The sequence below is a fragment of the Nesoenas mayeri genome (genome assembly GCF_963082525.1).
Source record: "Nesoenas mayeri genome assembly, chromosome: 10".
NCBI classification, from domain to species: domain Eukaryota; kingdom Metazoa; phylum Chordata; class Aves; order Columbiformes; family Columbidae; genus Nesoenas; species Nesoenas mayeri.
The window spans coordinates 20,664,127-20,807,196 of record NC_137560.1 but is presented as its reverse complement, the minus strand read 5'-3'; the positions used below and the strand labels follow the sequence as shown (position 1 = coordinate 20,807,196).

Here is a 143,070-nt window from a genome sequence, read left to right as displayed (position 1 = left end):
AGCTAAGTTAACATTTAGAATCTAGCTTTCTAAAACAAAGATTTTAGAGCATCTCGTTTTCATGGCATAGGACATTAATTTTGTTACTTGGGACAATTTATTCCAGTTTTCTGCCAAAACACAGGGGCCGAAACCATTATTTTTTATGTGTGTGGAAAACACTCGCAAATTAACTCTTAATTCCTCAATAACACTGGTTCCTTCCAGAAGGGAAGTTTTAACTGTTGTAGGCAGGATTAGAAATTTGTACTTGTTAGCTGTAGAATACTTGCTTTCCTGTGAAAACAGTAAATATTACCTCAGTTTGAAGTTGAATACAGTACTTCTCCCTGAAACAACACTGTACAGCGTCTGCCTCGGCCTCCCCAACCCCGAGGCAGACGGGGTATCTTACACAGGCACATCAAGTGGGATTTACATTTAAGAAAAACCTTTCAGTTGCAACTGTCCTTAGCAAATTGCAAAGAGTGCAACCATAATCCAGTATTCCTAGTTTCCATATTTTCCTTGGAAAAAGACCCCCACAGTTATCTCACTCTGTCGAGACACGATTGCCCACTTTGTTTTCAAGTAACTGTTCTTCGTAACGGTCATTCCAGATCCTGTAAGTTGATTGTGCTTCCAGTGAACTGAGAATTATCAGAACCTGCATCATCTTCAGCGGAATTGTGTGGTTCCTGTTAAATCAAAGAGCAGGACAAGTTCAGTGTTTTCACCCCCACAGGTTTTTAATGCTTCTCGGTAAGATTATTTTGCCATTTATCCAACATCAGATAAATGCTTTGAACGGTTTACAGGAAACCCAAAGCTTTCCTGCTTTGGGGTCTCACTCAAACAGCACCGCTACACTGGAACATTTCAGATGAGCGTTACTAATGGAGATAAATTTAAAATCATTGACTATTTGCTCGTCCTCTATTAACTGTCCACCATGGCCAACAATTCTAGTACTCTTCTTGGATTTCTAGGTTTATCACAGCACAAAAGCTTTAGGTTTATCACTAACACAAAAGCTTTATTTTCTATCGCAGAGAAGCACCCTTGGTAAGAATAACTGCATTGCAGAGTTTATAAAAACTGAAGCCACACACAGTCAAGTAGAAAATGCAGTTTCTGTACACACTAATTGCTGCTCAGTTCTCAGCTGCTCCTACATTTACACAAGAGGCCACAGGAAGCTTTCTGTGTTCAAACACCACTGATACTCAGTAGGGCAAGTAATGAAACCAAGGACTGCAGAAGCGAGCACTTTTTAATCTGCCATTCCCAAACACACAGCGGTCTGAAATCCATGCTCAAGATTTTCTTTCCCACTTGCCCACCCTTCCTGTAGCCCGTTACATATCAATTCTGATCCTCTTTCTAGACCCACTTAATGTCTATAGGATGGGATCAGGAAAACAAGGATGAGGCACTTCAGTAATAAATGAGTAACACTTAGTTATTCATTACTCGGTAACAGAGGAAGAAAAACAACCAGCTATGATGTGTCAAAGGTTGGTAACACAAGATAAATGCTGCAGTGCAGCTCTCTGCTTACTGCTTCTTGTAAGTGAAATTAAAGTCCCAATGGAAAAGGAGTTATTTTCATTAGGCTGAATACCAGAGTCTCCACAGTAAACTCTCCTCTGTTTCAAGCTAAGCAACACAACCCAGCGTGCTGTACCTGAAGTATGTGAACAGGTAAATCCACTGTAAGCTGAGAATGTGACGAGGAGGACTGAGAGCTCAGCTGAAAGGGCAAATCTCCCTCTCCCGGGGAATCATCCTGTTAATGCAGAGACATCATGTGATTACTAGAACTTCAAACATTCCAGCACAATATAGCAAATTTCACTCAGCCTCGCAACCTAAACAAAATCTGATAAAGCTACTGCAATGTAGCTTTATCCAAAAAGATACATGGAATATTAACTGCTACTTAAATCTGAACCTTGCTCAGTGTACAGCCTATTAACCTATCATAATCAGCTTGGAAAATTGGCAAGATCTGGAAAGGAAGGAACGATTCACCTCCCAACAAACCAAACACTCACAAATATGCAACAAGTTTCATGGTGTTGTGTGAAGCTGATACTTAACATCAAACTTACAAACATCTACACTCGAGAGAAAATGAGACAGATGGAGAACTCAGCCCATAGCTTCCTCCATACCATACGTTGTCAGGAATGAAGTGGAATTAACTTACCCTCTCTCTGGATACTAGATATACCTGGCCAAAAATGTATTATCAGCCATGCTCTGCTAATCAGCCCACATGGATTAGCAGGTATTTTTAGAAAAGAAAAAATCTTAACCTTTATTTCAACAATTTCGAGAAAGAAGAGTTCAGGCTGAAACTCCATTTTGAAGGTATTTTGTCATAAGTCTCATTGTAAATGAGACTGACTTACCTTGTAAATGAGAGAGAGAGATGGAGTAATGTAAGAATATGGGAGGGTGTTGACAAAAGCAGACTGGAGGAAGAAGTCCTAAGCCCTTAAAGGATCACAACTCTCACATGCAAAACACAAGTTTGCTAAAACTCTTCATTCCCCTGTAGTGTTACCTGCATCGAGTGCATCCAGCCTAAGAACCTGAACAGGATGTTCCCCACCGTTACAGTGCCTGTATATTCCAGGCTGAACTGACTCTAAGTACTAAACCAAATAAAAATATCTCACCCATTTCCACAATGCACCTGTTTGGGTCCTCAGCAGTTGTATGATTGAACCAGCTCTGTTTTCAGGCATTTCTAGATCTCTCTAAAGCCAGTCTCGCGGGAAAGTACATGGTACATACTGCAGATCTCAGGATCCCTTCTAGGGGCATTATTACCTTAGTCCACAAGGAGTCAGATTCTTCCATAAATGTGCCAGTTTGGGTAACAAAGAAGAAGGGCATGTTTTTCCTCCTCTGCTCTTACCTGAAGCAGCTGAATTTGCACGTACTGGGCTCCGGTGGCCGGGTCCCTTATGGTCAGCCCTCCATTTGGCAGAACTATGTTGCCACCCAGTCGACTGCCAGGGGTGGAGGGTGAAAAGCTGGTGGGGCTTACTTTCCCACCCTTGCTTTTCCTCTGCCCAGAGCCAGATGCCCCTAAAAAAAGAGACCAATTTGAATATTTACATGGTCAGAAGCGATTTGCCAAAGTCTCCTGCTAGTATTTTTTCAATTTTTGCAGCTATTTACACTACGCAAAGGCCTGGAACACTGCAATGTAATTAAGCACCATCTGATAATTGCTGCAAGGCCAGACAGCGACGAGCTGATGAACTCCAACTGCTGACTGAGCATCTTTTTACATGAATGCACTTAGAACCACAGCACAAACTGCTAAGCTTAGGGCTCACTCTGGTGGTAGCACACAAATACCAGCATATTTGTAGAGTTAGGAATGAGGAAGCATTTCTATTGTTAGTTTTGCAGCTCATTTCCTGAGAAGTCACGTACGTCATTTTTCCAAAAAGAACACAGTGAAGCTCACCTATTTCCGGAAAGATTTCAATGACTATTCAGTAGAATAGGCCACAGAAATTCAACTACCACAACCTTGAGCATTTTTCAGTTTAAAACACAACAAACTAGCTGCTTGTATCACAAGTTAGTTTTGTTTGTTATAGTAAATAAAAGGCTTGAGTAATTTCTCTTTAAACACTGAACTTCCCTCTCCAGTGTTCATTCAATCAAGTTAAACCAATAAGGAACACAAGACCCTTCACACCACTTTGAAAAGCGCACAGCAGCAATAAGGCAGCAGCTGGTGAGGAGGGAACTACTGGGAGGCTTGAGTAGGAACAGAAATAGGAGTTTTCTGAGCTCACTTTAGGAGACATGCGGATTAAGTGTAACCATCTTTTTAAACTGACGTCCAAAAGACACATTTGATGATACAAGCATGCTTAGAAATAGCTTCGTAAAGCAGTTATCCTTCCATGTGATGATTCACTAACCAGATAGATTGATGCAGTTATGCCTTTTACAAGCATTGAAACTTGACAGTGCCCAATTCAGAACTAGTCCCTTAACTCACCTTAAAAATTATCACCTTGATTTTCAGAGGTGGAAGGTACTAAGAGGCACCCCAGCCCCAATAACAGACACAACTCGAACGCCTGAGCTCAAACAAGTCTAATGAGCCACAGGCCCCGTTTGATCTGACAAAGTAACGATGTATAATTCACATCAGACAGCTCTGTGACAAAGAAATCGTGACCTAAACCTCACCCTGCACAAGAACGCTCAACATGGCTAAAATCTAAGAGAGGGGTTTGAGTCATTCTAGATAACTAAGTAATAAATTCCTTAACACTGTTACTGAGTGAAACATGGAAGCAAAACAAATCCAGCTGATGCTTACACTGTCTGTACTGAGTAAAAGAGAATCCACTAGGTAAGACCAAGAGCATAAACAGAAAGAAAATGATCTTTTTTGCTCTAATAAGAAAATAAAAAGCAGATGAAGATGTGGAGGGATGGTGTCTTCTAACAATCATAAAACATACGGTGCAGATTTCTTTGTAAACTTACAGTGAATTAGATATTCGACGGAATGTGATTATCCCGAGTAACAGATGGTATACCGCGTGCATAATTATTTTAACTAGCAATAAACCAGATGGGATGTTTAAGAATGTACTCAGGTACCTGCTCAAAACCTTAAGTAATTGTATTTAGTAAGTTGTGCATAATTAATGGCTTCTCACCTGTGCTGCTGCCATTCCCTTTCTGTTTTCTTTTCTTGGCCAGCTGAATGGCTCTGTAGTCTGTTCTTGCAGATCCGCTGCTCTCCTAGGGAAAATAAAAGAGGCAAAGTTTTTTGAATGCAAGAACAAACCAAGACAATGAACACAGACTAAAGAGTTCTCAGGTGCAGTTATGTTACACTGCAAACACTGAATGCTGGTTTCCCATGCTCTTCTGATTAGTTCTAATAAATTTGCTGCATGTACTTAATATGTGCAATTCAACACAAAAGGAAGTGGGCACCACGTTTAGAAGTGTTCAGATTTTTAATGGGGCAAGCATTTACTTTGTAATCTAAATGAAGTTACCTCTGCAGTAACATAGTAAAGGGAAGAGTACTTAAAATGGGAACGAGGACTCATGTCAAAATGCTTCAGTTACTCTCAGAGCCCAAATCTTTCCCTGGAACCAAATGCAGAAGAAATACCACATATTCTTGGGTATTCTCATAAACCTTTGAACGGTTCTCCCTTAATTCTCCCCACTGGAATTCCAGTATTTCTTAAGAGAACTTATCACCACACTGAACCTCCTTCTGACAACACACCATTCAGCATAACAATCAACATCCTTCATCAGAAAAAGCCAAAACACACGATCTGCAAAATCTGAGAGAAAAGTCTCCCTATGAGGCAGAAGTAGCGATGGACAACCCCAAAGTCAGGGTGTCTCAGTCATCCAGGGGTAAAATGAACAGAATTACTGCACACCAAGAATGAGCTGCCAGTCACTGTGCCAAGATCCATTTCTTTCTGGGCACTGTAGCTCCCCGGGGGGTTGGAGAAGACAAACTGCGTCACTACTTTGCTGCCCTCTTGTTGACTGACAACGTCCGAGCCAGGAAGCAAATTCCGTTCAACTTTAGTCGGCGTTAGTAACTCAGGCACATTGGTACCGCCGAGGCTACTGGAAGGAGTCAAAGTGGCCGTGTCGATTGTTAAATTATTGCTGGATGTCAAACCGTGCACTTCTTGACTGGAATTCCTCACCGACAGAGATGCCAGCGAACCCAAGGCTTCCGCGTTGACAGTCTGTACATCATCCAAATTTAAAGTGCTTTGCTGCAGAACTGTTGTGCCGGTTCCCAGCAAGAGAGAACTGTCCAGGCTCTGCGGCATGTCACTGCTGGCCACCAGGATCAAAGGATCGACCGCCTGGCTTAAAGAATTGTTACTGACAGGCAGGTTTCCGCCGAGCGTCGAGCCCACCGAAGCGACATCGATCGTGACGATCCCCGAGTTCACGAGCGCCATGTCTGTTGCAATTCCAGAATTGTTACTTGACACGTTGGAGAACAGGGATACGAGGTCTATGTTGCTGAGATCGCTCTGGCCCGGACTGGTAAGTTCACTGCTGGGTGTGAGGGAGCTGGTTGCTTCGAGCTGAGTGAGGAGATCTGGGAAAGAAGGGGTTTGGTTAGAAGACAGACCTTCATCAAACAATGGGTAGAAAAATATGAATGAGCAAGCTTAAAACTCTAGATTCTCAGCCTACTAAAGCACTTCCCAACTTCTCTGCTAGTAGATTAAAGGAAAAGCAGTTTACTGAAATGAGAAAGTCACTCGTTCACTGAGAAATTTCAGTTACAACAGTACTTGCCAAAAGACAACACTAAGGCAACCCTGACTCAGGTTGTAGAGGAGTAGAAAAGGAGCACAAAAAGAAGTGCTTTTAGTTCTTGATGACATTTTACAGATGGTGCAGGGAAGGATAAGCTCTACCTCATTCCAAAAAGCTCCAATTTCTTACAGCTTCACAGAGGTCAAGCTCAAGTCTCACTTTCTGACATTCAGTTACAAGTCCCACTAAAAATTCTAAGGGAGGAAAACCAACCCCAGTCTCACTGAATATTCTGCCATTCATATCGATGGAGCTCAGATTTCAACATCAGTAAATACACTTTTTCCTTAATAAAACACTTCATTTTTCCATTGCACCCTCCTGTAGTTCAAAACAAATGCTTTACCTGGGCTGAAGTTATGCTGTTTGACCATGTGCGTCTTCATACTGTGTTTGGAAGTGAACAATTTATTACAGCTCGATACAGGGCAACGAGTCTTCAATGAGTCCACATCCTGCAGGTGTTTTTTGGAGTGAATATACAGACTACTTCGTGCTGAAAATTTTGCGCAACAGCCTGCAAGAAGATATTCAAAGCTTTGAAGTTTCATCTAATTTCAATTTGATGTTCATATTTAGTATCTTAACGAATCAGAGTCGCTCTGCAGAACTCTATTTGCTATTTTGCAGTGCCTGTGCACAGCCAGAGGAATCAGAAGAAAGCCAAATATAGATTTCCTCGTTTTACATCAAGGACATTCAGTGGGTAGCGCCGTTCCCACATAGGATAATTCAACAACCTGTTTCTGACAACAAGAAACTCTTAAATCATTCGGTGTAACACACAACATTTGCCTACTGTGGCATCTTAAAGTCTTAATGAAAACCACTGACAAAACCATTAAAAGGAGAAACAATCACCAAGCAGAGCTGCTTTACTTTATGAAGCAGAATATTCCAGCTCTGACTATGAGAAGCAGGACTTTTCAGAATAAAACAGTCCTGTTCATCATAAAGAAAAAATAAATATCAAGCTAGAAAATGAAGCAATGTTTTCTCCGCAATCCATAAATTTGAGAACGATTGCTCATATAGTTACAATGTCTTCTGTTTAGTTTTACTTCTTCAAACTCTGTTAGAAGACTCGCCCTAAATTGTTCCAATCCTCTAACAAGCTCGCATGTGGGGAAAAGGGAATATACACACCATATAAAATCTTTAGGCAATATACACACCAAATACCAGTTTACACATAGAAGAGTGGAACAATACCTTCTACTGGACACTCAAATGGCTTTGTGCCAAGGTGAGTTATACTGTGGCCTTTCAAATGTTCTGCTCTCGTGAAGGACTTCCCACAGCCTTCCACTGGGCACATGAATCTCCTGTCGTCTTCGTGTTTCCTGCAAGGGAAGGAAATTGCCATTGGCATGATTAAATTCACTGCCGCTTAAATACTGGAAGAGAAACAAAGGGCATAATCAGAAAAGGCTACCTTACCTTTTATGCCTCAGCAGCTTGGACATACTGGTGAAAGACCAGCCACAACCTTCGAAGTCGCAGATAAAAGGCCTTTCACCTTAAGCAAAGAAAGGTTACATCAATAATTCAATTTGGAAATACACACTGCTACTAGGAAATCTCAAGAGCTGCTTAAACTGGATTAATTTAAGGCAAGACACAACCACCCTCTCCTGCAGTTCCTGTGATGCCCCATCCTGCTGGTACTGAGTCGTCTTTAACTCAAGCCCATCATGTGTGATTTTCAATCCATCTCATATCAATCTGAGCTATCTTGAAGGTGCTTCAAAAACCAGCAACAGCATTATTCAAAACAGAACCACAGCTGATATTCTTTTCTTTTTTCATGACCCATGATTATATATTGATTATAATACAGTATATTATATGAGACCAGCTTCCATCATGTCTTCACTAAATGTAAACAACACTTAAAAAAATAACAAAAACAAGAAACACCCCAAACAAAAAAAAAGACAGAAAAGCAAACCCCACACAGTAAAGCCATGAAAACAGGAAACCAGAGGGCAGCAGAGTGTACACACAGTTGTCTTTAAAACATTAAAAGGCTGGATTTCAGCTCAGCAGTGGTCCTTGGAAGTCAGGAGTGCTTGCTTAAGTTGAAATTTACCTTCTTGCTGTTCCAAACCTTGGTACATACATTTCAGTGTTCTGAGAGCTTTTTAGACATTGTTTTTGACTAATAATAGAATTTAGACAATGTTTTGAATGTCTATAAACTTGGGAGTAGAGCTGGGATACTTTTCTGAACAGACTTTGCATTCAAAAAGCCCCAGCTTTGCATGTCCGTAGCTACTTTGTATTTTGCAAATTCATTCAGCAGATTCCTAACCCCCAGAGGGCCAAGAATCAAACACTTTCCCTGACTCTAAATAACTTGTCGCCCTTTCACCCTTCATGACTTTCATTTTTTCCCAGCAAACTGAAGTCCACTCTCCACATATTCTGTGTACAAGTCACCCTTATGAATACCTGTGTGGCTCCTCATGTGGATTTTCAGCCGGCAGGCTTTGTCATACTGCTTGTTACAGCCAGGGAAGGAACAGGAGAACTGCTCTTGCTCTCTGAAGTGGGCTCGATTATGGGAGAATAACGCACTCACTGTGATAAACGTTCTGTCACAGCCTGGGAATAGAAGGGAAACAGCACGTCAGTTTGATATAAAAACAAATCAGGGAAATCACATTGTTTTCTACCTCCCAACTTTTCTGGAGGGACGTTCATGATCCTTTTTCAAAGATATTACACCCTGGCACATAGAAACGACAAACACACAATCCTAAACGACACTAGTTGCAGGGATTACAACTATTTAGCCAAGGTGTGCTATCAAAACACATACAGCACAGTATACCACTGAACAGCTGCAGAATCACAGACCACAGAATCACTGAGCTTGGGAAAGATCTTTTGAGTCCAACCATAAACCTAACACTGCCAAGTCCACCACTAAACCATGTCCCTAAGCCCACATCTACATTATAGTTAGGATTCTTGTGCACTGAATACTAGAGAAATATACAACAAATTTATTTCAGTGGCTTCAGGATTTCACCCACAGACAAGGATTACAAGGATTCCAGCCTCACAACGTATGTGCTGCGACTTAAGGTGTTTCACCACACCAGCACAACGCTACTGAATCCCAGACTGCTTGGGGTTGAAGGGACCTCTGGAGACCCCCCAGTCCAACCACTGCTAACGCGGGGTCACCAGAGCAGATCGCACAGGGTTGGTCCAGGTGGGTTTGAATGTCTCCAGAGAAGGAGACTCCACACCCGCTCTGGGCAGCCTGTTCCAGGCTCTGGCACCTCAAAGAAAGAAGTTTCTCCTCATATTCAGATGGACCCTCCTGTGTTTCAGTGTGTGCCCGCTGCCCCTCACCCCGTCACTGGGCACCACTGTGAACAGTCTGGTCCATCCTCTTGATACCCACCCGCACGCAGGCTGAGCACCAAGGCACAGCACCTTCCAGCTCCCAAACCTTCCGTGTTGCTAACAGAGGTGGCCTGGAGGGGGGACCTTCCTCCGGACTCAGTGGGCGATGAGACACGGATGGAGGGACAGCGGCGCGGCAAAGCGAGCCGAGCCCCAGCACGGACTCAGCGCGGGGACCCCACCCGTACCCGCCGAGGTGTTTGTTTTACCAGGGTGCGGGGAGAAGGAGAACCCAGCCCCCAGGCCGGGCGGCGGCTTACCGGGGAAGTCGCAGCGGTAGGGCCGCTCGGGCTCCAGGTGGCTGCGGCGGCGGTGGGCGGCGAGGCGGGCGGCGCTGGGGAAGCGCTGCCCACAGGCCTCGCACTTGTGCGCCGCCTCCTGCTCGTGGGCGCGGCTGTGGGCCCGCAGGTTGTACACGGTGGTGAAGCGCTTGGCGCAGCCCGGCGCCGCGCAGGCGAAGGGCCGCAGCTTGTCGTGCGAGTGCAGGTGCCGCCGCAGCTTGTAGGCCGTGGCGAAGGACCAGGCGCAGCCCGGGACCGGGCAGCCGAAGGGCCGCGCCGCCGCCCCCGCCGCGCCCCGGCCGTCCTCCCCGCCGCCGCCGCCGTGCGCCGAGAGGCGGTGCAGCCGCAACTGCTGCTTGCGGGGAAAGGCCTCGCCGCAGCGCGGCTCCGGGCACGGGAAGACCGGCGGCGAGCGCGGCCGCGGCCCGCCCGGCGGCTCGGCGGGGCTGGCGGCGGGCGGCGCGGCGGGCGGCGGCGGCGTGGTGCCCGCGGCCTGCTCGGCGCCGGGCCCCAGCGTCAGGACGCCGTTCTCGATGCGCACCAGCAGGCTCTGGTTGTTGATGGTGATGGTCCCCGAGAAGGAGCCGTCCTCCGCGCCGCCATCGCCGCCGGCGGGGGGCAGCGACGGCGCCGGGGGAGGAGGCGGCGGCGGCGCCGAGCCGGGGGCCTCCTCCGGCGGCTCGGCGGGCGGCGGGCCGGGCGGGGCGCGCCCCGCTTCGCCGCCGCTCAGGCCGGCCTCGGCCGCGCCGCGCACCACGTTGAAGACGAGCAGGAGCCCGTCGCTGTCGGGCGCGGGCGGCGCGGGCGGCGCGCAGGGGCTGGGCGCCGGGCTGGCGCCGGGCTCCGGCTTCTCCTCTACCAGCAGCACCGGGAAGCTCACGTAGAGGCCCGACGCGGCGGTGCTGGCAGCGGGGGAGGAGGAGGCGGCGGCGGCCGCCGGCTCCCAGTCGGGCGGGCGGCGCGGGGCGGCGGGCGGCGCAGCGGGGCCGCCATGTTGTGCGGCGGGCCGGGCCCGGGCCGCCTCCGCGGGCAGCCCCTGCGTTTCCATCTTGGGGGTCCCTGTAGCAGCGGCTGAAACCGGAGCCGCGGGGCGGGGCCGGCGCGGGCCAGCGGGGAAACCCGGAGCCTGGAGTTCCGGAGCGGGCGCGGCCTGGGAGGCGCCGGGGAAACCCGGAGTGCGGAATTCTGGACGGGGCGGAGCCCCGGAGCTGCTCGGCCCTGGCGCCCCCCACTCTCCTCGGAGAAAGCCCCGGGAGACACCTTATTGTGCCTTTCCGTGCTTAAAAAAGGCCCATAAGAAAGATGGAGACAGACTTTGAGCAGGGCCTGTTGTGACACAAGGGCTGATGGCTTTAAACTTAAAGGAAGGGAGATTCAGGCTGGACATGAGCATGATGAGGGTGGTGAGAGCCTGGCCCAGGGTGGCCAGAGAGGTGGTGGCTGAACCATCCCTGAAGACATCCCAGGCCAGGCTGGATGGGGCTCTGAGCACCCTGAGCTGGTGAAGATGTCCCTGTTTCTGGTATCTGTTTATTTCTGTCAATAGCAAGGAAGAAGCCATGCCAGACCAAAGCAATTCTAAACTTGCAGCCACATTCGGAGACTTGCAGCAGGTAAAAACTTGAGCCATATAGCCTGTGCACCTTCTGCAGAAACATGGAAATAGCATTATAAACCAGCCTCGAGCAATATAGATTTCCTGTTCAAAGCATGGCCGTGGCCCTCCCCCCCCGCCCCCAGCCAGGGAAAGCAGAGCTGAAGGAAAGGGGGCAATGAGGAGGGCTGGGGTGCTGCACAGGGGCAAGGGAAAAGGACATACAAGATGACACTGAGGGTAGGAAAGAGGTGCTGAAGTTAGTTGAATCCGACCAAAAAACAACCCAAAAAACCACAAACTGAACCAAACCACAACATAGAGATTTATCTAATGCATACTTTTTCCTTTCTTTTTTTCATCCATGGGCAAAGGTTTCTTAAGGAGAATGTTCAGCTGCCTTCTGGCTCTCCAATGTTAAAGAAAAAGGGAAAATTATCCTGTATTTGCCATGGAAGTGACACAAGCCCTTTCCTGCTGTGGGGCCAACAAGCAGCCCCAGCAGATGGTGCTGTGAGCCTTCATTGCACAAATGGTGTCTCCTTTCTGCTAAGCCGTTTTGCATCCAGTCTCCAGCAGCAAGGATGGGAGACTGCTGGCCAGGCTGGTCCTTCTTGCCATAGAGCTGTAGGTACACGGGTGTACTTGCAACCTTATGACCTCTGGTCAGTAAGGATGAAAAGATTCCCTTTTTTTTGTCTGGCACGTGAAGGTGAGCACGCTGGCAGGTACCCCAATACTAAACAATGCACACATTACGAGTTCATAATAAATATTTCTTCAACATTTTGCCTTTGGTGGATTTTTCAACTCAGAATTAAGATGAACCTATACAGCAGCTCTACATTCCTTAGCACAGAAAAGCCAGCATGTTTTCTCGTTGCTCCTCATGCCAAAACAGTGTCCTAGTGCTTCTGGGCTATGAAGACTAGAGTGATTTTGTACAATAGCAAGATACAAACTTGGACCCAGTCCAGTGTGGTTATTAATAATAGGTAATGCATAACATATGTCAAAGCAAAGACTGTCAAATCTGGCTGACAACTACTCATATCTCAATCACAGAACTTGGCAATGTGCGTGGTTTTTTTTCCATAAAATAAAGCAATCCTGGATCAACTGCAGATTGCGCTTCACAGAAGGTTCACAGCTACAAGCAGATGCCAGGCTCTCACTGCTCATCTGGAGACATATACAGTACGTGAACAGAGTAAAGAACTGATTTGTGACTCAAAATAAATGGTTTCCTTTACTCAGCACCAGAAACAGAGTTGCAGAGTGTGCTCACCTGGCAGGTACCACAGCTGCAGAGTTTCTTGAGACCCCCAGTTCTGAGGGCTCTTCACACATCATCTGCAGCAGCCAGCACAGGTTTCCCTGTGTCACCCCTTTTCCTTCCAAGGGGTAACAGATACGGTGCCAAGGAGACCAAGTGACAGACCAGACCAAGGTTGGTTTGTTTGTGATTTCCAGCCCCCCCATTTACTTTTCAGGGACAAAATTCCAGTTCCTTTCCTTACAATGAATAGTTTCTTACTGCAAACAGTGTTCCAAACCTGCTAGTGAAAAGACTGCATGTGACATCAGTGGATCTGTCACACACAGACACAGGTTTGCCCCATTAACAAGGTAAAGGGGTAAAAAAGAACTCACATTGAAGAGACATTTGCAAGGTTTTTATCACTTGGCCAGAGAGCAAAAGAGCATATCAAGGAAGCAACTTCGACTGTATCTGCAGGGACAATATTGCACTTGGAATACCACTAATGTTTCATGGCTTGTTCCAAGATATTCTCATCCAGCACCTTGTGAGGGAGAGTCACCTTCAACGTTGAATTCTCTTTCATTGCTTGGCAGATTGTTTCATAAGCATAATCATTACCCGACCAGCAGCGTCTGGCAACCTGTCAGACCAGAAAATCAATGGGTGTAAAAACCTCTTGCCACATCCATCTTACACAATATTTGCACAAACACTGGCACCCAAGTTCATGTCAATAAATCTTTCAACCCTCCGCCAGTTTTATGAGTAGTATTTGGGTAGACTTGGTACATTTTCATGTAGAAATATAACATCAGACATAACACTGTGGAGCCAGGTACCTTATAAACTTTACAAAATTCTCTCACTAAAAATAATTGTGCACTCCATCTCAGCGCTGTAAAATTAGCACTCGCTTTAGATAACCATATCATTTAAGCAATCAGTGCTTTTGTAGCAGGATAAATATTTAAAAAGGAAAACATCACTCAATGCATTTTAAAACCATGAAATCAAGGAGCCAGGTTCTCTACCAGCATGTAAGGATGAAGCGCTATGGACAGCCAGGGAACTGTTAGGAAAATATTAAAATGAACATATATAATGAGTCTTACTTACCCCATTGGAAACATCCCAGCTGAGCATCATCTTAGCCCGTTCTTCAGCTTCCTTGGACCCATCCAAAACCAGGCCAAATCCCCCATTGATCACTTCACCCCTAAAATATATAAATATAAGAGAATTAAATCAAAATAATTGAGAGCAATCCCCCCAAATTCATGGGAGTTAATCAGTTGAGTTGCACTGCAGTAAGAAGGAAGAGAACATAGAAATGGTGCTGAATAAGAGATGTTATCAGTAAACTTTATGCTTACCGTTATATAAAAGGGAATTTAGCAGTGCAAAGACCTGCTTTCCTGACTTGCAGCAAACCCATTCCACCGTTCCTGCCATGCCCAGCTGGCAGGCGATAGCTGCTCCAGGCGGGAACGCCAAAAACTAAGTGTGTGCAGCATCTCCTGAAGGTTGCAGTCTGCACTGACTCCAGGAACACGTAAAGAGTCACTGCTCCTGACCGGCTGGAGACTTACCTGTCTCAGGGCGGTTTTAAAGGTTATGCTGTTTGTGTTTGCTACTTTAGAGCCTGCCATATAGACAGGATCGTGAGGAGGGCCGTGTACTTATTGAAGCAGACAGATGGATCTATTTACATGGTCTTGGGACAAATGGGAGAGCATAAGTGTTTTATTAAAAAAGCGTTAACCACCACTTAATGCACATCTGCCTCGATCATATCAAAAACAGCAATTCATTTTGTATGAGATACAGAGATGTTTACAGACATCGGTGCCAACTTTTCAGGAAGCAGACTTATTGGCAGAAGAAGAACATTAAAACTAACAGATTATACTTAAGAGAAACACCAGTCTGGTTTTAAAAGGGCAGGGAAAACATGTAGAGAAAAGCATCTTGTCTGACTGCAGAATCTCCCTGCTCACGTTCCTGTTTCGTTGCATATGGAGAATAGCGGTGAATGCAGTTGGATAATTACCCGTTGCTATGAATGTATGAGAGTTCTGGCATTGCTCAGCATCAGCAATGCCCGAGGGATGGGGCATATCTGACAACAACATACATGCTATGAGAGACTCCTCATAGAGATCCCCAGAGGCAGGATTTTGTCCTTTGCATTTTATAGTTAATATCAGGAATAAGTTTACAAAATTTACATAGAGTAACATGAGATATGTCCATGAATCAGACAGGAGTTCGGTGCCTTCCAGCCCAGGAAGGAATCCTTTCTTACTGTATATTTTCCAGCAGTAACTTGAGCTTCTCAGGAAATGAAGCTACACCGGAGCCCCACAGACCTGAGATCTACTTACTGAGACTGGAGCTGACATTCTCTTGTTTTCAGTGTAACGTTATTTATGTGATGTTAATTCCCTTTCACTAGTTATATACGTTACCTGTGTGCTAACTAGAACCCTGTCACATGGCTGAGGGAGGAACTTAGAGCTCCAGGTCTCACCATGGCAGTACCATTCTGTGAATCCCCTCCACTTTACCACTATTAGATATATCATTACTACAAATACGTTTTCAGGTGAAAGGCACAGCTTTCTTGAAACTGACAGTTCTCACAGCAGAATGTCAGTGAATGAATCGTTTCTCTTTAGCAGGAAAATTTGAAAGTCATGTTTTTGGTTGAGGTGTTTGAATATTGTAAGCTCTGACTCTTCAAAATAAGATGTTTCCTTTTGATTGACACTGTCAGCACTTTTCAGCCTGGAATTTAATTCCCAGGACCTTTTTACTGTGTGAAATCTTTCATTATGTCTGCTCTTAGTCTCATTTGGGGATGGAAACAAACACCAAAACACCTGCATTTCTTGCAAATTCGACTTTTCCAATAGCTTGTGTTGTTACTGTCATCTCTAAGAGAGGCCAGACTGGATGACAACATTAAAAATGTAATTATATTAAGACCAGAGCCAGTTACCTCACTATATTCTGCTGCTTCTGTGTACAGAGACCACATTTGCAATATTCCTTACTGTCAAAGTACCAAGGTAGAGCACACTTATGAACATAATTGGGATCACAGCATGAACACACCTCAAGACCATCTATTGGCAATACCAGACAGTACGAAAACCAGACCTCGGGACTGGTGTTTTATAAAGATATCCCACATGGGAAGATGATGTTCTGTCAGTGGCAAAGATCCCCTCTGTGCCCAGCATCCCAAAGAGCACCCTTTGAAGCTTAGGCACGAGCAATGAGCGTCTGATCTCACACTCCATAAATTTAGAGCCTCTCCATCCATTTCCATGGAGTTACTCCAGTGGAAATCAGAATCACTCATCAGAATCTGTCCTACTGTCTAAAAATCACTCATAAATTAAATGCCAGTGTTTGTTAGGATGGATTTTCTAGCAAAACCTCTCACTTTTAAAGGGGAGCTCTTTGCCTTCATTAGCATTAGGTCACATTTTCAGGTAATTAAAGAAACATGTGGCATTTTGACCTAACCTACCTCCTATAATTTCCAGATGTCTCCTTCTAAGGTGATCAAAGAAAACAAGGCCTCTCTCACAATCAAGATGTCACACTGTCAACAGGGCAGTTCAATTCTTAAATTGCTTCTGCCTTTTTGTTACCACAGGTTACTCAGGCTCTGTGCTAATGTACATTCTCCTACAAACAAATAGGCAGCAAGAAGTGAATAACATTCATTTGCTGTAATTATAGTCAAGACTGTTAATCTTAAGTCTCTCAAACAGCACATGTGACGCAGATTCCAGCTAAATAAATATTAATCCTGCTTCTTCTGTTTGCTCCATATAGCAGAAAAAAAAAATAAAGCAGGTAAAAGGCATTTCTCTAATATCGTAGGGAAGATGTGTTAGATCTGTCGGCAGTTTCAGCCTCTTCAGGGAGGATTCAGCTGAAGACAGTGAAATTGCCATTTCTGAACGCCCTGAACAAAACTTTGCCAATACCAACTTGATTTCCTTCTCATCACACGCATATCTGTTTATAAAATATATATACATACATATATATATGTTTATAATATATATATATGTTTATAAAAAAATATATATATATATGTATGTATATGTATATAAGCTTCCACGTGCACTTTCACACTTCCAAATCAGCTGATGAAAAGAAGATTTTGAGGCACATGGAGATTCCTTTATGGCAAAATCAGCTGGATTTTTACCTCTCCAGAAAAAAATCCAAATGGTATTATAAACCCAAAGGCATCTGTCTCTTCCATGCAAAGAAAGTAATCTGTAATGGTTGGTGTTGGTTTTGCTTCTTTTGCTACCTTTAAATTACTCTTTACAGCAATTCTCCTCAGAAGGCAGAGGCTGCGGTGCTGTCTCTAGCCAGGGTGGTGCCAGGGGTAGTTAAGTTGAGCAGAACCACCGGTCCTAATGGGCATCTAATGATGCGACATTGCTACCACGTCCCAATCTCAGCATGGTCGCTTATTAAGGCTTGTGCAGAGCCAGGTCTAATTTTCAGGCTTTACATTCTTCACTGAAGCACGGTAATTTAATCACGGAGGGCTATGACTGCTCCCGGGAACGAGGTGAGCAGATACTGTTCCACCGTGACAAGCCACTAAGCTGCCATAGCAAGTGGAAGGTAACTAAACCCTGTTTTTCCATCGATATTTCGATTTCAGTGAATAGCCACGGGCTAATTTTCTGATGCATTACGTAAATGACAGCACCTCTGCTCTGCCTTGGGGAAGAGCTTTTTCCTGATGATATAACTCCACTTAAAGACCATAATTGAAATGGCAGCGTGGTCGGTGCCAGTTTTCCAGAAGTAACAGCAGTCTTACAATGCAGCCAGTCTCTGAATTGCTCAGAGGGCTAAAACGTGCAGGAGAGATTGGCTGTACAGAAACCAGAGAGAGAGAGAGGGAATATGATTATTCGTATGCTTTAAGCATCATCAATACACACAATATTGGTGACATAAGCAACTACTTTAGCAATTCTAATACTTATAATTATCATAAAAATATTCCAAGTGTTTTGGAAAACGTAGTGGAAAGTTATTGTCTTTGCTTGTATTTCATAAGCAGACATTTTATAAGGTTGAACTCAGCTAAGGCCATTCAGACATATGTAGTCTGCTGCTGTCTCTGGAGTCTGAGATGACCAGAGTAAGCAGATATTCTGGTATATATTTTCCATTCAGAATTAAGGAAGTTGTGAATAAAATCCTTGCCATGGGGGTTGTTATTTCTGGAATCAGTAAAGCCAGATTTTCACTCGATGTGTCTAAGCCCTCAGAAAGCTTTCTTATCCCTCTGTCCAATTTTGCTCTCACATACCTTCTATTCTGTAGTTAATTCATTGAAATCCAAGGTGTTAGAGTACAGGAGAGAAAATTCTCCATCTGACTTGAAGGGGGATATTTTCTAGATCCAGCTCATCTGCATGAGTAATAATTAAGTATCATGAATAACATGATAACATCTGCTAGAAGTTCTTTGGGTTGCTATTGTTGCTATTCCAGAGCTGGATGGAACAGGGAAGTGGGATTGTTCACAACAGTATTTAGTAGAGGGTTGTGCCTTTCTTGACCGGCAACACCACAAAATGAAAACATGACTGTAAATGGGAGAGACTTTGCTGGAAAGAACAAACCAGGACTAAAGACAGAAAAACCAGGACTGCAGTGTGGCCAGTCTCTCATTGCCCTACATCCCCACCAACCCAGAGTAACCTCTTAGTGGCATATGATGGAGACCAGTTTCCCTCCTCATACATAGTCCTTTCATTCTGCTTCTGAGTTTAGACACTTCTTTTATTTCTGCATCTTATGTGGAGGTGTTTAATCCAGCCCTTACTTGGCTGTGGTCTATTATTCTACCAGGCATAAGCAAGGGGAGAAAGATGACTCGGGGGGTTTGCTGGCACCTGGGCTGGTTTGTATCAATAACCCCTCATTGCACTTTAGCACATGGGCATTTATATTGGGGTCCTAAGGTCACAGATTTAAATACAGCTTAAGGGGAAACCGAAACATAATCCATCCACTAACACTCTGGCTGTGCATGTGTGAAGACAACTCTGGAAGCAGGATCTGTTCAAAAAGACCATGGCAGACCATCCTTGTTTGCTGAATTAAGTTCTTCAAACTGTGCTGTGGCCAATGTCCAAAACGCTTTATCTAGACATATGGGCATTAAAATACACACAACACCCCACTTTATAATACATCCTTTCATCCCTTGTCTCCAAACCCACCCTTCCCATAATCATGACACTGTACGACTCCAGTAATACACACATTTTTGCTGCAGTTACCCTCCTGTCTCTCCTCCCCACACACATGCACAGCAGTGGTAACAAAGTTCTGAGCCCAGCTTTAGAAATATAAATCCGTTCTTACCAGCCAACTCCACCACCATTGTGCAGTGCAACCCAGGTTGCTCCTCTAAATGCATCTCCTACAAAATTTTGTACCGCCATGTCTAGGAGGAGAGGAAAGGTGTTATCATGGCTCTGATGTGTTGCATTCACCTTTTTATTGTTGTTGTTGTGCTGCTCATTCCCTTCCACCGACACCTCGATTCTGGCTGTGTTGGAGGACAGGTTTACTCACAGCTTCTCTCACAAATATACAGTGAGCATCTCATTCTTGGGAAGAACAGAAAAGAGAGATTTTTCCTCCTGATCTTTGCCCCTACACTGGAGGAAGCAAATGCCAGTGTCACACCGGTTTGTGAGGACCCTGGTGCTTTCTGCCTATGTGATCCCATTCAAGTAGCTGAAGAACCCACCACTCTTAGGTTGGAGATATGTCCTGAGGTGGAGAGAAATACAATCCTCTCCTTGGGGATGTCTCGGTCATGGAAAAACAAGCTGGACACCTCCATGTGGAGGGTTTCAAAATTGGGGGGGGACACCTGGAAAACTACACACCTTGAAGTTCTCAGAAGCCTGAAGTATTTTCAGCTCAAAATGCAGAGTTAATTCAGGCCGGTGTAAAGCTAAGGAGCTACATTTTGGGAACATACTTGGGATGAAAGTGGTATCAACCATGATTCTCTTGACATAGGGGAATTTCACCCTGAATGCCAACTGCTGAAATCACACAGGTTTCTTTTGTTTGAAAAACAGTTTAGCAGACAAATGTCAAGTGACTGTGAAATGTATGATTTCCACTGAAATATTCCCTAGAATTGTGTATGTTCACTACAATTTGTGCTAAAGGATACAGCCAGAGAGGTAGAAAGAGGTACACGCAGAGGACAACAGGGTAAAATTTACTGAAAATATTTGGCCAGATTTAATAGATTATTTGCTGTGCTTTTAGCAGAAAAAACAAAGAGACAAACGGCAATATCCTTGCCAGGCACATTCCTGAATATTTCAACAGATCCACAGTTGTTACATGTCTGATGGATAAATGAGTTTACTTGAGCGCTAATCTATGTTAAATCCTGTCAAAAGCCCCATTATGGCATCTTATCTGGCATTATGTCACTTTAATAACCCAATTATCATAATTACAGTGCTGTCAAGAGGGAACGGGAGAGATCAAAATCCCCATGTTCTAAAAATGTACAGATTTCTTCCTCAGCCACTAGTGCAATAAGAATGGAGGCTGGACAGGGAGCATGGCAAGTGGTTTAACAGTGTAATAATGTGCTGCTTCTTGGCTTCGATAAAGGTCACTCACTGTGCAAATGTCTGTGCTGAGCTACACTTTGCCAAGCAGCGATGACCCATGTTTGCCAAGGATCAGGCTGAGGTACTTACTACAAAACTAAATAAGACAGGCAACCACTCTGGAATATTCCTGTGTGCTACAGAGGAGCCAGTTTTAACTGAACTGGCTCAAATGTGGTGTGAAAACAATGGGAAAGAAGGGAGACAGGAAGACCTAAGATATTTTTTTATTACCTCCAGAGGGTCACCTGGTAAAGCTGCGTTAGGCTGGTTTCAAAGCCCAGTGAAATCAGTGGCCAACAGGCTTTAGATAAGCCCTTGGAAAAGGCAAATGGTTCGTGAAAATAATAAAATGCAAAGAAAAACACATAGCATGATAAGCAATGGGGTTTTAGCAAGCCTTATTTCTATTGCCTTCTTCTGAGGGCATTGCCTGAGCTTTACTTATGTTGTTAAGCCCTTTGGTGGAGACATTACTTTGGATTGCTGTTCTCTGTGCAGCTGCACCATTTTCTCACAGCTTGTCAGAACCAAACATTATTCCAGGCATCTATCTGGCCTATTAGAACGAGCCAACAACCTCAAAAAGTGTTGAAGTGGGACTAATAGACACAGCTAAAAGCCTCATTTCATCAGGAAATTCAGTTAAGATAGCAGGGAACTTTTCTCCTTAAAATTGAGCCATAATTTGGTTCTATTATGAGTTCACATAATGGAAGTAATTCAATATGCTCAGCTACCTCTATCATAATTTCTCCTACAGCAGCTTATATCCTCCAATCTCAAACCACTTTGCGATTGTCAGTCCATGACATGCAGAAACACTACTGGGCTAAAGCTATTATCGTAATTTCCACTTTATGGTTGGAAAATTGAGGAAGGTTTAAGTTAAAAATTGCTTAGTGCTTCACTCTTATTTTTTTTCAGGCCTCTAATCTGATATTTCTTAGGTTTATTTTCCTAAAGCACCATTTCACAAACTTAAAAGCAGAGTTTGGTGAGCTCAGGTCAGGTGTGTAGAATCAAAGGTTCCTTCTGCATAGCAAACCTACAGGATTTGCCCACAGTCACACTGTAAGTGAGCAACAAGACTTGCGATCCTATCCAGGACACTTAACTTCCATCCTTATGTTTTAACTATCAAAGTATGTTCCCTTATGACCACAAAAGTTCCTTTCAGACTCTCCAGACTGTTTACTTGAGTCCTCAGGCAATGAAAAGAACACAGCTGTGAATCTTTTTGCTTTAAGCAAAATACTATTATAAACCTGATTTTGATCTTGTGGATCCCAAGGAAATACAGCTGTAATTCTGCTTGGATCACCTCTTTGAAACAGAGATGTGCAAAATTAAAATCAAACAGAAGACACAGTCCTCTGCGATAGACTGCTGTCTATTTACAATCAGGTAAATCTTATGCATCTTCGTTGAATTTTCAGCATTGTTCTGGACCTCCTCTGTTTAACTTGCTCCACATTAATGTCTGTATTGCTATTAAATCCCACAAAGCTTCTCAGGAAATCTGATTAATTGGGATTAAAGGGTTAAACAAAAACATTTTTAAAATGTTGCATTAAAAAAAATAACTGTCTTTTAAAGCAGTTTCCTTGTTTGCCCACACAGACAAGCCCCAGCTGCTCTCCTGACCTGCACAAAAGGCTGATCCATCATAAACGTTGGACGTTTCTCTGTAAGGACTGTCGGTCCCACTCACATCATGGTGATCTCGGCTGAGGACAACTGGAGCCTGAAAAAGCCAAGGATGAGGAAATGGAATCCTTCATGGACTGTCAATGCTACTAGGAATCATCATTTGCTGAATTCACTTCTGCCTTAAGTCATTTCAGACTTCAGCTTTGTCCCCTCTCCTAAACCCCCTGGAACACCTTCCCTGCCTATTATTTCTTATAAAAATTGTTGCTCACGTACTGTTCATGAAAGCCACTATCCTTTTATAACCAAGAACAGGAGCTTGTTTTTATGCCAATGGCATCCTCAAAGGAGGGCAGGGAGAAGAGAGGAAGCAGTGTGGTTATTTCACCTGAGCATCTTTGACATTTCAAAGACACTTGCAAAAATCTTAATTAAAAATAAATCTTTAATCTGCTCTCTGTTGAAAATGAAAACAAAGCAAGATTTTTTACACTTTTCCATTCTTTTGGAAGACTTCAAGACTGAAAATAGGTTAGCAGTGAAAATCAGTGATTTCATACAGCTCAAACATGTCCATTCTTGATCTGGATTTTAATTGACAGTATGAATCTAGATCAGCTTGCAGGTCTTCATTATCATTTGCCACACATGGGGTTTATAGAAGAATAATTCACTCTTGGCATGATGTGACCTGGAATTAGCTGGCTTGAACAGCAACTGCTTGAAGCTTTCTCCTTTCCCACCTGCCACCCAGTCTCAGATATTAAACACAATTACCAGATCGTATCAAGACAAAAAAGACAAACCTTAATCTTTCCTTCAGAAATTGCTTGATTAATAGCCACAGCTATAGACACACGACCCCTCTGATCAGAATATAAGATTCTAGCTTGAGAGCCAACAACCTGAAAAATAAAAATGCCAGAGCGATAAGGTTCTCTGTGCAACTGGCTTATCTTCAGAGCCCAGATAAATGGAGTCACAGGAGAAAGTGCAGATTATTTCTTCATCAACATCCGGCTTCCAGAAAAAATAAATTAAAATCCCTTTTTGAACCAAGTTATCTCCACTCACACAATCAGTGATATGTATTTCTGTATTCAGCTGCTACTGTCCAATAAATCCCACTTTTTAAATCAACCTGACTGCTAGGCTATAATCCTCCTATCAACAAATCCCTTATCAACAGCTGAGAAGCAGAGGTTTGGACCTGGCAGGCTGGAAGGGAAGAGAAATATGGAGACAAAGAATGGCAAAAAACATCTGTCCTGCACACTGATGCTCCTCTCCAGCTTTTACCCCACAGGCCAACCTGGCTGCCAGATGAGGAGAGCACATGTGAGCCCCACAGTGTTAGTGGTTCGCTTCCCAGTGAGAGCCTGCCCTAAAACAAAAACAAAGGATGCTTCACTGCCATCCTGCTTCCCACAACACAAATGATGGCGGTTCCTTGGCCTCATCACCTATATTGAAAAGGGCAGTGGGAACTGAAGAGGTTAGGCCAAAGCAATGCCAAGAATGACATTTTGAATAGTGCTCTGAAAGGTAGTTAAAAATGAGGTGGATGGTGAATCGTTGATGCGTTTCACTCCAGATAGAAGACTAGATATTTGAAGATTTCCAGATGAGAATGTGAAGGCAAAGAACTGCTTCAGCTCACCCTAAAACCCTGCTGTGGAGAGAGGTTTAAGCTCTCATCAGTGTTTTAGTCTCATACAGCCAGTGTTTTCATTCACGCCCATTCCTGTTTTCACTCCAGCATTCAAGACCTGCATTCTGGACCAGGAATGGACACGAGTGCTGAAGGAGGTTGTGCACTCACCAACCGGTGCCTGCCAGCTTCCCGAATCCAGCGGATGTTGTCATGGTACTGCTGCTTCACAGATGTGCTCACTTGCAAGAGAAAACAAAAAAGAAAAGAGGCTTTGAAAATGAATGCAATATGCTCTAAATGTAATTCATCTGACAGCACTAGGAAGTCAAATTCTGCTCTCAGATACAAGCACGCATATAGGAAATGCTACGCATTATAGAATCCTCTGTGCAGCTGATGCAGTAACCGGTACCATGTATGCAGAGGAAGACACTAAACCTTGAGCACTGTTCCTTTTTCTGTCACCTGGCTTGCTGCCTACTAAACACCCAATTCCTTTCCAAGACTTTGCTTAATTATTAGCTTTAGCAAACTCCATGACATTGGGTACTACAGTTCCATCTTGCATCAGGTAGTAACTAAGTCCTTTGAGTCAACCAGCAGAAGAAGCCAGCGATATATCTTTGAGGATAAGTTACACCAATGCTGGGATATAGATTTATAGCGCAGCAATTGCTCGGTACTAAATGGTGCATGTGAAGGTTTTTGTCCCAAGATAAAACTGAGATCTCCTCTTCTTCTCTGATCAGTCCAGTCATCAGTGCTGCATCTCTCATCTCTGCAAAAGGCCACATTAAAAGCTCAGATACCTGAAGAGTAGAAGCAGATAATAAAACTACATCGGACTTTTTCCACAGTTTGTGAGGGTTAAGTGCAAAAAGTCAAGTCCACAAAAGAAGAATGTTGAACATTAGACTCAAGGCCAGGTCAAAAACTTGGATTTGGAATGCAACAGATTTCAGCTCTGTGGAGTCTTCACTCAGCCATCATAACAGATTCTTTTATAAAATTCAAAGGTAGGTTCAGATTTTAGATGTACATATGTGTGATGATATCCAGACCCCGGAATTTGGTCCAAGCCCACGTCCCATAGGGAATAGAGAGCAAGTGGAATACTCAAGGACTTGAATCCATGAATGGATGTTTATTTTCTGGCTGAATTCTCTTTTCATTTCTCTTTGAAATCCTATTCCCATTGTCCTGCCAAATTCAACAGCAAATCCAATTATAGCCTTGCCCTTAAGCCTGTTTTCACCTGCTGCGATATTTTAAAATGTAATATTTCATTTAAGAATTCCATGCAAGAGTTCAATGCATTTTGTCTGCGGAAGAGATTTCTCTCCCTAGCTTTACATTACCACCTATATAAACACTCATATACTATAGTGCACACAGTAACTAATTCATTTCCTAGTCTTTCAATGCAAACCATCCAAAGGTCAGGCATCAATTCAATCTTGAGAGAAGATGGCTGGAGATTGCTGTACATGGCAGAAAAATTACTGCAGGTTTCTGAAGATAGATCCAGCACTAGACTATTGGATTTCACCCCCACTTCAATTAAGCCAAGGCACCAGGTTTAAAAACATGAGAGTTTCAATATCCATAGAACAGGGGAGGCACTTCTGGGCTATTGCATTAAAAACACCTCATGCTCCATTGCTATTTCTTCAAGATGACTCCTAAGGAAAGTTTAAGAGAATATACACCACTAAGGACCCACTCCATCAATAATTCAACTCTTGGGAGGAAGAAGCTGGACACCAGCCTTGCATCAGAGGAAGGCAACAGTTGTTTTGTTTCAAATGAGAGAAATATCTGAATATGGTGTTTCCTTCTCAGAAACACCACCCTGGATCCTCACAATGCTAACTGTTCCAGAACAAATAGGAGAGCATTCAAAATCTTCACACATCTATTCATATTTCAATGATGTCTTTCATGAAATATTTCAATATTACCAGATAAAAATATTATGCTCTCCTCCCCATTAAAATATGCATTGGATTTGTGACCTGTTTCTTTCTGATCCCTTCCTTGGCTCTGAGAAGCACAAAGCTCCACTCTCTCCAAATGGAAGAGCTGAGGACTTCAGTGCCAGGGGACAATGACACTTAAGTCTTTGAGTCTGCCATCCAGCTACTGTAAAAGCAGACAAAGAAAAAGAAAGTAGCAGGGCCTTCCACTGCAACCTGGGGGACATGATTCATGTTTGCTGACACAAAATTAGCTTTGTCTCAGTGGGGGATAACAGTAACAGCCGACTTTCAAGGATACGGAAGAACGAAAATATAATTCCTAGATATAAGAATAGCATACAGAGGCATGCAGATATTCCAGATTGATTCCACCAGTGAGTAGAAACAGCAGTGAATTTATTAACAAAAGACAAAGAAAGACTTCAAAACTGTAATCACAAATAAATGACACTGGATGGAGCACCACATGCAGGAAACCTGGGGTTCCTGCCACTGGTCTGCTTGGCGGCCTCTTAAAAACCTCCCCAGATTCCCAGGCTTCGTTCACCTGTCAGATAAGGGCAAAACCATTTGAATCCTTTTAAAAAAAAAAAAGCCTCTTGGAAACCTATGGATGAAAGATACTGTTGGCCTTAAAGTTTCAAGGTGATAAAGTGCAGGAAAACCTGTAACAAATGAAAATAAATGCTCTTAACCAAAATTACAACAATAGCTTTGGGATCAATAACCTCTCCACATAGTGGTTTTTATATTTTACCTACTGTTTACAGTCCTTATAGGAGTTTGGAGAACAGTGAGGTTTCCTGCTCCTGTAGATCAGGCCAAAGAGTGCTTTCTACAGTTTTGACCAAAAGCTGTCACGCATTCTGCACCTCTGGTGATGGGGACATGGGACCGTGTCTTACCTCCCCGACGTATCGAGTCTTCCAGCACAGACATGGCAATCGAGTCAGTGGCAGCAAGATCCTGTGGGTCACCTGAGGTGCAAACCCAGCGGAATGGCCCAAATCCCAGGGAAAAAATGTCCCTGGGAAGAGAACATGTTTCATTAAGAGATAGTTGGAATTCTTTCCTTATTTATCCTGGCTGCTAGCAGTGCTTTTCTTTCATTAGCTGGCGACGGAAGAATTTGAAACATTTTCAATGAACTAATCTAAACAGAAGCATCAGGGACCATTAATTGAGAAATTAAACAGTGCTGTTGCATGCGGCCATCAACTGGTGTACTGAAAGACAGTCAGGCCAGAATTTTGACAGGAATGTTGGGCAGTTCAATCAAACAAGTGCATCACCAGATGAATTGCAATTTTTCTTTTGTTTCATCAAATATATTCTCCTTGATGCCTGGTCTTTTGTCCTCAACCCAGGCTAACTCTGAGTGCATCTACACTATCACACAAGTGTAGGCTCTGAACAAGTGCTCGAGTCCAGACTTATTTGCTGTCCACATTGTTAAAAACACAATAGTAAGACATGTTTCAACTGAGTTCCAGAAGAGATCTAATCTAGTTGTACCTTACTCTATGTTCAAGTTCTTATTCACAAGCTAAACATATGTCAGAGGCAAAAGGTGTTATAAACCCAGTCCCTTGACAGATCTGAGCTCAGCTTTTTCTACCAGCAGTATGCACAGCTTGGGTAAGAGGTACAGTTGGCAATAGGAGCAAATGAGTGTCCTATTTCAGATATGCTTTTAACATCAGTGTAGACATCAGCCTTGATGATTTGGAACTGAGCTCTACTGCTCTGAAGAGACAAGCTCTTCATTTTTAGCGCCTAGAAGTGAAGTTGTATTTAGTTACAGTTCGAGGCTGTGACTTGGCTATTCTCTGAAGTGAAGCAGAGCTGCTTAAATAAAACTGATGCAACAAGAGAGAAAATGCAGCTATTCATGTAAAGGAGTGAAGAGTTTTGATTTGGCAATGTTTTAGCTGACTGTTCACACATCTGGTGTCTGCTTTCATAACACTTTTTAATCCTAAAAAGGATAAAGCTTTACATAAAATTATCAAGACATGCTATATCTTTCAGGATAAAATAGCAAAACCTGTGGTGTCAGAGTTTACTTATGTTAATCACATACAACATGTCCCTCCAGGTTTGGCTCCTCTTTTCTCCTGTACAAAGGAAAATGCAAGGAGTAACTAAGGAAGCCAACAGAAAACATGAGCATGATGCTCACAGCCAACAGGACATCTTCCTAAATCACACTGTGCATTACTCCAGAGTGGAGAAAAATAAGACCAACTCTGAGATAACACCTGTGACACCAATTTTCCTACTGCTGTGGTTGACTCCTTTCTGTTATTTATAGTAGACTGGAAAATTTGCATGAAGTAGAGTCTTTGTAGTACTGTCCCCCTAAAGAGAGAGAGTCACAACACACTTTAATGCTTTATTCCAAGCTCTCCTCAACATACCCCATGATGTGCTGAACATAGGAAGGATATCGAAATTCTGTTTTATTGGCTCCACTTTTCCCAACATCAGCACCTATAAAAAATATTTTAGTAGTCAGTAAATTAATGAAGAAAAACTATAAAATGTAAAACCAGACTGCACCTGGGTTCCCAATGAAGGCTCTGCCTCAGCCACAGAGATGGTCAGGGCTCTCAGAGAGCAAGAGAAAGAAAGGGTAAACCCTATCCTGCCAAAATATATAGCTGGGAAAATGCATGTAGGATTGTCCTTGCTTCCACCTGACAGCTCCAGGATCTACTCACCAGCCCTTTGAGCTTCCAAGAGAAAAGCATTGCCATAATCCCAAAAAAACATGCCCTTATCAGCCAGTCTGTTAATAGCAGCCACATGTCTCCTCAGACTGAAATAAAAGAAGGAAACAGTTATTCTTGAGATGGATAAAATACCAAAAAGAATAATATCATGAACTCACTAAAGGCATGAAAGCAGGGGGAGACAGATGGAACTGAAAGACCCCAGAGAAACTTAGATATAAACCCATAAGATATCATTTGATATCATTGATATCATTGATATCATCTGATAACCCAGGTGCAGTCTCTGTAGCACCTGTTATACCCAAATCTTGAAGCTATTTACAGTCATTAAGGGAACTTCATTAATTAGCAGAGAGGGGTCACATCTTTCAGCGAAGAAATGCAGCCAGCTCTGAGGATGGAATGTAATAACAAAAAAACAGCCTACGCAAAACTGCAAAACAGTTTAAGAAGTTCACAGAGAAAGTGAACAGAGACAGAAAAACTGAAAATGGCTGAACATCACCGTTCCGGCCTCTACCTTGGCCCAAACAGTGAAATAAATCATTAGTGTTAACCTCTGATTGTATACACTAGAGACTGCTCCTAAAATGATGGGTAAGTGATGTCTGCCAGATCCTGAGTGACACGAGTACCAAGTTGGGAGTTAATTAGTACTGTAGCTCTACCCAGATTTCTACTGAAATACTAAAGAACAGAAAACTCTTGCAAGAAAGACAAAATTCATATCACTCGCAGAACAACCAAACTTAAAAACATGTATCACCAAAACATTTACCTCTCTTGTACCAGGGTCCGGAACTTCCTTGGATCGGTGGAAAGGAGCTGCTTTGCTTCCTCAAAGCGAAGCTGTACTGGGTAGTATCCCCCGCTGAACGGGTTGTGACACGAAGTTTGGTCAGAGCCCAGGTCAACCAGCAGCTCTCCTGTTGTGTCCAGCTCGTACACCAGCCGCTCCCTGGGAAGCCAAGGAATGGAGTGTTTGAGCCGAAGCTGTTTCACGTCCCAGCTCCTCTCTCAGGTGAACTTCTTCCATCCCAACAGGTTGTTTATAAATTATGCCCTTGGCAGGCTAAGTCTTTGTTTTAGGATGCCAGGAGGTAGGAAATTATGGTGACAAAGATTTAGGTGAAACTTTTATACCTCACATTTACCTGTGCAGGAATGCTGATAGATACATCAGATATCAGTTTGACATAGCAGTCTTACTGGTCAGTCTCAACCCTCGGTATGTGGTGTGACAGCAAGATTTATCACTGGATAAAGCCTTGAGAGTGCTAGAATTTCCATCTATCATCTGATTATTTTTATTCAACCAATACCTCAATACTTTGGTTCTTCACTCAAGTCAAAGACACTTTCTTGCTGTCTAGCAGGAGGTTAGAAGGAAAGGGATAAATACTTTCTTCATCCAAGGGAGAATCTTAGCGATCTCTTTCCCTAAGAAATTCCTTGTTCCATAAGGAAAGGAGAAGGTGCATGGGAAGCAAATGGAACACAAGGATGAAGACCCTTCTTTTGACAATACAGTTTTTCATGAGCATCTATAGTAACGAACTCTGCACTAGGTTTAATGCCTCTTCTCTTCCAAGTTTGGGAACTAATTCCAGGTTGACTAACAGCAAGAACATTAATATATCCACTATCCATATATATTACTTACCACAGATCGACCACATTCCCATGGTAACCCAAGCTAAGGGCAATTTTATTCTTTCTTGCATCTCTAGAATAGATTAATAAAATGGTTGAAGAAAATACACCTCATGTAATTTCATCTTGCAATGCACAAATCACAGAATCAAACTCAGAAAAAAAAAAAGTCTATATGTGGTTTCCAACACTCATCAAGGCAACAGATCTTTCAGCCTTCATGTAATTGTTAATCACTGATTCCAGAAAGCTTGAGCAATGCTTCAGGTGTCACATTATTTGTAATTGCTCTATGCATATTCATGAAACTGAATGAAGACGCATTTAACATATATAAATGATGTGAAGCATTGGTAATGGCTTGCAGTAAGCATTGGTAATCACTACTAATGACTGCTGCTGTTTGGAAGGATGGATTCACATTCACAAGCAGAGCTGGAATAAGAAGAGATGCCCCTCAACTCTTATACGCACACTGAAATGTCCAGTAAGGGTTAGGAAGCAGGGATAAACTCACTGAATTATCTTACAAGTCATACCTAAGGCGAGCAATGCAATGGTCCAGGCTGTTCGAGATCTCCATGAGCCATCCCTGCTTGTGACGTTTCAGAAGTGCTGCTTCATCAACCTGAGAGAAACAGCAGAGGTCTTCAAAATCCCCTTTCCTCTATCCACTCATTTTGTCAATTAGCCTGCAAGGCAGAGTGGCAAACAGGAAAAGGGAATAGCCCTGTCTTGGCTTTCAGAATACAGAGTGATTGTTCTGCCAATTCTAATTATTCTTATTGTTTCTTTTCATTATTACATTGAAAAAGAAAAGCCAAAATGCTTCCAATTTATTTTTCAAATCTGGCTATTTTCTGTGAAAATTTCTATTTAAGTAAGGATATATTTTATTGGATCAGATCAGAGATAAACATTTCTGCCAGACTGCCCATGATGAAGCAATGGTTCGCTGAATAAAATTGACCCTCACTTTTTTTTTGACTGCTAGTTGAAAATCTCGACCAAATATGGAAAAGAGGAAAGCATTTTCTTGTCCCAGCCGGCTAACGCCTCTGAAAAATGGAATGGATCAAAACAAAACTATGTCTTTAATTCCCTCTTGTTTGAACTTTGAAGCTCCAAACAAGCTCAGTCCTAAATTTGTACTCTCTTCTGGGCTCAGCTTTTGTGTCCGCGTGTATATGCATAAGAGACAGCTGGATAAAAATATAAAAGGACAGACTAACTGTGGAGGCTTTGGCACAGATTGCATATTAATGGCTCAATGTACAAACTTGCACATCATTAATACTTTTATAATGAGCTATCCTTGGCATAAATCAAGCGGCAAAATTAATTTAAGCCAATTTTCTGTGGTAGGAATGGATTTAAACACCCACAGTGGTGTCTGTGCATAAGAACATGTAACCTGGTTAGCTTCTGGTATTCTATTAATGCACTTTTACTTCTCTATAATCCACCCCCATCATTTTCATTTTATTATTTGTCATTAACAAAGTACTTATATGTAAATTAAATAAGTTTTGTATTCAGGAATTCCTTGAACACCAGGAAACCTCTTTCCTAATTATTCTTAGCATAAGAAACCTTCCATCATTTCCAACATCAGTAACAAAGACTGTCCTTCCAAACCCCCAGATTATGATAATATCAGTGTCACTGCCAATGGAATTATTCAATAAAGTCAGGTGCCGTGAGGAACAGCTTCTTTGGGAGTTATTTAAATCAGCACAGGAGGAAAGATTAAATGGTCTTTATGAATTACAGGAATTGGGTATATTTAAAGCTCAGCATAACACAGATCAGATCTATTTAAATCTGTTACCACATCCTACATATTTTACCTCAGCCCTCTCTGACAGTTCTAGTCTTTCACAGACCTGCAAGCGTACTGAAGAAAACCGGCGTCCTTTGAACCACACTTTCAAAAATAGGTTCATTTTTTGATCAGCATCTCAGGCGTTTAAAAAACTGCACAAACATGATGAGCTAATGTCACCTCCAGTGTAACCTCAGAGAGCTCAGTGCAGCTCAGAGGAGATAGTCTGGCCCTCCACATAATTATTTCGGAAAATTACAGTCTGCTTCGCGTCAAACAGAAGAGGTAAAAGACTTGAACCATTAATCCCTTCTGTCTGAGCTTCGGAAGCCCTGGCTGACAAAATGACATCTCTTGCACAATTCATCAGTGTCATTTGCATAAATAGTTCCTTAAATAAATAATCTATACATATGTATAGCTATCCACATGTGCTCCTGAGACTCATTTCCGACAAGGATCATCTCGCAGGAGATAAAAACCAGGCGATATTCAGTCTCCTGAACAAAATCATCTGCAGCCATAGAGATGAAAGGGACAAAGGACGGCTGTGAACAGCATTCACTGGAATCTCTCCTTTGTACTCCAGCATTTGAAAGGCCATGATGATAGAGCAGAAGTCTGAATAAAGCTAATTTATTCAATAATAATTTATTCACTAATAAACGGAATAAATTTATTTCATCTGCAGGGAGTATCTGATGAGGTCTCAAATACATTTAAAACTCATGAGCTAACAAAACCACTTTCACACTATCATTCTAAAAGAGATGAACCCCTGACCTTCCATGAATAACACCTGAGCTGGCCAGAGCAGAGTGGAATTACAGCATGCCATCTGGGTATACTGACCCATTATGTTTTGAAGTTTAATTATAATTACCATCAGTCAGATTGCAATGTTCTTACCCTTTTCATTGCAGCCAGTGACATGCCTGCAACAGAGGACTGCCAACTAATTCTCTCTATAAATGACTTTGGCTGAGAAGGCTGAACTCCCACACCAGTCAGCTCCAACTGGAGTTTAGTTCTCAGAAGCCTCTTCCTCTGGAGCAGTACCAAGAGTCAAAAGAGCTCAATGCATTTAGGTCAATCCTTAATCTGCTCCACCAAGAGCGTTTCCCCAGCGTACTGAATTCAAAGAAGGTCATGAGGAAAGAAATGTATTGAAGTGTTTATTTTTACTCAATAGTCAGTATAATTAAAGATATTCACTACCATTTTCACAGCATTGCAGAGCAACATTTACTGTTAAAATTGTTGCACTGTTTCTGTCATCCATCCTTCCATCTGATTTGTTAGAACAGAACCCTCTGATAAGCATGAGAGCTGAAAAATGCAGGTACTAGGACAACTCAATGTTACTTTTTAATATGAAAACTTATTTCACTCAAAACTTACAGGCATATATACTTACCAAAATTATGATGATGGTGTTCTGCGTTATATATGCTACTTAAGAATATCTGTGAATCCACTGGATCCTACCATACACTATTCTGATTACTTGGACATTAACAGTCTTTGAATCACAGATCATTATTTGAGTCTTTGGTTATGGGAGGAAATAGCAGGGCTATTTTAATGTATTTGGAACAGAGGAACGTTACATCAGGATGAAAGTCTCTCTACAAAGAATGTATGCTCTGGGTGAGCCTCATGGAACAGGGAAAATGGTACTACAGAACTTCTCCCATCAGCACTTCCCCTCAGCAGAACTTACCTTTGTTTTCTGCAAACTGGGATTCTCCTATGTGCCAGTATTTAACCTCATCATTATCATCATGAAGATAACTTAAAATTCTCAGTTTTACAAAATCCCATTGACTCCAGAGAATCACAAGAAGCACCAACTTTGTTAGTCCCAACCTTGATGAGTGAATCACACCAACCTTTTTAACAGGTACTTTGCCTTGTACCTGATAAAGGTGCCAGAGGCATTAAAGATTAATCATAATGTAACTTAACACCTTTTTAACATGGATTGTTTTCAGCATAAGTGAGTGCAGCTCCCATGGAAATTGCCTGTGGAGGTTACACCCTTTCACACATGAAATGAGGGCAGCTCAGGCACTGAGAATGGCTCATCTGACAGCATCATTCTGCGTTATTTGTGAAGCAATCAAGTTACAATCCATATACTCACAATCTGATCGATCCAGTGAGTGAAAAAATAAAGAGTGGAGCAGCCATGGAAAATGCTCAGGAATGAAAAAGACAGATATAAGAAAAGAGTAATGTTGCTGGTTTTTTTTCAGTTTGGCTTGTCAGGGTTACTTGAGGAACATGTTGGATCAGGAGAATGAGGGTTCTGATTCGGCACATTGGGAGAAGACAGAACAAAAGCAGCATTGCTCTCACCTCTGCAATGATGCCCACACAGCCAGCGATCACCGCGGCCTTCGCTTGAGCCCCACTCATCCCTCCAAGACCAGAAGTAACAAACACCTTTCCAGACAGATCTTCTGCCTTCAAGTAGCGACGGCCTGCATTGAGCACTGTGAGCTGCACACAACACAATATAGCAATTACCAGGAGCTATTGCTCTCTAGAGTCCCTGAAATTTAAAGATCTTCTATCCCTTTTGCAAAGAGAGTTTGAAACTCTGGGATCATTGGGACCGTGAAACTCTTTTAATCTTTTTAAAAGGGAACTTGTTACAGAGTGATGTTATGAAACCATCTGTCCTGATCATTTTTATTTCTCTCATCATAGAACAGGATAGAACAATCACAGGTTCCCAACACGCTGGCTCGTGGGGTAGAGACACTTCTTGAGAGTGGCTGCAAAAGACAGCTGAGGAAAACACCTAAGAAAACAAGCTAAGAAAATGTTTATATCCAACACATTTTGGTCAACTCATACTTCATTTATTGTAGCTAGATACAAGCTCAGACTGAGACCTTCCTTGCAGATTCCTTCAGGATAAGATGCCATGGACTGAGGGGAAGGACACCAAATTTTAAGCAATGAGAATTTCTTCAGTAGCCAGAACATCCTCTCACAGTAAACCGTTCCACTGCAGTCACCAGCCACCCCGGAGATAGCCGCCTCCAGCAGGTATTGACAAATAGACCCTTTCCCAGTTTCTTACCACAGTCCCATGGACAATCCCCTGAGGCCCAATGTAGCAGTAGCTCCCTGCAGTCATCTGCCCATACCTGCAATAGCAACCAACACAACAATGCATGCTACTCAGGCTGGTATGAATTCTGTACATCTCTACATATGTTTACAGTATAACAACAACAAAATCTCTGCTTTGTTTTGTTGTTAGAAGTTTGCTGTTATCAAATTCACAACTTAATTGAGTTTCTTCATTAGCAACGTACCAACATGTTTTCAGAGAATCATTAAGCTCTTTAAACTGAGTTCAGAAACGCCTGGATCAAAAAACTCAGTGTAAACTTGTTTTGGCATTTAGCATAGTGACTAAGACACAAGGACACTCCTTTTCACATTGTTGGCATCTCTGTGCTGTTGTTTTTCAGTGGCACTGGTGCTTTTAAGTCACACAGTCACTTTTGAAGCTGTCAGCCCAAAATGGTTGTCCACATTCCTACGAAGCTGCCAGGAAAGCATCAATGGAAATCCTTTATTCAAGCCTTTCCACTTCTTCCAGCTTCCTTATCTGTACACACCCAGCTCTCCAGCTTTAATTTATTCTCTCCATGCTACACAACAGAATAATATCCCTGTGCTCATCAATCAGATGAGCAGTAAAAAGTGGGTAAATAATCATTCAAAAATATAACAAATAACTTTCTACTTCAAAGTTTTCTCTTAGTGCGAAGGCATGGTTCATAACTTGTATTTTCTGTAGATTGCAGAACAACCACTGCAAAGTAGAACTAGCCAGTGTTATAAGTAGGTGATGATTAAGGTTTCAGACTATAACTCAGCCAAGTCCCACACATAAACCTAATACTAATTCCTAACAGACCTCAATTACATCCTTATATGTGTGGCTGAACATAACTCAAACGCCTAAGTAATTCCACTTAAATTAATGCTTTGCAGCATTAGGACTTTATGCAGCACAGTTGAAATCCATCTGCATTAGATATTTTAACCAGCCGCTGCTTGATGTCTGAATTATGTGAAGTATTTGATACAGTTTAATAGTGAGGTATCTTCTTACATTGTTACTCCCAAAGCAAACATCTTCTCATATTCATCTCTGGTGGAATAGTTGGGAATAACCTAAGGAAAAAAAAAAAATCAAAAGAAAACCCAGATCAGCAAATAAGACATTTAAGCAGATCTTTCTAACAACCTACATTTGTCTAACTATGGCTACACACATAGAAAAACAGTGAAAAGCAAGAGGAGTAATTCAGGTGGTTGATTCCATGCATTATAGTGTTAGAAAAAAGATGTCTGGTATTTCTGGCAGTGTGACTGTCAGGTGAGCTTTAAGGAAAGCAGCTCACGACCCACAAAACTAGGCTGTAGAGAGAGATACAAAATGGCTCAAAAGACTGGCAATGAACCAGCGTGGTCACTTGGCCACCTTGCCTTCCAAGCAAAGCAACCCAGGTAGCTGAGCATCTGATTAAAAATGATCTGTTTGCCTACTGAGGGCTTTTAAATCTTCCAAACTGAGCCTAGCTGAACAGTTCTGGTCAGGAACACGTACACCCCAGGCTCAGTCAGAATAGAAGTCATCTGATAAAGAGGATTGTTCCTTCCACCAATGCAGATCATCACACTCAAGGGAAGAGAGACTGTACTGGAATCAATATTGCAGAGGTCAGACCCCAGATTCTCCTGTGTGCTGTTGTAAGTTCAGGTAGTACACATAACATTTTAATTCAGTAAATACTTGAAAACTAAAGAGAAGAAGAGAGAAATGAGAAAACAAGATGCTAATACGTACCATGCCATTAGTAATGATTAATCGAGGAGCATTCCGATGGCTGGGAAAGAGTCCCAGAGGGTGTCCGCTGTACATTACCAGTGTTTGCTCTTCAGTCATCTCTGACAAATAGTGCATTACCAACCAGAACTGAAAGGAAAAGCAAGCAAAGTGAGGGAATCTGTTTCCATCTTACTTTTGTGTTTCTTTGTGAAGCTCCTAAACTTTGAGTATGAAGGCAGCTATAGAGATGAGGTGTATTTGTATCTGGAATAACAGCCAGAGCTCTCAACACATTCTTGCTTTTAATAAAGTCCATTAAGAAACATCACTCAGCAGGAAACATAATTCACCAACTAGTAAACGCCTGAATAAGTTCCAGAATAATTTCTCCAGTAAAAATCCAGGAATCCTTCATTTTTAAAGCCTTTTTAATTTTATCTTGAAGTTACCCATTTGATTCTGGCACTTTCCTGGCAATCTTTTATAAGGAAAACTTTGCAGTTTGGCTTTGCAAAGTGATGAAAATACCCATGCATATAGTTGATCCTAACCTGAAATGGATAATTCAGCATTGTCTGGTGCTTGTCATCTTTTCAAACTGATATTACAATGTGCACTTAAAAATGAAATAATTCTTCTCAAAGAAAAAAATTCAGCTTTCACTATGGCCAGTGAAGTCCTTGAGGCACCCGGGAGTACACAAATAAACGCATCGCAACTTCATCTGCATAATTCAATAGTTACTCAATATATGCCAAAAAGTAGGTTTTAACCATCTAAGCTGCCAATAGATTTGATTTGCACCCATCATTGTGTGCCACAAAGCCTATGTGTCAACTCGGCCCAAGAAGAGCTTTCCCATGCAATACTGGAATTCAAAAATAGCTTGAAACTAGAGTTGCTGTAGGGACACAGAGGCAATGTTTTGAATGAATTGCTGATCAGAGACAGCAGTATCAATTGGTGTGGGCACTGAACCTCTCTGAGCTTTGATCTGAATAGAAAATGGTGCAGATTTGAAGCCAGTCCCTCCTAACCCAGTTAATTTCCAAGCTGCAAGTTATGTTGAGGAGGAAAGAGGTACTAGAGTTACTGTCTTGCTTTTAACTTCTTTGGTTCAAGAAAAACGCTGAATAACCAAATTCTGGTGCTAGGACAGAACAGGTAACTAGCTGAACTCCCAACTCCTTAGCAGGCTGGGAAAAACATTGTAATAAAACTAGAAGCTGTGAGACACTTAGATCTTCATGCATTGAAAGATATGACTAGCAAGGAGGAGACAAAAGCCTTTCCTGGCTAAGGAACAGTTCTGTTGTCTGCAGGCTTGCAAAGTTAACTCAGGACATGGTTCTTACTTTTAAAATTATTCAGAAGAAAGCACAGGTCTGTGCGGATGTTATAAATCAAACTGAACCTTTTCACTAGGAACTTTGCAATGACAGATTACCAAAAAACATGTTGTTTTCAAGCCACAAACAGAACAAAATCTTCTGTCATAACCAAATAATTCATGTGATTCCTACTCTAAGTAAGAAAAGACAACAAAGTTTTGTTTGTTGTGGTGTGAAACAACTGCAGGTCATGGCTCTGGACAAGAGAAAAGGGAACGTTCCTGACTTTGGCAGCGCTTCTACTTCACCTTGCAGACCAGCAAGACCCAAGGGATGTCAGTCCACTACAGGCTGCTATAGAAACTGCTGGTGCTGCTCACATCAGAAATGCTGCAAAACTCAGATAGTTAACAGGCATCAGTTAACTGGCATTTACTAATTAGTACACAGAATTAAGAAATGGTGTGCACCGCCACGGTACCTTTATTTTTAAAGTCAGAACAGTTTTGCCTCAAAAGCTGCCTAAGACTTTTATTTAACTGCCATTTACCAGGTTAAGAAACTGAAGCAGGAGTTTTGTCTCAGCCACAAACAAATAAATGACAGTCAAACTGCAAGGAAAACACAGGTCTCTCGGTTCCATGTTACAGGGAGGAACCCATGCCTCTCCCCGACCCAGGAACTTCATTTACACATTAGTTTTGCTTGGATTTTTAATAACTAAGAGGCCAGATTCAGGCAAAGCCCTGACAAGGAGCATACACGATCCTTTCTGACAGAAGTTGGCTCCTGAAGTCAGGTTTTGTTTGCATAAGCTACAGATTCAGAAGCAAAATTGTCATTCACAATAACACTTGTGCCATCCACACTCAGGATGATTGGTCATTAAATGTTCCTCCTGCCACCACACACCTGTAGAGGATTCAGACACAGAGAATTGAACTTATAAAAAACATGAGTCTAAATATGTTGCTGAAGTCAAATATCTCTTGAAAATGTTTCCCACACGCATTTTGCAGTACTTGGGTTAAATTGTATTTATTACCATTTTTTTTCAATAGAGAAAGAGAACAGAAAACATACCACCACACCTTAAACATCTCAGCTCTGATTTTAGACAGGCTTTTACCCACCTGCCATTATTCTCAGTAGACCAGGGGTAACACTGCTAGGCCTGGCAGGGAAGTGCTCTATGATCTGACAAGTAAATATGTAAGAATTTACAGCTAATCTGATTTGCTTGGAAAAAGACTCAGGATTGCATTTTCTTTAATCAAAGTCTCTTTTCTTTTAATTTCACTATTGTTGTGAGAAATGATGCAAAAGAACCAGAAAGAAGCAAGCAAAATATATACCTTTTTGTTTCCTAGAATTCATTTTTACTCGAAAGTTGTATGTCAAAAATACACAGGCACATAAAAATGCATCAAAGGGGAAAAAACCAATACAACAAACAGTCTTTACATCATCATACGCAGCTTGGTATGTTTATGGTTTTATGTTTAGTATTTCCACTGTGTTGCCTGTGCTCTCCTTAGTAAACAAAGCTCTCCCCATCTACGCAGTTCCTAAGCGAGCATTCCTCTAGCCAGACAGGATGTTTTGGAGTATTTTGAGACAGCGACTGCCAAGAATGATCACAAACTGCCTGAGCAGAATGTGCGTGGGGGAGGGTGAAACTGGTTTTGTGAAGCAAGTTGGGAAAGCAGCGATATCCTACCTGCGCCCAGTTGCTGAAGACCTGCCCGTTTCCTCCATAAGTGACGAGCTCCTGGGGAAACTGAAAAATGCAATTTAACAATCAGAAGGCAAGCGCTTTCCTGGAGCCTTTCACTCTATCTCCAAGCTATTATTTTAGCCTCAGTAATAAACTGCATCAACACTCTCTGGATTCTTGAAATCAGACAGTATCATAGAAGTGATAATCATCTACACAAGGAGTAATTTCACCTATATGCCTAAACCCTTCAGTTTTCACATGAAAACACACGCAAGAAGTAACTTGCAGATTTGCTGCTGCCCTACAAATCCAGGCTCTTTATTTCCACTGTACCTTACCTGAGCCACTGAGGGATCCAGATTATTCATGATCATCAACATAATGGCAGCAGCCGATTTGGTCTTGCACGGGTATTCTCCTATGGGGTACGCTCTGAAACAGTCATCACAACAATTTAGAAGAGGCACTTTGACTCACAAGGGCAACCACAACACACCCCAAAGAAACATCCCTGCGTGCCAACACATTTGAGTTGCAGGCTTTTTATTCAGTAGGGGAGAAAAACAAAAGTGCAGATCTGAAATTTCACATGCACCTTAACAGGCAAGTCAGGATTTAATTGTTTTCAGAACTAAGCAAATAAATGTATTCAGCTTATCATTTGCCAGATCCGTTAATCACAGTTGGTTATAAATATGGTGGCCAAGAGCTCTTCTTGCTTTTTAACTGCATTATTTTGGAGATGCTGCAACTGGTCTCTGCAATGTAGTTGCCAGGCCAAGGAACAGAGACCTGCAATGCCAAGGAAAACAGCATTGGTGGAAGGTGCCGTCGGGCTCATCAGCCCTTGCTGCTTAAGATCCTATCTAAGGAAAAACATCCAGCTTGAATGTCAGTCCCAAAGAAGCTCAAAAACTGAACTCGTTAGGAGAAATATGGGCCTTTTTCCTGAAAAAGATGCATTTGGCCAGGAAGATGAGAGGTGAGGTACGGGAAACCCTCACAAAAGTGTTCGAGTTGGGTTTCTCGGCGCTTATGTGCGTCAATGCCAACTGCTGCCATCATCTCACTGTTATCTTCTCCTCCACCATCTGTTTGTCTTATGAAATTGCTCTGAAACTTCTAGTCCAAGATTTATAGTGCAGCTCTTTGGGGCAGGGACAGTTCCTTTGCTGTGTTTGCACAATTGTGATGCCAAAAGGAAGCGTAACCACCGATCAAGAGTTTTGCACTTTCTGCAAGCAACGACGCCATCACAGATGCTGGAAATTCCTGAAGGTAGATGGGATCATTTGACATGGTTTCTAAATGATCTTCCTTTTCTTGGACCATAGATCTTCAGTGGTTGGACGCTTGCTTTGTAGAGGGAAGACAGTTACACTGAAAAGCTTAGGCTGAAGAGTGCCAACTACAAAAAAGAAATTAGACATCCCCTGACCAGCTCATGAGCCAAGATCTGGAATGTATATTCTACAGATTTAGCAAATGGGCTCCTTCCATGATCATATGCACCTTATCCTCACTTCTTACATCAGGATACCAAAACAAATACCTGGCAGTCGTTGCCAAACCGGGAGGGAAAGCATTTGCGTTTTTCCACAATACTTTTTTATTAGTGTTTTCCGCTTTTCTAAGGCTGATGTGATAATATAACAGAATTTCTTTGGAATTATATCAATTCATCAAGAAGAGATATTGCCACATAATATTGCCCAGAACATGAGAAACCCAAAATTCAGATATCAGCTGAACATGGGAACATGGGTGTTAAATGGAATAGAACCAAGTTGGACTGTGCTCCCTGGGACATACAGAACCAAAAACCACATACTACCCAACCAAAGAGAACAAAAGGCATTTTCTTGATCTGAGACCGTAAGAATCAGAGTGATCAGTGAAATGGTCACAAAGCAAAAAATTATTTGAAGCTATCAAAGAGTCACTGATGCCAGTGATGGAAACAAGCTGGTGGATGGTCTCATCCAAGCCTGGCTGGGAAGTGTCCTCATCTGCAGGTTGGGATCAGGGCCCTCTCAAGTCCAGCTCTGCAGTAACTTCCAGACAGTCTTCTGTTTGTCTTCCCGTTAGCTGAATTCTGCAAGAGCTGACCCTAGACTAGCATGGACAACACAGAAATACGGATGTCTGTGGAAATCAGAGTGCTTTCTAGTGGCTTGCTTTATTCAGTTTTCTGTATAGACATTAACCAGGCCCCTGCTGGATGCAAAAAGGAATCAATCAGTCTAAAAAAAGCAGCTAGCCCCTGGCAGCCCTCTCTAAAACTGGTTTGCTTCACAAACATTAGCCCCATCAGCCCCAGAATGAAGTGGTGCTCCAGGATCAACATGCAACAGGCACAGCACATTACAAACCAGGGTCAGATATAGGTTTGTGATGGAAAAATGTAATGTCTTAAGCCCGAAAAGCCTTCTCTGTGAGACTGGGAAGCAACCGGCCACTCATAGCAGGTCTCAAGCCATCTCCTCATCTGATCCTACCTCTTGATTCAATTGAGACTCCACTCATACCAGCTCAGAACCTCTTCAGGTTTCCTGTCCAGGTCACAACCAGAGGTCTCTGAGTAATGACTGGCCCGTAGAAACTAAGTCTTGCCATGAGGCAGAGCGTTTGGGGTCTCTGTGTATGGTAAAGCCTGCATTACCAAGCACACAACCTTGCACAATCCTTTCCCTGTGCTCAGTTGTGCTGAGTTGTGCTGTCCTGGCCCTGTCCCAGCCCGTTCAGAAAGGTGAACGCTCTCCCAACTTGTCCCATGGGACTCCCACGAGAACAGGGAGCAGGATGAAAGCTGGAGAAGCAGGATCACTGTTATGCAGCTTTAAAGAAAAAAATACAGTATCACTCACTGGAAATGAAACCACTGCTATCTAATGACAAACAGATCACCCAATTTATTCAGATTATGTACTTCATTGATACCTTATGACACGGCTTCTACTACAGGTAAATCAAAGCACACCAATGCCACTGTTTAAAGGTCAGTTCCACAGGTGAAAGCTGGTAACCAAATGGCAGTCAAATGCAATGTGAACCATGCAGTCCTTACCTCATCTCGATATCTGGGAAGAATCTGTACATATAGATATGGCCATACAGCCTGAGTTCTTCAGCAAATTCCGGTGCCAGCTTTTTTTGTATTTCAGGTGGGAAATAACGCAAGGCATTGCGCAAAGCCAGCTGCGAAATAAACCAAGAGAGACAAAAAAATCAAGGTAACAGAGAAATGGAGGTAAGGGGATGCCCCTGAACTTTAACCTGACTCAGCTGGAAGCCTGCCTAAGCTATCAGCAGGATGATGGAATTTAAAAGGCCAAGCTCACACCAGGGATGCCCCATTCCTGCTTTCCTGTGGAACTGCCTCCACTTGCATCTTTTCTTGTAGATTCAATTGCTGTACACCAATAACCCTTTCCTTTCCACCTCCCCAAATCTCCATGGAGAGACCCCAGAGATTTGTTAAGTGGTGCTCAATCCTATCGATTTCAGACATGGGCGAATTCCCTCTCACAATGCTAGGGGGCACTGAACTACCAAGGAAAACATTGTTCAGAGATCCTTAGACTGAGACCATGAACTTATAGACACACTGAAGACCCGACTGTACTTTCCATTCAAAAAAGGGGGTTTTAGCCCTGAGTTACGTGACATACTCCCAGATGAGTTCTTGGGCTAAGTTTTATTTAAGTTCACTACATTTAGCATCCTAATGTATTGCAGAGGGTGGTGGTTTATTTTATTGATGCTACATGTATCACTTCCAAATTAGCTGAAGCGATCACCAGGCACTGAATTAAATTCTGCAGATGATACTACGTGGTTTACACTCTCTATTGCGTTCAAAGACATTGCCTATGGTTTGCAAAGTACAGTATGTCCTCTTGAATGAAAGAAACCATAAATAAATCACTATCTTTAGCAACAGTCTGTTAAGTCATGCCTCTGTATTCCATGTTCCATATGATTAAAACCATAATGAGAATGAAGATTTTTCTAATCTTCAAGAAGTCAACTTCACGCAAAGATGCTAAAAGATCTTGTAAGTTCCCTGACAAACGGCAACACTACCAAAATAATTTTTAGTTGAAGAGATTCACTGATCATATGGAATTTCACATCTTCATTAGGCTGATTTTTAATGGCTGTGGAAAGGATAGAAAGTGATCAAGCTTGCTTCCAAATCTGATAACAGTTTACAAAACCACCAGGAAAGCCCAGTTTTGGAAAGGACCAAGTATAGCAAGGATACTCCGTTTGTGACACCTGGCACTGGCAAGTCAGAGAGTTACGGAAGAAAGTATTTCCTGGAGCAATTGAAGGGGTGGGCTGTAGTACAGGTATCTAGAACAAAGGCATCTAGAAGCATCCAGTCCAGGTATCATCACCATCCATCCTGGTAAGAAGTCCTGAAAAGCTCTATAAAGCCCTCAGCTCAGTAATAAACCTCCTCACTCAACGTGAGGATGGTCTGGCTCATAGGTGCTCTCCAGCTCCTTCATCTGAGCATACTGGTCTCACATACCTCAGAGTACACTGAAAGAACAATATCTCTACATCTAAAAATGCCCCATACTAAGAGAGGTTTTTGGTGGTGTACTTGCTACTGAACAGGCAGATAGGTCAGACCTTTTCAGAGCAGTGATTCTATACTGATTTGCACCAGCTGAGGATCAGACCAGTAAACCCCTACAAATTAGATTCACCATTCCTCACAGAGAATGACAAGGTGGGGAGAGAGCTATTTGCCAGATGAGAAAATGCAAATTCTGTCCTCAAACACTACCTTACTCTTCTCCAGTTAGATAAACAGTCATTTTTCAAGGGCATGTTATTAATAAACACTAAAATCCCAGCTATATCAACACCACGACAAAATACATGGGGATTTTCAAAGCCAATCTCAGAAGCAAGCAGCCACCACAGTGGGTTCTAGGTTTAAGAAATTTTAGGGAATAAAATCACATATACCCCCTACAACAACAAAATCAAGAGGAAACCATTGCCACATTTGTCTGCCTATGAGAACTACAGAGAATTATCAAGACAAGTGTTTTGTTTCCAGTCTGGCAAGGATCACCCTGTCTTTGATCAATATATTATTTGTATCATAATGAAACTGATGGGCAAATATTTTTCTTCGCCCTAAAAACACAAGCAAGCGAGATCTGCTTGGGCTTTCAAATAAATTCACTTAGACTAAGCCTCTAGCCTATTAATGTTACACATTAGCAGAAGCCTGAATTTTGATGATGCAAACATTAATGAAACATGAACTTGGATGTTATATGAAGGGTGGGAAGGGCACCTTGGTTGCACAGACAATAGGGAACTGATCTTATGAAAAAAGACTAGAACAGGGGCTTGTTTAGCTTAACTGAACCAAGGTGACATTTGATTGCTGTCTCAGTGCAGGATAAATGTCAGAGCAGGAAGGAGTTTCAGGGAAATGCTGGAAAGGGAATAAATAGCTGTGAATTAGCCATTAAAAAAATGTAGTATTGAAATTAAAGAATTTAAATACAAGAGAGTCCGAAACACTCTCTCAAAAGGAGAGCTAGGGCTCTTAAAATTGCTTAGATGAAGCCCGACTGCTTTATGAAAGGGCAATTGCCATGTGCATCAGGGAGAATTTTGCATATTCGTTATTGAGTCATAAATTAAATAACCTGAGAAAGACAATCAAGAAGCAAATTCAAATAGGCTGCTCATCATGCTTTTGTGGAAAGACAATACAAGGCCATTATTCCTTACATTTCATTAAAGCGCCATACAAAACATTATTCTGACCTCTAAGTAGGATTGGTTTTACCTATAAGTTGCACGTTGCATTCTGAATATTAGATATTGTGCATTTGATATAACTTCCACTGACAGAACCTTAAGCCACACATGCTCAGCACCTTTGAGAGAAAGAAAAACAGGTCCAGAGTTCATTGAAGATTAATAAAAAAGATTAATAAATTACACTTATACTCCTGAGCCTGATAGGCTATTTAAAAATAAAAACTGCTCTGAATTTGCTGAGTTACTGATTCAGTTGAGCTCAGTGCAACTCAAGCATCAGATGCCAAAGTACCCTCTTAGAACTGCCAGCTGGATCTAACATCTGATTTTTGCGTTTAAGCTCTAGTCACTAGTAGGATGACCATTTTTGTATTCACTGGTATTTATACAGCAAAACAGGATCCTGTGGCTATTTAATAAAGATTCAGATGTCTCAGTGTCAAGAAAATGTAGTCAAAAGAACCCATGAAATCCTGCTCCCGTTGATCAGCTGTAAATATCTTTGTTGTGAGATCCCTTTGTTGAATAACTAGTGCCTCTTCAGAATGGCATTAATTTCCCTTTCCTAAAAACATCATCAGGACTTCCAGTTTAAGAATCTTGAACACTCAAACACTAACATTTGCAGCCTCCCTGTTTACTGCGGGAAAGGGAAGTGTGAGGAAAGCAAGTGACTCCCGAACTCTACAACCATTTCATTCTTAGTGCTGTGCTTTCCCAGCAGGGCTGTTGTTTGCCTCCTACTCATCCTTTCCTGCCTAACGATATCCAGGCCGAGAATCTTTCCTGGCACTATTCTCCAAACAGCAACTGTAAAAGCAAGATGGTTGTTTCATATATTATTCCTCTTGATGGGTCCCAGTTTAGACCAGCTCAGTTGGGAAGTGAACATGCTGATTTCTGACTGGCCATTGCTATAAATGCCCTATGGACCAGGAAAGTTCAACCAAGTTCTTTATAATCTAGACATAGAATAACTCCGGTTTGAAGAGACCCTCAAGGTCGTTGAGTCCAACTATAACCTAACCTAACTCCGGCACTAAACCATGTCCCTAAGAAACTCATCTATGCATCTTTTAAACACCTCCAGAGGTGATGACTCCACCACTTGCCCAGACAGCCTGTTCCAATGCCTGACAGCCCTTTCCATGAAGAATTTTTTTCCTACTATCCAATCTGACCTTTCATGGTGCAACTTGAGGCCACATTTCAGAATAAGAGCCAACAGGTTGGTCTTCCTAATATGCATACAAACTTTTAACAGTGGCCTCATTTCTGGATGCGTAAAGCAACCATTAAGGTCAAATGTCCCACTTCTTCACCAGAAAGTTCAACAAGAACTTCAGGCACTACACAACTTCACAGGCTCTGGTTTTCAGCTCCTTGCACTAGGATGTCATGAAGCAGCAAGGCCCAGCAGCTCCCTTAGGGTTATGGAGCCAGAGTGACAGAGCCAGCAGGATGGTTTCCAGCCTCTTAGTACCTGAGGGAGGTGATCAGGGCAGCCCAGGGGTGGCAGCCAGGTTCCACCAGGAGTCCAGCTCATCAGGCAAGGTAATGGTGATGTGCAGACCTTGGGCCAAGCTAGGAGAGCAAGTCAGAATCAGGTCTGGTGATGGTTACCACAAGGAGAACGCCCAGAACTCACCAGGAAGGTACATAGTGGCAAAGTCAGCCATAGCTGGGCACAGAGACACCCCATGACAGAGCTACAGACACATCACCAACTCAACTAAGAAAAAAGTCCCAGGCCTGAGCTTAAATGGAGGCCCTAAGCCTATGGGCTGAGGGTGTGAGTGGAGATCTCAGGTGAAGCTCATCAAGGTCATCAAGGCCCATTACTGACCTCAGAGTCCTGTGACAGAAACACAAATGATCCTTTGCGCAGGCAGCAGATGATCATGTTGGGGTAGCAGGAAGATTGTAACATGATTTGGCTCTAAGATAAGTAAGGGAACTGCTGCATGGATGAAGACAGTACCATTTTTTTCAGACTCTGAGCAACGCTGAGAAGTGCATGTTCTTCCTAAGCTGTGCCAGCTTTACTGAAATGCCAATGATTTTTGAGCATGCAGCTTGTTCTGCAAAGGATGGATCATGCAGAAGATTTTATAGGCAATTTCTTTACAGCATGTTTACATTAACATACAGATGCTAAGAAACAGCAAGGTAGGGTTTCCTGAGCTGTGGAGGGCAAGAGAGAGAATGTGGCTGTTTCAGGTCTCAGGCAAAGAATGCTGAAGGAAGAGAACTCAGAAAACATATAAACAGAATCGGTTTTGAGAAATGGCTTGATTTATCCAAGAAGATTAAAGTATGTATTATAGGAAGAACTATATACCTCTTCAGCAAGCCCCAAAACACAGAGAACTTTATAAATCTCACTTACAGAATTTCTATTATAACCATAAAAAGAGGCCCAAGAAGATAAAGCACTGGCAGTGCTAAGGTTTTTTATTGTGGAAAGGGCTAAAACTGCAATGAAGGCATATGAAGAGAGGGACAAATCCTGAGGAAATCAGCAAAACATTATTAACTTCTGTCAAAGCTTCCCCTGAGTACTTCAGTTAGAAAATGAACAAAGTGTCACATACAATGACAAGCCTTGCAATACGCTCAGCGTTACACGCTGCCAACAAGATCTGGAAGCTTGTTTCAAGACTTACACAACACCATACAGACAGACAGCCTCTTCTGGAGTTGTCTGTCCACATGGTTTTCTGAGCACGGAACACCTCTTAGAAAAAAAAGATATTTGACCTTTCAGATATAAAATAAATACCACCTGAGCCTCTAACTCTGTTAAGAGTTTAAGGTGGAAGATTCGGAGTAAAATAGATCAGAAAGGAAGCTTTTAAATCGTTAACAGTCTAATAAAAAACTCAACTAGCATGACCTCTTATCACATGTGGTAGATAAGAAGGAGAGATGTAGGTAGGATGTTAGACGGTACACTGGGACCAGGGAATCGGCCTACTGCCATCTCCCTGCAACACTTAAAGGAGGCAGGAAACTATTCCAGTTTCTATATAGGCAAGAGGACTTTGTCATTACCTTTCTCTCCAGGTAGAGAGTAAGGTTTGGCGTCCTTTTGAGAAACACCACCTTCTCTCCTGCAACACGGACTCCTCCACACTATAGCAGACTTCTCCTGGGGAAAAGTGATTAGCAAAGGCAAGGGATAAAACGGAGATGATTGGCAATGTTCCGACATGCGGTGAAACTCACTCCCTGCTCCTTTACCCTCACAGCCATCACCACACACCACAGCCCCCTTCTTCCGCACGCTTAGTAGCCACAGTTCCACGTGTCTGAGCTGTCCCAGGCACGAACAGCATGCCTCAGCCATGAACGCTCCTGACATTGAAGTATATCCTCTTTGGATATCTCACAGCTGTTCCTCTTTCTACCCTTTGACTAGGCTCTGCTCTGCTGCTGCAAGTGGGCTTTGAAAGAATTTGGCTGCTCATGCCAGTGGGGAACTCCCACGAAGGCAAAAAAGTTGCATGCAACTTGTTAGTGGGGAAGGAACTTATCTGTTCTGACCAGAATGGTACATTTTAAGTGATGTTACACGTGATGAAGCACAGACTTCCAAACTAAGGAACTCACCTTATCCTCTCCCACACAAATTCCTAAGGATCTCCACCCATTGACCATTATTTTCTGCTGATGACATTTTTAAAATCACTAACGTGAAATAATGCAATGATTACTTTAGTGTGTACGTAGACTATTCAAACAAAAAGAGACAGAAAAAGAATTACACAACTAAAGACAAATAATTAACTCCCTACAAACTTGCCTAAATTCCAGGACACTTCAGACTACTAGTTAAAATGATTTATCTTTGGATCTCTTATGCAAATATACATATGTGTAGCTTGCACCACGATGTTGATTCACCACATTTGACATTTATTGTATCTGAGGGATTAGCTTTCACTCCCATACATATGCAGTGTTTTCACAACAGCGGTCATCATTTCACCTCCAAGGAACAACGCTGGATTGACAGCATTGAAGTCTCATGCCTTTTGTTTAGCCAGTCAAAGTCATGGTAGCTGTTGGGCCATGAATTTCCTTCATATCAATCTGCTTATCTCTGGGGGGGGAAGAAAGCAAGCAAGCAGAAGCGTTTTCAGCACTTTGTCCCTTTACCCATTGAAATTATAACACCAAGGAAACACGTTTGCCACAAAGTTAGGTGAATATTCAGAAAAGCATTTCAGGCAATCAGGTCTGCTGCCCTGAGCTGCATTTATCTGAAAGGAAGAGAAGTGAGGCCCTGGGAAAGCCCATGTTACCTTTTTCTCCTGACCAGTGAGATTAGGAGTTCTCACGGGTGCATGGGGTATTCCTTTCCTCCGACCTCTGTTTTCAGGCAACGGGTATAGAGGAAGGCCACGACAGATTTCCTTCAGGCTGGTCATAGCTGCTGAGGAAATACGAGGAGGAAAGGTGAGGCAAACTGGAGAGGTACGAGGAACAGGGAGCGAAGGGCGCGAGCAACCAAAGTGCAAAGCGACTGAGATGTAGCACCACTCCGGGGGGATGTGGAAGAGGACAGCCCATCCTCTGGCTTTTGCAAACAGGGCTGTCAAGCAGAGAGGGCAGGTGGCACAGGTGACACACCTCCCAACTTTGTGCCATGCCATTGGCTCTTCCCTCCTCCCCCCAAATGAATGATTCACAGTTTTGCTGTTTATTCTCTGGATGCTTTGGTGCTGTGCCAAACCACTAGAGCAAAGCCAGTCACTTCCCAAATCATATGATTCCCCCAGTGTCCTAGTGACAGTCATGGTCTGGAGCACGAACCTTACCTGAGATCTCAAGGACTGTATTCATATTTCCATAGTTTAGGAACTAACTAAAATTAATCATTATCATACATGTCACTGTTCATACACGCTGTTCAGCTAACATGGGCACTCTCTGACAGCTCTAGGTATGGGCTGTTCCTCGAATCTCATCAGTTTGTACTCTAAACAACAGTGTTTGTCAATAATAACCACAAAATTTTGCCCTTAGGTGTTAGCTCCTCTTAGCTCCCAGGCATGAATGGATTTTAGTAGTGTTAAACTAGAAATGTGCTCATTAGCACTGGTATTGGTGTTCTCAAAACAGGCAATAACAGGGAGGAGTAATTAAATCTTTCAGTTCTAAGTCACTTTTATACCCTACAATCAACAACAACTAGAAAGTTTTATGGTACTGCCATCAAGATACCACAAATAAATGAATATATTTAACTTTGATTTTCAACTTACAGTGCAAAATTAATGTTGCTCTCCATGTCGAGTTCTTGTTTAAACTATACACAGGACCTTCGTGACCTTTATTACATCCATGGAACTACAGCTCTTGGCCTGGGATTTTCTCAAGTGCCACAGTTTAATCCTGGTGAAATTTACTGAGAAAAACATTTAAGTTAGGCATAAGACTAAAATCTGGGTATAAAAACTATACTGCATTTTTTCTTAAAGGCAGCAATCAACAAACGATGACAACAAAGCGCAGTTATTAAATGACAGCATCTCATTAATGTCACATTGACTTTAGCTCTAGGAAATGCTGCATATCCCCAGCTCCCACTGAAGATGCTCGAGTTGAAAGAACTCAGAATATCCCAGGGGAGCAGAGCACACAGCATCCTCAAACCCTCTGAAGGACACTAACTGTCAGTTATGGCAGGAGATTTTTGGTTTGTAATTATACAGTATTTTAGCTGCTTTCAAACAAAAGGTAAAGAGAAAAAGGAGAGGAAAAACTCTCCAAATTTTAACATTTTCTATTGTGTTTTCTCATTAAAAACGTACAAAAAAGGAAGGGTAAAGTCAGAAAATTCTACCCCAAAACCTAACTAAATAACCCTGCCTTACATAAACGTTCAAAGGGAAATAAACTTTGCCTTATTCTTCTTTGCGTGACCCACATTCTCCAAATCCCTCTGTGGTCTGAACCCGTGCACACATGGGCACAAGAATAACCTCATCTACTTTTGGGCTCCCATTGGACCTGCTTCCCTCTGCGACGTCAAACAGAAGTTAATGGTGTCACACTGCCAGGAAAGCTGAGGAAAGCGAGAATGAAGCTGGGGGGGGGGAACTCACCCCTTGAATTAAAATGATTTCTATGGCTTTCACCCCCTGATCGCTACACACTGGAGCCTCTCCAGGAGCTTTGTTTTGGAGTCACCTGAGCAAATCACGCTCAGCGTTGGCTGGGGCAGCGTCAGTGGTGGCAGAGCAGCCACCGCAGCTTCTCAGGTCACAAGTCCCCTCACTGCCTGGCTTGACCCAGCTCACGTTTGTGACTATGGAAAGAAACCCGATGCATGTGGCCGTCTCAGCATCGTGTGAGCCACACCTAAACCAAACCCCGAAGCCACCCCATTGTCCCCACGCCCTGGGGCTGCCTTGTGGGCGCTCGGGCGGGGACTGTGTCACCGGGGCGTAGGGGACAGGGCCAGTGTCATGTGCCGAGCGGGCTGGCAGAGGGTGCTGCAGGGAGAGCCGGTACCAGGCGGGCGGGCGGTGCAGGCTGCCCCCGCCCCGCACACACAGACAGACAGACAGGCAGGCACAAACACATACAGACATAAACACACACACACGCACCGGCTGCTGGAGGAGAAGATGCGGCTGGAAAACACCGCCTGCATCTGAACGCAGCAAGGACCAGCCCCGCCGACGAGGAGGTGCGGAACCGACCCATCCTCCTCCTCCACCCTAAAAAAAAATTAAAAATTAAAATATAAAGAACGGGAAGATCACATGTTATGATAATCCCCTTCGCAGCTAGACAGGACCAGAGAGGAAAACCGCCCAGTTAGGACCGAGAGATGTGCTAGAGGCTGAGAGATAAAACTTGGGGATAACTAACCAGGGAGGGCAGGAACCCCCCAGCCCTCAGTCTTGCGGTAGCAGGAGGGAGGAAAGATCCTCCAGCGCCTCTCCCCCCCCCCCTCCCCTTTTTTCCCCTCTCTCCTGGGCCCTGGGCATTGCACCCCCACCCCCACAGGGCACCCCAGCCCCAGCCTTGTCCTCCTGCCCCCCCGGCACCCGCAGCGGGGACAGCCGAGGGTTTCCAGGCACCGGCACCGGGTTTGGCGTTGGGTTTGTTTTTGACTCTTTACCCCCTGGCGCTCGCTGTGTGAAGAAGCAAATCCCTTGGAGGTGGAGGAGAAGCGGCTTCCGTGACAGCGCAGGGAGGAGGGAAATCAAATCAAATCAAACAAACCCCAAATTAAAAAAAAAAAAAAAGAGAGAAGAGCCAAGAAAGCACTTGCTTCTCATCATCTCTCAGGGAGAAAAGCCAACTCTGTTCTTCTTATGCCCCTCTGCTGCGGGGAGCAAAGGGAAAGCAGGTACCGGGGCAGAGCTCCGAACAAAGCGGGGTTCACGCTGCCCGGACCCCATCGCCACCCCGGGTAGCAGCGGGAGGGGCGAGGGGGGGCAGGGGAGGCTGTCGAGGGGAACCCGGGCAAAGCCAAAAGCCGAGCTCTCCGCCAAAAGCAAGGAGCAGCAATGAAAGTTTCTGAATAGCACCCGAAGAAGCGCGAAGGACCGGACCGAGCAGCGCTCCCTCCGCGGCGCATCAGCCCCTCGATGGTGCGTTCGAGGGATGTGACCGTCCCCGGGCCGCTGCATGGAGAGGGGTAAAGCCACGGCAAATCCTTGCTATTTATTTATTTATTGGAAGCGATGTACGGGTAACACCCAGAAGGCATTTGAGCCCTGACGAAAAAAAAAAACAACAAGGCAAACAACACCTCTGGATCCAAACAAGAACAAGAAGAATGAGACAGCAGCCTTGACCCTGCGCTGGGAGGAAGGTGAGCAGAAAGAAAGACAGAAAATACAGAAAAGCCATGCAAGCACCAAACCTGTAGATTACTGCAGCTTTTTTTTTGCTTCACTGAGGACAGATATTTTACTGACAGCCATGCAGCATAAAGGCATCATGCTGATTGTGTTCTTGGAATATTTTATTTCTGACCACGGGGAAGCAGGTAAGCAAAATAAATCAATATTGCCATTCATGAAACAATTTGTCCTAAGTTTAGCAAGGGGAAAGGGGAGAGAAATCAGGTCTGATTGTTTAAAAAAAAAAAAAAAGTATATCAATGTCTATTTTAGTTTGGATTTTTATAAGCAACCTGGGTTAGTCAATGTATAGAAATGCTTCTTATACCCTGCTATACAGTTTCATAGCTCAGTCTCCTCTCAAATAACTATAATAGGATGCACAGCTTCAAACACTCTAAAAAAAAAAAGGTATTATTTTTGTGAACAAATGAAAAGTAAGAGAGAAAGAAAGAGATAAATGGATTCAGATATGCTGGATATTTGTTTTGGGCTTGTAACGCTGCCTTCCTAAGCAGGACCAGAGTGAAACGACAACATCCTTGGACAGCATCACTGTTGAAATCTGAATTATTCTCTGTTAACTTCATTTTGCATCATTAAAAGTAAGAGACACTGTATAGGAATTACAATTTATCCAAGACAGTCCATTCATTCGGTGTATGCCCTGATTTAACAGTTAACATGCAGTGGACAAGATTAAATTAACATTAGAGAGAAAATGGATTAGGACAGAAAGAGAAGTTGATAAGTTGTGTGTGTATATGTGGGTGTACAAATAAGCATATATAGGAATGATACAGCTGTAATGGTATTTACACAGGGACCTAAAAACACCTGGATTATGATGAAGACAAAGTCCATAAAAGAAAGGAAGCAAAGCATTAATTGTTTTCTTCTTGTTGTGGTTTAATACATCTCTAAGCTTAAAAGGGATGAGTTATGCAGATCAGGTCAGAAAAATAAAAATAGGTATTGATAAAACAACAATACACCCTTGGTGACTTTCCCTTTGAGATACTGGCTTGGGATCTCTCTTTCTGTCCAGGAAAGCACACCAGTGGTTTAAATTTCACCTGCGTGCTCAGTATTAGCAAAGGAACAACACTGACATGCGCTGATTTGAAAGCGACTGGAGCGTTCAGCTGCCCTGCAAGCCACAGTGAAGCCCAATGCACATCAAGTGCCTTCAGCTCAGTTTATTCCCCAGCCAGAACCTTTTTGATAACATACACATCAGATTTCCACAACTGCAAGAGTTATTTTCTTAAAAACTGAAAACAGCTCATGAATTTACAATCCTGTCATATTATCCCGTGACTCATTTGGGAAAAGGGCTGGATATCACAACATTACAGGGAGGATGTGGTACCCTAGTCCTGTTACTGTCTTATCTTGGGCATTCACTAGTTTTCCAAGCTAGGACTCTCCCTATAGGACACATACGTTGATATATAGCACAGAAAGGTTATAGAGATGTCTTGTGAAGTTGCTGATAACGTTGCGGACAGCAGTCTGCTACCAACTAGCCCACATTTGCTCTGCATCCCATTCACAAAGTGAAAATGAGTCTTCAAGGAAACGCAGCCCACAGCTGCCTGCTTGGGAAGCGAATTTGAGGGGAGGGAGTGTGTTCTGTGTGGAGCCAAACACTTGTTTTTAGGATATAGTGAATAACAGGAAAATAATTGGATATTGAAGGCAATGACACTAAGGATTCAATATCACTTTAAATAAGTATACGCTGCTTGGTCAAAAGGTTGCACAAACCATTAGCCTACAAAGCACAAGGGTTACCCCCTATTTATTTACTTATTTATTTTAAAAAAATGTTTTTTAGAAGCAATTTAAAAATCTTGAATTAACCTTGAATGTCTACAGGTTCTGTTACTCACAGCCTAAGGTTAGTTCAGACAGTGTTTAGCCAATCTGTACAAAAAGATTTGGAAATCTCAGCCTTTTTCTGAGCAGAGCTGTACAGGGAAGTATGTTTTTAACATACTTGATCAGCCTATACAGTAAACTCCCTTTTCAACCCTATAGCTGATCCCTTCTGGTCAGAAGTGAAACAAATTGATGGGGCAGTTGTGTGGGGAGTACACAGAGGGCAAGATTTGTGGAGAGGATAATATTTGCTTTCTGTCATTTCTGTGCAGAGAATGCAGTCAGGATTGTCAAAATTGGCTACTGAGGTCTTTAAATACAATACCAAGGGGAAAAAAAGCCCTTAGTGGTTAGGCTGGAGGAGTGACCCGGGTTTTATATTGTGAGATGTGACTCTTGGGTGATCCTTCCCCATGTCTTACACAGGTGGAGGGTGTTATTCCCCTCAAATAAAGTCAGCCCTGGCCAGCCCAGAGCTCCTCAGTGAAGCAGCACCCAGGGAGCAGCTCCCCCACCACTGGAACCCTCCTAAATGGGGCACGGGGTGGTCAAATATGGCCATTTCCAGCACCAAGCTTAAAATCAATTGCAGGACTTGCAGGGTTTGGTTTTCTCTGGTCCAGGGTTATTCAGCTCACCGGGAAATGAAGCTGTAGGTGTTGGAGCCCATCCTTGCTACCAGAGGGATGCAGCATCAGACTGCAACTGGCCACCATGGGATATTGCCCAGACCTGGGACTTCATTCCTCTGTCCATGCCTCAGGTCATGCGGGCAGCTTGGTTTCGTAGCACATTCAGAACTTCACCTTTGGGCTATTGCTGAAGGCTGGTTCATTAACTCCAGTTGTGAGGGCTATTTTAATGCAGAAATATATCATTCTACTCACAAATGGATGAAGACTAGCCAAACCTACTGCATGTTGGCCCCAGACAAACCACTTCTGTTGGAACCAGCATTAAGGGGTAAAGTTCTCAGTCTGATTAATAAAAACTTGAGCAACTCATGTCCCCAGCTTAGGTAACTTTAAAAGAACATTTCAAAGTTTTTGGTTATTAAGAGAAAAGTTAAACAGATATAGAACATGTGAAATCCAGGATGGACATACATGCTGAAACTGATCCATCAATAAATGTAGCAGAAGATGCCCAAAGGTTTTAATGTTTCCATGTTGCTCAGAACTGTGAAATTCATTCTCCTATAGGAGACTTGAACACACAAAATCATAAATTTGCATATGGAAAAGAAATAAAAAATCCACTTCAAATCACTCAGAAAATATTAGGCATCTTTTCATAGATCATCAGGCTTTGACTGAGTTGCTGTATGACCTTTCTTCTTTTGGGTATCCGATGGAGGATGAAAAAAAATAAACCCTAAAAAAACCTGAACCTGTTTCTAGTTAATGTCTACAACGGTCTGTTGCATTACAAGGCTCTGAAGGAAGAGATCTCTGTTTGAAACGGTGTCCCAGGAATATCAATAGCATGACCTCCCTTCAACTGTATGATTCCCTAATCATCGGATAACACCATTGTTACACCACGTGCTGGGCATGTGCCATTGACCTGCCACTTTGTGGCACAGCTCTGAGGGACCAGAAAACAAACAAATAAATTAATCATACCATTTATAGAGCCAAGCCATCCTCCATGGAGTAACAGCTAATCAACTTCAATAACATGCAATGCCCATGCGCAATCAAACTGTTTAGTTCTTGATGAATTATTGAGTGAGTCCTCCTGGCAGTTGGGGTAAGATGTTTGTTCTCCTGGCTGCTGTTTCTCTTCTGCAGCAATTCCCTCTTGATGTCCAGATTCAACATTTCATGTTGTTTCCACGGAATCAGTGAGTGATGGACAGGCTGCGCTGTCCTTGCGGCCAAACAATGTCCTGCCAATTGATTTCTTTAAACACAAAGCTTTTAATCGACTGCAGATTTTGTTCTCCAAACTCTCTCCTTCTCCAAAACTGCTTTCTGCTAATTTGCACTTTGTTCTTCTCCCATTTTCCTAATGACACAGCAGTTCAGACAGGAACTGTTTGTTGATGTTGTTGCATTAGCAGGCAGGGCAGATAAACCTTCTTGTGACTGTTGTTCAGGAGAACAGCCATGGGTTTCTTCCTTTTCCAGGTTCAGTTAAAAACAGCTGAAAAACTCAACACAAGACTAATAGCCCATTTATGGGAAATATAAAAAGCAGCCATTCCCTTTAAAAAATGTTTCCTTTTTTACTTGTTCACATTCTTGTCTGCAAAGCTTCTCCTATATAACTCCTTAAATGTAGAACCCCAGCAGCCCATTTCCTCTATGAAAGCTTGAGTGGTGTGATCCATCAATAGAGATGGACTTTCTTTTAATTACGTGTTATATTTATCCATAATCCAATAGCATTTGTAACGTGGACCCATTCTTAATGAAAACTAAGTAACCTGACTCTTAATCAGAGCTAATGCTTCTACAAAGCTCAGCTGCAAGACCAGTCCCACTTAAATTCTCTGGAAGCAAAGATGAGACCTTTCTGCAGCACTGAGCAAAATCAGTTAATATCCAATCTCCTTTAAACACAGAAATTGCTGTGCTTTCTTGTAATTTTTACCAAATGGCTTGGACATGAACATGAACCAACATGCCACTTGCAAAGATATTCTCGATGCATGCAGTTGCAGCTCGTTCTATTTTTGCTGACCTGCAAGGATAGATTTATCTTTATTTCAAGAATTCTGCATGACTCAGTGAAATTCACTGTCCAGAGCAGACAAAAACTTGGAATTTCAGATGCTCTGCAAAAAGGAGGAAGCTCTATACAACTTGTGTGGAAACCCGAGTCCTTTCTCAGGACAAAAAGACTCAGAGAAATTGCAAGAAACTTCCCAGATAACATCTCTGAAGCTCCTCCTGTTCCCCTGTAACTGTACGAGGCTGAGATGGAATAAGAAGTTCATAATCAGAAAGAAAATGCATTGAAATGGTCATCAAGCAGTCAGGATGGTGTGAGGACTTGGTGGAGGATCTCCAGTAGCGCCACAAGTCATCTGCTCAGTTGAAGTTTGGGAGCAAAGAACGGAACTGATAGAGCCAAACATCTCCATCTTCTCTCCCTTCTCCAGCTGACTTCTGCAACTCCTCCTCTCCTGAAAATCCATCTCTGTGCTGGCACGGGGAGTGGTGGTGGGACCGAGGAGGGGCAGCTTTCATTCCTTTGATCCAAGGAGTATTAGGTGCACATGTAATCCAGGCACTACGACCCTCTAAGCTCTGTCAGTCTCCTAGAACTTCACTGGGATACTAAATAAAAATCTTGACTGGCCCACTCCAGCCACTGGTGGAAAACAACTTTCACCAGGAGGAAACCTGTGTCTTCTACACCCCCTCCTTCCCTGAGGCTGCTGCTTACATTGGCTGTAAGGCAAAAACAAATCCAGTCCAAGTTCCTTTGACGATGGCTTCCACCTGTTTCTAAGAGTAGTCAAGAGCATTTTTGGATGATCTGCTCCCTTGATATCTGAAGCTTAAGACTACCCGATACTGTACGTAAGCTAAAATGGCGCGCACCATTGGTCAATGGGATTCAGCGGACACAAACCAACTTCATTTTGTGTCCTAATCCTGGGAAGGAAAATGCATGAGGTGTTTTCCAAAACAATGTCCATCTCTGACCTTTCTTTTCTAGCCTGTGTCGAAATATCACTGAAGAACTAAGGACAGAAGCAAAACCGTACCTGCTAGACACATTTGTTCACCTTAAACATTCCTTTTGGAAAGAGGGATATCAGTTTCACTTGACTATTAATTAATTACAATTTGAGTATTTTTATAGGGCTGAATTAGAGAGACTTTTCACTGACATAACTTGATCTTAAAACCAATTTTGCCTGAGGAAAGGCTGAGTATAAACCAAGTAGGAGTTTTAAAATTTGACCTAGAATGTTGAACTACCAGCTGACCTTTGAACTGCTCCTCGATTACCCAGGGTTTATGGTCATCCTACGTTTCATTGGAAGGGTCATTTCCTGCAGGACTTACATCCAGTCATCTGACTTGTGACCTTTTGGATTAGATTTATGACCTTGCAAGGTCAGTTTTTAACTCCTTCTAGACTGTTAAATTGCATGTCATTACAAAAGCAGTTCTACCCAGTATGGTAGTAAGGTTTTGGAATGAACTGTCATTCCAGTGTCACAAGACACTACTGATTTCCAAACAATATTAAGAATTTGTAGTTATCCCTACCTTTCCTTAATTTAGAACTAAGTAGATATATACATTGAAGATACCAAAATTTGCCAGTATTTGCACACTTGGAAAAACAGAATATAGTCACCTACCTCCATGTCAAGGTATTTAAGCAAAGGAGAGATAGATTTTCAGCTCTGCTAAGTATTAACAACTCCAGCTGATCTCAATAGGAGTAGTAGAAACTCAACACCCCTCAGAATTATGCGAGGAACACATAACTACAGAAATACATGCTTTCTTTATGTGCTTGTATATGTAATTAGTGTTTGTAATTTGCTGGGCACAAATAATATCTTATTGTATCTACAGGACAGTCTGACTTTGCTTTCTGATGACAATGAAAATAAATGTATTGGATAGATTCGGTCATCAGATACAGAGCTTTACTAGAGTGAAAGTAAGAAAACACAAGATTTCTATGGTTAAACATAAAATTCAACAGACTGATGCAACTGCATTTTCAACCAAAATCAAAGTTAAGCACCATAAGCATGAGTTTTCTAAAGACTTCAGTTTCTGAGTTAGGCACCAAAACCAAGGACTAGATTTATTAAGCAACTCCTCCAAACTTTGTGTGGAAAGATGAAGTAGCTCTCCTTAGAAGGAATCCTCTTGGATGTCAGTCCCCAGATGAGGACTCCAAACATCTGCATGGTCACCTGTGTTACAGTCTGAAAATTACTGAAGAAATTCTACTCTGTGGTGTTTCTTTTCCTGTCTTTCAGATCCCACGAGGCCTCGAGCCTTCCGCTGTAATGGCCGTTCTTGCAACCCTCCGGTGGGAAACCTTGCAACCGGGAGGACGCCAGTGACTCTCACCACGTGTGGTCAGAACAGCACAGAACTCTACTGCTTCTACCCCGACCAGAACCTCCTCCATCAGCTCTCCCATGGCTGTGGGCAGCCTCGCTGCACCAAATGTAACGCCAACCAGCCCGATAACTCCCATCTCCCTGCCGACATGACAGACGATTTCTTTGTAAACCCCATCTCCTGGTGGCAGTCTGCCCAAGGGGTGCACAGGGAAGAGATCAGACTGGACTTTGAAACAGAATTCTACCTGACCCACGTCATTGCTGTGTTCAAGTCACCTCGCCCAGCTGCGATGGTGTTGGAAAGGTCCCAGGACTATGGGCAGACTTGGAGGCCCTACAAGTATTTCTCTGTCAACTGCACAGCGACTTTTGGACTTCAAGATGATCTCGTTGAGGAGGGCTCCATGTGCACGTCCAGGTATTCAGATGCAGTGCCCTGCACCAGAGGAGAGGTAAGCGATAACTGAGGTTTGGACTTAAGTTTGACGTCAAACAGCTGAAGACTGGCTGAAAATCAGAGAGTATGCGCTCAAAGAGATACTGCGCGTATAAATTAACCAAGGTAGCCCATTTGCAAAGGCTTTGTGTTAAAAACAGAAAGGGGAAGAAGAAGAGAAATTATATATCAATGAAAATGAATGGAAATGCTTTAACAAATTTCTTCTCATGAGAGTTGCACAGGACAGAATTAACTTTGCCTAATTTTACATGGCAGATGCCAATAACTGAACTAGAATTACAACAACATAGGTGTAAGGAAATATACATTTGTAGAGTCTTATTTATCCAAACTGTTTTCCTATTTTAGGATGATATGAACTGCATGTTCTTTATTTTTTGCCTCCATATAAAAAGCCCTAGATGCTGGGATGACTTTTAAATAAATCTTTCCCCTAAGTTTAATGTAACTTTCTCGCTGGGGGTGACCACTCTGATTGTATCAAGCCATAAACTCCAGAAATGAAACCATCTAGAAGCAGGTAGTGGAAGTGAGCAGCCAAGTTTCATTATTCAACAGTGAGAAAAGGCCCTTCCTTGGTATGAATATTCTGATGTGCTACTAAACATAGGCAGGAGGCTTTCTTTTAAAATAAATGTACAATTTTCTAATAAATTCCTCTGATGAGAACACTGACTGCTTAGTAAGCAGATGCTTAGTTTAGTTATAACCCTTTTCACTCATCAATCTTGAAACAGATTAGATAGGAAAGATGGTAAATATAACTGGTATCATTTTATAGAGGAGATGCAAAGACGCAAAGGGAAAATATAAGACATTCTTGTAGTCACGACAGAGGCTGGAGTCCTTTCACTTCCTTCTCTCTTCCTTAGAGAAGTCACACTCCTCCTGGTTTCCCTGTCTGGAAGTGATCATGCAGGTTTGGCAGGAACACTTTGCTGCAAATTAAGCTCAGGTGTGAGGTGAATGGTCCAGATATGCTTCAAAACCACAGCGGTTTCAGCAGCGCATTTCAAATTGCGCTTGAGAAGAAAGAAACTAGTGTACTATACCTGAGACAGGGAAACAGCAGAAAGGAGAGACTGAGTTCATCTTTGTGCAGCAGGCTGGGAAACATCTCTGCATATTAGAAATTAGGAGCAGATCATTTGACTACTAAACTGGCTTGTTTCTGGAGTAGTAATTCTGCTGGTTAGTTACGATACATTTAAGCCAAATACATTCAAATTTCTTCTGTAGAGAGATCACAATTTGCCATGTCAATACAGAAACTAGGCAACTAATACAATTTTCCACTCATGTGCCTTCCAATCAGAAATCTGGAAGTACTTTGCAAGGTCTATTTAATGATCTTCAGCACACATAAAATGGTCTTGTTGCCATTTCACAGATGGGGAAAGAGCAGCAGAGAAAGGTGAAGTGTTTCATGGCAAAACAGGACAATTCTGCTTGAGTAAGGAATAGAATACAGGGTCTGAAGCAAATGCTTTGGCCTTGAATGCAAAACAAGTCTTCCTTCTCTAGTACACTATCCCCCGTTGCCCTGCGCTGTGTTGGCTTTTGTGCTTACTTAACCTTGGGGAATATCATTAAGACCATGTGTTGCTGCTACAACAAATCTGAGAAGTGGATGGCAGAAAAATCAAATAATGAAACATTCATCCAACACAAGCCTTTGTGATTACAAGTGTCAAAATGATTCTGTCAACTTGGGCAGCAACTACACTGAAAGGAATATGTGTATGCTCAATCAATCTATGCTGTGGCAGTATATGTTAGAAAACAATAGTAATAGGACCCTTGCAGATCCCAAATACTTTCATAAACTGTTGCATGCATTGAATATGTACAGAGGTCACTTCTTCCATGGGACAGAGAGCTGAAGCTTTAAAGCAGCACCCAGGAATCTGTACGGCAACATAACAGAGAACAAGGCAAGTGCTGTTTCATAGCACGTTAACCCAAAAGGATTCTGAAGTTCTGGACAGACTTTCCAGAGACCTCTTAACCAGTCCATGAAATGCCACTACAGCAAGGGCGCAAAAGCATCAGGCTTTTCAGGTCAGCAATATGACACAGCGGATTCTTTTGTGAATGAAAATAAAGGAAGGCAGAGCATAGTTATTTAAAGTGATACCTGATTACATTTGCCACAGTGACACTGCTACTCTTATTACAAGTCTTGCAGGAGCTTTGCCCATGCATCTCAGAACTGCAGTTTTACAACCTTATTGTAAAGATGTCACAAATGTCACCAGGGTATCCCGTCAAGCACTGACTCACGACTGACTTGGAAAGAAGCTGATTGAATCCCCACTGCTCCTTTCTGCAGTGTTCTCTGCTTCTTTCTCACCTCCACTGTGACCTACCCAATTACCGACACTGGCATAGTCTTGGATGGCTGAGGAGCTCACATCACAAGCTGACAACATTTCTGAAATGATCAAAATTGTTTCCAACTCAAATGCTAACCAGTGCTCTCAAATAAATCCCAGTTTTCTCCGCTGAGGGGACTGAAGTTATTTCCACTGCATGATACTGAAGTTTTTCTTGGGCACTGTCTTATTCACATTGAGAAAAGACACAAATTCCTTTTTAACAGGGCACAAAAGAAATCAGACAAGGAGATGGATTACCAAGAACACTTAGGTTTAAAACCCATGTGGGACACATCATGAAACAAGATTTCAGGTCAACTGGCTGCCAGAACTGAGAATGTAGGTGTGAAAGAAGAAGGTGGTAGAGCTGCAGAAATATGTATCTATAAACCAAGATGTTTTTCTGATTTACAGAACACTGTTCTATATAGTCATGGAGCCTAAAGCGAACCTTCAGCTCAGCTAATGTGAATCAAAACTGGGGGCCAAACCAAAGAAGAAATTACCACAATGTTGCATCAGATGTTAGTGTGACTTACAGTTCAAACATCATATGGGGGAAACAGGGACCGAAATATTCCAACCTGCATCCTGACAGCACGTGCACTAAAGGATCTGAGAGATTAAGAGTACATTTTCAATAAACTGGAATAACAGGAAATGAAAACAAATGTTCTCCTCCATCGAAGATGATGTTTGCATGAAAGGAAGACATTAGCATGCAAAGTAGAGCAGAACACCGACCTACTTATAACCACCAGACCCAAAAGGAGACCCTTCCCCTATTGGGTCTAGCGAGTGGAAGGGAGTTTTGAATCAAAGGCTGGTTCATTTATGTGAGTGTCTGTGTGACAGATGACACCAATGAAGTGTGATATAATAAACCCATTACTGGAATTCACTGGGGGCTGGAAGAATTGTGTATGCCTGAATTAAGTAACTGGTTTCTATGGGAACATGTTAAGTGTGCCTGGTGCAGAAGACCTGTTCATTCTCCATTTTGTATCCTGTGGTGACCTCTTTAGGGACAGAAGTCCCCAGCAGTGCCTTTTGTCAAAGATGAGTGGACTCGCTTTGTAGCTGAAAGACTTTTAATCACTCTTCTAAACACACTCTGTGCATCAAGACATGTTGTGATGGGATGCGGTTCTGTCTTCTTCAAAAGCCGCCAGGTTGTTCAGCCAGGGTCGGCCCTATGGGTGGACTTTTCCTCTGCACCAACACTGAAGATCTCTGCAGCCTTTCCCCAGCTATAGGGACTCCCTGAGCAACACTCATGCGACTACTCACACAGACATCCAACGAGGCCAGGGACAGGGCTATGTGTGGAATGTATGGGATCTTGTTCCAAGGACCTGCATTTTTTCCTGTCTTTTCTCAGGCTTTTCTTTAACTGTATTCATGCCAAACCTTTTGATAAACACAAGAGGATCCCAACCCCCCCCCTACACACACACATACCTCGTTAAGTGGCAACATCAATAATTCAAGAGGTCACCACTGAGGCTTCAGTGCCTTCTTAAAGGTCTGATCTCGTATGGCAGTGGGGTCACTGGAAAGAAACATGCTCAGCCCATCACAAAGTTGAACTCCCAGCAGCTAAGATGCAAGGGCAGGCTCTTGCACTGCAGCGAATTGTCCAACAGCCATCAGGACCAGCCTATTGAAGTTGCACGATGCTCGGGTTGTTCTGACTTCCAGCCGGAAAGGATTCCAGGAGGGATTAGTCACTAGTGAACCTAAGTGCCCAAATGTTATGACTAGGGCTGTCTGTTCAGCATTTCGTTTAACTTGAACTGTAGAGGAGATAAAATGCAGAGGCAAGTTGAGAGGAAGCAGTTAACACCAGCAGTGTAAACAAGCAGATAGCGCTGCCAGGCCCTGCGTCCCTGGAGGAAGAATTAAGGGGCTCAAGGATTCGTCTCTGAAGGGAATTTGAACTGACATGAGACCAGTCCAGCATTCCCATCCCTGGCAAGTGAACTTCAGGAGGGCACCAAGTGTCCTACTCTGACCTGGTTTGCAATGAGCCATTCCAGAGGCATTTGGAACCTTACAAACCAGCCAGAAAGACACAGCAGAGTTTTTTCAAGCGTTGCTTCTACATTTCCTGAATGTACAAGGCAAATTAATGTTTCTTCTCACTCTGTTTTATAAAACCTTAGTGGAGTTGCAGCCACGACTTTTTTTTTCAAGTCTGAACTGTTAAAAAAAAATTGTTTAAGTGCTATGCACATTACAGATTCATTGTTGTAATTTTCAAACTGTTTGCTCTAGAGTTGTCCATACATCACTGACAAGGAGAGATGATACTGTTAGCTAAGTCTGTTCATGCATAAGATTTCAGCCAAGACCTAGAGATATAAGCGACTCCATGTATAAGAAATGGATGGTCTCTTATGAAAGTACAGTCTTTCCCTGTCATCATATTGGCAGCAATGTCTAAACATTAATATTAATGCCACACTGACTGGATTGCTGGAATGACCTCAAAGCAAATACAATCTGAAGGGACATTGACCATTTCTGGTTTGGAAAACACAGAATGAATTCAAGATGCCACTCTCTTGGTAGTAGCTGAGTTTACCCAGATCAGAGAAATTTTAAAAAGTCAAATGCACAATTATTTCTTTAACAAACTATCACATTCTATACTGGCTTTTAAGTTTTATTCTCCAGGAGAGAAAAGCAATGGATCTTGACTAAAAACCACTTTTCCACGAATCCTCTGAATGGGCCTCCTAGCAGCTAAGAACAGCTGAACTTTCTGTGTGCTCCAATCAGTATTTCAAAACAGGGAAAAGTACTTCTTAGTACAGACTACTGCACCACAAGATGGGAGAATTCATTTCAGCCAAGGGGCTCCATCAAATAAATCAGTGGATATTTGCCACTGGATAGGAAAAATTCTGAGACAATTGTTTACAATTCCTTTAGGAACAAAATCAATTCACATAAAAAGTTTTAATGAAGAGTTTTTAGGATTGATGTGAGTTTTTATTGCAGCTTCCTTCTGACGGGCCCAGTATAAGCACACAGACATTTCTGACCTCATTAACCTGATTGTGTGCAGCATGATCAACAAAGCTTAAGAACGACTTGTAATATCAAATTCTTGTTCTGCACAAGGATGTTCTTTTGCAGGAGGCCACGTATTGGCACTGCCCTCCATTTCTGACGCACGTTTCTTGACTTGAGGCTATGAGCTTGCAAGGGGGAACCTTTGCTGTGTCCACATCTTTTCTAACTAATACTGGCTGGAAGATCAGGTTAAGAAAACAGAATTATCTGCATCAAGAATGGAGAAGCAAAACATATGGCAAGAAATCAAAAATCTGAGACACTGTCTCCGGAATGAAGATGATCTCCTGACTGGTGATAAAACATCCCCCCCTGTGAAGCTGTGCCAAGTTGTGTACGGCAAAACCAGCCCCCTAAGAGCAGCTCCCTGTTTCAGCTTTGCACACTCACAGCATTCCTTGCTCTCAGAAAGGTCAGGAGAGGACAGAGTAGCGACCATCTTTTTTTGAGGTGCAGCTGATTGACTTTTGAAAATGAGAATGACAAATATGCGCTTGATAGCAGATATGCAGATAAGCGTGAATGTCCTACTCAGCATTCAGCTCCAGTGGCAGCTCCTGATTATAAGGGAAACTCAGGATCTAGGATGTATTCCCACTAAGGGCTGAGAGTAAAGAGGTGCTGAATACCCTCAACGTCCACCCAATTCAATGGAAGTGCAAAGATTTTAGTACGTCCTTAAGTTGTCCAACCCTCAGCAGACTTAATCACCATTAGATTTTCTTCTGCGGCTGTGCATATGTTACTTTTATGAACGCTGCACATTGATGTTTAGAGAAATGACCGGGAGATTGCAGAGCAGCCTGTTACAGCAAAAGAAATAATAAAGAAAGAACAGAGCTTCCACAGAGCTTGATACCAGACAGAGATTTAATCAGATGAGAAACAGCTTTACAGTGAACATGATGGGAAGCTCTTTTTCAGAATGGGGTGGGAGTTGAGGGTATTCAGCAAAAATAGAATTTTTCCCTGTACCATATAAAATTACCAATCTGTCTCCTAATTTAGGATTCATTTTTTCTTAGTGAACCATAAACCCAAATACATGCATTTAAATATAATAATCTGGTTTTAGGACAGAAAAAAGTTCAGGGGATTTTTTTAGGTAAATTATTAATTTATGGGAAAACAATGTAAGGTGAGATACCAGGTCTGTTTTAAAATTCATCCCACTCTACAATTATTTGAATCAATACACATAGTAGACTAGTAACTTTAAATTATGGATTGTAACATATTGCTCTTGACTGCAGTGCAAGACGTATGTTAAGGAAGATCTAACAACCGGCACTTTAATGTGAGAAGAAAGATGCAATCAAATATTAAAAATGAGCCAAGAGGTGGTGATTACATTACACTCATCCTTGTGCTCAAGGGTTTTAACCACCAGTATTTCAAGGAGAATGCGTCCTCCAGGAGAAAATTCCATTTTCCACTTTGATGTGTCTATGAAATAATGCTGCTAACCTGATTTAGATACCAAATAAAACTGTGCTACCTCTGTGCAAAATGCATCTCATCTAAACCTACTTACATTGGCCCAACATATCTGCTTTGATTCTGCTGATACAAAATATGGTTGTTTAAGAAGTCCTCAATATCTTTCATTTTTACCACGTTCAGGAAGGCTAATTCCTTAGTGGTTGTTGAATCCAAGACGAACATAAAAACGCTACTCCCAAAAGACGTCACTAGTGTTATGGCACCCAAATCAGATCTTTAACACTTAACCAGTGTTGCTTTGGGAGAGATGAGGACAAACGAATCAAGTCTCACCACTGAGCTTATTCCAGACAGAAATGTGTCATGAATTAATCATACAAACAAACCCTTGTACTTCAACTGGAATCGAATAGTGTTTTTCCTTACAAGGATGCCACAATCGCTATGGGACATCCAGGCTGTTAACATCTCTACTCACAGTGTTGAGACTTATAAGGGGACATGGAAAATACCAAAGCAGCTCCCCTCAAGAGATGCAAGGCCAGAAATGAAAATATTTGCAAAACAATAAACCCACAGGGAATCCAATCTACTTCCAAGCTGTCAAGCAAAGAAACAAAAAACCAATACAGCTTCATGAAAGCAAATAGCCCAATGCAGAGAGACGAGCACCCAACAGCTGTTCTTTTGCCTAAAGAACTCTGGATGTCAATTAAGACATGAGGAGGCTGGATAATTGACTGGAGATCCCAAAATGTGAATCCATCTCTTTAAACTTATCATACCATATTCAAAATAGGTTTCTAGTAGGGCAATACGATGCACAAGATTTCCTTCACGATTAACGCAGCACAATGCAAGACTATCGTCATCAAACAGAAGTATAATGCCAGAGACATGGAGTAAAAAGAAACACTTTGGCCATTGTCTAGTAATGTATTTCAGAGCAGCCCAGTAAAAACTCTTGTTCTTCACCTCATTCACCCTTCTCTCTGTCTCCTGTGAGGAGATCCATAGCGGTTCACAACTGGGTGCTCTGGGGCACAGAGTTGTTAAACCTCTTACCCACCCTTGTCTAGGGAGGTCACTGGCAGGGCCAGCGCAGATCTTGCAGAAGGTAACAACAAACTGATTACCTTTTGTCAGATATCTCGTCCTGGAGCAAAGTATTTCTAGCATTTATGTTCTCAAGCCAGAGATCTGTTAGGCATCCTCTGGAGAGCTGGCCTGAAAGGAGGTACCATTTTTACTAAGCATCTATATTAGAGAATCATAGACAAGAAAGATAAGTGTGAGAATAGAGCTTGTAAAAACTGCAAACTGAACAGACTACTTTACCCTTGGTTCCTCTGCTTTATGCAAATTTAAAACAGTTTCACAAGGACTTTTAGCCATTAATAGCCTAGTATTTAGTTCTTAACCCTGCTTTAAGTTTTCTGAGCTTAGAAGGCTCTGCAGAACAATTCCATCCAGTTCACTGCCTTGGTCTTAGATTAATTGACTATGTGGGAAGAAGATGTGTGTGTCTGTACACAACCAGGTGCTTAAGACTCTGAGAAACCACTCGACTTCTGTGTGATCCACAGCAGACTGGGAAAGAAGGAGACAGGGTTCCCAAAACTGTTTTCCACTAAAAAGACCAGACCATCCTGGATTAGGGGAACCGGACAGAGGAGATTTGGTCTTTATCCTGTGAATCCGTCAATAAGGGGAATGCTGGGCACCTGGACAAAACAGAATGGGCCATTTGCTTATGGTTCCATTGACTGGGGGAATGTAGACACTGGGGTGGGAAGGCCTGGGCTATTTTATCATGGCTGCATTGGTCAGGGGAATGTAGGCACCTGCATTGCACAGCCTGGGCAGGCTGCCCACAGCTCTGTCAAACAAGGAAATACAGACACCTCTGATCTCACCCAACAGGGCTGTCTGCAGCTTTCTAAGTAGCTGACAGTATAAGAGAAGGGAATTAAAAGAAAAAAAAAGAACAGAGCTAATCAAATAGAAAATGTTGCGGCCAGGTGGGAAATGTACCACAGCCAGGTGTAGCTCAGTGCAAAGTCTGGCAGCTGATTCTGTTAGTTCAAGGGGGTTCATCTCCGCATGTGCCATCAACATGCAATAGAATTATCTTCCAGGCTCTTTTCTGGCTCCTGCAAGGAAAAAGGAGCAAAAGTATTTAATGAGCTGCAAGTATTTAAATTGGTTGGTCCCTAGAGAGAAAGAAAAATAAAAACATGGAGAGAGAGAGAAAGAGGGAATCCCTATGGGAACAAAGCTTTCATTCCGCTAACGGAGTTAGTCAGACAGACACTGTCACCACTTATAAAGCAGGGCTAAAGAACCCCGAGGGCAGGTCCCTCTGCTATCATAGAAAAACTCAACCAGAGGAGAAAATAGCTCTCAAATTGGAGTTAACATATCCACAGAGGACATCTAGGCCTGGGAACTAATGCGGCCAGCTCTTTAGTTCACTAACTCAGACTGTGGTGCAGCCCTCTGTTGTCACCCTCTCCCCAAAACCAACAGAAACAAACACACCCTGAGATACAGAACGTAAAGCGCTGCATGAGCTGCAATACGTGTCCCTTTAGTCACTGCTCAACATCAAATTAGAACTGTGATACTCAAAACCAAACTGCTGCTGCTCTGGAGAACTATCAAACAGCATAAAAGCCGTGGTAAAAAAGGAACGACCCGTGGTCAGGAGGCACAAAGTGCCTTTGGTCCTGCGAACTGCAGTGTAGCTACTTTTCTCCTGATGAATAAATTGATTCGCTTTGTTTGGGGACAGGGTTCTCCCAGTGCTTATTCACCCTAAGCCAAGCTGTGTTTTCCAGCCATAGTTCAAGTGGCCAAGCCAAAAGTCTGATCATAGTTTTTACTTCTTTCACAGGTCCCTTTAGTGCCTTAGTTTACCTGACTCTAGAAGTCATGTCAAAGCGTGTTTCTAAAATGCTTTGAGAAATTGGGATGGCGTTAATACTGCATTTATGCCAATAAACCTTGGATTTCTCTGAGTGACACTATTGTCACTTGGCTCAAAAACTCAAAGAAGTAACCAGCACTTGACAAGTTACCACATATTGGCTGAACTGCAAGAAGTGACTGGGTTCAGTAACTCCAGGGAGAAATGGTTAAACTAAGGCACTTCCTACCTCATAGCTGAGACAGGATGAAAACAAGTACCTGCTGGGGCTTGACCAGCTGGTGGTAACTCAGCTGTGATGTTCTGGAATCTGAACTCTGCTTAGGAAGAGTTTTCCAAATAGGAGCTATTACCTTTTTCCTGAACATCACCACGGGTTGTTTGCTGCGTGTGCTGTCCTACATCTATTCCTGCATGGGAATCTTCTGTCTTTCAGGTGATTTATCGTGCCTTAAGTCCAGCTAACAAGATTGAAGACCCCTACAGTCTTGAGGCTCAAGATCTCCTGAAACTCACCAACCTCCGTCTCCTTTTGTTAAAAAGACAGGAATGCCCATGCCACGGCTCAGCACTGGTAGAGAAACCTCAGAGATTTGCCCACTATGCTATTTATGACCTGATCATTCGGGGAAGCTGCTTTTGCAATGGGCACGCAGAGGAATGCGAGCTTGCCAACAGGACGGGAGTCACGGAGAACACGGTGAGTTCTGGACATTCACCAGCTTACTAGACTTGTTACCGGCTTGTGCTTTCTCAGCCTAACGGTACATTTTGTGTATGATCCTGTCAAGCCCTTCCTAAGCCTATCTAAAAAAGGGATGCACTGTTAATCCACATTAGTGGAACTTAAATGACTCTGGGAAAAGATTTCTTACAAGCCTTGCTGCCATTCCGTGTGTATTAATTGCATTGCTAGAGATGGGTACTTCTAAAAACCCTGGACCTCACAATATCTATAAATTATGAAGTGGCTTTGTAACTGGAACAGAGATCCAACCCCAAATACAGTGAATGAAATCTCCTACCTCTAGACCTGCATAGAGCTGAACTAATCTCTTCGATGCAAAGAATGCCTGAACAGAATTTCAGCATGAGATCTCCAACCTCAGATGTTCTGAGTTTGTGAGACATGAGCAGTTCTGTCATACTTAGGGTTTCAGCCTTTACATCTAGGTTTGCAGCCTTCTATGGTTTTGTTACTTTCACTAGCAGTCTTCAGGATGTGAAAATAATTTCCACTCTCCCTCCTTTTACCTATTCAGCTTGATGTAAGTTGGAGTATTTTTTTAAACCTTTTTTTAACCAAACCTTGTAGGAAGATTCTTCTCTAGTACTCTGAATAGCCCCTGTTCAGTCTTTTATCTGCGTTTGGCCCTGGATGTGCAGAAGATGCACGTTGTGTTTCTGTGTGTATTCAGATGTTGTGATTAAGAGAGAATGACCACTGTTTCCTTTTTGATTTAGCTGCAAGTGTTATATAGAACTGTAACAACAGTAACAGGGAAATGATGTTAACCAAATGTCCAGGTACTCCTAAACACATCACAGACAGAATTTCAGCCTCTTTAAACTAGTGAATGGCTCCAATGGTTCCAGAAGGCTATTTGTCTCTGTAATGGGTTTTGAAAACCAAAATAACTCTTAGAACTTTGGTCCCTGGTGCACTCTGACATAATAGACTCAAGAAACACATCCTCATCTAATTTCTGACCCTGTAGATATAGAGTACACTTGATGTTTTGGTTTATTTTCTTCTGGAATGTGTATTCACTGACTTCCTTTCAACTTTTCAAGGTCCGGAGGTAGATATTGTAAGCTAATTAGGACTGTATGAGTTTCACAATATTTGCAGAATCATTCTGAATCGGTTCCACCTGTGATATAAATCTAAGGCTCAGCTACAGTATTGTGGCGCTAGGTGGTATTATCAGATTCTGTTTACTACAGGTATAGACTCAATACATAACAGTGTGGAGAAAAAGTGGTTTAAAGAGTGCATCATCCCTACTGCAAACTGTTAAAAATAGACGTAATGAAAACAAACAGATGACTAACATGCTAAATGAATACATCTGGTAGAAGAATAAACACTCGGCCCATCAGAAAAGGAAAACACAATATTTTGTATATTACTGGCATAACCACTGTAAACTATGACTGGACTTTTTTCTCACTAGTCACAAGGGAATAAAATCTTTTTGTGCCATCAATGACTTCACGGGGCAGAAGGTGAAATAGTTTTGATGAAATGCACTTCATGAGTGACTCATGTCCCAGGAGTCAGGAGGGTGGATGCATCACATCATTTGCACAGGCACAGATATCAGCAAGGCTTTGCCTAAGCAGGGATTCAAATGCAGCAGGACGCGAGAAGAGACTTGCAGAGCTTAAACTACCCCTAGAATCCTACATGTGGGCTGGAAAACACCGTGAGCTGGTCTAAGTCCTTGCATTAAGGTATGATCAAGCATACATAAGCCACTCACTAGTGAATGCTTGTTCAACCGGTTATTGAAAATGTCTGAAGAAGTAGATTTAGTAGCAACCCCGAGCAGTTGTTCCCATTTTTGACAGCTGGAAAGCTGTTCCTTAGTGCCTGCCTGAATAACCTCTGCTGCAAATGGAGGCGATTCCTTCTTGGCCCCACTCCCCCAGTGATCACAGAGAACAGTTAATTCTCATTCTGCTCGACTTTCACACACACGGTGACTCAAACAGGACGGGGAAAAGAGATGTTAAAAACAAACGCTGCGTGTCCAGAAATAAGCTGATTCATTCCACCAGCCACATCTGGTATTTAATGAACCCATGGGCAGGGAAAGTCTCAGGACACACAGTTTTTAGTGTGGGTGATATCACCAAATAAAATGCTGGAAAAATACAGCCCTCCACAGAAAGGCTTAGGTAATAGGAGTTTCAGTCTCTTAAGAGTTCTGAGTCCTTTTACAATGCATTTATTTTCTGTAGTCAACAAAAACAAAGCAAGTCCATGCAGAAAACAACTGTAGTTGTTTGCCATGGGATAGGCCCAAAAGCTGAGGTCATTCTGCACTGAGGTCTTAGAAGAGACATAACTGTGCTAACTTTTAAGTCCGTTCTTTTTACTCTTGAAAGAAATCTGTTCCATTTGTAATAGTTCTATCACTGCTAGATTGATACTGTATGGAGGCTAAAAAATTGAGAAAACTGAAGGCAATTTCTTGACATTTTTGAACGAACACTTTTCAACACCATTTTGGCGGGACCAGATGATCTATGACTATTGATGATTTGTCAACAACCAATTTATCTGTGGATCTGTCAGTTCAGTCATGACAACACATTCAGCTTCTGACTTCTCCTCCCAGGCTGCGAATAAGAAATGCAGCTCTATGAGAAATAATGTCACAATGTCATAGAAACTGATGGAGACAAGACAACTGCAAATTGTAATAACGCTCTCCAGACAGCACATCATTCTTCACAGCTTGAAATCCTGCATGTTCTCTCTGGTCAAAAGTAGTTTGTGAAAAAACTGAGTATAGCAAGTTTCAAAGTCGACTTCTATAGGACCCAATGGAAATGTCCTTTCCATTGTTTTGGCAGAAAACAGTAATAATTAGTCTTTCCATGTGGCTTTTTTTCCAATAAGCCATGTACCCACCTCAAGACAATTTATCTAGATTGCACTTCCCTTAGTAACTACTCAGAATATCATATCAGACAGCAGAAAAAGCTTTGAGAAATGAAGATGGGAGCTGTAAACAACAGGCAAGAAACTTCTGAGGGAACGTATCTTGAATTTGGTGTTTGTTGCTATTGACAGTGATATTTTCTTGTTTTCTGTTTCCTTTCCTCGGACCAAAAGAGACACAGAGATATCACAGCTGCTTATGACAGCTAAAGACAAAATTCTCTTTTCTGAATTTCACAACCTGTATTATTCAAACTCTTACAAGTACCTCATTTGTCAGTGAGGGAAATTATTGAGATTGCATTTTGCTGCAGAAACCACAGAGAAGCGTTTTCTTTGAAATGGAGGACATTAATATGCCCTTATAAGGGAAACAAATGCCAAGATCTGGCTACCTGAATACACCTACTTGTTGTCCACCACTGGATGCAATGGGATCTAATCCTGCCCCAAGTCTGGCGGCTGCAGGATGTACCGTTATGCGTTGCTCTGCAGTAAATTGTTTCTTTATTAAGCTCCTACAGAGTTAGTAAGAGCTGTCAGGTTTAGGATTGGCTTTGATGACACATTTTAGCTGAGTCCAGGGGTGCATCCAGAATGAAGTTTGCAAAGCAGAAAGTGCACGTGGACAGACCACAGAATCTAGACCAAAGTCCTTGCTGTTTGCCAGACATTTCACGATTCTCTTTCTAGTGCATGAGAAGTATGGACAGAGGAAAGCAAATTTCGATTAAAATGCTTCTGTATAAAGCATCAGGTTTTTTTACTTGTTAATTATTGGTACCTACATTGCCAGGAAACTCTTACAAGTTGCCTCGGATGTTTCTTTTGCTTCTTCATCCTGTTTACAGAGACAAACTAGACTCCCTTTGGGTCCAATTCTCCACAATTAAGCAAACAAAAAGTTCTCCACTTACTTCAAAGGGAGCAGGATCTGGTCCTAAGTAAGATTCCTTGTTTGGCATAATGGAGGTTACATAAGGTAAAACTTGTTTTTCTACAGCAATTTTCTAGGTGAATTGGCTGTCGTATCCTTTGCAAATATTACCTCCTCTTCAAATATCTTGTGCAGTTCTACTGATAATCTGCAGCTAAGTTTTCATGTTATCTGATCCGAGCCGTGCCAGTCTGTTCCATGTCCAGCACTCAGAGATGCAGGAGGGGTTCTGTGTTGTAGTGGACAACTCAAAGAGCAGGTTTTGTTTGAGAAAAAGTGAGGCTGTGTACATCAACTATGTGAATTGCATTGGGAATGTTACAAAAAATAATGAAAAAAATAGATAAAATATTAGAAGAGCTTCTAGATCTCATCAGACTAAAATCCCCAAACAAATCCCTATGCTGATGTTTTTCCAAAAATTAAACCTGACTACAGATGCCAGGCTCTGCCCATAATGATCTGAAGACACAGAAGATGATGGTATAAATGACATAGGAAATAGTAGCTATGAACTACATGAACTACAAGAAGAGACAGTGGTGTCACTGACACCTTTGCTACCCACAATGGACCAGAGCATTTCACAACAATTCTGGTGGGAACATGCAGGTGGATGAGAAAGTTTCAGGTATTTGTGTTCAGAGATGACAAAGAAGCTGACAGGGGAGCACCAGGGAAAAGTTCTCTTTGATTTTCATGGATAGTTTTAGTGAGTTCCTACTTTCCCAGGGCAAAATGTGCTTCAAAACTGGGACTTTAGATGACAAGTAAGTTCTCAAACAATTAGGTAAAAGTTGAGAAAGGATATTGAGACTTGTAAGTCACATCTTTGAGATCCTATTTTATCACATTCTCAGAAAAGTCACCAGAAACCTTAACTGAAGAATACCTAAATAAATCTAAAAAATAGCTTTTCTATATATCCTATGCTTCTCTTGCTCATTTAGAGTGAGTGTGAGGAAGACTGGCACATTAAATTAATGCCTCCATTACTGCCAGGAATTAGTTCTTGGCCAACCCAAAACCAACACCCCTGTCCTTCTCAGTTGTTAAAAATTTGAATCCAAGGAAAAATCTGGTACATATTCCCTCTTTATTTTAGATATATTGCATCCTCCAAATTCAAGCACACCTCTCGGTGTATGAGGTGTTCCTTTTCAAAAGTGAATTCATTCTGGTTGGGTTTCTTGCTACATCAGGTATCTCCTGGAATTGCACAAAACCTGAAGTGTATTCCTGATGAAAAACTCTGAAAGCTTTCAAAGTACTGTTCAGTACAGATTTAGACTCTGTAATCTAGGTTCCTCTCCATGGTTTTTGTGAACATGTCTGGTTTTGCTGGCTCTTCCGCCACTAGACTCAAATGATAACAAGACTGTCATCATTCATACCATCAACATTATGTTTTGAGTATCTATGGTTTAGAGAATAACCACAACTTCGACGGTATGATCCATATAGTGGTTCAGTCAGCAGGAATTCTGAAATTATAAAATCGACAAGTATTCCCTACATTTTATTATTATTGTGGAAATATCTTTTACTACTACTGAAGTACAAATCAGAAAAACATGTCTATTCAGGAATGGTGTTTAAACACATGTTTAAATGCTTCCCTGAATCAGGGCTCAGTGTAGATCCACCCAGGCAGACATTCATGTTACTTGTAGGAAACCATCTCTTGTTTTGTGGGATAGGGTAGCAAACAATTTCATATCTGACATTATTAGCCTTTAAACACAGCTCTTCTTAAAAGCAATGTCTATGGGTGAAGTTTTCAAACGTATTTTAACATTATTGTTCACTCACTGTGCTAGAAGGGTCCTGGGGATCAGCTTTGTGCCCTTTCGGGGTTTAGAATTTTCTGCTAAATCATGGACTTTCTCAGCCTTTTTCTCACTTTCCAGTTTCCTTGTAAATTTGGCTGGTCCTGCACCTTTCTCAGCCCTGCCCTTCCCCCATTCTCCAAGCTGGAGCCATCTGCAGAGAAGCTGCAGAAAACTATTTTTCTCTTGGCTTCATCCATTCCATTACTCAACATAATTTCACTTGAATGGGAGCGATGCATTCTGCCAAGTTCCCTCAATACAGAGGTAAAAATTCAGAGAAGAGCTCCTGCTTCTACTTTGGGAGTGGATTTTCAATCACACTCCTGGAGCCACTGTGGATTAACCACTAGAAACCCAGTTAAATCTGGAGTTAGCCAGACTGATTACAAAATACATGACAGAATTATTTTGCCTGTTGAATGAACAGGTCACATCCAAACTTCTCTGAACTGACCACAGTGTGCTAACCCATTGTACCTGACCTGTAAATCCACAAATCCTTGTCCGTATCTCAAAGGCAGAATCTAGAGCTTCTCCCATTTCTTCCTCCCCTGAAAACTAATTCTGGGTCTTTCTGCAGCAAAGTCAGACCAGACTGGTGGCACCAGGAACAAAGCCTTGGACAAGACCAAACTCACTTGTGCTGTTGACTTTCAGGAGATTTGTGGTATTTACTCGTTATGCTGTACTTCAGGCATTCACCTAGTAAAATACCGAGTCTTACTCCTCCTTCTGCTTCCTTTGTCCCCAAGACGCTCACCAAGAGCTGGTGACCTGCTGTAACTCAGGTGCATGTCAGCATGACAGCTGTCACTTGCATGCAATTTGTTAGAGATTGAGGATGGAGTTGTTGGCACTGCGAGTAAAAAATAAGAGGACAGATTAGTCCGACAATGAATAAAAATCCAGTTAGCACTAAGGGAGAAAACAATAAGAAAGTAGAGTGGAATGTGGGCTAAGTCACAGCCACATGTGTGTAAAGGCTGACGGAGGTGAATTCAGGCAGAGGATGGAGTTGTATCTTGAAACTGTCACAGGCTGAGTTCTGTTCCCTCACATGAAGCATGAATTTTGTACCTCTTCCGGCCTATTTATCCTGTTCTTTTGTTACTGTTCAAAAAGGGGCTTAGTGATGCCAGTCTGAATATTCTACTAAACAAAATCACTTATTTTTGTTCACCATTACCTATTTAGTGAATTTGGAACCAGTGGCAGCTCATTCACTCCCTGCTGTAGAGACCAGAGCCCCTATGGGCTCAGGTGGCCTTGCCACAAGTGTCTCAGCTCCACTTGTCCCTGCCAAGTTCCCTCAGACTTGATTTACCAAAGTGACCAAGGATGAGCCAGAAATTCAGATCCCTCAGAAAACACCCATTTGCATACTAGTTTTTAGACACATACACTTATTAGACCTTTTCGCAGAAATGAGCAAGCGACATAGGAAAATACTGGACTTTTTCATTCCTGATGAGAGCAGGAATTTGAGCTGTCAATCTACCCATAGCAGGCACTGTAATCTGGGACTTACTCCCAAGCCACCCATTCTTTTAGGTCTTTGCAAATTTGAAAAAGTTGAAGGAAAAGTTTAATTTGGCCTCCTAAAAGTTGTATGTGCTCTCCTCAGGACCTGATATGGAAGGATTTACTATAAATCTGCATGGATACATCTCTTCATTGGGAGAGACAGCAGAGCCCATTTGAACTGTAAGAGAAATAAAGCAGAACAGCAGACACGAGTTGGTATTTAACCACTCAAAATGACCCAGAAAGGGTCTTTTACTAAAAGCAGGTAAGGGACTAGCCTCTGATGTCATTGCAAACTGCTGCATCCAAAATTTCTCTGGCGACATTACAAAGTGAATGCAGAGCCCAAAGACAAACATTTTCTCCGGATCAGCAACAATTGCTGTGTTCTGGAAGGCTTCCAAATGTAACCTTCATTCATTAGGAAAAAAACCCCAAAACAGACTGAGGATAGCCCAGGAGAAAGAGCAACAGCCACAACATTTACTGAAAGGACAAAAGGTAAAAGAAATTAAATGGGCAGAGAGAAAGCAAGAGGCTTCAGGTATTGTGCAGAGCTGAAAAGAGTTTAAAAATGATAAACAGATGGAACCTGTCCAGTCTCTCAGCTGTGGATCACAATTCAGGTGAAGCAACTATGTGCGGCCAAAGATGAATAAGTATCCTGTAATTTCTTGGAACCATTGTAGAAAAGCAGAATATGGTTCAACGCTATTTGTTATAAACTGACCAGAAATTACTGAGCCCCATGGAAGAACTTGTGGATGAAATTCATAACTTAGTATAGCAGGTAAAGCTAAATGAATGGAACTGATCCTCTTGGCATTAAAATCCATGAAGCTATAACCTGCTCTATGTCTTGATTCAAAGCTGCTCAGGTGGTAGATGTACAAATCAAAGCTTTTGGCAGCGATACCAGACTTGTAACAGCACGACTGTACTATGAGGCAGATGAGGTAATTAATCCAGATTAAAAATATTAGTGCCAAGGAAAAAAAAAAAGCTGTTTTACCTTTTTTTTTAACATAGTTTAGATTCACAGCCCAATTTACATATGATTCAGGGCACGATGCAGGAGGTAATAGCATAGAAAGAAGTAGCAAGGAAAGCAGAAATGTCTAAAATTGAGATTGCCCTCAAAGACATTATATCATTAAACCACAGCCTGGGAATCTAGCTGTTATACCAAGAAACAAAAGCAGAGCTTGCTTTCAGGTGCTCATTAAATCCAATATGATAGTGATTGAGAGCATAGCATAGCATTTTTGTTCTTTTGCTCTAGCTGAAAGTATGTCAGTCTATAAACCTCTACCGTTTGCAAAAGCTGCTTAGAAAACTGGAAGCTTGATGTGGCCAGAATATTAGTATTTAAAGCAACAGCTTTCATCTTTCAAAGCTCATAGCATGTGCATTAGTGACATGAGTAACCTCGCTGAATGCTCTGGGAAAGCTGAACTGCAAGAATACAAACTGTTACAGGTTATGCACGTAGGACTTCAGACTGGTTCTATGCAATGGGGAGGTGTCTCTGATCACGCAGTCTGCCTGCCTGCTAGTACATCTATTTCTCTGGTCCATTCCCCACAATAACTTTGGAAGGCACCATCCAGCTTCAAAAAAATTTGTCAGAGCAACTGCACTCGCAAAACAATGATGCTCCAATGAATGGGAATGACCACTGACATCTATGCATCACCGTTCTTGTCTGTGTTCTACTTGAGCTGCGTCTCTGCTATCTTCTCATGTCCGGCTCCTTTCTGTACTTCAGTGTCCCCTCATGTTGCACTCTCCTCCTGATCTGTTTTCACCTATAAATCTCTGTGATTACTCTCCATGGAAAAAAACTTCCATGGCATATCCACCCACACATAACACGCTGGCAGACTTGTTTTCTCTTCCATCACCTTTTACCTTTGCCCCAACAGTGATCAATTCTCTTTTCCTTGTTCTCAAACCTATACAAAAGAGCTAACTTCTCAGACCTAACACTTCCTAAACAGTTCCATGCCAGCTCCCCTGTTAATTCTGCCTGCTCAATGGCTCTGCTGGCTGCTTGGCTTTTCAGCCCTTTTGTCTAAGCCAGTCATCCTTCCACATATATTTGGTAAACTGTTCAATAGTGAGGATCACAGGCAGGAAGCTTTCTTTATGCCTCTGTCCTACTCACAGCATGCCATTCCTAGGTAGCCTCCACAAACTACAGTTTGCAACAAACAGGTGGGCAATGAGCAAACTAACACATCTACGTACCCCCAAAGAACAACCGGACTCTTTCTTTCTCACTACATTTTCCTGTTTACTTTCTGAATAATTGTTCACGAGTGTTCACACCATCTGTGCTGTGAACTGTAAGCACAGGGTCCTGTGGAATATTTGATCGTGTCATTCAAGGCTACAAGAAGATTGCATGGTTTAATTCTGCCATTTCCCAACTGTACAATCTCAGCATTTCTTTCATGTATTTGTTTCATATAGTGAATGAACAGTTTGTATATATATGTCTAAAAAATACAATGGGCCAACTTACAAATTTTGCATTGAAATTCACTAGCATCTTCCTAAGAAGTGACTGGATCCAAGATTTTAGTTCCGATTCATTTTGGAATGAGCTCTAAAGTTCAGATAGAGTTTGAAGTTTGGGGACATTAAAACCTATGGTTTTGAGTCAGACTCATTTTCTTTTCCCACTCCTGGTCCTTTTCTCTGTTCTGTGGCTTCTGAAAAGCAACTACTGTGTCCACAGGGTGGAACTTACAAGCCTGAAGAGCCAAACCCAACACTGTTGCTTATTAGTATTTTTGTCTTTGCCTCTATAATTTGTCATCCTATTTAGCGCTCTGAATGTAGCTGACTTTCTTGCACAGAGGTCTGGAGAGGCGTCACGTAATGTGCTCCACGCTGTACCCTCCTGAGGTTTACTGGTGCTGAGCTCTGACAGAAATGCAAACCCTGAAGTCTGTGCTCAGTCTTCCGTGAGGAGGCAGCCAACCGCTCCGTGCGCAGCGACGCTGCCAGCTGGCCGTGGAGGGACGATGGCATCAGCTGCAGCCTGTCCCCTCGGCGAGCTGCATGACAGATCTGGTCCGGGAGGATTAGAAACCAAGGGAGCGGAGAGCAAATTGCTGCAGGGAGATGAGTCTGGGGGCAGGGGAACGCGTTCACACGGCTGCTCTTTTGAACGTTTCTCTCTCGATCCTAAGTTACCTGCTATGTGAGATGGGGGAAGTGAGGGCTGCAAAGAGAGAGGCTGATTTTCAGGAAAGACTACAGAGAAACATAACTCACATTAGTGGTGAGATTAAAGGATTAGATTCAATTCATACCCCAGTCAAAATGAAATTTCAGCCTCTGCTTTTTGTGTAACATGCAGTGGGCCAGAGCTGCGACAGAGGTTACACAATTCAGCATCCTCAGCAACGCATGGAGGGAGAGGGGTCTAGTCCCTGATTTCTGCGCTCTAGTACAAGTGTCTCCTCGCATGTGAAATACGCACCACTAATTAGCAGCTTCTCTTGTGATGAGTGTAGAACATGACCTATGGTACCACCTTTCCCTTTCTCCAACTCTCTATGCTGGATATTTCCTCAGATAATTTCTCCAGGAAATCCTTTCTCTGAGGCACTGCAAACAGATACTAGAATCCTAATTAAAAACAAGCAAACAAACAAACCCACAACATAAAAACCCTCCTGTAAAGTACTTCTTGGATGCGGCTTGATATTACAGAATCCGGTGCATCAAATCACAGCCAGGAGTGGAACTGGCTGTTATATTCCCGGTGTGTGAAATGACTTGAGAACAGAACCAGTTTCAAGAGTAAGTTTCCATTTGAAGTCTGGACTAGCTCAGTTTCCAAGGTCAGATTTCTGGTGTGAACACCTGATTCCCAAACTGACATATATTAGAATATTTCTATGATTAAAAATAATAATTGTGTTCCAATGACAGCAGATAAGTACAGAGGAGGAAGGTTATTCTTTCAGGCAGTTAGTTACAGAGAGAACTCTACTATTCAGCCACTTTTAGTCAAGGCTTTTTGCACTATTTTCTTTGCTTCCCTCTCAAATATTTTGTAGGCTGTTGTAGCTTAGGTAGGTTTATATGCTTAGTGCTTGTAGATCAGCCCCATTCTTCAGCCATGCCAGCTTTTGCTGAATATCTTCCAGTTTCCCATTCATCTGGTAATAAGACGTTCAAATCTGAACACAGCATTACAGGTACAATTTCTTGTCCACTTGGAGTTACAGTGCTCTTAGTTACATAGGGCAAAATTTTAGTGGGCCATTTCTGCTAACCTATTATATATATATGTGTATACATATATATATATGTTAATATGTAAGTTGGTAGGTTGATGTCTACTGTAGCTAATTCTCTTCTAACATCAGTGCTTTCCTCTCACAGAATGTGTGGTTTAGACTGTTTTTGTGTGGGTGTACTGGTTGGTATTTTTCCAGGATTAATATTTTTGCTACATTTTTAACTGTGCTGGGAGAGCTAGGATTACTTGCCTGTTCTTCTAACAGTTTATAATTTAGTGATTAATAGCTATTTCATTGCCCTGTATTTACTCCTTCTTTCAGACCACTGTTAATGTCAAATAAGGCAGGGTCCACCATTCTCTGTTAGATTGTCCCCTCCTGTCACTCAGTCCTTCAATCCCAGTGTATTTGACACATGCTCTTGCCATTAACTTGTAAGTCAAAATAAACTGCATTAGCTTACGCAATTTAAATAGCCTACAGGCTGTTCACCAATGGAGTAGTAAAAGAGCCAAGTGGAGAGTTAAAAATAAATTGTTGCCTCATGCATTTAAACTGGAAGATAGATAGAGGAAAAATCTACGTCTTCAGTGACTGCGTGAAGAGATAAAAACTCCACATTTAAGCTTTGGGTTCTGTGGGTTTCCTAAGAAAAGCCGAGCAGCTGCGTGGGAGTTGTGCACAAGTCCCATCTCCTTGTGAGACTGCTGGGTGCTCCAGCATGTTCTTGCCTGTAGCTATTTGAATGTGTTCTCTTTTCCCCGTTCCCTGACAGGTCCATGGGAAGTGTGTGTGTAGACACAACACAGCAGGTGACCACTGTGAGAAATGTGCACCGCTATACAATGATCAGCCCTGGAAGCCGGGAGATGGAAAAACAGGGGCACCAAATGAATGCAAAAGTAAGTGGGAGGGGGTTTACCGATCCAGGCGTTCAGGATTAGCACTCACCGTGCCAGGCAAAGTTCCCTGACGAAGGCTTCTGTCCATTTACACTAATGTGCTATTACAGAAATGGGGCACTGATGGAAAACTTCATTCTGTATGTTGTTTCACTGCAGCTGACCCATTTGGGCTATTGGGAAGTGGAACTTACAAGGCAGAAATCTGTTCTTCATGCAGCTACATCTGCTCATGTGTTTTAGCGTTCCAGGGTTTCGTGCAGGGCTTATGATACCATCAGATTGGTTTGTTTTACTGTAAGAATTCCACCCAAGCTTCTGACCAATTCCACCAGTTCTCTGACCCTGCTGGGATTCTCAGTTGTGTTGCCATTTCTCATTTTTAGGAGAATCCAGGATTGCCGGCAGATGAAATGTATTACAGTCAGATATTTCCTCCATGATTCACAGTAGGAAAATGATACCAGTATTGTTGTGTCTATTATATAAGCCTGACTATATTGTCCTGTTTCCCACCAGAATGTCGCTGCCACAACCACGCTGACAGCTGCCACTTTGATCTGAGCGTTTGGCTGGCGTCAGGAAAGCGCAGCGGTGGAGTCTGCGACAACTGCAAGCACAACACAGAGGGACATCGGTGTCAAAGGTGCAAACCAGGGTACTACCGGGATAGGGGGAAACCCATGTCTTCTCCAGAGGTCTGCAAACGTAAGTGACTATTCTTACATGTGGTGAAGACGAATGGTAGAGGAATCATTAAAAGAAAGAAGTCAATAACTCCTACAGAATCAATAACTCCTAAAGAAGTAACTAATGAGTATTACTATCCTTTCTTTATATTCTTTTCCTAAACAACAGATTTTTGATCAAAGGTCATCTTCCTGATTTTCTGTGTCTATTCCTCCTGCGGTATCACACATTTTTTTTGTGATAACTGCTACAGTTCTCCAAATGCACTACATTCTGGGGAAAGGTACGCTATTCTTGTGCTTGCATTTAAAATAATATGGTTCCTTTTTTCTTGAAGCACACTTAGCAGTTTTTTTATGCTTCTTTCAAAACTATGTGTGCTTATGTGTAAGCTATTGTTAAATTCTACTGTGCAACATCTGTGCACATAAATATATATAATAATGGAGTACAACCTCTGGATCAAGGTATTTTGCACCCAGCCCAAATCTCCCTTACTTAGTGTGAACATTTCCTGACTATCCTGCCAGGCTTCGCATATCCGATTCCATCTGGCATCTATTTCGGAGGTTGCCATTTCCAACAATATACATCACTTCATTTCTCCCTTTGGACAGTTTTCCTTCCCCATAGCTCAGACATGAGTTGCCAGCACAGAGAACTTCATCCTCTGTCATCTCTACTCATGCCCCCTGGCATCATGTGCTTTTGAAGCTTTCCTGACCCTTTGACGTTCTTCATCAAGATGCCTCTTAAACACTCTGGTTATAAACGCTCCTCTCCCTAGGACTGCGTGGCCTGTGATATTGCTTAAACCTTCCGTGCACAACACGTCCTGTTTTTCAGCTCTTTTGTATTCCTTCCACTGGATCTTAGTGCCAGCACAGACCATTTACATATGACCCCTTCTTTTTGATTTTGCAACGTTCATCACAGAACACTGATGAGCAGACAGAGCTGAGGTGAGCTGATCTAACTCACCCTGTATCCCATAGTGTTCTATGGCGGCCCAGTTCCAGTTCTGTTTCTACTCTGAGCAGATTTGCCACAGGGAAACATTGTAATGAGAATAAATTGTTGTGCCAGAAGATTTGCTGAAAGAACCTGTGTATGAACTCTTGTATTTAACAGCAGGGTGATGATGTAGTAACCAACATCATGTAATATTAGATAACTGCTAAAGTCAAGGAGCATTGGAGAGCAGCGAGGAGGAAAAAACATGGCTCGAAAATACAGCCTATTTGTGTGGAAACCCTAGAACAGTCTGCCTGGATGAAATCAGACCTTGACTGTACCTTTGCCTCTTTTGTCCTGTCTGGTTACAGGCCTCTCGGTACCTTCTGCCAATACTCTGTTCAGAAATTCACCTTGCTGAAAGAGCTTTATTCCTATCGTGCCAGACAAGCACAATAATGTTCTTTTCACCTGGAAATGTGCTGCTGCCAGCAGGAGGCCTCCAAATACAATTGTTTCCTCACTGACCTGCATGCTCAGGCCTAGACAGCTGCCATCCCGCTTTAGCCACCTACAGGTTGTGTCTTTTCTAGGCTCCCTGTACAATCAGCAGAGAAACAGTGGGACCTGTAAGGAATGATTTACTGCAGTCTAATGTAGAAGACTTAGATGAGCTGAATTACATTCTATAGGATATCCGGTTTTCTTCCTTCAGAGGTATTCTGGATCACTAGCCTGCACTAGGGTTTCTGCTGGTTGAGATGAATCTAACGGGTTTGATTCAGCATTGATGCAAATAGCAGAACATGACCCTATCTGTGCATGACTTAAGTCAATGGGACCTTTCACCAGTGTGTAAAAGCACGAGTGAGTGCTTGCCATATCCAGGCATAAGGAAAGAATATTGCATTTCACTGTAGAGAGCCTCAAATTTTACAGCAGCCTGATATGTGCACGATGCTTGTACCTGTGTGGAAACAGAAGGGATGCTGCAGATCTAACTACAATTAAGAGAAACCCGGGAGCGTGGTGGTTAGTGCCTTTTTTAATTGAGGTGAGGAGAATTCCCACAACGACAAATTACCTTAATAGTGTTCTGCAGGATGAAAGAGCTGATCCCCAAACAATTCTCCATGTGGTTTGCAGGCAGCTTGTGAGTGTGTGTTTCATGTTACGCTGTAGTTGTGCAGAGAATTTTCAGGGAAGGTTTTGCTACTTCAGTTATTACCAGTGACAGCAAAATCAGAAACACCGGTGCAGACAAGCAGAGTTGCTTTGGTTAGAACAGACTCAGTTTGATAGACAGAAGATTTCACCTCCAGGACCATCATCAGCTCCTTATGCCTCGAGATAATATTAAATTGAAGTCCTTATGCAGGATCTAAGATAGAGGCCCTCTTCTCCATCCTTTAGGTTGCAAAACTTGCATGGCTATTAAACTTAACCTGGTGTGGTCTGAGTAAATTGTTCAAGTTTTTTGACCCTAAACCCAAGTCTGGTTACTCATTATAAAAACAGTTACTGTTTTGAGAATTGCTAATATGTAAAATTTAGAAATTAGACCACCAGGTACATTTCTCTCATAGCTCAGCCTGCTGATCATAAATTGAAGAGCTGCCACTTCTGGATTAGCATGTTTGTGAGGATTTAAATGTAACAATTACAAGGCATCATCGCACTTGGAGTAAACCACGCAAGCAGTGCCAGCCTAACAAAACTAAATGAAAAACCCACCTACTGGGCAAGTGCTGAAAAGCAGTAATAAAGTGCTAACAGCAGACTGAAAGGATGATTTTGGTGAGAGCAACCTCATCCTCAGCTTCCCATTTTGAACTCGGAGGAAGAAAAAAAATCCTCAATGGGAGATCAAAACTTGACCCTTGTGTACAGTAGATACTGAGCTGGGAAAGGAAATCTGATGAAAAAGCTGAATGAAATGCTGTGCTAATCCCATTTGAGAAAGCACGCTTGAAGAGTGCTCTGCCATCCAGAGCAAAGTCTAAGTTCAGCTGTGACATCCCCCTCAGGCTCCCGGGAAGTTAACAGGATGCTGCCCAGGCCCAGAAAAAGTCTTTAAGCATTAGTCATAATAATGAACAGCATTCCCTCTTAATCACTGCTAAGACAAAAAAAAGTTGCATAACAATTCGATGTCCTGGCACTACCCAAACCAGCCTTTGCTGCCCCTCCAATGTGAGACTGCAAAGATATTCCCTTGAAAAGAAAAACCCTTAAAATTTGACTTATAAGTGTGAATCTGCTATTCCTTTTTGTCTGCAGGGGTAGCCTGTCTCTGATCCCTTTGCTTCTCCTGCTCCTAGCAGCTGGGGATGATTGAGAGCCAGGTCATGTGCAGAGCCTTGTTTTGACACTGCTTAGATCTATACTAAAAGAAAAAAGGCATGAAAAGAACCCCAGAGCAAGGCACACACCTGCCTGTTATTGGGGGTGACAACACAGGATTAAGTAGTTTGGATATAGAGTTGTATGGGAGCTTTGACTCGGAAGCCTAATCATTTCCTAACCAATGGTTAGAAAAGCTGTTGTATCCTTGGCTCTTTCCTGTGGCTTATTTAGAGGCTTAAGAGATCCTTCTGAAATGGCACCATCTTTTGTACTCACCCTTTGCTTAGCTTTAAAAATAATGCAGGCATGTAGACCCATTAAAAAGAGTCTCCAGGAAAACAAGGTTTTTTACTCTAAGCACAAGTGTTGAAAATTAAAATGTGCCCAGATGCACGTGCACACACACTCTGAAAAGCTCTGCTTCTCATCCTTTTACTTCTGAGCAGAGGGAGTGAACTTTTAATTGTAATATCACAAAGGCCTGATCACGTCTCAGTTCAAAGTCTGTCTTAATCGGCGCTGACCACACACACAGCTGTCTATCTTATTTCCCTCATTTATGAAACATCACTGGTTGAGTCAATCCCCACATCTGACATACTTTAAAAATTGCCCAGATTTGGTCATATGCTCCAAAGATGCACGGGTATGTATTTCAGATTCAAAAGGCTTTGTTTGAGTTTTTAATTTTGCCTGTTTTTCATCAAACAGCAGTCTGCTCATAGCTGAACCTTAGGCAGTATTATTAGACAGAAATTTAAGGCAAGATACCTCAAGGTCCACCGAATTACTCGGAGCACTTGCTATTTTCCTCTAAGTTGGGACCATATTGTTACAACTAATATTATATTTTACATCTGTGTCTAATTACAGGGGAAAGACAGCTGTGCTGAGGGCAGACAGATTTATTGAGGACTTCAGTGGAGGCTGCTGTATGAATTATTCATTTTTCATTATTCCTTGTCTCCTCCTTTTTACAGCAGTTTCTGACAAAACAAACTTAGTAGATGAGTGAGACTAAAAGACAAGAGGATGCTTTGTGATACTTTGTGACCAAAAGCCAATTCTAAAGTACAGTGATGAAATTTTTCATTACACTGCTGTCAAGGGGAGAACCCAAATAAACCAGCCATCTCTGAGCCAGAACTGTCTGCACACCGTCCCTAACATAATTGATGATGCCTTTGACAAACAAGGCCATTGTCATGTCGGCTGGTGTTTTGTTAGACAGGGAGGCGGATGGAGAGAAAACTAGGGTTTGCCAAGAGAAAAGAAGCAAAAATCAGCAGGGAAAGATGCTGTGTTGTCAAATATTGGGAAATATAAAAGGGTGAGGTTTTGGAGACTTGCTTTAATGTTGGTGTTTGGTTTTTTGGGTTTTTTTTTAATTGTGAGATTTATCTGCAAATCTGTGGTTCTATTAAAGAGATAAAACTCAGTCATCAACAGCTGCCCCCTTCAGCATGTGACATGTGGGCTCTTATTTTGGGAGTTACCTTAGATGCACAACTGGGATTTTGGCCATAATACTCTGGAAGCCAGACAATGTACACACCCAAGCTGAAATGCTAAATAAACACAGACTGAGTAAAGCGTTTGCAAGCCACTTGTATAACTCATCTGACAGTGTCGTACATTTATTGATTCAGCTTGCCCTCTGATCCACCAGAAGCTGCCCCAGTTTCTAATGGGGGAATATGCCCCACACTTCATTTGGGAATATTAGTTTTCCTGAACTATACACCCAAATAGGAAGAAAACAAAATAAAGGAGAGCACTTTTTTCCTACCTCCTCATCAGCTTCTGCAAATGCTGTCAGTCACTGTCCTGTAATACTTTCCTCAGGGATAGGATTGGAGAAGGTCTCATCTTCCTGACTCAGGATCTAGTCTTGGTGATTAGTCTAAAGATACTGGTGATTTACCCATCTGTTACGTGACCCTAACTGATGAAACCTGAAAACCAGAAATAAAATGGGAATAAAGATAGGCCCAGAAGTTGCAGAAATAGAAGAAATTTAAAGTGAAAACTCCACAGGTAGATCCTACATACAGAGATATTACAGTGAAATAAGAAGCCTGGATTCAAGCCAACCCAGATGTTGGCAACCTCTTACTTGTGGCTCAGGCCTGTCTGTAGCAAAGGAAGCATTTGTTTCCCCTCCTTATCCCCAAATCTATGACATCCATTTTTTTTCAGTGATGGAAGGAACGAAGTGTCTTCTTTTTTAGGGTGCTGTAGTCAGCCCTGCAAAAATCTGGGCAAAAATAATTCAGGTTGAGCAGCAACAAATCAGAACTTGCCTTTGAAACTGTCAGTGCTAATGAGCGCTTCATCATTACACCTGCTCTCCAGAACTGACAGCAAAATCCCTGGGTTTGCTCCCAAAGTCAAGACTGCTTTGTGGCAAACAGGCGAGCCTGCTGCCATCCGCCAACCAGCTCATTGTGTTGAGTACATTGCCCATGACAGCACGCTTATTTTCTGTCCTTAGGCTATTGTGCTAGTGTCCCTTGAAAACAACGGACTGAGATCCATCTACAGCAGAGTGTAATAATATTATTAAAAATATTGGCATAAAGAACACAGGGCATGGTGAAAAAAATATGTAGTAAGCAGATCGTAAGAGAAATGCACTTTAAACAAAATCGCTCACTCTTTTTCTCATATGATTTTCAATAGATATTTTCTTTTCTTGAGCATCAAATATGAGGTTGCAGATGAAAGTGAATCTGTCCCTGCTACACTTAATACTCTTTATAGTCATATATTTGGAAAATGATGTGTGGAATCAGAGTGTTCATTTGGTCTCTTATCTGTGAGCTCATGAAGAAAAGTAGTTTGATTAGAAGCGATGATGGGCAAACTTAAAAAGCTTTGGAGATCATGTTTGGTTCAGATAAGCATCCAAAAGGCTGGCCCCCTGATCCAAGCTATCTAAACACTTCGGGTGTCCAGCATTTAACTGAAAATCTCTGTTAAAGCAGGTCTTAGCCACAAGATTTTTATTTCTGCCCTCTTCCAGATGGATGAAGTAGTGATGCATTTCATTTTTTGTCTCTGCTACAAGCAAAAGCCAGGGCACACTGCCTTGTTAATATAAAAAAGAGATTACATATAAAGGCCTCGAGTTCAGCTCAGTTCTCATTTTAATCAAACCTGTTTGAATATCAGAAATGACTGGGTATGTTTATTGCTTGTACAGGGTGTTTAAAAAAAACGGACCCAATTTCAAAGCAAAGTGATTTCAAATTGGGTCCATCTTTTTGAAACACCCCATATTTTACCTCTCTTGGCACAAGGCTTGACCACCTCAGCCTCCAACCTGATGGAGAGGAGTCAACTGTGTTGGCTTTGCAGCACCCCCTGTATATGACTTTCCACCTCACTCCCTGATGCTGTCACATGGGGAATGTACCAGGAGTGTGGGATTATGACAATTTATTTTCTATGAAGGCAGAGTTGCCCACAGGAGCTGTAACTATCTGTTTTACTGCCAAGTTGCCTTGAGTTGCCAGCTTGGTGTCAAACTGGCCATAGTGTTTACTAAGATCTAGAATTTTTTTCCTCTTCTTTGCTCATCTCCATTTACATGGAAAATATGTCTAGAGAGTTTAGAGATCTTCTCTCATTCTCACTGCCTTCCTCATAACAAATCCGCTAATGCATTTATACAAAAAATGTCATCAGCTTCCTTACACACATACCACACTGCATGGGGAGATACATCCCTCAGAACTCACACGGAAGGAAATTTGTGGACTCTTTGGAGGTAGAAATTGAAAATAATGTTTCAGATCATCTGAACCACGTGTGTAAGCCACGTCTAGCCCCAGAGGAACCAGTATGTTTGTGATCTCTGTGTTCATAGGAAAGACAACATAGGTGATATCTATAATATTTTACCTCACCCATGCTAGTGAATCTTTTTGCAAAACACTAAAAGTGAATCCCCGTTATAAATAAACACACAGTTCCTGACACCTCTTCAAAAAGCTGTATGGTCAAGGTTTGTGCAGTAAAGAAGAACCAGCTTCACACATAAACAGGTCCCAGTTGTACTTGTTTTGCTGTGTTTAATGGGTTAAAAAGAAACAAAAATAATATTGCAAATGTAGGCTGATGATGCAATATTTACCGGTTCTGACTTGAAACTACTGAGCGTAAGGAAGAGGGCACGAGTTTATCAGCCTTGCAAAAATGTCTCTTAAGCAGATGGCCCCTGGGCACACAACCCCAGTCACCTCTTACCGTATCTCCACAGCTTGCGCCTGCCAGCCTGTGGGTTCGGCCAACGCCACGTTCAGCAGGAGCTGGCGATGCCACCCCAAGACGGGATTCTGCTACTGCAAACCAGGTGTGGCGGGGCCCAACTGCGACAGGTGTCTCATGGGCTACTGGGGCTTTGGAGAGAACGGCTGTCGCCCTTGTGACTGTGCCAGAGACTGCGACCAGCGTACTGGAAACTGTTTCAATGGGTAAAGAAGCCCTTCTTCGGGTTCACTTTGAGATGGGTTCTGTGAAATAAAACAAAGATTAACTGAAATACTACAGCAATGGTGGTAATCGGAAGATGCTGGAGGGTGCACAATTGTTTGAAAAGGTGGCTGTAAGTCATAGAAGGTTTCTTAGATTCCATTCAGTGGCTGGCACATTTTAAGTCCATTGTATTATCCAAGGCGATCTTGAAAATATGACTTTTTGCAGTAATAATAGGCAACTCCGCAAGCCTCTGGAAACATGTGCAGCATCTTTAAATACACCTGGAAAGAGATGGAAGAGTCGGGAGAGCTTTCCTCTCATCTGTGCCCAGGGTAAAAAGAATTACAGGGTTTCTCTCTTGTTTCCAGAGGACAGGCATCTGTACCCCAAAAACGCATTAATCAGTATAGAAATGCTATGATTTGCTGGGTGACTGCAATTTTATGGGTTCTGCAGGTGTCCTCGGTTCCTAGTGACATTAACAAGTTGTCACTAACTCCAAGTTGCTTAATTCAGTAAAAACAAACAAATGAAAGCAAAAAAGCCCCAATATATAGTTACCTAAAAAAAAAAAAAAGCTAAGTTAGCAGTGGTAAGACCTAAATAAAAGCCTAGATCTTGTGATCTCTCTATATGGCATGAGGTCTTGCACTTATTTGCACTCCCAGCCTGAAGAAAGCAAGTTCATCTGGCTGGATACAGGCACGTGCTACAAACACCTGCTGCTCACCCATCTCGTGTCCTAACCAAGACTTCTGGTTTATCTGTTCCCCCAGCTATGACAACGAGCCGTTCTTTAACATCCCCATTGGGGGACGAATCCCTGACCTTGTGCAAACGCCAATGAATGAGAGCGAAGAGGACTGGAAATGGAATGACCACGAGCAGGGATTTTCTGCACTGAGGCATCCGGGTACAGCCCAGAGTCTGGGAACGCTGAGGAACTGCACTCAGTGCCAGTTTTTATTTGTCTCCAACCTGACTTAAATTCCCTCCCTCATCTCTAGCTTGTTCACCCCCCCATCTCCTGGCAACATCGGCCAATATGAACTACATAGGTTATCACTACACTTTACATTGTTATTTTCTAAACCAAGGGTACTATCCAACTTTGGTTTTGGAAATTCATAAGTCATTAATGATCGTGTGGGAGAAAATACATTCCTTTTGTTGTCTGAATTATAGTCCTAATGCTTATGGTTTTACACAGCTACTTCTCAAGCATTCAGTTGCTGTTTAGAACTTCAAATGCTACTTGTGAAAAGATCGTGTCATTTATCACTGAAATGTGCTTGTGGAATGCAAGATTTTTATATTCCTCATAGCACAACAGCCCAGGAGAGAAAGTAAAAGTATACTGTACCCAACTAAAGTTACAAAGTAAGTGGGCTTATAGAATGAGGTGGAGCCTATAGTACTAAATAGTTCTTAGTCTTCTTGCCGTATATGAAGATCAACACTTAACAGCATCACTAGCTTTGTAAGACCCAGAGATGATAGTGCCACGTATTGTATATCTTGACTTTTCTGAGATGTATATTACCTTAATATTGCTTAGCTTATGGGATCAAACAAAAGTATTATTACTTACATGATTACACCTGGATCTATTACAAATCTTTTTATTAGTATCAGTTTATTAACTACAATAGATCCCACGAGTGCTGGATTTTACCTGACAGTACTGACCAGATTTCAGAACAATTATTGCATCATCTAACAAGAAACAGATTTGCAAATAACTGAGCTCGCTCTCAGACTTACTCTTATGGTCCATTCAGATGATGGGATGTATATACATATAACTTTTTAACTGAGTATCATTTGCTTTTCTTTCCTCTCTCATGTCCCGGCTCCTCTCCAACTCTTTGTGTTCTGTGGTTCCCCTGCTAGAAAAGTGTGTGTGCAAAGAAAAGGTGCTTGGAAGTGTCACTGACTTCTGCCAAATGAAATATGCTTACGGTAAGTGGGTAACATCCCCTCAAGGTATGATGATTTCCCAATGTTCTCTCTATGCATGTTATTAGCTGACAGCTATAAAAAAATGACAGGACTGGCTAAGCCATGAAATAAAAGGTAGGATTTCTGCTGCCTTTTTTTGTGTAGTGATATGTCAAATTTCTGATGAGAACTCAATAGCATTTTTCATGCAAGGCTCTGTGGTGTCTCCTTTCCACCCCATCAGCTTCACTCTTTACAGCAGGAGCACTAGAGTTGTAGCTCAGGGTTGGCCTCTGCATCAAGAATAAATGATAAAACCCTAGCATCCAAACTGCCATTGTTTTTGCACTCATTATGCACATTCAAATGGCCATGCTTGTTTACATAGAATGCATTTAATATTGTGGTTTATCAACACTGGGTTCATGCCATCGCATGAAACAAGAAAGGAAAGCTCTGGGTTGCAAAGTCTGATGTGCTTGTGTCATGACCCAACAAAGCCTGTTTGTGAGACTGATCTAGATGAGACTACCCTGCCAAAAAGTGATGGGATCCTATTAAATTAAAAGAACAGAACTTTATCACAGCAACCAGATGTTGGGCCACAAAACAAAAATGCTTTTTCTGGTTTGTTGTGCAATCATGGAATTTTAGCCATGTGACTTGTCTGCAGTCTCATGGGAAACGTCTCAGCTTCCTTCCTGCAGCACAGACAGGACAACATTTTTGAGAGGTATTACAATTCAACACAAGTTTTCGGACTGCAAAATGTAAGGCCTAGAATCAGTGTGCTTAAAATCTGCTGCTGATCTGTTTTTTTCCTACTTTTCCCAGGTATATAAAAAAAGTGTTTTCCTGTGATATCCAGGCATTTGACATCAGCCCATTAAAACGTAGTTGCTGAATAACATGGTGAAAGGATCTGTTAACTACTTCTATAGAAAAATCAAATTTTTATTCTCCAAATTTATTTAGAAGAACCATGACTGAAGTGGACAAGCATTGGAATACATTTCCTGTTAACTGCCATGTTTCTTCATGTATTCCTTTAAGGTGTTAAAATTCTACCTTTTAGCAGCATAAACCAAAATTAATTTAGAAACTCATTGTTCTCTATCTGGATATATTCTCTGGCAGTGATAAAAGCAAGAATCCTATCAGCTCATGACAAAGGGACCCATGCAGAAGTTGTTGTGAAAGTGAAGAAGGTCCTGAAATCGGGCAAAGTGAAAATCGCTCGGAGCAACAGAAGCATTTACCCCGAATCTTGGACCAACAGGGGATGTACATGTCCCATTCTCAATCCTGGTAAGGACAAAATGCTTATCAGGTATTTTCGTTCTCCTGTAAACAGGGCTGACAATTCATTATGAACATTAGTTGTTGCTACTTAACACTTTCCATCAGGTCTTCCTGAGGCAGAGTCCGTGCACACCAAAGAGGGAATTCAATACACAGCTGCACTAAAAAACATCTTATCAGAAAAACAAAGTTTTACCAGGAAGCCCAAACGTCCCTCACATCATGCTTTACTTCTTTTTGGAAAAACTAGAAATTATTATGAAAATTTTGGGAAGTGGAGTGAATCTTTTGGAATGGTTTCAAATAATGAAAAGTCAGTCTTCTTTCTTCCACTGTAAATTCTACTGCGTTCAATGGTTCGTTCCATCAAAGCCCTAAAGCTGACAATCCGAAGCATACTGGAAAGCAACCATGGGTGAGGAGCATAAATGCAAATGAATTTCAAACCAAGTGAAACAGGAAAATCTTTAATAATTAGAAAAATAAACTTTTAAGTAAATAAGCCCCTCTTTTTATAACCAGTTTAAGATCGGTCTCTTCTACATTTAGTTCTATTTTCTTCTATTTATTGACTAATTTATTTTTTTCTCCCTAGGTACTGACTATCTTATAGCAGGCCAGGAGGACTCTAGGACCAGCAAACTCCTTGTGAACATGAACAGCCTGGTGAAACCTTGGAAAGCATATTTGGGAAAACAAGTATCAGATATTCTTCGAACTGGGTGCAAATAATTTCTGCCTCAGAAGTGACAGTGCTGAACTTTGCCTGTTAGTGACACTGCAGTGGAAGGTGTAGTTAGTTTATGCGTTTCCATTCAACATGCTCCTAGCAGAAGCAATGAAAGCAGACTCACCACCCTTTCTCCTTTCACGTGCTTAGACAGGAAACATGGGACATTACTACTTTTTTATGATACAAAATTAGTGCATCATACATAGCTTACAAGTCAGTTCTTAATTTGAGCCTGATTCCGCACACTCAGAGAATCATTTTACAAGGCAAAACTAAAAATATGGATTAGCATTTCCATACTTCAGGTCAGAGCCTGGTATTAATATGTATAAGCTGCTTACATAATGCATTCATTACTTGGGTGTAGTTTTCTTTGTAAGTGACCACTAGCAGGCAGCAATTTCTTTCAGCTTTACAAGTGGCAAAATACTAAACAAGCATGTCAAATAATACTTATTTAAAAGAGCTCAGATCGATTTACCATCAGACTGCAATGATACCAACGTAACGGGCTGCTTTCTAGAAGGCAATATTATCCCATTGCTGAACAGAAACAAAATTCTCTTGGGACAAGGTCCTTTATAGCTGTGCATTGCTATCATGAATGCGTAGCGCTGAGGTCTGCTGCAGAAACCACCTTGGCTCAAACTCGACTCCAAATCCAGCCCTCGCTCTCTAAGGTCATTTTGCTCTTTGCTGAAGTACTTCAGTGTGTAACACCACGAAGGTTTCACAGCGATTGCCACTAAAAAGCCTCGATGCTAAGAAAGAGTCAAAACACATAAGGAGCGAGCAGCTGCTCTAATGTTGAGATTGTAAAGCTGCAAAGTTACAAGTGAGAAGCAGAAGGACGTAAAAGGGTTGGCTGGACTGTGCATTACACAAGGTAGCTATAGTTACTGGGAGAGCAACCAGGCTATTTGAACTGTGCTCAAGACCACTGGCATTTGATGGTAATTACGGCATTCACTCTGCTTTATTTCTCTCGGTCACACTGCAGTTTAAGACACTGAAGCCAGGCTTCCTTCCCATTGTGCCCAAGGATTAAGTTTCCCTCCACAGAATGACAGGAGTGGTAACATCTGCACTCTAGGTAAAAATAATTCTGTCTTGCAAAAAGTATTCTTTCCAAAGCAATTTTACGCTATAGGTAATTAAGAGGTAGCTACTTAAATCATTGGCTAACACAGCATTTTGAGGGAACTGTAGCTTAAGATCTGTGTCCCCTATTTAAGGACTCACAGTCAAACGAAACTGGTTGGAGCACATTCCCTCATCAAGTAAAGAAAAATTTATGAGTCTGTCTATTCTTTCAGGGGGTTGCGGAGAAGAAGCATGCTCACATGCTACTTTTACATATTTCTATTCCATGTCTTTAATTTTTTCATGCTCTCAGGAAAGAGGAGATATCTTCATTTACACTGTCTGGCACATGGAGTATCTAGAAAAAACTAACACTAAGGCAGAATGATGGAAGTCCCAGTCTACAACTTAGGCCATCAATTTATTCTCTTTATCACTGGAAGTCTGAAAAACCATCTGCTTTCATTCCATTTATTGCTCTTTTCCTTTTAACCTTATATTGGTTGAACAGCAGAAAAATCCTCAGCTCATTTGGAAATGGATGACAAGCAGATACTCACAAAATAAAAGCCGCCCTTTTCTCCCAGCAGTGCATGAACAGTGTTTCTTCCTATACCCTTTTCAGGAAGTTTCCCCCAGTCCCTTGCCATTGCTTTCCCTCTTTCACTTCGTTATTTATTTGTTGTTAACTAAAATGGTATCCCACAAGGTGGCATCTCCAACAAGCCATTTAATTAATGCAATAAAACACTTTTTTAAACCAAGGAATTTGGCTTAATTTGAAATGTCAGCTTACAGAAATTAAGAGCATAGCAACTGCTTGCTTTGCTGTCTCCAGAAATCATCTCACAACAAAAAGATTGACTAGTTCTCTTCCAAGTATCAATAAAGATGTGTACATGAATTTACAGTCTGTTCTCAACGGGCCTCTCAGAATAAATGAAAATCAAGTGTAAATTTAGAACTAAGCTAAGGAACATGCTTTTCAACACAGGCCATTTTACCTGCAGGGGATCTTATTTAATGACAATTATATTCCATTTTGGTTTATAGGCAGTACCATATTAAAGGAAACTCTCATACTCCACTGTTTGTGCTGGATTGGTGATTTTGTGGGGAGGGTAAATATCTGCATGATGCCTTTCTGTGGATGAAAGTTATTTTTAACTTGGCCATTTACAAGCATTTCTAGCTACTGCTATTAGAAATACTATTTGCAACAACCCCGGTGTGTTCTCTTGGGGCCTACTGTAATACAGCAATTAGTGACTAACCAAATGCAAACACCATTGTGTGCAAACAAGATAGACATCAATATATCACACATTTCAGGTATCTCAAAAGTAGGTGATACACACAAACACTTGAGTAAAGTGTAAATCAAGTACAGTGGGGAAGCCCCAAAATATTCAGCTAATTTCTTCTCCTTCTAATTCCCCATTCTTTTTGAATCTCTGATTTACTTGCTGGTACCTGCAGAGCTAAGTCTACTTCATTTCCCTCCATTAGTTAGAAACATTGCACACTTTGTTCCAACTACTAGCTCGTGTTTAATGGCTTTGCTGTACAGAGTAGCAGGTATTCCACAACCATGGAATTTAATGTGAAAGTGAAAAATGAAAGCATATTAAGGTGAGTCAACACAGCAAGTTGACTTGTTATTGGTGTCACTACTTCTGCTAACCGGGTATCTCCAAGTTCCCAGAGAAGAAAATAAAAGAACCAAGCTCCCACGTGCAATCTCTTCATTCTGCAGTGCTACAACCTGGGTAGCTTGTCTGAAAGTAAGTATATAAACAGAAATAAGCAGCATAGATCAAGTTGGAACAGCAATTGACTAAAGATGAGATGGGAAAGTTTAAATTAATTACCATGAGACTTTGGAAAGGAAAAAAGTTATTTTCTTGTGCACTGGTACCTGGAATGAAGACAAGCATGAGACAGTGCAAGATGACAACCGTCTTCCTAGTAGAAGCTGTTACATATTCCTCACAAGAAGCAAACAAGGTCATACATAGTAAATGAAAAGAACCACCATAGAAGGTATGGTATTCCTGTATCAAAAGAGTCGGTTTGTAGGCCTGTGTACAATATCACATACCTTGTGATCCTCCATGACTGTGTCTTAGGTGGCACAATAATACAAAGAATACCAACATAGAAAAAGGACACACTTGTCCAATAGAGAAGTGGCTGGACAGCTTCTTTTAGCACATCTAAAATGGGGCCAGTCTTTAAATAAAACTGCCACATGAACAACCCCACAGCACTCAGCTCAACAAGGTGCCTCACAAGCAGTAGCAATCACGTACCACACAGTAGCAATGATGTATCACTTGGGTGAAATAAAAGCCTTTACCCACAACAAAAGAAGTCTGTAAAGCTGTGGAAAATTTATAATAGAGCAGGTGATAGTCTAAGCAGAAGCATGTGTAACTTTCCACAGATAGGAACAAACTCAGGATTGCTGGATGTCCAAGCAGCTCTGCAACAGCTGTGCAGCACGTGTGTCCATGAACACACGATCATTCTGAACCCTCAGAGCATCACAGGAGTTCATTAAATGAACATTTGGAGTGCTGAGCCCTAACTCCAGTGGACTGAGAAATTGCTACTAATACTTCTCCAGCTTCTGCTCTTGGCAAGCAGCTAAGAAGGAAAATGTACCTATGCACAGCCTTTGTGCATTGCTCTTTGAGAGGGGCTCACTGCTATAAAGACTAAGTTTTGTCTGTAGCATTTACCATGTCTCCTAAGTTTTCCATGCTGCTTTATGTAAACATTCTTTGAATTGATATAATTCACATGATGTTCTCCCTCAAGTTCCCGGGACCCGGAAAAGTTAGCATGTTGTTATGTGTTGTAGCACTTTTTCTTTTTACTTAAAATTTCAATTAAAAATACTCAGACACTTACATTGATATTTTTCGATTGATATATTGATCTATTTTAAAAAAATGTAAACCATGCAATCGTCAAACCACATGCACATGAATTCTTTTTAAGGTAATAAACGACAAACATTTCAAACATCAGGTTCCCGCTTCGACAGTGTTAGGCAAGTGGTGAAAAGCATTTAGCTAATATGGCAACCATGACACGTTACTTTGCTCCTGAGCAACTTACCAAAAACGTACAATTGGTATGAGAAGATGTACAGATTGGAAACAAACCAAGTAGTTAATTTATGTAAATGGCATGTTAATTCAATAACTCATCAAAACCCAATTGTGCAAAATCTTGCATGTAGCTGCTTGCAGGTGCTTAATTCCCATGAGAAATATATGCAGGAAGTTTTACTCGTTTGAGATCTAATGACATGTAAAAAAAAAATACTTAACAGGTCCTAAAACTGCTCCTTTACATGGAGCTGGTTCGTGGGATGCAAAGTATGAAGATAGAAACAGATGACAGGTGGGTGGAAGATGCTTTAGCTACAAATGCTGAGGACTCAGGACTCACACACCCAAAAAAGATTAACATCTGCTTAAGGCCTTGAGAACTTAATGCTCTAGCTATGAATTCACCACCAAATTAGCTATTTTGACATTTTAAATAACCGCACACGGACCCGCAAACTGTATTAGGTACTATCTTGCACTAGTGGAAAAGAATTATAACCTTGGTGTTACAATAATCACTGCTGCACTTCTCCACTCTTCCTCTGTGGGGTGGCTCATCTCTCAGGTTCTCAGTATCACTAATAAAACATCAGCTCCAGAGGGGTTAACAGCAGTTGAAAACCAATTGCAGGCAGGCTGGTGCTGTTCAACAAAACGAAGTCACGTCCAATGAACAGAGCTGATTAAGAATAAATGACAAACTGCTGGTAGCTTCTCTACACTGTCCCACACTAACGCTGCTAGAATTTTAATGAGAAGTAAAACAAGAGTCTAAGAAGCATATAATATCCTTTTTTTCTTCACTAGGAATAAGAAAGTAGGTTCTACCTATTTAGGTGAAAACTTTCCTCAAAGAGATTCATTGACATGTGATCAGATAAGTGCCTTAGATGAACAGGAGACATCGCTGTAAGGTTTAACAAGGACATTCTCAATAAGAACTGCCTAGGATATAGATCTTGTTTCCAACACAGCCCTGCCAGATCCCCAGATCTAATGATCCTTAGAATGAGCTGCAAGATAAACATCTCCCTCTAGACACTGTTGTGTATATCATTCTGGCTGCAGGGAAAAAGGGAGGAAAAAAAAAGGTCATTTTCACACCTGAAGCAAGGTCATCTCTCTAGGAAAGTTACTGAACACAAGTTAAAGTTCGGTCTTTGAAATGCTGGTAGGCTGTACTGCAGAGGAAAGCAAAAAAAAAGAGAAACTTTTGAACACATTCTGAAAATGCTATTTATCTAATTTTAACCACTTTTCAATGCTTAACTATGTTTTATAATATATTTTATGTTAAAACAATCACCTCTAAGAGACAAGTTTTATATGCAATCTTTATCCACATGAGGAGATGAGACACATCCTCCATGGATTCAAGTCTAAGTTGATGGCAGGAACAACCCCATCCTAGCAAGCAAGTTATCCCAAGTTATATATTAATTTGTGGCCTGCATCATGCAGGGGTTCCAGCCAGTTGATAACAGTTCTACCCGCCTTCAAAACTATGGCTTGTTTCACCACTGCATTAACTCCAGAATTACAAGAGCATACAACAACTGAATAAGAATTATTAAAACTGGAAAACTGAAGTATAACATAGTAATATTGTACAAGGCAGTATTTTAGGATCAGTGATAAAAGTCTGGAGGATGAATACAATTAAAACCACCTCTTTTTATTCTAAAAAGTAAATTAATAAAATCCGATTGGGATTATACCTGCACATAACTATTCAGGGTAAGTAATTTGTACTAAAAACATTCTATTACATCTACACGTGGCTCATGTCTTGTTAACAGTCCGTTTGCACTAAACTCTAACAAATATTTAATCACAGTCAGTACATCAGAGATCAATTAAAAGGCATGGAATTAAATGAAGAGCATTTATTCCATAATGAAAGCTTTCTTCCTTCCCATGAATGAAGAGTAGGTGAGGAGAGTGAGAGACACTTGGGGTCTTTTTCTGTAGTCCAAGTTACATCACTTCCACTTTTAAGGGATTATGCAGAACTAAAACGCAGTGAAGTGATGACAGTTACGCTAGTTTCTAATTTGACAAGGATAGGAGGAAAAAAAAGTGATAATTTCGACAAAGACCTCTTTAGGAATAGAGCTGACTTCCTTTCTCAAAACACTTTAAACACATTACATAGTGTTTTTCCACAGTAAGGCCCTTTCACATATTCCATATTTATAGTGGATCTAGCACAACAGGTTACCAAGCCACAGCTGTCAGAAAGAAGCAACTCCAACCTAAATATACCTTCAAATACGTTAGATTATATGCTGCATGTTCCCTGTGTCGTGTTCAGGTCTTGAGCTACTGTTGGACCAGGATTCTTGCATTTTATGTTTTGTACACAAGTGCTATAAATACTGTTACAGAGGATAAATCCAAAACCTGTAGGGAATTGAGGCAACGTGGGAAAGAAAAGAATAGTGGAAAAAAACAGGAGGCAAACCATTCTTAGAACAGAGCACCCCTTCACAAACAGCTCTTGCTTCTTCACAAATAATACACTGGATTTCCATTTGAACAACCAAAAGCTTGGGTGCTTGTGATTTTTTTTTTTTAATTTGGTGCCCAGGGTTTATCTGATTGCCTAAGATTTCATTTTCATGGGCCAATTGCCTAAGTGCCAAGGTTTATCACTGCTGCTTTTGTGCCCATTTACTCAAGTTAACTTGGCATTCGTCTTACTACACCTGAAAGAGTCACACTGAGAAGCTCTGTCACACTTTGTTTCCCTTAAAAGCAAAGAGATGCTGAGGGTATCTGCTGTCCACGGCCTCAGAACTGAGTAGCTGTCAGCCTCTTAATTGCCTACAATTTTTTTTGAGGCTCCAAATATAAAAAAATACATCAACAGCTCAAAGACACCGTAAAATGTAACAGAAATTTTCCTCTAACATTCAGAAGCATCATCACTAACACTGAAATAACTTATGCAAGCAAGATACCAAAACATTATATGGAAGCAATGCTACTGAGGACTCCAGGCTGCTGCCCACAGAGACGGGCAAGTGTTCAAACTTTACCAGATGTACTGGGCTGTATTACTGCCACTACAACTTTTAATGCTTTGCTTAAGTTTAACCAACACATAAGGAGAGAAAAAAACTCCAAATAATCCTGCAATGAATGGTTACTAAAGCCACATGTACAATTTGTTTTGTAATACATTTCTCACAGCCTACATTTTGTTAGGAAAGAAAAACAGTGTAGCATTCCCTTATGTGTGGGTATTAAGCTGTAATGAATTACTACTAAATTATTTGCACTGCTAAAGTAATTTTCAAATATTTTAATAGCTGTTCAGGTCCTCTCTAGTGCTGATTCATGATCCATACTCTACTATTGCTACAGAAAATACTCTGCATTTTTTATACTTCTCTGCCTTGGCTGGGGATAAAAGAATTGGACACGAATAAAAATCCACCAAGCTGGAACAACTGCTCTTCACAACCCACAAACCGATTAAAAGGCTGCTTAGAACACAGAAGAGTATCTCAAATCCAAGCAGTGTTAACAAAAAAATACATGACAGGAACAGGAGCTTTTAATGAATGTAAAAAGTATTTGCTTTTTAATATGTACTTAAGTCACAGTATCTGTTTTGAGACCATTATACCAGGTAACATTTTCATTGTGTTCTCAAAGTATTTTGCAAGAGCCTGTCTATACACTGATGGAGCAGGTACTAACTAAAGGAACCCAAAAACTGGTTTCAGAGCAAAAAAATAAACCCAGTGATCAACATTCATTCCATTCATATCAAAGGTTATACAACACACCATTTTTAAAATGCAAAAGCCATGACAAGAAGTAAATGAAATCAAAGGAGATAAACATTTCAACACTTTTCTGGCACTCCTAACCTTATCCCAACAGTAAAATGCAACCATAAACAAAAAATTGAAATTATTTTACAAATTCTAGATTTAGGCCATTTTCAATGTCCTCTATCACTCTGGAAAAAAAAAAAATCTTTAAGGAAATCATTTAATGCAATTTCTATTAATAGAATAGAATATATTTTAAAAAGCAGCCATTGATCAGAACCTACTGAAATGAAGACAGACCTGGTATGCTAGTGGAATTTTAGTTGAAAGCTATTTGAAGACATTATTCAAGTCAAAACTCCAGGAGAACTTGAGGGTAAAAAACGGTTGTTAAAGTTTTAACTGTGTCTGATAGCAGGTTACACAATACACACACATACTATGCAGTATTTATTTGCAAGGCTGTAGCACTGAGATTTCTCCCTCAGCAATAATTTACTATAATACAGTGTATAGAACAATGGTGAAACATTTCTTGACGATTCAAAAGACAGACATACTGCAAAAGTCCAGGTCTCTGAAAATGAGAAATGGAGACAACAGCCTCCTTGCATCTTCATTAGCTAGAGCCCTTCTCTTCAACAGCAGAAGCCTCCATAGGAGTAGCTTCCAAATCTTTGCTTGACTTCTCTTTTTCATCATTTTCATCCTCTTGAGGGTAAAGATCTGGGTATTTTTGCATGCATTCCTGCATGGCACGGAATTGGTCCACACAGTCTGATCCCTTGATTTCTTCCGTGCTATAGTGGAAACAAGAAAAGGCTGACTTGAACTGTTCCCCACAGGGACCACTAGCCATTCCACCCAGACACGGGCAATTCCAATTGATATCTCCATTGGGCAAGATCAATCCTGAAGAAACGAGAGAAAAGAAAAGTTAAGCGCTCCTTCCAAAAATTGATTTGATTCAGCAAAAGCTTCTGGGTTGTCGGTGTAAGCTGAAGTACTAACAATGTCATATTAGTTCTGTAGCTTCAAGGGTGCTGAACACCTTTCTCTTCCTGGCCAGCCTGTTTCTGTCGCTGATCTGAATGATCCTTCACTGGGCAGAAGGGTGACTAGTTCTACATCTGTGCCTGAATTAAGTCTTGCTCCCTGGACTACAGACCACTGAGAATATCTAAGGAAACTGCAAAAGCAGATCAAAGTCAGTCCACTCGCCAGACGCTGTCAGGGGAAGAAGTGAGCCTTAAAACTGTGTCATACAAGTCATAAGAATTTAATTCTGGTATTAAGACTAGAATTCTTTTAAATCAAGTTGGATGGATGCATTTTTCTTCTCATTTTAAATGAAGGCTGGGATACTAACTACAACTTTCCCTCTTAAAATTTGAACTGGAAAACCAGAATTACAAAAACAAAAACCAGTTTATTTGTAAGGCACAGATTAAGTCACATACCACAGAACACAAGGAAGAGCAAGAGCATGCCAGCCTGTCTGGTTCCCAGAAACCAAACTGCGCTTCAGATCACTAATGAAAGTGAATTAGGTCTCATTTTAGACTCTAAACGGGAACAGCTGTAAATTTCTGCTCTGGAACAGTTGAAGTCACCACAGAAATACTTCAGTGATGGAAGAGCAAGGTGAAGATTTATATGGGCATATGTAGTTTCAAACATCAACTGATTTGCACAATGAAGTTCAAACAGCAAGGCAGAGAACTCATTTCCTCTCTAAGTTTTGGAAAAGCTTTTTAACAGTCAGGTATAGAAAAGTAATATAACAGACTCAGTCAGGTGGGCTTCTAGAACCTCTATTACGTTGCTCTAAAGCAACACATCCCACCCCCTTCTCTACTTTGCACAAGTATATATGTAATTATGGTCACATATGAAGAACAGGAAAAATACTGTGCTGTGATCCAAGCTCCACTTTTCTCCACTTTAACAGTTTGCTCTCCTGCTCTGCAGGAGATTTCTCTAACTTTGTGTCCAGGTTGAGTTTCTGCAGAAGCCAACAGCATGTGCATAAACCTGAAGTTTAAGTTCTTTCTCTTTAGGAGCAGGTATGAAAATACCATTGTCAGAGAATAAAGTTGCATTAATTCTGACCCAAACATGAAATTGAATTTAGAGCCTGATGTCACCTAAAATACTCCCACAGAATTCACCAAGCCTACTTAACTGTCTTTGTCAGCTGGGAGCATGAAGTTCTAGACACCAGGTTCAGTCCCACTATCATCTCCTTGGACACCAGGCCACAATATCATTAATCTTACATGCTGGTACAGCAAAAGCAGTTCAATCATATTTACTGACACATTATAAGGAATGAAAGTAAAGTTTTACTCTGATTTGCAATTCATCAGCGACGTGCTCTCAATGTGGTTCAGTAGAAAATTACACCAAGTCAGTGAAATCTCAGTGTTGATCAGTCTCCTTTTCATTACAGAATGTAACAGCCTCCTTAGCATGATTTAGCTAACTACAGCAATACTGCAATTTTCCATAGGTCATTCTTTAATCAGCAGGACAGTTTTGTAAAATATCTGTAATTACTGCACTGAGAAGATATACGTAGTACTGTACATCATGGTATCTCTAGTTGCCCAGAAGAAAAGAAGAACTTTTGAGACATGGAAATGGATGGCAGGTGCCAGGGTCATTATTGTCAAGGATGACAAAGCAGAAAGATGTTGATCAGATAGTGCAGAAAAAAATACGGCTTGATTTGTAAACTATATTTTGAAGTCCTTTATTTCTCCTCACTAACACCAACCAGCCATTTTAAATGGCCATTTTTCTAATACTTCAAAAAGAAAAAAATAAATTAATTTTGAAATGTTCCTGAAGACATCACAGCAATAAAATTACTTGTAAAATAATTCTCTTAAAAATAAATTGTTCCCTTTAGAACCAGATCTGCCTTGTAAGCATGCAAATTTTAACAATATGAGTTATCTCATAAACAAGTCAATCTTGTACATCACATGAGCATTGATTTGCACCTATTTGATCACTGAAACAGCATCAGTTTGGGTTATATTATTCACAGAAACCATGCTTAAAAGAAAAAGATTAATAATGCAAGCATTTCCTAACTGATAATTACAGTAGAATGCACACTTCAATGAGTCAGTGTATCAGGTAGCTTAGAACACAATTACAACGGAAACAGATTTAATGCATCACTCTCCCTGAATTGCAAGTTTGCAATAGACGGGATTACTATTTTTAATTAAAAATGAACTGAAACTTCTTTCAAATGCAGCCTGAACCTCACTGATCCAGTGGGTCATAATCTACTTGAGCCTGGGCTTGGGGAAGAAAAAACAATCCTGTTTACATCATAGCAGATCAAGACTTGCATTAGCAATTAACTGCTGACATCACACAACCTAATCACTTGTCTTAGTACTTGCTGTAATGAAGTCGTCCTGTGGTTCTGAGAAGCTTCTTCCCTGTTATATGGCAAAAGTTCCAATAACCAATTTATCTGCCAATGATTCACAACATAAGGTGACATGCACATAGGAAGCACAATTGAAAGGGGCATCATCAGTCATAAAACCCCTCCTGTACATCTGATCATTCATCAAGTTCTTTCTTAAAAGAATTAGGGTTTTTGCTTCAACAGTCCTCTGTGGGAACCACTTGAAAACTGTCTCTAAAATAACACAACAGGAACAACCCTGGAGAAACAGAGAAAGGAGAGGACAGCAACCATCTGTGTTTGAGGTGCAATTCCGTAAGTTTTACAGCAGGAACGCTATTTCAAAACTGCTGCAAATGAATTCTTAATTTGTTTCCATCAGCCACAGCTGCTAAAAGGTACATAGAGTGAACTCATAGATACACTGCAATATGAAATGCTAACTTGAACCTACCCTGCAGAGCAATATGGTTCAAATTAAACTACATACCATATCAGCTAAGAAAGAGACCCTGTGTGCTCCAGCTGTGAACTGTGCTTAAATACTGCCCTCTACAGGTCACAGAGCCACCGGCATAACTTTCACTTTCAAAATTTCAAAAAGGGTGAAGCATTTACTTCTATCTCAGCTGAGCTGAAAGCAGTGAGACCACTTCACACAAAAAGGCTAAAAGATATATAAGCATAAAGGCAATTAGAAAGAAAAATAACTCAAATTCACAGATGTTCACGACAATTTCTCAATGTAGGGCAACATTTATTTAATTATCATGATAGGAAGATTATTTCATTTACCCACTAGGAACAACCTAAAATATGCTCTGTGCAATCAGAACGTTACAAGTCTTGATCTCAGAAATATTCTGCTCTCTTAAAGGTTAGATATACTTCATACAAGAACTGTAATCTTCACTGAAAATTTAACTTACAAGTTAAATTTCAAGACAAGATGTTACAACTGAAAACTGAGTAATTTGAACTTACCTGTCACATGCCACTGAAAGATATTACTACCAGTTATTGATTATGTTGCTACTAGTATAGTACAGGATTGGTCAGATATAATTGTTGTTAAAATGCATATTCAGAGATCACCAAATTGAGCAATTTCTGCTGCATGCAGGCAGGTGAGCAACTCCCATCAGTGACACTGATATGTAACTCACTTCAGCTTCTGTGAAAACTGCAATTCGTCATTTAAAACAGTGAAAAAACAACCATAAATTTCACTGGTTAAGCTCTAATTTTATTAATAAAAGAAAGGAAGGAAAGTTTTTTTCTGGATATCTCTGGCTACTAACCAAAACTACAACTGATGCATTTGAACAGACCACGTTGAAAGATCATTGAAAATGTTGAAAAAGAAAAAAAAATCACTCTAACAGAAGCATGTTCTTTGTGATGTCTTATTTTGGAAGGTAAAACTGCTGAGAGTTTGGGTGTTTATCTACTGAAAAAACAGCTGCCCTCAGTCTTTAAAAATGAATGAATAATTTGTTCCTACTTCATACAAGGTTTTTTGTTAGAATATGATATATGTAACATAACACTCCTTCAGTTCTTCTACTTACTACTGACCTTGTTCTTCATAAGGGTCATCAGGGTCATCTGCAACCAGCTCAGCACTGCTGGGTGTCTCATGGTCCTCCTTGGTTGCAAATATAATTCTGTCTTTTCCTACCATGTAAGAGACAACAAGCCAAATTTCAGAGAAAGCCAAGACATGAGTCATTTATAAACCTGCTGAACACCACAAGGTAATGAGATAGTATGATGTATTAATATTAACAGTGAATGAGTTCTGTTGTACTTGTCAATCACCTTCAATCAGAACAGTTGTTGGTTCAGAAGAACATGTACACAACCGAAACTCTATTCTTCTAAAGCTCCTATTTCCACAGCAACATACTGTACTAGCTGTAGATCACAGTGCAGTTCATTGAACTGTGAAATTAAAAAACTGTTTCTAAACAAGCTCAAAGTACTCCAGGACTAACCTGTTCCAAGGGGTTAGACAAAAAAAGGCAGAATGAAAGAAAAGCTACACTAAGTTACAGGAAAGTGTTCAATAGGATACTTTTTAATAATAGTACCCTCCATTAAAGACTAGTGTAATATTTTCCAGTAATTATCTGAATTAAATACTGAAGAGGACCTTAACAGTGTAGAACTAACTGTGTTGAAAGCTACTAGGAACATTACCAAAGACAGGAAACCAACTCAGCATATCTTGATTTAACAAAGAAGTTCTGTGGCTGGGTTGGGGGAAGCTTGTCTGGAAACCTGAGCAGTTTTCTAACAACTTTGTGAAACTATGAAGAACACTGAGGCAGACACAGCAGAAGAGAACAGCTGCCTGAAACTCTTCTGAAAACACAACTGAGTATTAATTGAGTGCAAAAAAAAAACCAATGGTGAGCTGCCCAAGAACTTCCTTTCAAATTCAAGAAGGCCACTACAGTGACTCGGCATATTAGAAATTAGTATCTTCTTGTCCCTCAATGTGACCTCAACTAGCACATGTTCAGCAATTCCCTTTACTTCGCTCAGTAACCAATATGCATTTAAACATGTCTGAGAAAACAGATAAAACGAAGCTCTTTTTAAAAGGTAAGCAGTTTCCTGTCAACTCTGCATAGCACTCCAACAAACTTCACAATGTAGACTGCCCAATCATTTTATAGAATATATGTCTAGAAATATTTAAACTCCAACCTGTGTCACTGTAATTTTGCAGGGTGCCATAAGACAGCTCACAGATCTCACAAAGATCCAAGATGTTGTTAAAATAAATAAACTAAAAATATAAAAGTCCACAGGTCACAACCACCTCACCAGAGTTTACAATCAACAGTCAGTGTGCCAAAGTTTTTAATTTCCAAGTGGCATTTGGAGCTATAGTATGGCTTTTTTCCACTTTGGAACTTTACTTTTTGTCACTGTACGTTAATTAATGGGCTGGGGGGGGAGGAACGCATCTCCCAGGATATGAAGTGGTCAAGCCTCACAGATACAACCCATATAATATAACATCCCTACTCTACTCACCTTGTCCACCTACCGTGTTTGCCTTAAAAAAGTTAAAAAAAAAAAGAAAACACAAAACAAAAACCAAACCACAAACCACACCTCTGGCCACTTAAGCCAACTCGGTAGAAATTTAACCCCTGCGGGAAGATCCCGCCCAACAGCTCAGCCGCCCCATGGCGGAGCCGGGCGGGCTGAACTCCGCGCCCCGCGGTGCGCACATTCCGCGGCCATTTCGCGGGGATGTTTCAACACCCTGCAGGGCAGCATCTCCTCACCCCGCCCGGCCCAGGGGCACCCGCGGGCCCCTGAACGCCCTCTCACGCCTCACGGCCCAAACCGCCTTCCCGCCTCCCGTGAGGAGAAAGGTCGGAGGCAGCAGCCGAAGCAGCTCCTCCCGCCGCCACACGCAGCCCGCGGCCTCTTCTCCCCTCAGGCTGCGCCTTCCCCTCAGGGGCTGAGGTGAGCGGACAGCCGCCCCACATCGCCCCCCCTCCCACAACCGCCTCATGGAGAGCACGCTCGGCCTGTCCCCGCGGCGTGACATTGTGGGGACACCCGTGCGCACCTTCTTGCCTGCAGTAGGACATGGCGGAGCCGTGCGGTGCCTGGCGGCGCGCGCGCACACTGACCCGCTCCGCTCCTCCTCTACCGCCGCCACAGCACCGGGCAGCGGCGCGCTGCTCCACGCGGTGACCTCCCGCCTCCGGAAGCGCCTTCCCTGCCCGCCGGCGGCCGCTGACGCACCTCCTGCCGATGGCGGCCCGAGGGAGGGAGCAACCCGCTCCGTGAGGCGCTGGACTACCACTCCCAGGATGCCCCGCGCCCGGCTACATCCGTGAGGAACTACATGTCCCGGCATGCATTGCGCGGCGGCAGGAGCGCCGGGTGAGCCCTGAGGAGGAGGGCGCGGCTGCGGCTTCGGCTTCGGCTTCGGCTTCGCGGTTCTTGCGGTGGCTCCTGCGGGCTCCCCGGGGTGGTACTCGGCGAGGGCAAGAGGCTCAAGATGTCGAGGAATGTAAGTGCGGCTTGGGCTGGTCCTGGCGTTACCCCGCGGTGCGTGTGGCGGGTCCCTGCGTCGGCCTGTTCCCGCTCCCTGAGGCGAGGGGCCCTGCGCAGCGGGGCCGCTGTCCCAGCCCGCCTCACGTCCCGAGGCGATCAAAAGAGAATCCTCAACCCTCTGTCTTGGCTGTGTGTGCTAATCTGAAGTTACTTCTTGGTTATTTCCCACAGCCAGTGTACACAGAGATAACCCCTGGGGGTTTCATGCTTTAACGTGGCACTGACCAGGACGACAAGAGCAATTTTGTTTTAAGCTATCTCGTCTTGTTGCTCTAGATGCAATTATTTTAAAGTATGCAGGCACTTACCATCGGGGAGGTAACATGGAACTTGTTATTTATAGCTATGTTTTAGTCACTCTGGAATTCAGGAGTATTACTCAGTTTGTCAGGGGCTGGATCTGGGGTGTGGACACCAAATAGGGAACCTAGAGACAGACTGAAAAAAGCTTGAAGGAACATGTTGAACAACTGTCATTGCGTTTGTTTTTTTCCGTTAGGCTTAAGTTCTATTTATTGACTGTGTTTCCAGTATCAAAAGTGTAATGAGGCATTTAATAAGTGTAGGAAAGTTTTGGTCCGAGGCAAGAAGTGCTACCCTGTAAATCAGCAGTATTACCAAAGCTAAAAGACATATTTTGCAACATAATGCCTTTCCCTGTAACCCAAATATTGCCTTTTGGGTTTATCTCCAACAGTTCTCTGACACAGGCAGCAGAAAAGAACATGTCAAAATCACAAGTGAGGCCAAACCGGGGTTCCTGGAGAGGCTCAGCGAGACTTCTGGAGGCATGTTGATAGGACTTGTGACATTTCTTCTGTCTTTCTACGTTCTTTTTACCAATGAAGTAAGTGAAATACTGTCAGTGTTTATGCACAGCTTTAAAATGTCACAGCTGAGGTGACGTTCAACTAGTTTTGCGTTTATAGGCTTACTAAAATGGTCATGTCAAATATTTATTACTTCACACAGAAGAAATGAATGCTATGTTTCGAGAACCTGGTGCTTATATTTGGGATATAACAGAGAGTAAAATCATTGGGCCACAGACTGTCTTTTTGTAGAACTGAGTGTGGTAGAGACTCTGGCAGCGTGTGATGAGAGATAAGATCCAAAACCTGTGAGCTGGTGCAGAAAGAGCCTGTAGTATCATTGAAAGAGGGTTGCATGAGCCAGACATGTTCCAGTCTTTTCTCTTTTCTTGGGATAACATAACATCCTCATTTCTAGTGTTGTTATAACTGTATTAAAGGAATTCATGCTCTATGTGGCAAAACTGTTATCTTATGTCTCGGGTTTTAGACTGAAAAAATGATTAGATTAAGCAGGGAATCCTAACACCCTGCTGTTGCAAACATACACACTTTTGGCAGTTTTGGAGTGGGGGAGCAGAATTCTGTGAATTTTCACTTAAGACTTCCTTTTATACCTCTAAAGAGGAAAAATAACTACTACAAATTTCAGTGACTTTGCAGGAAAAAGCACACTGTAATAGGATGGTAAGGTAAGGAAAACTTCTGCCAAGTAGTCATATGGGTCTGTGGAAAAAGGACCATAATTGGCATAATTTTTGCAGTTATTTGTGAACAATGAACAAGGTAAAAGGTGAAGAGCAATAACTCTGGACCCATGTAGGAATTATCTATGTATGTTTGAGGAGCTTAGTAAATGCGAGTGGTCCTGCTGCATGGATAAGAAGTACTGCCCCAAACTGTCAGACATGGAGAATGAAAGTGGAGAAGAGTGTTTTGAGAAAATGTCTTGAACGCTGAGTATATGAGCATTCCTTGTGGTCTTCAGATCACATATCTGTTAAGTTTTTTCACAAAATTCTTCTGTGCCATCGATTCTTCACAACTTGATTTTGCTTTTCTTGATTGCAGGGGCGAGCTTTAAGGACAGCCAAATCTCTTGATGAGGGACTTTCTCTTGTGATCCCTCTTAATAACATCCACAGTGTGTCTCAGCAGAATGAAGGGAGATTGGTGCACTTAGCTGGCGCTTTGAGTACGTCTAAGGTAAATAAAATAATATCTTAAAAATGTATTTCAGGCTTGGAGGGAAGGAAATAAAAGTATTTGCCAATTAAAATTATGTTTGATATCCAGGAAGAAGACATGTAGCTTCTCTCTTCCCCTGCAAGCATTGCCAGCTACCACCCAAAATTTGGCTCTTGGCCTGGAATCAGGGAGATGCTCTACAGCTTTGAGCTCCCTACTCCTAAGCAACATGCTGCCTCTGCCTGTATTTACCTTCCCACTGCCTTTGGTGGATAATTTCAATCTCCTTTGTATAGGCAACCTGTTGCATGTTCAAGATACTGTAAAGTCTTTAGGCTCTTGGAGTACAGAGGCTCTGCAAGTTATGACTTTTCAGTAGTGATGATGTTTTCCATGGTCAGTTGCATTGCAGAAGGTTACACAGCAGCTTCCAGCAAAATAAAATCTCGCCCTGATTTAAACACTTAAACCTGTGTGCCATTAGCCAGCATTTCTGCTTTTATTCTTCACTGTGGCAATAATTTTTGATGATGGTTCTTTAGGTCAGACTTACCAGTGATATAAGGAGATGCTCTTTTTTGTCTTTTGTAACGTTTATTCTATATTCAACTGTGTGTAATGTAGAATTAACTATGTACAGTGAGGTATGTAAATGGGTTTGATAATAAAGCACAGTGTTCGAGTTTGTGAGGTATAGCATTTATCCTGACTTGTATTTTCTTTAATTTTTAAATAGCCTTTGTTTGATCCCAGCTATGGCGTCTCCATCCAGGCTGTCAAACTTAAGCGTAATGTGGAAATGTACCAATGGGTAGAATATGAAGAGTCCACGTAAGTGAAAGAAATCCTTAAAAGTTGTTTGTAAAGCTATTGTATTAACAGGATCCATCACATTTTCTTTTCTCACCCCCCAAAACATCTAACAAATCTTTATGGCAGGGGAATTCTAGAGCTCTTGGGTTTTTTTAGAGAGTCGCTTGAATTTCCTTGGAGTCATCAGGTCTTGTAGATGGTCAATGCTGCAGAATTTGCATCTGATAAGATTTGGGTAACATCTGAGGCCTTTTTTCAAATGTTTCCACTCCCTCTGATCTAGTCAACACCTCCTTGTTGGCAACCTGGGAATAAAAGGGTTGTGGCTGTTTAGCATTTTTGTGTAATTTTCTTCTTGTACAGAGAATCCATGTCTTCACAATAGGTAGTTCAGAGAAGAGTTAGTTTACTGGTAAAGTTAAGTTTGTGTTGCCACTGAGCTGTCTGTGCATTTCATGTGTGAAGTATGTTCTGCCTTGAGCAGGGGTATGTGTGTGCACTGTTTTAATTCTCATCCTTGCCTTTTCTTTGCAGGGAACATGAAGAGAATGGTGAGATTAAGAAAGAGACAAAGTATTCATACAGTAAGTTGATCAACAGAAAGTCCCTTTTATGCATGAAACTTTGGACTTTTATGTGTGTGTACTTTGATTTTTGTTGTACACCCTGTATTTTCTTGTTCAGAAAGAAAGGAATGTGAAGAAATAAGCAAAAATTCTGTTTCCTAAACCAATGTCAAGACCTCCCTTTCTTGAGGTAACGGAGATGAAAGTTTGTGTGCTGTTACCAAGTAGCTCCTACAGAAAGTCTTGTCTTGGAGCTCCTGGAGGTTCAGAGGAGCGTCCAGGGACAGGATGCTCTGGAGATCGGACCCAAAAGGTCCTCAGTGACAGGAGATGGGAACGTGTTGAAAGTTGTGCCCGAGATTACTTTTAAGAAGTAAAATAATTGGGCATATGTCAGGCATGAGCAGAAGAGAATAGACAGGGAAGAGCAGCGTAGCTCCAGCCTGTCAGCGTCTTGAGAGCCTGTTTAGGTGTCATTACCAGCTAATGAAAACCGTCAGCACCTTCTGATGTGTGCTGTGGCTTTTGCCAATTGCTTTTTTGGCAGGAGCAGAACTGCCAGCATTATTCTGATCTACCCAGTGGCAGAAAAACACTCTGAGTCATCGTATATCTGGAGATTGGTCTCTGAGCTTCATTTATCTGTGATTAAAGCACGTGGATGTGTCACGTGGGTGTGCAGCAGTTTCTGGGTGTGATCCTAGAACCAGCCCAGCTCAGTGAAGCATTGGGCCCTGCAGCATGGAGATACATAAGGAGCAAAGCTGGTGGTTGTGAGCTGTGGAAAACAGGCCTACACTGGCAAGGAACAAAAAGAAATGCCATTGGAAAAAAAAAAAGTGTCTGTCTCAAGACTGGTGGATTCTGTTCAGTAAAAGTCTGTGTGTTAGTAGATGCGGTGGGTTAATTTTGGCCCCGGGCCCGCAGAGCCACTTGCCTACTCCCTCCCTCAGCGAGACTGTGCAAGAGACTGAACAGAACAGGAATGGGAGAGCTCGTATGTTGAAATAAAGATAAGGAGATCACTTACCGGTTTTGCCATTGTGGGCAAAACAGACTCAATTTGGGGAAAATTAACTTAATTTATTGTCAATTAAAATAAATATTTAATTGCTGATTCAGGTGTTGGGTAAACACGTTGTTTCTCACCCTTGCACAGGCTCAACTTCAGACTCCTCTCCCCTTGCCCCCCCACCTTGTTGTTGCCACATACATACTTTTATGTAAACGTTATTCCTGCAAGTGTAACTTAGAACTGATTCATTGATTTAAAGGTGTCTTCAGTAACTAAGATCTGAGTAGCGATTTTTCGTGTTTCCTCCACAACCTTCATATCATTTTCTTTAGATACCGAATGGAAATCAGAAGTCGTGAACAGCAGAAACTTTGATCGAGAAATTGGACACAAAAACCCAAGGTAATTTACCACCAAGCACAGTCCCTCTGGATTCTTTCACTGTCTCTGGTTAAAGGTGAAAGCTAAATGATTAATCTTCATGACACAGTGAAGCAGTTGGAAACTGTTGGTCTTTTGGTAGCAGGGAGAACTAACACACAGAGAGATTGGAGAGTGATTCAAAGCTGCCTGGTGGGACCAGAATTAAGCTATCCATTAGTAATTATTAGGATATTGTTTTATTACCTCTGGAGCATTTGGTCCCCACGTAGGAGAATTTCAGTTGGTTTCTTTCTGACTTTTATTGTCTGTTGGTGCAGTCAGTTACTAATTCTTTCCTCTATTACAAGTACAGAGTTAGAATAACAGGCATCTCATGAGCTCGCCATGCCACTTGCATGCTGCTTTCTCTAAGGTAGCATGCGTGAGCTCACAGGCTTATTTGTGGTGATTGCCCATATATAATTTGTTTCATATATTTCTCATCTGCAGCATTTTAGTTACACTATGATGTGCCATTTTTAATGCTAAGTTTTAGCTTGTTTGTCATTCTCGCAGCACCTGCTTGGATCCTTAGGATGCAGGATGCCATCTGGCAAAAAACATCATGTGTGAGCGAAAAATACAGCTAGAGAGATAATAGGACCAGGATTTTAACAAAACCAAACTTAGCCAAATCTCCAGAACTTTGTTTTGGTTGAGTTGCCTTATCCAAATTTTCTGTCCTTTATTTGGAAGTACTTCAGGAGAGAAAGTGAAGACCTATGTGTTTTTGATTGTAAGTCCCCACTAGACTTGTATAGAAAAGAGATAATGGCAAAAAGGCTGCACAGATGACATACATGCTTTCTCTTTGCCCCCCATGCACGCTTCTTTGTTAATGAACATTCTCCAAGCGTTCTCCAGTAAATGCAAATCTCCATCTGAGAGTAAGAAATATTTGGATTTAATGCTACTACAGTCCATAATTTTAAAAGTGCTGCACATAAAACCATTTCATCTGAGTGATTGTTACAAACCAAGGAGACTGAGCAGAACTGCGGTGGATCCTTGTGTGAGAGAGCATGGTGTACACAGACATGCTGGACTTTAGAATTCATGCCTTGCATTAATGAGACTGTTTTAAGTGTGTACTGTGTGTCTTCTTCCATCCACCCATCCATCTTTTTATGCAACTGAGAGATTTGCGAAAATAAAATTTGTTGTCTCCTGCCAAGGAGATTCTAGTAGTACTGCTAGTGAGAATGAAGTCAAATCTATTAGTAAAGGATTCCTGAGTTTGGAGTTTAATTAACTTGGCCATGATGTAGCAGTACCTTTATATGGAGAAGGTTTATGATCTAGGTTTCTTAATTTAGCAGGTAAGATCTAGCAGTTGACAGTGGAAGATAAATACGTCCAAGCTAGAAATAAAGTGCATTTATGAGTGTAGATAAATGTTGCAGGAATTAATCTAGGAATGTGATTAATTAATTGCCACTCAGGAGGTCTGTATTGCCACTGAGCAGCTGCCCAAGAGCTGAACTCCATGTCGGCCCATTATGGGCTCAGTACCAAAAACAATGAAATCCTATAATGTGAATGGAAGGTCAAGCCAGGGGCTGAGACAGTTGTATCTTGTCTTATTTTAACGGCTCCAGCTCTATGAAGTCTGGACACAGTTTCTTGATGGATTTGTTTTCATGTTCTGAGAGCCATTTAGCTCTTTGAGTTTCTCCTGATGTTTGATATAATACCTTTTACGTGCTATATATTACATACTGCAGACCAAGAGTTTGATGATAAATCTGGGACTAACTGGGCGCTCTCTCTGTTCCTCAGTGCCATGGCTGTGGAGTCTTTCACTGCTGTTTCTCCTAACGTCCAGGTTGGCAGCTTTGTTCTTTCCAAGGGTAAGGATGGCTCTGCGCTGCCTTTGTGTCCACTGTTGCATCAGCGGTGGATTTTGGTTCTTTCCGCGATGACGGTCATTTCAAAGCATAATCAGGAATCCAGCAAGCAAACTGGCTGTTCCAAGTTAGACACCGGACCTGAGCTTGTTTCTTTATTCTTCTTAGGTCTTGTGGATAAAATTGATGACTTCAAGCAGTTGAGCTTGTCAAACCTTGAGGATCCACATGCTGATGTTACCCGAGGAGGAGATTACTTTTACCACAGCGAGAACCCCAGACGTCCAGAAGTAAGATGAGAAAGAATAACCAAAGTAGTGATTACTATTATGTGAAAAGAAAGTAGGGAGACATCCAATTTCTATTTAAATACGTAGAAATCGGAGTGCTTCTCTTTCAGGAAGCCTCTGATCCTGCTTCTTTGTCTTCTGTTTTCTTGAGCCTGCCATGCTTTTAAATGGAAAGACATGGGATGGTGCTGGGAGGTGGGTTCTGCCTCTGCCTTGCTGTGCCGAACAGAGTACAGCAAAGTATCTGCTTGTCAGCTTGTGCTACCTGCCCTCACCTGCCAAAAGATGAAATGACAAGGGATGAAAGTAGGATCTTATTGGTGTTAATGTGCTCTTGCAGCTAAATCAGAGGGAATAGTGCAAAACAGCATTTGAGCTACCTTTTTTCAGCTGTCAATGAGGCCTGGAAAAATTAAAGCTTGGGAATCATTCTGGGTATCCTCTGGCTTGACATAAATGTTCAGAAAAAGTGTTAACAGACAAAGGGTTCCCTTGCAGAGTTGTTTTTCCTGTGATTCTTCTTTGTAAAGAAATCTTTCCTGATTTCCAATATTCTCTTGTTTGTAGGTAGGAGACCTTCGTGTCTCGTTCTTCTACGCAGGTCTGAGCGGAGATGACCCACATTTGGGCTCTGCGGATAAGGTGAGTCTTCAGCTCTTTCTGTATTTCACAAACTTCGTTCCCAGCTCAGTAACCAGTAAATCTTTGTCCCTTTCTTCCAAGGTGACTGTGATTGCTCGCCAGCGAGGTGATCAACTGGTTCCATATCACACCAAGTCTGGAGATGTCCTGCAGATCCTGTACCCCGGGGATCTCTCCGCGGAGGTGAGATCCCACTGCACTGGGGAAGGGTTGGAACTGGAGCTGCTAGTGCCGAAGCAGCAGGGGGTTGAGCTCTTGTTCTCCTTCAGACCTGCTCTAGAAGAGGAGCTGCTTGGTGTGCACATTGGCGTTTCTCTCTCCTTTTTCTAGGATAACACGTTGTAGCCTTTGTTTGCCTTCCAGGTTTCTGCGCATTCTTTGTGTTGCAGCAGAATGTGCTTCACCCACTAGCAGTATATTATTTGCCTATAGTTATTCCTCATGGGTTTTTTAATTTTAAAAAGGAACTGTGGCTAAAGTAGCTATATATATATATATATTTTAAATCCCCTTGTGTTGCTGCTGCACATTCTTTACTTAAAAAGCTGTTTCTGTGCCTTCTCATTTTGCTTTTATTTGCTCTTTGGTAGTTTCCCACTTACACATGCAAGCATGTGATTTTTTAAAAGGTTGTGTGTAAAATAGCAAACATCAGGCTTTAATTAAACAAACCATAGGAGCTATCCTCTCTTCAGCTGCTAATAACAGGAGTTTAGGCTTGTTTGAAATGTTTATTGCTGTTCTGGCTGAGAAAGAACCTTCAGGCAGAGCATTATGCTCCAATAAATCCTGCGTGCTCCAGCAATTTGGTGATTCATTTACTCTTTTTAGTAGGTTTGTTTCCATTAATGATTGTTTTGTGCCTTGCTGCAAAAATCTAACGTGTGAAGAACTTACAGGAGCTCCCAGAAGCATTTTAAAAGGCTTTTGTTTTGAGAGTAGCAGCAGAATCTCTGCTGGGAGCTCTGAATCTTTATTAGACAGAATTTTAGGTTTTTTTGGAAATGAATAATTTGTAGAGTATGTGTATGTGTGACTGACTACTTGTACGTACCTTTTCCCATTAAGTTCTTTATTATGTTACATTTTATAGAGCCAGAGGGGCACAGAACCCATTTTTCGAAAGCCTTACTCAGAATTCTCACAAACAGACGCTTTGCTTTGCCCAATGCAATATACATACACCTTTTCTTTTTTCTTCCCTGTGTGCTGCTTACTTTCTTTCATCTACTTTTCCTTCAGTCATTAGTGGACGTTGTTGCCTTTTCTCTCTTCCTCCAGAGACAGTGAAGTCAAATTGTTCCTCCTTATTACTTTTACTTATTAGTGTCTTCTTTTCCACAGTCATGTTGAGTGATGTATCCATTTGCAGCCAAACCTGTGTGCTTTCTGCCTGTGGTTCTAGTGTGTTGAACGGGGCTTGTTTAGCTGTCTTCACTTAGAAAAATGTCGGTTTTCTTTGTGCTGCACTTTGAAATCTCTTGTAGTACGCAGCGATATTGTGCAGAAAGACCCTGCAGAATGAGCTGTAGTGTATCTTCTGAGAGAGAATTCGTAATGCTTTTGGCTCTGATTTGCTTGTAATACACTGAGATCAAGAGGATCTCAAAAGAAATTGAGAACAGGCTACACATAACAGTGTTTGCTTGCAGGAAGTGTTTCAGAAAGAGCACGAGAGTAACACCATGAAGACCTGGGCGCTCCGTGCCGCAGGCTGGCTGGCCATGTTTGTGGGCATCAGCCTGATGACCCGGATCTTTTACACTTTGGGTAAGTTTTTTATGGCAAGCTAAAATGGTTTAGAGATAGGATTGTAATCCCTAGAGAGGTCTTTTCTTGCTCACATATGCAATTAATTCATTTGGTCATCAGGAGGAATCTGTTTTGAACTCATTGCTTTTGATCTGAAAGTGACTGTAGGCAGTTGCAGGTACACAGGAGCCCAGAACCAGGTGGTTGTTTTGTGAACATTCAAAAACAAAAGGCAAATATCTGTTGCTGGTTCCAGAAGATCCCAGCCCAGTGCTCGCCACAGTCAGAAGCCAAAGCACACGCTGGGCTGGTTCTTTCAAGTCCAACTCAAGGTGCTGCAATCCAGTTACTTTCTACACTCATACACAAGTGGTCCCCCCAACAGGTTGTAATTAGTAGTCATGTAGTAATGTGTATTTGTGTCTAGTTATTCTACGCTACTGTGAACACCCAACAAAAAAGGGGTTTGTTTATCCTTATAGCTTAGAAAAATGTTGGAATAAAAACTTAGATAAAAGCAGGACAGTGCCTCCAGCTTGTATAAACTTCAAACATCAAAGCTGTCATTTGCTTTGTAGCCGTATGCTCGCTTTTATTTTCTTATTTACTTACCCACATACGTGCTACTGCAACATCTCTTGTTGCCAGCAATCAGTTTCTATGCTAGCACATGTTATCAGGTGCTCTAGGCTGGTTCCACAGCTGCAGGGTGTCAGCTCTGCCTCTCCAGCCTTGGACAAGACTTCAGGCTTCATTTTGGATTCAGACTTCATTTTGGATTCCTTCTTGTCTGAAGAGATGACAAGCCTGGTGTCTTAGAGGTTTAGCTGTTGCTTAATTATTATCCTTGAGGATGCTCTGCTGAAAAGCCTTATCCAGTGCTCTTGATAAATAATTTGAGTCTGTCTTTTGATTGCAATAGTTAGTGTGCAAATCCTAGGTATGAAGATGACTTTTAAACTATCATCTTGTCAACTGCTTTATCCCTTGGTTCATTCTTTCTGCAGTGGACTGGTTTCCTGTGGTGAGAGATCTGGTGAGCATCGGATTAAAAGCGTTTGCCTTCTGCGCGGCCAGTTCGCTGTCGCTGCTGACCATCTCGGTCGGCTGGCTCTTCCACCGCCCGCTCTGGGCTCTGCTCATCGCGCTGCTCTCTGTGGTTCCAATTGTGGTTGCAAAATCTCGTGTTCCGCCAAAGAAGCAGCAGTGAGGAGGAGCGCTCAGGTTTTGCACCGAATCCCGGTTAGAAACTTCTCAAGCACATTTTGGTGACCGCAGCGTGTACAGCGTATCGCAGCAGCGTGCACCCAGAGCTGCGGAGGGGGCTTGAATGCGGTTATCGATACAGGTTATCTGTGAAAAATCGGACTACAGGATGCTGTTTGTAGGATGTCGGTGACATTGATTTGGGAAAAAAAGCATTTTGGAGTGTCTGTATTGATTGTAAGTCAGTGAATGAGCAGATTTGTGCTTTTTACCACTTAGTAACCCCCTTTGCTTGAAGCACTGGCAAGACCTCACTGATAGCTGAGGCACATTGTGTATTATAAAGTGCCATCGCGTGGGCCGTGAGTTCGTCTCCTTCGGGAATCCGCGTGTGTTCCTGACAAACCCTCCCGCTGCCGCCTCTTTGTACGTGTACAGCCGTGGACGCTTCTTTGCTGCATTTGGAAGTGTACGTGTTCGAAGGACAGACGCCAATTAGTCGAATTTCACACAGCGGTAACGTCAAGTGACTTGAAATACCAAGTGGCCGGGCCAGCAGGGCAGATTTGTCAGAAATCATTGATTTTTCTCCAGCTTTTTAAGAGTCTTTGGAGTTGTTCTTGGTTAAGCATCTGAAGTGGTAGCAGGACTACACCACTGCGTAACTATTTCAGACATTTAACCTTGAATTACACTTATTTAAGGGGGTACTCTGGTCATTGACCTTTAAAAATAAAACCTGCTGCCTTGAAACAATTAGCTTTTCTATTTGAATGTATATTCTTTAAAAGACTTTTTTTGAGTGTATACTGTTTGTTTCTTTGATTTCACTTAGTAGGACGATGAACGTACTCCATGAAAATGAAATGATGGAAATATTTTTGCTTGATATTTCATAGACTGTAGTAGCTAAACGTTGAGTTTTGTGTCCTTTCAGCGGAATGTTGCCTTGTAGTGCTGCGATGGCACCTGTTGACGTATTTCTGCTGTAACCAGTACTTGGCATTACAGACTGTCTTCTTCTGGTTTTAAGTCTCTCCCCATCTTGCTAGAATCTTCCAGATGTGCCCTCCCTACACTACAGTGGTTTTGTTTTCTGTTAATTTACACAATTCAATACAAAAATCATGTCGTTTATGAAATCCAGTCGTGACCATCAGGAGAAATGTGTTCCCTGCACCAAAGGAACTTGAACATGCATAGAAGCAAGTGTTTGTTAGAAACTGTACCAAAGTGAGACCTGAGTTATAAACGTTTTGAGAAGCAGTATGGGCTTCCTGCTGCCGCCCACCACCAGCTTTACACCTTGGATTAAGGATTGCACTGGAGAGACCAGCACTGCTGCCTCACCCGGGGTGCAGGACATGAATCAGCTTTACCACGTTAGACATGAAGGTACAATTTTCTACACAAGTGCTGAGCTTTTGTATATTTAATAAAATACAGTTTTCAAAAGGTTGGTCTGTTGGCTAATTTTATTACATGTAAGTATTGTGCGTTTCATGTCCAGGAATAGCGTCCAGGTAACACGGACCGTTTGCAGCTTCCACCAGAACTGATTTGCTGTTGTTGAGAAGTGTGCAGGTGGGATGTGTTCAGGCTGCAAGTATCTCCCCATTTTGGGGAGCAGGTTCTTGGTATCAGCAGAGCTGCTGTATCTACACTCGATGTGATGAAAGGCCGATTCCCACCTACTGTGGTTTTACTCCCCATTACTACTTAAGTAACTTCCTTCCGTAAGATAATTTGAAAACTGACGATTCAGCCTGACTGGATACAGCCTCTTGTATTTTTAAAGAGGCTGGGGCTTCACCTGTGCATCCAACAGCTTAAAATACTTCTATCTTTACAGACACAGGAACGATGCAAAATCAAATATGATTCTTCTCATGGACAAGAACTTTGTGTTGCTCAAGCCCGGGTGTGCTGGTGGAGCCAAAGCTCATTTCATTGCACGTACACAAACAAGGTTTCTATGGCAACAAGTGAAACTCCCCTAAGCTACATCTTACGTTGCTTTTATTCAGAATTTGGTAACAAAGACTAAAAACTCCCAATGAAAACCCTTAACGTAAATCCAATTTGCAAGCGGTCAGGCCTGGGCTTTGTGACTCTTGTCCTTTCCAGGCACCCAGAAGAACGAGCAGGCTGGACAGAGGTGGAACACAAAACATTCTCTTTCTTCCATACTTTATTTTGTTCTACAAATACAGTATAAAAATAGACTTTTTTCTGCACAAAATTAAATGTAAGCCATTTTCTTACATTTCCATCTTTCTCTGGGACAGTGTCCAGCAATGACTGGACTGTATTCCCCCCTATTTTTAAAGAGACAGTGTCAGTGTAACTTAATTATATTATAAAATTATTTAATTATAAAAATACTATTAAAGAAAGAGCAGCATTTCTATTAAAAAAACTGCAGGAAAAGCTTGTGTGGATGTAACATTCCTTAATGGTTTTTAAATGTTTAACTATTGAATAACATTTCCAAGAGCTCTCTGGCTTCAGTCATTTTGTTTCAGCCAACGACGCTCAGCCAGTTTCAGGTGGTTTTTGCCCCCAACATATCCACATAGTCTTGATGAATCAAAACTGAAACAAATATGCATATATTTAAATTACTTAAGACATATTTCACCTTAAGTTTGAAACGGGGACGGGGCTTCTCTCTTCTAATACACAAGATTTCTGGAATTAAAGGGAGAAAAGGCTGAAAACCCCAACCAGAGCTGTCACAAAAGGCAGGGATTCAGAAAGTAAATGTTCAGATTCCCCCAAATCTTGGTTGTATCGTTTTTTACACCTGAAGGGAAGTATTTTGTCTCACTGGGATTGCAAGACAGTAAGAGCAGAACTTGGCTTCACCAATTTGGAAAAGATCGGAACAAAGAGCGTGCCAGTCGCCCTTTGGCCAGTTCACCACAGGTTGTTCAACAGCAGCTCCATTCCTTAGTTCTGGGCAAGCAGGAAAAGATGGGAAGGACAAAAATGGGCAAGGACAGTGGCAGTGAAAGGAATGGCTCAAACCCCAGAATTATTAGTGCTGAGCGACACAGAAGAGCAAAAAACCCCAGCAACACAAAGTGATGCTCTGAGAAGGTCCAACTGCACATCTGCTTCCAAGCCCAAGGGGAATGGGGTGAAGTGTGATACCAAAAGAAACTCTTGATACTGAATTAGGTCGATCCCACAGCTCAGAAACACAAGCGCAGTGCAAGATTAAGTCCTTAACTAGCAAAGGATACTTCGCTGTGACTATTGTTCTTGCATCTAGAAATGGCAAAGAAATATACCTTCTGATCACAGTTTCTCAAAAGGGAACAACTGTGCTGCTTCTCCTTTCTTTTCCCGCTTGCTTTTTCTGGTTGTGTTGCTTTCTTTCGTTTTCTCTAACTGGCGATTTTGGGGCCAATAAATGGCCGTGTTCCCTACTGCAGTCTCTGAACTTGGACCTTCGTCTTCATCAGAAGAGAATCCGTCTCCTTTCTCTGCCTCAGGTGCTAATGGCTCCGTCTGCAAAAAACAGGCCCAAAAATCAACAAGTTGCTCTAGAAGTCACCCACAACTACCCCTTTCCAAAGGGCTCGTCTTCCATCGCAGCAACACTCGGTGACATTACTAGAGTTGGCTGCTCTGCCACTCTCCCAAAGTGATGTGGTTCTATTCCTGGATGTTGAACATTCTTTCAACATATTTTTGGCTGCAGAAGAATGAAAATAAACCTGCTTTAAAGAGATGACACCTTTCACTTTTCCCAATGGGAAATAGATTAAGAACTAAACCATGTGGCTTCATAACAAAAAGCAGCCTTTTTCATCCTGTGAGCTACTTACTTGGTTTGGAGGAATAAGTCTAGGAACGGGGTGTGTCAAAACAGAAAAAGATGCTTTAGGAAACACTAATCTCTTGGTCATTGATAATGAATCTTTCATGGATGTGAGCACATCAAATTTCTGGTGTATTTTTTTTACTAGTTGCTAGTCACATGGATACAACAGGAAAGATGATTCTTTGAGCAACTACGCTCTGGAAGTTCTACACAAACAACTGGAAACAAAACACATTGAAAAGACTGGAAAAAAAACCCAAAAACAACCTCTTGATAGAGAAATCTCATCCTGAAAAAGAAATCACTACTAGAAATGCAGAATACCTTGAGGGAGTAGCGCTGCTTCAGTCGCTCTCTGATGAGAAGTCCTTTTGTCAGCAGTTTCCAGTTTCCCAGAGCCCTTTTTTCACGTTTCTGTGTGGGATTGTTATTGAAACAGAGTTGAGTGTTGGAAGTTTCAATGTGTTTACGCCCACGGAAAACGCAAGATTGAAGATTTTAAACTGCCATTAAAAAAACCCTCATGCTAACTTAAATGTGTCATGTTAAAAGCTAATAGGCCAATAGGACTCTTAAAATATGTTGGTGTCCAATTATCTGCTAAATACGCTAATTACTGTCACTTTCTAACGTGCACCCCAACTGTGTAAGCGACATCAGAACCACTTCCCAAAGTCTAACCTCATATGTGCATCCTTATTTTTGTTTCCCAGCAGCCATGAAAACTCTTCCAGAGTACATCCCATTGCAGATCCTGCAGTCTGGACACCAAGCCCCAAACAGGGTATTTGGGGGATGCCAGTAGCCCCTGGGTCACGGAATTCCGTGTCTGTTCCTTACACAGCTCACCCTTGTTTGACTGTCCACAGTTACTTAATAAATTTCACAATGAGGAAGATAAGAAATCACCTCCTTCTCTTTCTTTTCCATTTCTGCTTGTTCGTTCTCCCAGGCAGCGAGGAGGATGTCCTTATACTCCTCACAGACAATGTAGCCATCGGTACTAGGAAGGAGAACACAATCCTCTGTCAGCTACTAGAAGAGAAAGAAAGGGAGCAAATGCCTGCTGACCCAGCTAAACAAAACTACTGGTTATTCACAGAACCGTCTGTCTCATGGGACCTGCATGTGTAACTCATCACTGATCCTCCCCACACTTCAAGTCCCTTCTGTGTGCCAGGGCCACTCACTTCACCGCCACTACCAGCACAAAAGAGGACATGAACTCCTTAACACAGGGTGTAGAGCTTCTGCGGGACATCAAAATCTATCGGCTGCAACAAAGCGGCTTTACATACACTGGGTGCGAGTAGCCGCCGTGGAAATCAAACCCCGTGATGGCCTGAGCGCAGTCGATGTCCAGCTTCCGCGCCAATCTGTTCAGGTTTGGGAGTCTCAGCTGCACGCAGCCAACGGGTAACATGGATGGCAGGAAGAGATAGACGTTTCCGTATTCATTCCGAGGAACCTGTTGTCGTAAAAATTGAAGAGGAATGGTGACACTTCTGCACTCTTGGAGGGTGAAAATCCCCGCTGCAGCTCAGGGACTCTCCTTTCCTTCTGACCTGCTACATTCCACTCTACTATTCAATATTCACACGACAAGGCACAAGCCGAGATTATAGCTGCGTGGTTATCTCCTAGTTATGTTCTCTGCCCTGGCCTCGTTACTCAGGCTGTAATGCAGAGAATTAGCAAAACAAATGTAGCGTAGGCAAATTAGATCAACAAAATTACAAAGTCAGCAGTCTGCGCTGCCAGCACGCATTACTTGTATTCAGTAAAGAAAGGCCTTGGTGTAGTTTTGACCATTTCTCCCTGGGTAGAGTTACCTCAGAAGTCTTAATCCTGAATCCAGATGTTATTGACTGATCTCACCTCTGAAACGTGCAACTTGTGGAAAAATAAAGCCCATAGCTCCATACAAATACTTCCAGGCCTCTGCCTTTCCAGGTACCTTTCCATCCACTGCTATAGGTGGCTGATACTCCTCCGTCTGCCAGCGACCGAATAGCGCCAGGTCCTCTTTGTCCTGGTTTGCGGGCTCCGCCAGGCGCGCCTTCCTCACCTGGTTGGAAAATCCTTTCACCATCTGTGCAAACACAATGCCCAAGGCTGTAACACCAACTCCACAAGCTGCCAAGTGATTTCAGACTTTCTTAGCACATCAAAGGAGAAGGCTCTGGGCGGGAAGAAATGCCTATTTTCTAGCTTCAGTATCCATTGTTTATAAATGATAATCCACAACACCTGCATGCAGAGAGCCAGATCCTGCAGTTCATCTAAAACGCTAGGATGCCTTTGAAGAGGATGAAAAGGGTGAGGTTCTGCTAGATACCCTTGCAGTGGGAAGAAAAGATAGCTGGGCTTTGGGTAACACGTAGGAACTACAGGCACAGTAGGTGGACAGATTCATGATGCAGCTACCACAAACCATGCAAGCGAGAAATCTTCATCTGCTGACAGAGAGAAGGCAAAAACCAAACCAGAATTGAGCTTGAGCTTTAGAGGGCAGACATGCTGCACAGAAGGAAGTCAAACCCTCTTACTTTGTATGGCGCTTCTCCGATCCTCACCACCCGAGCTTGCTTCAGCCATGTGTCCCTGGAGTGCAGCGTATGTACACAGTCTCTGAAAAGGACAGAAAGGAGGAGCATCCGAGTTTTTAAGTGTCTCCGTAAGAGACTTCCAAACTGTTTTGCACACTAGGAATTGTAGAAAAAGCTCTAACTAAGTGACACACACGTGCTACCTAAGCAGCTAAATGGCTCACCCTGTCTCTGCACACGGCCGAGCCCACTGCTGATACCATCATGATCTTAGAATCATAGAACAGAATCATAGAATCATTTCAGTTGGAAGAGACCCTCACGATCGTCAAGTCCAACCATAATCTAACCCTAATCCTAGCACTAAACAATGTCCCTAAGAACCTTGTCTAAACTCCTTTTAAACCCCTGCAGGGATGGTGACTCCAGCACTGCCCTGGGCAGCCTGTTCCAATGCCCGACAGCACTTTCCAGGAAGAATTTTTTCCTAATATCCAATCTAAACCTTCCCTGGTGCAACTTGAGGCCATTTCCTCTTGTTCTATCACTTACTACTTGAGAGACCAACACCCTCCATGCTCCAACCTCCTTTCAGGCAGTTGCAGACAGTGATAAGTTCTCCCCTCAGCCTCCTGTTCTCCAGGCTGAACAGCCCCAGTTCCCTCACCCGCTCCTCATCACACTTGTGCTCCAGCCCCTCACCAGCTTCGTCGCCCCCTCTGCGCTCCCTCTAGTACCTCAATGTCCTTCTTATGATGAGGGGCCCAAAACTGAACCCAGGATTCAAGGTGAGGCCTCAGCAGTGCCGAGTACAGTGGCGCAATCACTTCTCTAGTCCTGCTGGTCACATTATGATTAACAAATCAGCTCTTAAATTTGCTACAAAGATCAGAGTCGCACAGGACAACACGTGCAGCACTCACCTGGAGTAGACGGCCTCCCCCCTGCAGTACCCCAGGACAGCAGCCGACTCGGGATAGATCGCCTGGTATTTCAGGAGGTGCCTCTTCAGCGCGTACAGAGGGTGGTTTTTGTACTCTCCAATTGCTGTTGGTAGAGGCTGATCTTGAAGCTTAACTTGAAACTGTAGGAATGACACAAAGAAGAGTGATCTCACAACTCTCTTGCGCTACCCTTTGTAATAAAATAAGAATGATCACAGTTTGGATCAAAGGAAAAAAACACCAGAAACTCACATGAGACAACAGACCAAAGCATTCTTGTTGCAAATATGTACTTATATGTGTACTCAGTTCTACGCATTTTAAAGACTGAGAATGCTAAACTGCACAGAAACCATACTAGCAAGCTTCCAGCATGGGCTCTCTGGTACTTTTGCTACCCAGATTTCTCTGACCAGCCTCCATGTGATATTATTTTAATCTAACATTGTATATTCCCTTTAAAACATGCTCAATCTGAACATTTCAAGCTCAAAGACAACTTTCCTTTCTCATGGAAAGATGTTTGCCTGAATGAGAATCCAAGGACTGGACTCCTGGCACTAAATGTCCTGAAAGACCTATCGCCATTTACCTCGTTTTCCTCTTTCTTGTCTCTTTCCACATAGGGAGTTTTATAGGGCTGCAGTGTCTCCTCCCACCACTCAGGGTTCACACGACTCTTCCTCGTTGCCGTCATCCACACCGGGTCATATCTTTGCGTCACATCCCTCACGCTCCCATCGTTGTCGAACCCCACAATATAGAAAAGCGGCTTTGTGGCGTACGTGAAGCACAGCTGGGGCTGCCCAACGTTCCCGTGAACACAGTCTACACACACCCACTTGTCCTCGCATTCAAGGAAAACCTCCAGCCACTGGTCTGTGCCCGTCTTCCTTACCTCCTGCTGCCCACCATCCTCATCACTAGAAATTATTTTGTTTCTCTTTTTCTGTGCATGAGGCACGGGTGGAGCTGTACTTTCCCCTGGCTTAGGATCAGCTTCCTGTGAATTTTTGGATAGCCTTGATTCTGAAGTCTCAGTTTTCGGGCTTTTTATAGCCGTTACCTTTGACTTCTGGGAGCTCAGTGAGCTCCTCGGTCTTTTAGAGACAGTTTCAAAATCCTCATCAGAGACATCACTCTCCTCTTCTGAAACCTCAAAGTCCGAACCGCTGCCCTCATCGCTTCCACTCTCTTCTTTGTAACACACTTTGGAGGCCACTCGTCTCCGGCGATCATTCTTGGGCCGGACCGGCACATCTTTTTCTGCTAAACTGCTCTCCCTGTTACTAGATTCCTTCTGTTTCTGGCTGCCTGTAGTCAGCTTTGACTTGTGTGTCCTTTTGGTCTGAGCAGTTTTGTGTGTCTTTGGCTCCTTGTTGTCTTCTTCACTCTCTGAGGATTCTTCCTCCCATTTGGCTTTTCTGCAGGGGTGTTTTTTTGCCACGGCTTTGGGTGTTGTGGCAGAGCTCTTCTTACCCTCAGATGTACTGCTGAGAGACTGCCTGTTGGATGAGCTTTTTCCCTGCAAACAAAAAGCCTACGTCACTTTTCTTACCACAGCTAAGAATATGTTAAAAGAAAGACTGGAATCAGCACAAGGTACGTGCAGACCAAAGGTTGGCGGGCATGGTCAGCCTGCATGTCTTGGGGACTTGAAAGCTTCAGGCAAATGGCTGAAGAGAGTTTACTCAAGCAGCAAATGTTCACTGTCTAAGCTTTAAAGAAATTTAAAACCACTGAAGCATAAGAAGTCTTTGCTGAAAGACTTTTTTTTTTAAGGAGAAACCTAAAGGTTAAGGGTTTCTGTCTTGTGTGTTACAGTCAGAACATTCATCACCCTGGTTAACGCAGTAAGCAATTCATCTCAAGCTGCAACAGTCGGAAAGTTTTTCAATCCTACTCTAAATCAGTAACCTATTCCTTATTCCACACATTCAACAAAAACTACCTTTGCGCTTGTCTTCTTGAGAGGAATAGGCTGAAAAGACAACACGAGGCGACACAGCAGCTGTAATGCTCGCAGAATAATTAAAAATATCTGCAAAAGAAAAAACAAAGCATTTTTAACTTCTTATTAAGGTGTATGAAAAAGAATCTTAAAACTCTTACAAGATGGGTTCTATAACAAATAATTGCTCGCTTTGTCTTTTCTTCCTGTCCCAGAGGTGACACCTCTGCATTTCCACAGCAAGGCGCAGCAGAACACAGAGCGTGCAGTGACACTAACCAGAACTACCCTGTTTCCCCAAAAATAAGACTTACCCCAAAAATAGGCCCTAGCATGATTTTTCAGGACTTTTGAGGATGCTTGAAATACAAGCCGCACTCCAAAATAAGCCCTAGTTACAGTTCATTAAAGAAGTCAATTTGAATAGTGTCCAGGCAGCTATACATGTAAAAAAGTAGTAACTTTTGCAGCAAAAATTAATATAAGACGCAGTCTTATTTTCAGGGAAACAGGGTAGAGGCTCCAGTCAGGCACAATTCAAACTGAAGAACTGACTCACAGAAGGACTTCAGCTAAAAATACAACAGAAAAAGCCATGGAATCACCTCAGTCACCAATTTGTTTCCTCCAAATCCATCCCTCAGACACCACTTTGCGTGCTGCCTGACAGCACTACAGCAACGATCCAACCTGCAAACCCAGCGACCAACCCCGCGCCTCCCATTCACTTACATGAACCAACTCTTCCTCATCTCGTGCAGCATAGATGGCAAAACGCTTCTCCAAGGTCGACTCAAGGGACTCCCCTTTTTCCATGGAAAGCTCAGCATTGACAGTGAAGGTTCCAACAAACCTGAAATACGAGACACCTACTTAATGGCAGGTGTCTGTGACTGCATTCTTCAACTTCACAGTTTATCCTTTCCTCCTGTAAAAAGGACTCTCACCTTTGTATTTAAAATCAGAAGTAACGCTGAAAATTGGTGATTATACTACATTTACCCCCCTTCCTGAACCCTGATTCTACATTCTATGCGACAGCATGATTAGGAGAGTGGGTTTTACCATTTCACCAAGTTGGAAAGGTAGAGAAGGTTCACTTGGTCTGCAGGCACTTTTGTGAAGCGCGTGGGGATGATGGACAGACCGATGGCATGAAGATCTGGCTGGCTGCAGATCCTGTTCCGATAGAAACCACTTGCTAATAAACACAAGAGGTGAACCTGAGAGAAAAAAGTTCCTGTAGTGAGTTCACAGGAGATTGCTGGAACTATTGTCCCTGGTACAGATGAGGAAGGCTTTACTGCTGCTTTTAACAGAGACAGGCAACAGTGAAGCCTCCTGAGTATACAGAGGGTGGACACAGGGCTTCTCCAGACCACAGCTTTTTTTTCATTCCTAGCCATGGCCCCACATGATTTGATCAAAATTAGTTTCTTCTTCATTACAAATCAGTTCAGACACCTTTACACTCAATTGTTTCTCTGCCAGGTTTCTCTGCGATCAATACCTTGTGTGTGTCCTCACGAACCTCCTTGCTGAAACGTTTCATCATTCTCCGAAGATACGTCTCAAACTCGGCTTTCCTTTTTTCGCTGTGTGAGATTACAGAAGAAATGGATGTTGTGGGTTTTCTATAGACCTGCTTTTCTAGATTCCTGAACTGGCTCACTTCTCAAAGAGAATCCATCCCAGAGAAGCTTCTGTGCACACTTAACAGAAGTTTAGTTACTGGCTCTGTGAACAGACACACGGGCTGCACACAGCTAATCAATTGGGAACTTCATGTACCAAATTCCTGAGATCTCGGGTATATTTAGATAGCCTAAAACACCGCCTGACTTAATGTGCCTACAGTGTCCCACCAGACAGCTTGGATTGCTCCATACTAAATTTGTAGTTCACTGTCTGAACTGTTTGATTTTCAGATTACAGCTAGCATTCCATTCAGATTCCTGGAAAAATGGTTTTCTCTTCATTGATGAAGTCTTTCAACTTATTGGCAACTGACATTCTGGTTTCTTTGTTATGAAGGGTGGCCTCCAGCTGCCACACAAAGCAAACCCTCCTTGCTATAATGCTCCCAGATGCCGAGGGTGTTCATTTGATCTATTCACACCCCAGCTATGGACACAAAGAAAGTTCTACCTGAGCTGTTAAGATATTTACACTATAACGATGCTATTCACCCACAGTTCTCCTTGAAGAGAGCTACTATTGTTTGGAAAAGTGGATATTAAAGCACGGTGATTTCTACCCAGAGCAGATCAAGTCAGTGACAGTGAGGACTATTTTTAACTTCATCCTTTAACAGCCCTCCATTACCTTCCCTGTTCTTACCTCCTCTGTCTTTTCTTCATCTGCTCTGGGGTTTCAATCTCTATCTCGACAGGATTGCTTGGCAGCGCCATTGCTGGAAGAACAGCAGCTTCTTCTAACTTATCTGTGGCAGGTTCCTGGAGCTCTGCAAAAAGAAAATATTACTAAATGACAAGTAAACACGGAATAGTTCCCCCAGAGAGGGCTGGCAATAGGATAAGAACCTACCCATTCATGTTCAAGTGTTCAAACCACCTACAAGCAGAATGTACCCAGTAATTACCAGCTCCTGTATCTTTCATAACACTGTGTATGCTCCGTTATTTCAAATAACTGCTGGATTCCAGTCACTTGCTGTTGAGGAATCAGCTCAGCACAGTCTAATGGCAAGTGGCTGTCACAAGCAAACTTAATCAGGAGAAAGGTGCATGAAGCAAATGTGATTTGAAGGGTACTTGTAGAGTAGCAAAGAAAAAACTTAAAATTGTTCACTTTAGAATGCATAAATCTGTAGTGGAAAAATACGAAGATTATGATCACCATGATTCTTATCAGAGTTTGTTGATGGCCGCCTAATCGAAGAGCTCAGTTGGTTGCATCTTCACTCTCCTTTACCTGGAAATTGCAGTTTTGAATCTTCAAATCGTCTCATTCTTAGCTGCTCAATATTAGACAACACAAACACCTGAGAAGGTGCTTTGTGCATTGTAGTGTAATTTTAACATACGTCAACAAATAGGCACTGACATCAGGTCAGTAGTTGTGTAGGTTTTTTTGCTTTGGAACCATTCTAGAAGCATTGTGAGATATGAGCTTTTAAAGATACAGATAGGCACATGGAGCACGCTTTAGGTATACAGAGTATATATATTTACCAGAGAAATGGTTCAAAAATCTAATTACAAATGAAAAGGTATTTATTTACTCCCTAAAACAGATAAACATATAACTTTTACCTTCCACATCCTCCCATTCATCTTCGCTTTCATCATCATCACCAGCATTGTCTTCATCCATCTCTTTTTTAACAGGGGATTCTCTCTTCAATTTTATCTCCTTCTGAGGGGGCTTCAGTGAGTCACTGTTAAAATTATCAAAATGGCTTTAGCACCAGGAAGTGCAAGTGCTTGTTTACTTAAGAAAAACGGAGAAAGAACACACTAAAAATAGGGAAATAAATGAAGCATGACCTCTGCATCAGTAACAACTGACTGAGTGTTTGACAATTAAACCACAGACACCTTCTCTGTAAAGCAAACCATCTTTGCCATAAATAACCATGGGCTCAACAGAACAACACTTTTTTCAGTGCAAACTTAGGTCCTGGTTCTGCAAGGATATTTAGGAAGGAAGATCTCTGAACCTACAAAAGGCCCATCCTTGAGAACAGGTTGTACAAATGGAGAAATGGTTCACTGAATCATTTGTTCTTACTGAACCTGTAAATCGTACTGAAGTAGGAACTGTTTCTGTTTCACTACACTAATACGCAAGGCTCTGGCTGGCCAGTGAAATGAGACCAATCACTTTAATTTCTCTTTATTAATTCAATTGCTATAGCAATCTCGATGGGCAAACTGTGCTAATATCATCATGCATTTGTTTCCCCATACAGACGATCTCCCTCCGGACTGACTCTGCAATGAATAAGATGCTACTTCGGATCAGCTGTTGACACAAATGTACTAAATTGTATTGACAGCCTAAAAAAAACCTGCTCACTAAACAAATAACATGTAACCATGAAAAAAGAGCTCCTATAGACTTGAATAATAAGTACACTTACCTGCATGTTTCCTCTTTGTTGTCATTCTCTTTATTTCTAGTAATTCTCTTGTTTTCTTTTATTAGTGATTTTGCTCCTTGTTTTGAAGGCTTATTTTCTGAGTTGGAAACTGCAGTATCACAATCTTCTTCCTTCTTCCTAGCCAGAGCTTTTGAGTCATTCTTCTTTATACTGGGCTTCTTTTTTACAAAATCACCTGCATGGGACAGAAGAAAAGAAGATATGTTACAGGATGAAGTTTCATCTCCATGGAAATCGGAAACAATACTGCCACGGCCTTCATTAGAGCCAGCTACAGATGAAATGAGCACTCACAATGTCAAGCATGTAGTTGTTTCTGAAAAAACAGGTAAGAAGAGAGAGTGCAGAGGAGGCCATAAAGTTGATGAGGGACTGGAGCACAAGTGTGATGAGGAGCGGGTGAGGGAGCTGGGGCTGTTCAGCCTGGAGAACAGGAGCTGAGGGGAGAACTTATCACTGTCTGCAACTGCCTGAAAGGAGGTTGGAGCATGGAGGGGGTTGGTCTCTTCTCCCAAGTAACAAGCGGTAGGACAAGAAGAAATTGCCTCAAGTTGTAACAGGGAGGTTTAGATTGGATATTAGGAAAAAATTCTTCACGGAATGGGTTGTCAGGCATTGGAACAGGCTGCCCAGGGCAGTGGTGGAGTCACCATCCCTGCAGGGGTTTAAAAGGCATTTAGATGAGGTACTTAGGAACACTGTTTAGTGCTAGGGTTAGGTTAGGTTATGGTTGGGCTCGCTGATTCTGAGGGTCTCTTCCAACTGAAATGATTCTATGATTCTATGAATTGAGTGAGACACGTGTAAGGAATATACTTATGTAACACTCAAGAAGTACATAAAGATTCCTATGGTTTTACCAATGGGGTCAGCTGAGAAACAACCATCGCACTTGCCACTCACAAGAAATTTGAACTCTGTGAATCTGCTCTCTGGAGCTTTTTCTCCTGGGACAGGGACCCGCAGGGACCCGGGGGGACGCTGAGGTGACACCAGCCTCGCTAAGTGACAAGAGCCCTCAGCGGGCGGCTCCGTGCCTGGTGTCCAGCCTTTGTTAGCGCTTCCAGACGGCGTTTTGTGGCCAATTTCACACACGGATTTAAACCCCCGCTTTCTGCCGGCCAACCCTCCCAAGCTCCGGCGCTGTGGAGAACGGTTCTCCGCGCCTACAGCCTGAGGCACCGGCTCTTTCCCTCACACCCGCCCGCCCGGCCCCGCCGCACACCAGGGGCCTGGAGCGGCCCCACGGCGCGGCGATGGCGCAGCGCCCGGCCCGCCGTGGCGCTCACCCTCCTCCTTCTCCTCCGGCTCGTCCCGCGGCGCCCCCAGCCTCCCGGGGCGCCTCTTGCTGGCGGCCGCTGGCCGGGGCGATGCTTTGCGCTTCTTGGCCATGGCGCTCCGGGGCAGCGGGCAAACCGCGGCCCCTCCGCCGGGCCGCCTCGCTGCCCTCCCCGCCGTGCCCCCTTCTCCGCCCCCCGTTCCGCCCCCGGCGGAGGGGAAGAGGAAGGGCCATAAAGTCTCGCGGGAAAGCGCGGGAGGCGGTTTGAAAGATGGCGGATGAGGTGGACCAGGTGAGCGGCTCTCTGCTTCTCTCAGGGCGGGGGGGGGGGGGCACCGGCGGGGCCGCTCCCGCCACGGCCGGGCCCGCCTTCCCTCCGCGGGGCCTGGGGGAACCTCCGCGGCTGGAGGCGGCGTTGGGCCGCCTGGCTGGGGCTGGGAACCCCCCAGCCCGGGCAGCCTTCCTGGGGCGCGCAGCCCCCGCCGGGAGCGCTTGGTGTGTGGAGTGAAGGTGCCACAGGGCGGCCCGGCGCTTGTGCTGCCGCCGGGGCGGTGAGGAGCGCGGGCAGGGCCCGGGTCCCCAGGAACCGCCGGAGGAGCGAAACGGAGGAAAGCTGCTGAGGAAAATTCCTTCGGCTTTGCCTCACTGTGTGGGAAATAAGTAGCATGCTGCGGGATATGCAGAAAAATGCTCACTTGTTTTGTTCAGCTTGGAGAAAAGGAGACTAAGAGACCTCATGGCGGCTCCAGCTTCTTCACCAGGGAAGGAGGAGGAGCAGGTGCCAAACTCTTCTCTTTAGTGACTGATGACAGAACCTGATGGGATGGCAAGAAGATGTGCCAGGGAAGGATCACCTAGAGATGAGGAAAAGGTTCTTCACCCAGAGGGTGCTGGACACTGAACAGGCTCCCCAGGGAGGTGTCACAGCCCCAAGCCTGACAGTGTTCAAGAAGCATTTGGACAACGTCCTCAGACAATCGGTGTGAACTGTGGGGTGTCCTGTGCAGAGACAGGAGTTAGACTCGATGATCCTCGTGGGTCCCTTCCAACTCAGGACATTCTATGATTCTATATTTTAGCTGTGATCCTGAAAATAGATCTTTATCATAAAAAAGGACCTCAGCCTGGTGTGTGTTCAGGTTTCTGACCTGCTCCAAGGCCTGGTGTGGCTGCCGTATTGTCTCCCTCAAGGAGTGTTGGGGGCGTTGATCAGCAGTGACTGAACATGAGCCAGCTTGTGCCCAGGTGGCCAAAAATGTTACCAGCATCCTGGCTTGTATCAGGAACAGTGTGGCCAAGGTTGGAGCATGGAGGATGTTGGTCTCTTCTCCCAAGTAGCAAGTGGTAGAACAAGAGGAAATGGCCTCAGTTTGCTCCACAGAAGGTTCAGATTGGATATTAGGAAGAAATTCTTCCTGCAAAAGGTTGTGAAGCAGTGGAACAGGCTGCCCAGGGCAGTGGTGGACTCACCATCACTGGAAGGGTTTAAAAGGCATTTAGACGAGGTCCTTAGGGACATAGTTTAACGCTAGAGTTAGGTTGTGGTTGGACTCCATGATCTCGAGGGTCTCTTCCAACCAAAATTATTTCTATGATAATTTGAGAAGGGTGTTTTTGGGGCACAATGGGCAATGTGTACCCAGGTGTTTGGTGAAAATGGCAGCATGTGTTTGGTATTTCTAACCTGTGCCATGTGAGCACAGGTGGGGTGCTGGTCAATAAGCTGCCTGGTTCATGCACATCAGGCTGTCTACTGCAGCATGGACGCTGGTTGTTGACAAGGAATAAAGTTTATGCAACAGTATGTGTTAAGCATGATTTGCTGCAAACTAAACTGAAGTCTTTGAACTCATTTTGCTGCAGCTGGTGAATATCTGTGGAGCAGTAATATCCGCTGCACTCAGGTTCAACAGGAGGTGAAGGAATGATTTGTAATATTTGAATCTATGTTCTTAATTGTTTTGTTTTCCGTGTCTTGCAAACACTGGGGAGTAGAAAAGTTCACAGTTTTCTTCTCTACTAATGAATTTTTTAATTTTTTTTTTTTTAGCAACAAACCACCAATACTGTAGAGGAGCCACTTGATCTCATCAGACTCAGTCTGGATGAGCGAATCTATGTCAAAATGAGGAATGACAGAGAGCTTAGAGGCAGACTACATGTAAGTAAAACTTTCAGAACACTGTTATACATATTCAGCTAAGCGCTGGCCAGCCTTTTTTATGTACAACAATCTACTACACAGATACTTCATCCCTGCAAACATTCAAGATCAGGTTGGGCAGGGCTCTGAGCAACCTAATGTAGTTGAAGATGTCTCTGCTCATTGCAGGGAGGCTGGACTAGATGATTTTGAAAAGTCCAACCCAAATGATTCTATGGTTCTTCCATTGATTGTTTAAAAATATTAGTTTAAAATTGCAAGTAATCGTATCTAATGGTTAAAAGTGCAGAAGTGGTTAGATAAGGTAAGTTAAAGATCATCCTAACAAGAGCTGAACCCTTTCTGTTATCAAAAGTGTAATGTGATTGGTGGCAAAATCTAATTTATTCAGTACTCAGTCTGCTATTAAATGTTTCTCTAGAGATTCAAGAGATGTATCTTGTTTTTCTTGTTTTTTGAAGGATACCAAGCAATGCATTCCACTGCTTTTGGCTTCTGTTTCTGTGAAATAAGCAATAACACTCCAGGTGTCTTCCATTGATATACTATCATGTCTCTTTAAGACTAAAATGAGAATATAGTTATCAAACAAGTATCTCCTAAGGCACACCCTGTGAGGGTATGATGTGATATGGACTCAACTGGATCACCTGTGAATCTTTTTTGGCTAAGTACTTTCTTCTGAAAGTGATCTGTCTCCTGATGAGACAGATTTTTTTTGCTTTCTATTAAGTCAGTCATCTTTCCTGAGTGCGGTACTGTGTTGGGGAAGGGATCCAGCTGCCCCATGTGTTAACTGCGCCTTAAATCCTTTGAGAACATGAACATGAGGAGAAATCTGCGAGGCACTCATAGTTTGCAACATGCTTTTTGTAAGGTGGTTGGAACACGTGCTTCTTTTCAGTGTTTGTAGTGTTGTATTAATCACAGCTTTCATATCACTTGGGTTGGCCCCAGGGGATTGATTCCAGGAGGCTGAGCTGGGAGCAGAGAATGTGTGGCTGGTTTAATGTTAAGAAATAGAGTCTGTCTCTGAGTTCTTGCATGTGTTCTTACTGGAAGCTTCAGAGATATTTCCTGGAAGAATGTTTCAGTGAATATAAAGGTCTTTTTTTTTTTTTTTTTAATGCTGCAGAGTACTGATTTGTTGGCATTTGTGTTTGATATCATAACGCGTACTACTTTGTTTTGACATAGTGGCATGTTTTGGTTGAAATCAAGCTAAAATATAATTATGTCTGAAAGTCTTGATATAATTCTCATTTCAATGAGCTTGTGTTTGAATATTGGAAGAAATAATAAATGAACTTCATTCCTACAGGCTTATGATCAGCACTTAAATATGATTTTGGGTGATGTGGAAGAAACTGTAACTACAATAGAGATTGATGAAGAAACTTATGAAGAGATTTATAAAGTAAGGACTTGAGTGTATTTATCTCTAGAAAGCTTTTTTTTAAAACTATATTATGTTGTATTGTTAAAGTAGTTTATTGCTGACTACTTTTTGAACCAAGGTCTAAAAAATTGTGGGCAAACTGTTATGGAAGTACAAAAGATATTCAAAGCCGTGGTGTTAGTTGTATTGATCTCTTCAACATGCTGGAATGTTATATGTTTGGGCTTATTTTTATTGCAGTTGGTTCTGGTGGTTTTTTGTGATTGAATTTGGTTATTTGCTTAGCAGCTTTTTTTTGGGTAAACTACACTTTTGTAAATGTAAACTTTTCTTTCCTTCTTCATAGTCTACCAAAAGGAATATTCCGATGCTCTTTGTCAGAGGTGACGGCGTTGTGCTTGTAGCTCCCCCATTGCGGGTTGGTTGAAGCCACAAAGTTGGGAAGTTTCAGACTTTTGGACAGTGGTTCGTGTTTCGATCATGTGTCTCAAAATTCTGTACGTGTTTTTTATAGGATGTTTTTGTCTGTTCTTTTGGGAAGGGGAGGGAAGGGGAACCGCTTTGTCTTTCAGAAAGTACATGTAGTCAATTGAAGCAGTGTAAATCCAACCTGATTTTCTCAGAATTAATGTAACTGGCTGTAAATTAGCTGTCTTGTCACATCAGTAAAAGAATCTATAACTTTTTCAATTTTGGCAATAGCACTGTTATAATTTTTTGTTTTAAATAAATTTGGTTTATCTTTCAGATTTGATTTGTCATGTTTTTATGTTGAAGACATGATTCTTATGGTCTTCTAAAGAGCTAGTGCTATATTAGGTTGTAGTATGTAGCCTCACTATTTGAGAAAATAGTAATTTTTGTGTGTCTTATGTTAATTTCTGCCCTTCTGATGGCTGAGTCTTGCACATTGAAGTTTGGAGGGGGGCAATACTACATGAATCTACTGTGCTATAATTTATGGCTTTTCTGTGTTCAAATTTTTGATGCGCATCCTTGTAGCAGGGAAATAGTGTATCTATGCATCTTCCACAATGTTTTCAGTTGTTTTTGTTGTGGCTTTGTTAACAGAGCTATGGTTTACAGGGCCATAAGCAGAGACTGAGGTTGTTACCTCATGTACTGTTGAGTTGCCTGCTGCATGTGTTTATTTCCCACTGTCTGGAGCCTGTTTCAATTCTTGGGTACATTAATTTCTGCTGAATGCTTAAGATACTCATTAGTTTTCTGCAGTGAAGGTGCACTAGAACTCCAAACAAAGCTTCTCTTTAATATTCACTTTCTCAGGCCCATACTGTTTGTAATTTATTCTCATTGTATTAAAAAAAAGACACTTATGAAATGTTTTAATAAGTATGTTTGAAAGGCATATAAGAGATGTAGGTCTACACTGGGACACTTCCTAAAGAGCTTGACTTGTGGCGTAATAAACTTTATCTAGATTCTTAGGCATGCTCTGTGAGGCTGGAGGAAGCAGCTTGTTCTGGCACTTTCTCCTACAGTTAAAATCTTCATAACTTATGTCTATAGCTTGTGACAATGGTGAGGAATGCAAGATCTGCCTTGGTAAACCAGATTCTCCTTAAAGAAAGAATAACTCTCTTGGCAGTAAAATGTATACACTCCAAAGATGAATGTATACTTCAGGCTGAGTGTGTGTTCTCTGAAGAAATAGTGGTTTTGACATTGTCTGATTTGGGCTTGGGTTTGAACTTGCTGCCTGTCACTTCTGTGTGTGTGACAATGTTGGCTTGGTGGTATTCAGAGATAGCAGAGTATACATTTATCTTTCCATCATCTTTGCTCCTAATTGTCCTTCAGTTTTCTCTTTTCCAGGTTGCAAACAGATTTCCTGTTCAATCATTTTTGATGAAAGCTCCTCCCTTCCTTTTTGTACGGTGTTTTTTGTAATGAAGGAACGACCTTGATACACAAGGTGTTGGTACATCAGGATCTTATGCCTTGATAATTTTTAGCATGAATATCTGCTCTCTAAGAATGATAGAGATGTGAGGCCTGTATTTCCTTTACTTGAGCCATATTTGCTAGCATAACATATATATCCAGTAATTCTGTATTACAGAGTATTAGCATGGTTGGTAGAGCTCAGCTCACCTCCGTAGCTCACCTGAATCGCTGCAGAACTCTTTTAAAAATGGTCTCCTTTGTCACTATCTGCTTCTTTTGAAGTTTTAAGTGAGAGATTATGCATGGGTTTTGCTAGCTCAATTATTTTCTAATTAATTTATTGGGT

At 42.2% G+C, this 143,070-nt stretch overlaps 7 protein-coding genes across 10 annotated transcripts in view; 3 read left to right on the top strand and 4 right to left on the bottom strand.

The window, feature by feature from the left end:
- Positions 1-11,097, bottom strand: part of ZXDC (ZXD family zinc finger C) — a gene marked incomplete at its 5' end in the record, with an annotated part of 12,604 nt that extends 1,507 nt beyond the window's left edge. Inside the window, 10 exons of the mRNA XM_080350625.1 lie at positions 1-677; positions 1,667-1,768; positions 2,909-3,081; positions 4,689-4,773; positions 5,439-6,124; positions 6,695-6,865; positions 7,561-7,691; positions 7,789-7,867; positions 8,803-8,955; positions 10,029-11,097. The exon at positions 1-677 is cut by the window's left edge and continues 1,507 nt beyond it. Coding sequence (XP_080206751.1) covers positions 591-677; positions 1,667-1,768; positions 2,909-3,081; positions 4,689-4,773; positions 5,439-6,124; positions 6,695-6,865; positions 7,561-7,691; positions 7,789-7,867; positions 8,803-8,955; positions 10,029-11,097 — 2,736 coding nt within the window. The 3' untranslated portion in view covers positions 1-590. The remainder of the gene's footprint in view (positions 678-1,666; positions 1,769-2,908; positions 3,082-4,688; positions 4,774-5,438; positions 6,125-6,694; positions 6,866-7,560; positions 7,692-7,788; positions 7,868-8,802; positions 8,956-10,028) is intronic.
- Positions 11,098-13,406: 2,309 nt separating this feature from the next.
- On the bottom strand, positions 13,407-50,265 carry UROC1 (urocanate hydratase 1; the record flags this gene model as incomplete). The annotated part of the gene is made up of 20 exons (XM_080350501.1): positions 13,407-13,547; positions 14,024-14,123; positions 19,334-19,415; positions 22,264-22,363; positions 23,076-23,174; positions 24,092-24,162; positions 26,808-26,929; positions 28,323-28,395; positions 28,626-28,723; positions 29,419-29,598; positions 30,304-30,366; positions 30,833-30,921; positions 34,480-34,623; positions 35,213-35,279; positions 36,260-36,321; positions 36,998-37,126; positions 40,031-40,090; positions 40,369-40,462; positions 43,098-43,228; positions 50,140-50,265. 20 exons carry the CDS (start codon positions 50,263-50,265, stop codon positions 13,407-13,409), a joined length of 2,031 nt encoding a protein of 676 aa, XP_080206627.1.
- A 3,514-nt stretch (positions 50,266-53,779) lies between these two features.
- On the top strand, positions 53,780-96,505 carry LOC308043955 (netrin-4-like; the record flags this gene model as incomplete). The annotated part of the gene is made up of 10 exons (XM_080350369.1): positions 53,780-53,846; positions 60,548-61,089; positions 71,365-71,628; positions 83,932-84,058; positions 84,578-84,766; positions 92,313-92,526; positions 93,307-93,443; positions 94,424-94,492; positions 95,609-95,779; positions 96,369-96,505. The coding sequence occupies 10 exons, from the start codon at positions 53,780-53,782 to the stop codon at positions 96,503-96,505; spliced, it is 1,917 nt and encodes a 638-aa protein (XP_080206495.1).
- A 7,479-nt stretch (positions 96,506-103,984) lies between these two features.
- On the bottom strand, positions 103,985-111,733 carry CHCHD4 (coiled-coil-helix-coiled-coil-helix domain containing 4). The gene is made up of 3 exons (XM_080350733.1): positions 111,525-111,733; positions 109,508-109,606; positions 103,985-105,408 (listed from the first exon to the last, which is right to left on the bottom strand). Exons 1-3 carry the CDS (start codon positions 111,544-111,546, stop codon positions 105,116-105,118), a joined length of 414 nt encoding a protein of 137 aa, XP_080206859.1. The 5' UTR covers positions 111,547-111,733; the 3' UTR covers positions 103,985-105,115.
- Positions 111,734-111,840: 107 nt separating this feature from the next.
- Positions 111,841-124,018, top strand: TMEM43 (transmembrane protein 43). Its single transcript, XM_080350511.1, has 12 exons — positions 111,841-111,974; positions 112,716-112,865; positions 113,902-114,036; positions 114,755-114,849; positions 115,366-115,415; positions 116,745-116,814; positions 118,615-118,685; positions 118,851-118,972; positions 119,540-119,614; positions 119,696-119,797; positions 121,267-121,384; positions 122,374-124,018. The coding sequence occupies exons 1-12, from the start codon at positions 111,963-111,965 to the stop codon at positions 122,574-122,576; spliced, it is 1,203 nt and encodes a 400-aa protein (XP_080206637.1). The 5' UTR covers positions 111,841-111,962; the 3' UTR covers positions 122,577-124,018.
- Positions 124,019-124,836: 818 nt separating this feature from the next.
- XPC (XPC complex subunit, DNA damage recognition and repair factor) lies at positions 124,837-137,478 on the bottom strand. Of its 4 annotated transcripts, XM_080350495.1 has the most exons (17): positions 137,264-137,478; positions 135,954-136,149; positions 135,124-135,248; positions 134,189-134,312; positions 133,359-133,443; positions 132,914-133,071; positions 132,581-132,701; positions 131,849-131,938; positions 130,490-131,422; positions 129,877-130,037; positions 128,954-129,035; positions 128,362-128,496; positions 127,703-127,872; positions 127,314-127,407; positions 126,729-126,818; positions 125,869-126,088; positions 124,837-125,167 (listed from the first exon to the last, which is right to left on the bottom strand). In XM_080350495.1, exons 1-16 carry the CDS (start codon positions 137,364-137,366, stop codon positions 125,876-125,878), a joined length of 2,880 nt encoding a protein of 959 aa, XP_080206621.1. In that variant the 5' UTR covers positions 137,367-137,478; the 3' UTR covers positions 124,837-125,167; positions 125,869-125,875. The 4 variants fall into 4 exon arrangements, with proteins under 4 accessions (XP_080206621.1, XP_080206620.1, XP_080206622.1 ...); XM_080350494.1 differs by having other exon boundaries at positions 124,837-126,088; XM_080350496.1 differs by having other exon boundaries at positions 124,837-126,088; positions 128,362-128,472.
- LSM3 (LSM3 homolog, U6 small nuclear RNA and mRNA degradation associated) lies at positions 137,475-141,258 on the top strand. The gene is made up of 4 exons (XM_080350500.1): positions 137,475-137,545; positions 139,304-139,414; positions 140,739-140,834; positions 141,163-141,258. Exons 1-4 carry the CDS (start codon positions 137,525-137,527, stop codon positions 141,241-141,243), a joined length of 309 nt encoding a protein of 102 aa, XP_080206626.1. The 5' UTR covers positions 137,475-137,524; the 3' UTR covers positions 141,244-141,258.
- The last annotated feature ends 1,812 nt before the right edge of the window (positions 141,259-143,070 follow it).

Coding starts and splice junctions, on each gene's coding strand:
- LSM3 (XM_080350500.1), top strand. CDS start 137,525: ATGGCGGATGAGGTGGACCAG. Junction 137,546..139,303: donor TGGCGGATGAGGTGGACCAG/GTGAGCGGCTCT, acceptor TTTTTTTTTTAG/CAACAAACCACCAATACTGT. Junction 140,835..141,162: donor CTTATGAAGAGATTTATAAA/GTAAGGACTTGA, acceptor CCTTCTTCATAG/TCTACCAAAAGGAATATTCC.
- CHCHD4 (XM_080350733.1), bottom strand. CDS start 111,546: ATGTCCTACTGCAGGCAAGAAG. Junction 109,607..111,524: donor GTCCTACTGCAGGCAAGAAG/GTGCGCACGGGT, acceptor CTTACATGGTAG/GAAAAGACAGAATTATATTT. Junction 105,409..109,507: donor TGACCCTTATGAAGAACAAG/GTCAGTAGTAAG, acceptor TCGTTTCTTCAG/GATTGATCTTGCCCAATGGA.
- TMEM43 (XM_080350511.1), top strand. Junction 115,416..116,744: donor AGAGACAAAGTATTCATACA/GTAAGTTGATCA, acceptor CATTTTCTTTAG/ATACCGAATGGAAATCAGAA. Junction 121,385..122,373: donor CCGGATCTTTTACACTTTGG/GTAAGTTTTTTA, acceptor TTCTTTCTGCAG/TGGACTGGTTTCCTGTGGTG.
- XPC (XM_080350494.1), bottom strand. CDS start 137,366: ATGGCCAAGAAGCGCAAAGCATCGCCCCGGCCAGCGGCCGCCAGCAAG. Junction 135,249..135,953: donor AACAAAGAGGAAACATGCAG/GTAAGTGTACTT, acceptor TAATTTTAACAG/TGACTCACTGAAGCCCCCTC. Junction 128,497..128,953: donor TCGGAGAAGCGCCATACAAA/GTAAGAGGGTTT, acceptor GTGTTTGCACAG/ATGGTGAAAGGATTTTCCAA.